We start from the raw sequence: 141,512 nt of genomic DNA, 5'->3' as shown, positions 1-141,512 counted from the left end.
AGAGTTGGACTGTTCACGTGCTCCAATCTCCCAAAGGAGTCATAGAAACTTTGGGCTGGAAGGGACCTCAAGAGGTCATCTAGTCCACCCCCCAGCCCAGGCCAAGGCAGGATTAAACACACCTAGGCTATCCCTGTCAGATGTTTGTCTATCCTGTTCTTAAAACCCTCCAATGACAGGGCTTGTGTGCCAGAGACTTGGCTGCTGCTTCACATGCGGTTAAGGTGCATTCCTATTGGAAATGGGCCAAAATAAAAACCCAGGGTTTGAGCCCTGCTGGGCGGCATTAGAAATCCAGACCCGAATTTCGCATTTTGGTCCCGTGCCTAGCTCCTCTCCCACGCAGGCTGGGAAAGCAATCCGAATACGCTTTTCCCACTAATCCCCGCATCTGGCAACATCCCTGCTCCGGGCACATTTAACTTCAATGCTGTTTTCAGAGCCTCCACCTACACGGGTTTTTAGCCCGACCTTTTCTCCTTCAGCCATAATCCTCCCAGACAAAGCATCAGCCACTGCGTAGCCTGGTGCGGAATTGACGAGGTCTCTAGCCGGAGCACTGAGTGGACTTCACACCAAAGCGGGGCTCTCCCATTCACATCCCTGCCCCTCGGCTCCCGGATCATGTCAATTTGTCACCAAACTAGGACTTCAATTAAGCCACAATGGGAGAGGTCAGGGTTAGATACACACCAGGACAAAGTCCACTAGATTGAAGGGTTTCACTCAAGCCATTAAACCAGGCCCCTCGCTGCCCTATTGTCTTGTCTCCCAGAGTGCTCCATTCAAGAGGGCAGTTTGTCAATAAAACTGACCTCTCAGCTCCTGAGGGCCATTCCCCTCCCCCTCATTCAGGCAGAATGGAACAGAACAATTTGCACAAGGTTGTTAGGACTCAAGAATTGGTTGTTAGGACAGGGCTCCGGTACCTATGGGGAGGAGCATCCTGAAGAAAGAAAGTGAGAGCAGCTAAGGAGAAGAGGAAAGAGGGAACGGGCTGGTGGGGTTGGGGAGTGGCTATTTCCACTGAAGAAGGATGCCTGGGAGAGAGGGGGGAATAGCAAGAGATTTGGGAGTCAGTTGCCTCGAGTCTCCAAACATCTGGAACTTCACTCATTTCATCATTGCATTGCAGTAGAAACCTCGGTCCTGGGTCCCTTTGTGCTCGGCGCAGTACAGACCTAGAGCGAAAAGGACAGCCCCTGTTCCAAAGAGTTTACAATGTAAGACAAGCAACAAGAGATGGATCCAAACCAACAGACAGGGGAGCGCAAGGGGAAACCGAGGCAAGTCTGGGAGGCCTGGGAAACCGTGGTCTCAGCTCAGCAGCTGCTGAGCTGTAGGGTTTTATTAATGCCTCAAGGTCCCTGCTGAGACTGGGGCTCTGTTGTGCAGAGCACTGAACACAGTCAGAGACAGTCCCTGGGGTGGGGAAGGGGGGCAAGAAATTACTTGACGCTGCCAAGGTTGGACAGGAAATCTGTGGCAGAGCCAGAAATTGAACTCCAGCCCAGTGCTTTAACCACAAGACTTGCCTTCTGCTCAGAGACGGGCATGAGCCAAAAACCATGGAAACCGAAGCCCCAGGGTCCAGTTCAGATTTGGCTGCAAATCTGGCAAATGAAACCCTCCGGGGGGTTGACCCAAAATCCAGGAGATGGACACACCCATATGCTTTAGGTGAAGTGGAATAACCCAGTGGTTAGGGAATGACCTTGTGAGTTGGGCAACCTGGTTTCAATACCTATCTCCACCACAGACTCCCTGTGTGACCTTGGGCAGGACACTTAGCCACTCTCTGCCTCAGTTTCCCCATCTGGACAATGGGGATAAGAGCCCTGCCCTCCTCGTAGGGGTGGTGTGAAGGTAAGTGCATTAAAGATTGTAAAGTGCACAAATTCTGTGGTAATGGGGGGCCAGCTAAACACCAGAGAGTGGGGTGTCGTTATCAGAGCCTATAGATAGATCCAAGTTCTGCAAAAAATCCCAGTGCAGAGACTCATAAAATATAGGACTGGAAGGGACCTCAAGAGGCGGGGTTCAGTGTACCTTAGTGTACATATACTCAGCTGGTGTAAACCCGAGTAGTTCCATTGTCTATGCTCTGGCTTGGATTTTTAATCGGTAAATGTCAATTTCACCAGCGACACTGAAGCCGATGGAAAAAACGATTTCTATAGACAATCATCAACATTGACAGCTAGGCAAAGCAAGACAAATGCTGCTTGGGAACTGATTAGGGATTGACTTAAGTATATTTCCTTGGTATCTTTTGACGTGCGATGGTGATCATTCGTGTTTTAACAGTTATAACGCTTCAACTTTTTGAATTGCAGTGTCTGTGTCATTAAATAATTGTCTGACTGACACCCCCCCTCATTTTTGACACACACACCCCGCCATTATTTCCTGCATTGGAAAAAATGCTTTAAATAAATCAAACATAGGCATCTGTTGAAGTTACAAAACGAATTCTGCCGAACCATCTATGCTGTATTTACATCAATGTCAATAAGAGGTGACTCAGGCCCACAGATTTTAAAGCAAACAGGGACATCTATTGTCATTTATTTGATATCCTAGGTCAAAGAATCGCACCCCATGTTTACTGCATTGGAGGGAGTTCTTTTTCCCATCTATGTAAGGCCCACCATTGAGCTTGTGTTGGGCACAAGAGGGTTAACCATTCATTTAGAATTTCTTTGCGGGATTTGAACAGACAACGGAAAACCTCGTAAGTGAAAGGCAGCTCATAGTGTCGAGATGGGGTTACATTGTGCTTGCCATTTATTTTGGTCTGGCATTTATATCCCAAGAACTTAAGAACATTATCTGAAGCACTGAATTCATTAAACGTTATCCAAATATTGTTCTCATTTTACAACCCTTATCTATCATTTTCTCAGCGCAAGTCAAATAAACACTGTGTTTGCCAGTCGCTAATTAAAGTCACCCAAATATGAGTTACCCAATGACTCGGAGGCATGTTCCCTGTAGAAGTGGGTCCTGAATGCCAACTCTTTTGTTTGGAATCACAGCCTGGTTTTAGGGCCTGATTCTGAGATGCGCCGAGGCTGAATGGGACTTTCATGCTCACTTAATCTGACCTCCTTTATAAATACATTTAGCACAGCTAGCTTGGTAGTTTATGGGGCTGAGCTAGTTCTTGTCATGCTGGAGGAGCTGTGTTCAAGCCCGAATAACCTTTGGAAAGGAAGGGAAAGCTCTCCGTAAGAAGATGCTAGGTACCAAGGGATTCTTTAACCTACTAGACAAAGGCATAACAAGAGATAGCAGCTAGAATTTAAAACCAGACTGATTCAAATTAGAAATAAAGTATAAACTTTTAACAGTGAGGGCAATCTAACCACTGGAACCATCTCCCAGTGGAAGGTGGTGGATTCTCCATCACTTGATATCTTCAGATCAAGACTGGCTGCCTGTCTGGGAGAGACGACTTAGTCAAACCCAAGTAATTGAGCTCGATACAGGGGTAGCTGTGATACACAGGATGTCAGATTAGAGGAGCTAATGGTCCTTTCTGACCTTAACATCTACGAATCTCTAAGGCAGCCCCAAAGAATCTCCCCCAAGCGATTCCGGCATTGAGCCCAGTTTCCAGGTGTTCAGCCCTTCTGAGGATCTAGCCCTTTGAGTGGGTGTGCGCCAGGATTACAGCGCTGGCCTCTAAAAGACTCTGGAGATGGATTCCTAGCCAAAATCCAACTACCGCAGAGTTTGTGAGACGTCCAGATCTGATGTAAGAAATGGCCCAAACCCAAACCCCAGATCTAAGTAGCCCTGGACACTGGCGGTGTTGGGCCTGTATCAGAACATTGTACCATTGCACCATCTCTGACAGCCACCCGCACGAAGGGAATGTAACCCATGTACAGGGGTGGGGAGTAGTTGCTGTCTCTCATTTTTAGCTCATAAAGGTGCGGCTCATGTTTGTTGATCTAGATGGCCTGTGTTTGGTCCCTGCAGAAGGCCAGGTGCTATTCCAAGTGGTGGCTCATGGACCCCATCACCCAGGCTGAGCTGCCCTGGCCAGGAAGGTCTTTCCACCTTTCTAGCCTCTGAATCAGTGAGAGGTTTATAAGTCTGCTCCAGCCACAAGGCCAGCTGACCTGATCCTTTACAGTAGAGGCTCGTGCTTTCATCTTGTGAACCCCTCACGTGATCCAGCCAGTAGAGGGAGACAAAACCACATTGGGATAATTACAGGAAGAATTTGCCTCGTGGGAACTGGATGCTTAAGCCAGAGCGTCAGCTGGCATAAATCCATCCGCTGGGTAGAGCAGGAGACTGGAAGCAAAGATGCCCACAGGAAGTGGGTAGTCTGCCACTCTTGGACCTTGGCCAAGTTTCCCTCCCAACCCCATTGGTGCCTCAGTTTCCCTGTGCAAAAGTGCAAGCATGATACCTTTGGGGAGCGCCAGAAGGTCTACAGATGGACAAGCAGAACATGCTAAGCGTTCTTCCCCTGACATGCACCCCAGCTATCAGCTTTGCAAGGGAATGCTTCTTCACAGGAAGAAACAAGAGTAACCAGTTGACTTATTTCTCAGCAAGTAGGTAGGTGGAATACACAAATCTATCTATCTGTATATCTATACATATGTGGTAGGTTAATTGTCCCAGGGCAGCTCTGCAAACAAATAATGCTCCAGCGTCAAAGCTGAAGAGGCCATTCCAACCACGAGATAAATGGCATCCGTGTAGCTAGGGGCAATTAGTGTTAGCACAGAGGCCATTGTTGGCTGTCCCCTTACATAACCCCCTTTGTTCGCAGTCCTTCACTTCATATTCAGTTTGTAAATAAACCTGACTCCCTGCTGCATTGGGGCCTTTTCTTTCCTAACCCAGCAAAGAACGAACCGATTGTTCGTGTCAAAGGGAGACGCTTTCCTTGGAGAGCCCCGACCTTGAGGTGCCTCTTCTCCCCAAACAGGCACTAACAACAACAAACCACAAAACCTCCCGCACGGCCACAATGCCAAATATTTAATTACATCGCTCGAACTCTCGAGCGCTCGTTACGGTGCAGAAGGGCTCTAAGGAGCTGAAAACAGAAGGTGGTAATTGCAGCGGGCCAAGGTCAGAGCCCAAGTGTTGTGTGCGTCTCTTTCATAGGGCCAGGATGAGGGCTGGGTTTGCACGGAGCAGCTAAAGAAACATTGATTTAGTGTGGTGGAGCTAGTGAGAGGTTTATGAGTCTGCTCCAGCCACAGGGCCAGCTGACCTGATCCTTTACAGCAGAGGCTCATGCTTTCAGCTTATGAACTCCTCACGTCATCGAACCGGTAGAGGGAGACAAAGCCAAATTGGGGTAATTACAGGAAGAATTTGCCTCCTGGGAACTGGACGCTTAAGCCAAAGCACCAGCTGGCATAAATCCATCTGTTGGGTGGAGCAGGAACCTGGAAGCAAAGACGCCCACGGGAAGTGGGTAGCCTGCCACTCTCAGATCTTAGCCATAGTTTCCTCCCAATCCCATTCGTGCTTCAGTTTCCCTGTGCAAAAGCGCGAGCATGATACTCACCTTCGGGGCACACCGGAAGATCTACAGATGGACAATCAGAACGTGTTAAGCGTTCTTCCCCTGACACACAGCCAGCCGTCAGCTTTGCAAGCAAATGCCTCTTCTCAGGAAGAAACAAGAGTAACCAGTTGACTTATTTCTCAGCAAGTAGGTAGGGGGAATACATATATGTGTATGGTAGGCTAACTGGGCCAGCGCAGCTCTGGAAACAGATAATGCTCCAGCATCAAAGCCAAAGAAGCCATTCAGGCCGTGAGATAAATGGCATCCATGTAGCGTTAGCACAGAGGCCATCGTTGGCTGTCCCCTTACATAACCCCCTTTGTTCACAGTCCTTCGCTTCGTATTCGGTTTGTAAATAAACCTGACTCCCTGCTGCATTGGGGCCTTTTCTTTCCTAACCCAGCAAAGAACGAGCCGATTGTTCATGTCAAAGGGAGACGCTTTCCTTGGAGAGCCCCGACCTTGAGGTGCCTCTTCTCCCCAAACAGGCACTAACAACAGCAAGCCACAAAACCTCCCGCACGGCCACAGTGCCAAATATTTTAATTACGCTGCCTTAGGTCAATAGGGAGCAGAAAATAGGATGTGGAAATTGCCCTGGGCCAAAGTCAAAGCCCAAGTGCTGTGTGTGTCTCTTTCACAGGTGTCTGGGCCTGGGATGAGGGCACTGATTTAGTGTGGCAAATGGGCCAATGACTAGGGCACCAGGACACCTGGGTTCTGTGCTCAGTGCGGAGCGGCCGGGTCGGTTTGAGCGTGGGACTCCTGGCCTGTATCATGAGCCTAGGACTGGCACGCCTGGTGAGATTTGAGGGTTTTCTTTAAAGCCGCAGCTCCTGCAGTCCCGTGATTACTTGAGCCTGGGACAGAAGGCGTCTTTTAATGATTAAATAATTTCAGCCGAGGCACTGTCCTCAAATCTCCGAAAGGCACCGGAAAGCTTGGTTTCAGGCAGCACATCCCGGATATCAATGCAGTGCCCACAGCCTGGTAAATCCTGGGGCAATCCATTGCACTGTATCCGAGAGGGACATGTCTCGCCTACTGGGAACAGGAATGGGTGGAGGGTGTGTCGTTACTTTGTGAAAAAGGCTGACTCTTGGAGGCCAGGGGTGGGCTGAGAGAAGGTGGGAAATCATTTTCCAAAGGGCAGAGCTAAGGACAAAGCAGGTCCAATTTTTACCTGAATCATTTGGTGGAAGGAGATGAAGGCACAGACTGGTGGGCAAGGCTCAGATCCTCATAGGGTCTTAGAGGTCTAAGTCCAACATTGAGGCACTACCGAGGTGCCTCATTGCTCGGGTGACTGCCCTAACTACTAGGCTAAAGGTCACAAGGGAACTCTTTCTTGCAGTCTCAGCTTCTAGCTAGCTTAGGCAGATGCCATCTAGCCAGCAGGGTTGTTGTGGCCCAGGCATTGTACAGGGTGCCTAGCTCAGGGCTGTGGATTCCACTGGGTGGCGAGACATCGGAAAGTGCAGTGCTGCAATGCTGAGCGTTGCAACGTCAATGTCCCTTTGCAGATTTAGCTCCCGAGACTGTCCCTCACTCTGTGTGTGGATGCCACAGCAAGCGCACCAGTGCCCTGATTTCAGCCGGCCCGACTATAATGCACATAACAGTAATGTCATAAGCTACAGTCCCAGCAGGGGTGAAAACAGAAGCCCCTTGGCTCCCTGGAAAGGTGAAGTGACAGCACTGGGGGTGCATTCCTACCTGCTGCCTGGCTAATTTGCATATGGCAAAATGCAAGGCTCCTTACCTGCTGGTAGGTATAAATTTGCATATACATCAGCAGTTCCAGACAGCATCTAAAGCTGTTCAATCTGGAATTTCCCCATGTGCCACACTTACAAACTGATAAATATTCTGTGTAATTGCACCTACATGATGTGGGGAGGGAGGGTATAGTGACAACATATGGGGATTGACAAGGGGGAAAATTGGCCACCCTAATCTGGAAAGTATTCGACTCAGACTGGGTAGCCCAGTCCCAGGGGAGCAAAGTCTTTTAACGTTCTACTTGGGATGTGTGTCTACTCTGTCCAAAATGGAATTAGACTGGATGCTGGCTACTGATGAGAAGTGGGTGAGGACTGAACTGATTCACAATAGCAACAGATTGTAGTAAGTATCTAGAGACTTATGGTTTCTGCTCCTCTCTAGCTGAAACAAGAGATTGACGGGACCTGGGGATCAGCTTTGATTGGTCCTGTGGTTGTCTCTCTCTTTTTGAACGAGAGTCACCTTGTGCAAGAGGTGGTGCAAACTCAACAGAAAAAAGGGGTTCTCTATCCCCCCCATCTACTGAGCCTTGCTGTGGGTTCATCAAGGAGCTAGATGTTAAGAGAGAGGAGGGATTAGCCCCCACCAATTAGTTTATAGTTTGTTGGGGTTTGTATATTCTAAAGAAAACCTTGGTCATGTTCCCACATAATCCAAACCCTAGATATCTGTGAACAGGCAGGTTAAATACCATTGAAAGTGGGTGTGGTGGGAAGACACTTACATAGATGGTGAGCTTTTGGGGGCAGGGACTGTCTTTTTGTTCTGGGTTTCTATGGCGGTCCTGGTGCTGCAATACAGTGTTTCCGAGAGCCAGACGTGGGAGAATGGCTCTACATGGGAGCTTGACCCAATCGTTTTTATTTATTTTAAGCAGAAGCCCTAGACAGCCTTTGCACTTGGTCTTTACTTCTGCGATAGAAAGGTCACAATAGTCCTGCATTGACTGGTGGATGAAGGACATGTCCCCAAAGGGAGTTTTCCTGTCCTGACTTACCTGTGCCATATGGCCTCCAATCGCTGATGAAAACCTGTATATTTCTCACTTGGTTGTATGGCCTCAGTTTCTCCCTGCTGTCTGTTAAAGATGGGCCTGAACTCAAATGCAGTTTCCAAATGCTCTTGAGCTCTGGTATGTTCCAAATCCTCAGACAAACTTTCTGATTTTGGGCTCATCTCGTTATTTATCATTGGAAACGCATTAGGATCGGGAACTGAACTGGTGTGTCTGAGTCACTGTTCTCTGCCCAGTGGATTCACTAAGCTACATTTACACTCATTTTGGGGCCCTTTTATACTGCCAGAGCAGTGTATAGCAGCCTAGTTTAAAGTGATCCAAACCCGCCTCCCCAGTGTGGATGCAATTATACCAATATAAAAGTGTTTATGTATAGCTATTCCTCTGTGGGAAGGGGAATAAGCTATATCGGTAAAAGGCACGTTTACAGTGGTTTAATTATATCTACTAGTACAACTGATAGCATATATCGGTAAAAAATTATACCTCTAACCCAGCGGCTCTCAACCAGAGGTACGCATATCCCTGAGGGTACGCAAAGGTCTTCCAGGGGGTACATCAACTCATCTAGATATTTGCCTGGTTTTACAACAGGCTACATAAAAAGCCCTAGCGAAGTCAGTACCAACTAAAATTTCATACAGACAATGACTTGTTTAGACTGCTCCACATACTATACCCTGAAATATAAGTATAATATTTATATTCCAATTGATTTATCTTATAATTACATGGTAAAAAGGAGAAAGTCGGCAATTTTTCAATATCATTAATCTGTGACACTGTTGTGTTTTTATGTCTGATTTTGTAAGCAAGTTGCTTTTAAGTGAGGTGAAAGTACGCAGGACAAATCAGACTCCTGAAAGGGGTTTAGTCGTCTGGAAAGGTTGAGAGCCACTGTAGCCTAACCAACATAGCTATATCAAATCTATCACAGATATATACGAAATCTGTGCATCAAGCAGGCCTTAGTGTAAATGAGAATCAGGATCCAAATATTTACTGGAATATTCAGTATATCCTGCCCTTCCAGCTGTATTGATTTTGTACAGTGCAGTGACATTGGTATTTAAAATGGCCACAGTCCCTGAGTTGAGTTGTAAGGGACTTTGTTAGCTCGTGACAGATTTTTCTGGCTGGAGAACGATTAGCCATACTCCCCTTTGTTCAAACCGGGGGGCGGGCGGGTAGGGGACTCTCTCTGCTCCCTGTTGTTGATTATCTCTCTCTGCTTTCCCATATGGTTCCCATTATTATAATATCGCACAAACCTCAGCTAACGAGAAGCATTACAGGTGTCATTAGAATAACGAGTCACACTCTAATGAAGGTGGGAAAGAAGATTAGCTGGATTTCCATCCAAGGAAGCCTATGACATCAGCTGTGTTACCAAAGGGAGGGGGTGCATAGCTTCTGTTCTGTAACCTACAAGGGCCAGCATGATGGAATAACTGTTCAGCTATCCAAGAGCAAATCTCCTCCCATATTCACATCCCCTAAGGCCGAAGCTTCCAGGGCCTCATCTTCTGAACCAGTTTGCTTGGGCTTGGGGCCATCAGTCACAGTGCGTCACCTTTTAAAATATAAATGCACTTTAAGAACAGACAGGCTGGCTCATCAGCACAACTCCTCTATGCCCCTAAAAGCTCATAGAAGATTAGGTTTGGAAGAGACCTCAGGAGGTATCTAGTCCAAACCCCTGCTCAAAGCAGGACCAACATCAATTAAATCCTCCCAGCCAGGGCTTTGTCAAGCCAGCCCTTAAAAACCTCTAAGAATGGAGATTCCACCACCTCCCTAGGTAACCCATTCCAGTGCTTCACCACCTCCTATGAAATAGTGTTTCCTAATATCCAACCTAGACCTCCCCCACTGCAACTTGAGACCATGGCTCCTTGTTCTGTCATCTGCCACCACTGAGAACAGCTGAGCTCCATCCTCTTTGGAACCCCCCTTCAGGTAGTTGAAGGCTGCTATCAAACACCCCCTTGCTCGTCTCTTCTGAAGACTAAATAATCCCAGTTCCCTCAGCCCCTCCTCATAAGTCATGTGCCCCAGCCCCCTAATCATTTTCATTGCCCTCCGCTGGACTCTCTCCAATTTGTCCACATCCTTTCTGTAGTGGGGGGCCCAAACTGGACCCAATACTCCAGATGTGGCCTCACCAGTGCCGAATAGAGGGGAATAATCACTTCCCTCGATCTGCTGGCAATGCTCCTACTAACGCAGTCCAATATGCCCTTAGCCTTCTTGGCAACAAGGGCACACTGCTGACTCATATCCAGATTCTCGTCCACTGTAACCCCTAGGTCCTTTTCTGCAAAACTGCCGCTTAGCCAGTCCCCAGCCTGTAGCGGTGCATGGGATTCTTCTGTCCTAAGTGCAGGACTCCGCACTTGTCCTTGTTGAACCGCATCAGATTTCTTTTGGCGCAATCCTCCAATTTGTCTAGGTCACTCTGGACCGTATCCCTACCCTCCAGTGTATCTACCTCTCCCCCAGCTTAGTGTCATCTGCAGACTTGCTGAGGGTGCAATCCACACCATCATCCAGATCATTAAGGAAGATGTTGAACAAAACTGGCCCCAGGACCGACCCCTGGGACACTCCACTTGATACCGACTGCCAACTAGACATCGAGCCGTTGATCACTACCAGTTGAGCCTGATGATCTAGCCAGCTTTCTACCCACCTTATAGTCCATTCATCCCATCCATACTTTTTTAACTTGCTGGCAAGAATACTGTGGGAGACTGTATCAAAAGCTTTGCTAAAGTAAAGGAACATCACGTCAACCGTCTTCTCCATATCCATAGAGCCTGTTATCTCGTCATAGAAGGCGATCAGGCTGGTCTTAACCAGAAAATGTGTAGGGGTTGTGTGTGTGTGTGGGGGGGGTTTCTAGGTGAAACTTAAAGGTCTTGAAATTTGAGTAAATTTAAAGTAAGGGGAGGAGGAGTTGACAGGGTCAAAATCGAAACCCATTTTAAAATTATCGAAATGAAACACTTTGTTTGACCTGAACAGAATTTTTTTTTTCTGGTTTGTGAAAATTTTCAGGCTTCAACTTTTTGTTCGGATTCAGGATGAGGAAATCTCTCCATAGCTCAAATTGTCCTGGAATGGGAAAACTGGTTTAAATCCTGCTGTGGGCCAGATGATCTCCAGCCCTAGCTCATGCTAGTCATAACTGTAGGTGGATTTAAAAAAAAAAAAAAAAAAAGCTATCTGCATGGGGGAATTTATAAACTGATTGGCTGTGAAAGTGTCTCTGCCCGTTTTAGGCTAATTTCCATGGAAGTTCTCATGCAGGTTTTCCAGGGAGCTTGCTACAGATCATTTTAGCACCTTGGAAATGCCTTTGCAGCCCTGTTGCCTTCCAGTGGTTTGCAAAGGTGCAGATGATTGGGATTTAGCAAACAGTTCTGAGCATAATGCACAAGGTGGAATAGACTCTACCTCCAGCTCCCAGAGTTGGGCTGGCTTTGCTGGGCTAACGGGAATCAAAAGTCAGCAGATCTGACTGATACAAACAAGCAGCCTGCTAAGTGGCAGTGACGTCTAGTGGCTAGAGCACTCAACTAGGACCCAGGCAACCTGGGCTCTATTCCTCTTTGCACCACTGCTTTGCTGGGTGACCGTGGGCCATTGCTCTGTGCCTCAGTTTCCCCATCTGGGCAATGGGGTTGATGATACTGCGTTCTTTTGCAAAGCACTTTGAGGCTGAAAAATGCCACGTAAGAGCGAAGGATTATTTTTATTCACTATGATGGTGCCTTTTCTGCAGAGCTGGAGGAGAAGTTGCACTTTATAATCCTACTCCATCCGTAATGCTGTGGCAGTGGGTTAAATCAACAGGTCACGGCTTTGGGGAAAATGAAAGCTTCAGGGGAGCTGTTGCTGGAGCGAAGAGGGGGAGGATGAAGAGGAGCAAAGAGGGAGCCCAATAAGGGTGGGGCGGGGGGATGAAGAAAGGCAAACACTTGAATTAAATAACCCCCCTATAAAGCTGAACTGAAATTGAAAGTATAAAGCATGTCCTCTGGGCATTACCAGCTTGCCATTTCATGGAGGGGGTGGGGGGATCCTTTGACGGTATAAGTTTAGAGATAAAACTACAGAAAAAGGGGCACACTTGTCTCTTTCCTAAAGTAGAAGGTGTCCCAGCCGCTGTGCTCTCTAGGCTGCGGAAGCCTCTGAAGGGACCAGCCAGCACTCAGGCCAGTGTCAGGGTTCTGTGTCCCTGCCCACCGAAGCGATGCTGCTCAAAACACCAAGCATGACGCAAGAGATGCCGACGCCCAGTGCAAGGCCTAACGTGAAATCCGCTTGCATTCGGGCGTCGTCAAAACCCGGTGTTTCCAAAGCTCATGATGGTGGGGGTGTTTTGGGTGCGCTATTTGAGATTTTTCCTTAAAGCCCCAGCTCCTGGAGTCAGCCAATAACATGAGAATCTCAGCTGTCATTTTAAAAATATATATACTTTTAGCTCTCTCGGTTGCAGAGAGAAGCTTGCACACGTGACCTCCAAAAGCTTAGAAACTAGAAGGCAAATAAAAATAACCCCAAAGGTATTCTAGATATTTAAGTTTCATGATTTTTAAGCCAGCCGTGACTCTTTGGATTTTTGAACACTTAGCTTTGACAATACTGAAACCCCCAAAATCTTGAGATAGGCCTGAACCACAATCCCAGATCCTCACACGTATCCTGAAATTTAGGGAAGCTCTGACCTGCATCCAAGCGTGTAGCACGTTGTGTCTCCCTTTCCATACTGCAAGCACATTCAGGAAGTGAAGAGTTGATTGGTTCATGCTTTTAGACTGTCCAATCTTTCATGTAGATGAAAAAGGAGGAGTTTAGGAAAGTGGAGTAAAGTTTTAGGGAGGGGCTGTTTTTTTATTTTAGACAGATCTCCCAGTCGCTGCGTATTATTTATTTGCATGGCAGTCGTTTCTAAATGCCCTAAAAAAACATCGGGACCCCCATTGTGCTAGGTGCTGCACGGGCTAGAGCTGGTCAGGACAATATTTTTCTGCTGGAAAACGCAGATTTGTGGGAACCAAAACTTTTCTCGGCCGTGGATTGGTTTCAACAAAAATCGTGTCGGGATGGGTGCTCAGGTGTGGGATGGAATTTCTGCTCAGAATGGGAGAGGCGGAGCTCCCCTTCCCGTCCCCTCCGTAGTGGTTAGGGTCTTGGTTGGATATCTCTCTTGCTTCCCTCTCCCCAGAAAAAAAACTCCATGTTTCAGTTTCATCCTGATGCGGAAGAAAAACAAAGTCTGAAAACTCAAAACTTTTCATGAAACTGTATTCATCTTCTCCAGCCAGTTCTGGTACAGACAATTCCTGCCTGGAAGAATTAACGATCTAAACGGAATGATTAGCCCCGTTCTTTTTGTATTCGGCTGGAACCGCCGAAGCACAGTGGAAACTGTAGGTGATTTGCTCAGAATCGGACAGGAAGACTGTGGCAGAAAGACTAAATGAACCAGGCTTTTCTGAGTCTTGGGTCAGTGCCTTCACCAGACCGATCTTCCCAGCCTTCTGAGCGCTCTCGCCCTAAACCGCCTAACCATCTGCGTTTTCTGAAGTTACGCTTTACTCATGCACGGAGGCCTGCAAAGGATTGCAGAGAAATGAATGAAGCCTGTGAGGTGGATCTGGTGACATTCCCTCCATGTGGGGAAACTGAGGCACAGAGCGGCAACACAACCCTCCCCCAACCCCACCCCGAACCCAATGGAATAGGGCTGACTTAGAATCCTGGCTCCTGACACTCCACAAACACAGACTTGTCTGGAAACCAGATCCAGAGGCAAACTTTGCCTCCCTGCTTGGCTGAAGTAGAACCTCCCAAAGATGGGGCTGTTTGAGATCTGATGTGAATTCTTCAGCTTGGGCCTGTCTCTAATCATCATAATCCTGATGCCCATAATGTCTGGGTGACCGCTCCGCCCCAGGACAGGCCTGTGGGTAGCAACCAAAGTGGGCTGCCCGGATTAACTGCTTAGCTGCACCATCTGTTCACCAAACTGCCATCATTACGTTCAACCTGGGAAGAAAAACAGCCCCTACAGAGAAGCAATTTGTTCGCTGACTAAACCTTTCAGGCTCTGGCTGTCCAAATCCGCCATTGGGGGAAGGCTAGAACTCGCCTAGCTACTGACTCACTTAAACAATCTATCTACAGAGGAGCCGGGCTCAAACTGTAGGGCTAGAAAAAGGGCCAGGGCCGGGGGGAAGCAAAGGGGAGAGAGTTCTCTTAATCCGATTACAAAACATAACAGCTTCTATGGAGATGGGGGAAGGGAGGTCAGTTTCACACCGGCCCTGGACGTCTACGGCTTAGTAATGATCCCGCTGGAAGAGCCTTTCTTTAAGTCACAGTAGGTTGCTTTTGAAACCTGCCGAGCAGAGATCAAAAACGGGGGGAGGGTGGTTTACATGGGAAAGCAAAGGAGGTGGAAAGGGTGATGATATTGGGTTGTATTAGGCTGATTCTGGGACATGGGAGACCTGGATTCTGTTCGCAGCTCTGCCACTTGCCTGCTGAGCGACCTTGGGCAAGTCCTGTTACCTCCGTGCCTCGGTTTCCCCATCTGTAAAATGAAGACAATGATCCTGCCCTCTTTGGCACAGCGCTCGGTGCTGTATGGATGTAAAGCACTGGGTAAGAGCTGGGTAGCGTTGTTCTCGCAGCTCAGGAGTGAGGCACATTGGCAGCATGCTGGCTAAGGGAAATCTGCTCTGTGATGCGGGGGAAATCGAAGGCCACTCCTTCTGGAAGTTTTCACTAGCACTAAATCCATGAAATGCCATGGGATTTGGGCACTGTACCTAACTCCCTTAGGTCCTGAGAGCAAAGCATCTGGATCCAAAGTTTCCTTATCCCTTTCTGGAAAGGGTGATGGGCCATCCCCATTTTTGTAGATACTGTAAAAAGCATCACTAAACCTGTCCCCACTCCGTTCTTACTCCCGATGCTTTATCCCATCTCCTCTGGGGGTCACTCCGATCCATGGCAATGCTGACAACCCCGAACCGTCCAACATCATGAGTTGGGCTTCAAGAAAAATAATGAGATTGTCTTAATAATCATGATATTTTCTTCAGTACTTCCACTCGGGTTCTCTTTATTTGCCTTCTGGCTTTTGAGCCTTTGGGCTTGTCAAGTTTTTCTTCATAACCCCGGTGCAATCCAGGCCTGGACGTCTCTGTTTAGCATCTTGCCCTTGTCTTGCATATGCCAGATTCAACTCTGTGAGGCCATCAGTAGATCCACAGAAGCCAGTGACCCTGAGCCTTCCCTGTTTGCCTTTCGAGGCAGAGCGTGGGGGAGGAGCCTAGAATGAAATCCAAGCGGCAAACACCTATACCTGATCTTCAGAGCCCATCGAGTGCAGAAGGCTGGTCTTGTAGACAAGGCTAATGCTTGGCAGGGATGTCTGGGCTCAGTTCATGACTCTGGTACACAAACTCCCAGGCTGGGGAACCTTAAGTAAATTGTTTCCCCTCTCTGTGCCTCAGTTTCCCCATCCGCCATTTGGTGACCTTCCTTCCTTTGTCTTTACATTGGAGGCGGAGATTGACTCTTGCATGTGCAGCACCTAGCGCAATGGAGCCCTGAACTTAGTCAGTCCTCTGGATACTACTGGCATAGTAACTTGGGGCTGGACCCTCAAAGGTATTTAGGCACCAAACTCCAGTGGAAATCAATGGGAGTTCGGGCCTTGTGGCTAACTCTGACCCAGACCTTCCTGTCGCAGGCAGCCTTTTCCCTTTGCTGGACTCTGACCAAGCCAGATCCAAGCTGCTGTGGTCCATCTCGGACTAGTCCTAGTTACTCATTTAAAGCTGTACTCCCCTCCTGCCCCCACAACCCTTGACAGAATCATTGGCCTGATCCTGAGCAGCACGGAGCACCCTCTGTTTTGGTTTCAACAGGGGTTTGCAGGTGCTCACTGGACACATCTTTTGGCCCTAGAGAAGATTTTTATATCCGCGGGCCCCCTCCAGGAGCAACTGGGTAAAGCGCTATGGCCTGTCATATGCAGGAGATCAGATCGTGTGATCCCGTCTGGTTTTAAACTCTAGGAACACACATGTTCAGACACTGGGCCCAGGAGAGGCTGTATGCTTGTTTGTCTTCTCTGAAATCAGGAGATCAGCCCTAAAGGTGGGAGGCCCACTTGCCTACTTTATGCCTGTACTTGGCATGCCCTAAAGCCATTGGACCAGAGTGTGTTTGGGGTCCATCTATTCAGGGACGGGGCGATATATTTGTATGGAGCTAAGGTATCCCGGCTAATCCCTTGGGGCAGGAGCATAGGGTGGGTGAGGAGCCCAGCTGGCCTGCTTTCCCCCTGCATTAGGTGTAACATGCCAAGCCGTGTGGAAGAGCCTGTGCCGTGAGGCCCCATTTAATCAAGCAGTTGTTGATGAGCCTCCGGCTGCAGGTGTTAGCCAGGGCTGGTTAGTGAGATCCTTCTGTAATTTACAAGCAGCAGCTGCGGAATTCACAGCCCTGGCCCCTTAGCTGGGGGAGTCGATCCTGCGCTAATTAGCAATTAGTCCTTGGTTATAGGCAAGGGTTTCTGCCTTCATGTACAAGTGAATTTAAAGCTCACGGAAGCAAGAGACTAACAGCAGAGGCAGGTGCTTTTGCTTTCTCCTAGACCTGTCCCGAGCAGCAGCCTTGCAAATCGGGATCCCAGGCTCCCTTCCAAGGAGCTGCAACCGTGTAAAGTCTGCAGGCCCGACGCTTTTCTCCCTTGTGCTTCAGTGAGTCAGGGCACGGCTGCACAAGCCAAGGGAGAGGATGGTTTACACGCTGAGTGGAGACTGGCCTAAGGGAATGGAGAGTCGGGCCTGGTTTGTGAGCCATGGGAGAATCAGGCCCACGGGACCGTGGCTTCAAGGGCAAACATGGCTAGCATTGGGGGAATGTTTGGATGGGGGGGATTTGAGCCTCTCTCCAAACTCCTGTGAATTCTTTTTCTCCTCCAGCCAGCCCTTATTCCTCTCACTTCCTAAACTGTTGTTGTTAAGCTGCAAAATTCAACTGTGCCTTAACTCTGGAGCCATAACTGGCACCTCTATCATTTGTATCCATTACCATTAATTATGTCTGTCACCAGAGCCTGCAAGGGCCTAATTGCAAGGCCAGGACCCCAGGGTGCTAAGCACTGCACAGACTAAACAAAAAGAGAGTCCCTGCCCCAAGGAGTTTACAAGCTAGGTACAAGCGAAGACACAACAGGTGGATACAAGCAGACAGGCGGGGGAGTACAAGGAAACAGCAATGGTCAGTACGAGCAGCAGCTGTCTGGCAGGTGTTGAGGTTTTTGAAGGTGTCCAAGCCGAGGAGAGTCTTAAGCAGGGGTGTGAAGGAAATAGCTTTGTGGATGGTTATGGAGCGCTCCTCCCAAGCATCAGAGGCAGCACGGGAGAAAGGACAAAGTCGTTCCAGTCCTGGAGCCCCTCCACGGAGAATAGGGCCGCACCGGACTGAGTGCTATATGGAACTGACAATCTCTGACTCCAAGACGTTAAGGCCAAGAAGGGACCATCATGTTCATCCGGTCTGACCTCCTGCGTGGCAGGCCACAGAGCCCCATCCGTTCGCTCCCCTCCCAGGCCCGTAGCCTCTGGCTGAATTACTGATGTCCTCAGATCTTGATTTAAAGACTTCAAGTGACAGCGAATCTACCATTTACTTGCAAACGACCTGTGCCCCACGCTGTAGAGGAAAGCAAAAAAACCCCAAGGTCTCTGCCAATCTGACCTGCGGGAATATTCCTTTTGAAAATGGGGCAAGTTAGGTCCAGATTACAGGAGGTGCCTTTGGGGTGTATGTAGGTGCCCAACTCACATTGGAACCCATGAGAGTTAGGTGCCTAAATACCTTTGAGGATCTGGGCCCAAGTCTTTCTGGCCTCAGTTCCCCATCTGTAATAAGGGGATCATGATGTTTTCTTTGCCTGTCTTGTCTATTTCGTCAGCTGTGCAGGACAGAGGCTATCTCCTACTAGGTGAATGTACAGCTCCAAGCGTAACGAGGCCCTGACTGCTTCATTGGCAGCCTGCATACGTAGAGGCCAGTGGTACATGCTGAGAGGCCTGCTGCATCCAATTAGAGCCCTCCTGGAACCTGTCCCTCTTCCGCCGATTCCACTTCTGTTCCACCAGACCCAACCGTAGAGAAAGATTTAAATCTGTCTGGAGAAGGGCTCAGATATGCAGTGTGACAATAGCTGGGAACTACCCCTTCCCCACCCCTCAACCTTTCCCACTACGCTATTGTTTGTCTTCTAGGCTCCCGTAACAGGCTCCTGCAAGGTCTGAGGTATGTCAGTGCCAAACATCCCCACCAAACCCTCTCCACTGGCTTTCCAGTCCCAGCCAGCACTCTGGGCTCTATCTCGAGCCCATCCTCATTAACCCACAGGCCTTAATTACCACTCGTGTTGTCGCCTGCGAGACAGAAGCAGAGCTGGCCTTCCGGAGCAGGAAGGGGAGTGAAAAAAGGTCTGCCCTGGCTGTCATCAATATATTGATCTTTCCCCTTTCTGCCCCTTCTACCTCTTGGTGTTTAATTGGCAGTAAATGAGACCAGTTGGAGGTGTTGTAATTAATGCCTGCCCACAACTCTGTCACTGCCGGGACATGGGATTGCTCTCTCTGGCTTTTCACGGCATACAGCCGGTCAGGAATCTTCTGGTGTAATGATTGTGACTGAAAAGATTCTGTCTTTGCAAAATCAGAGTGTCCCCCCAGGAAAAATTTCCATTTTTGCCAAAAAAAAAAAAATTCAATTTTTCCCCCCTTCCAGGCAAGCTGAGCTCTTCAGATCTCTGCCTCCACAACCCCAGCCTGGCTGCCTCTCCAGTAGGTTGCATACAGATCCGTTGACAGGATTTGGGGCCTTAAAGAGAGGAAAGATATTCTGGTTCTAACGTGGAGGTACCCTTGAAATACAAGGAAAAGCTGTGCTGGCTATTATTGTCTAGCTACATTTTCATCTGACTCACACATTCGCCTGTGGAGCTCATTGCCACAAGGAAGCATTAAGTTTAGTGGAATTCGCAAAATGGACTGGCTTCATGTATACACCGAACGAGAACATCCGGATTTATCTTGGCAAAGAACAAACAATCAAATGCAAATAATTGGAGGAAGTGCTCAAAACCTCATGCGTCAGGGTCTGACTCAAGCTCTGTTGGATGGAGGTCAGGAGGAAGCATCCCCGGAGGCAGGTTATGCCATCGCTGCAGGGGTTCTTGCACCTTCCTCTGAAGCAGCTGGGGCTGGTCAGTGTGGGAGACAGATTCCTGGGCTAATCTGCTCCAGTGTCCTATGTTTGTATTCCTAGTCTGCTGAGTTCTTGCCCAGCGGCATTGCTGGGGCCGGAGTTTGGACCTGATGCACGTTTTCAGGAGGACAGTAGTGGACGAGAGATGTGCAGAGGGAAGAATCATAGAATCATAGAATATCAGGGTTGGAAGGGACCCCAGAAGGTCATCTAGTCCAACCCCCTGCTCGAAGCAGGACCAATTTCCAGTTAAATCATCCCAGCCAGGGCTTTGTCAAGCCTGACCTTAAAAACCTCTAAGGAAGGAGATTCTACCACCTCCCTAGGTAACGCATTCCAGTGTTTCACCACCCTCATAGTGAAAAAGTTTTTCCTAATATCCAATCTAAACCTCCCCCACTGAAGAGAGGTCAAGCCGGAGGATGCACGGTCAGCGGGACCAGAGGAAGTCTCTGGCATGGTGGCCAGCAGGGACAAGGAACGGAGACGCTTAACAAGAGACAGGGGCCAGCTGGTGGCTGTTGTAGGGGGACATGACTGGGCGTCAGAGGAGAGACTCGGACACGGGCCGTGGCCACCAGGGTGGCAGGTTTGACAGCGATGCGGAGCTGGAGCAGGGCTCCTGAAGGGACATGGCCGGGATAGGTGGGTGGGGAGAACACGTGAGGTGGGGTGTAGGGAGGCCAGAGAGAGGAGGGAAGCGACATTAGTCGAGACAGGCAGTTAGGGCACAGACAGGGGTCGGGGTGGAGGTGGTGGAAGAGCCTAGATGGGAGCTTGATGCCCCTCTAGCTGGAGATAACCACTTCCTCCGGCTGAGTGAACAGCCAGCGATTAGCTGCAGGGATGTCCCTAGCCAGATCTCAGTTCTGCATGCTGGAGGGGGGAGATGAGGCTGATAAGAAACAAAGTCCCCATTGATGAGAGAGGGGAATGCAGTACAGCCCTGCTCCATCCACAGCACCCATTCCCTGCAGCCTTGATGGGCAAGGAGCACCCTCTGCTGGAAGAAGCCTCTGGATTCTGCAGAAAAGGACCTGGGGATTACAGTGGACGAGAAGCTGGGTATGAGAAGAAGGCCAATGGCATATTGGGCTGTATTACTAGGAGCACTGTCACCAGATTGAGGGACGTGATTATTCCCTTCTATTCGGCACTGGTGAGGACACACCTGGAGTATTGGATCCAGTTTTGGTTCCCCCCACTACAGAAGGGATGTGGACAAATTGGAGAGAGTCCAGCGGAGGGCAACGGAAATGATTAGGGGGCTGGGGCACATGACTTATGAGGAGAGGCTGAGGGAACTGGGCTTATTTAGTCTGGAGAAGAGAAGAGTGAGGGAAGATTTGATAGCAGCCTTCAACTACCTGAAGGGGGGTTTTAAAGAGGATGGAGCTCGGCTGTTCTCAGTGGTGGCAGATGACAGAACAAGAAGCGATGGTCTCAAGTTGCAGTTGGGGAGGTCTAGGTTGGATATTAGGAAAACTTATTTCACTAGGAGAGTGGTGAAGCACTGGAATGGGTTCCCTGGGGAGGTGGTGGAATCTCCATCCTTGGAGGTTTTTTAAGGGCCGACCTGACAAAGCCCTGGCTGGGAGGATTTAGTTGGTGTTGGTCCTGCTTTGAGCAGAGATTGGACTAGATGACCTCCTGAGGTCTCTTCCAGCCCTAATCTTCTGTGATTCCAGTTGAGTGAGCAGGAGGAGCCAGGCAAAGTGGTGCCAAAGGGCGTGTCTACACTGAACAGAAAAAGGTGTACCGCCGAGTTTCAGCGCCTGGGGACCAGCCTCCGTGGGTATGTCTGCACCACTGTTTTTAGCCCTGTGAGCCCAAGACAAGTGGGCAGGGCTCCGAGGCTTGATGCCATGGGTTTTCCTTCGCAGGGTAGATGTACCGTGTAAGAAGGCAGACCTGCCCCCAAGGGGTCTGGGGGAAAAACATTTCCATCCAATTGCTTTTTTTTTTAATGGGAAATTGGGTTTGGGGCACAATGAAAATTTTCCTGTAACCAATTTCCCCAATTTCCACCTCTAGCTTGTACCACTGAGGCCTGGACCCTCAAAGATATTTAGGTGCCCAACTCCCATGGGAGTCCAGCACTTGTAACCCCAGGTTACAAGCCTGAGCAGCAATTCCTACACTGCTATTCTAAGCCCCACAGCACAAACTGGAGGTTGACCTGACCTCTGGGACTCTCTGCCACAAGCCTTTTGTTGCAGTGTAGACGTGCGCCATGTGTCCGAGGCTACAGCGCTCTCCGCTGCTCCGTGGCTCAGAAATAAAACGTACATTCACAGTGTGTCCTAGAAGTTATGGAAAATCCCCCTTCCCCTAAGAAACCTTCCCTTCTAAACTTTAATTCTTTGACAAAGGGGAGCAAAGTTGAAAACGGCATGTAGTTTCATTTCATTGGAATCTTGTGTGTGTGGTGTCCCTACATTTTGCTGGGGTGTGTGGATTTTCTTCCCCCCCTTTTCTTCCCCCCCACTGGAAAAGGCTGAAAGAGGGGGAAAGTCAGAAAACACACAATAGTTTTGGTTCAGATTTGTTTCATTGAAAATTCTAAGAATTTTTTTTGTTCAAAACCTTTTGTGCAGATATGTGACTAAGCCGAGTACCCCAGTACACTGTATAATAACACTTTCATCCATCGATCTCAAAGCACTTTGTAAGGGTGGCATGGGATCATAATCCCCATAGGGAAACTGAGGCACCGAGCAGGGAAGTGACTTGCCCAAGATCGCCCCATAGCACAGCAAGGAATAGAAGCTGGGTCTCCTGACAGCGACTCCCACGCCCCATCCATTGGGCCATGTTTCACCCCAAACAAAGAACGGAATCGTTCTCAATAAAAGACTAATTTATTTCCTTGTGGTTTGGTATATCTCAGTCCCCTCCATTGTTTTTAAAAATAAAGTGATTTATTAATAACCTCGTCGGACATGGCTCTTAATGGGGTGACAGTACGTTCCGTGAGCCCAAACGTGTGCAGTTTAAGGCCTGCTGGACACACCACTGACTAAATGGGTCTAGTTCTACCAGTAGGCCCACGTGTGGACGCAATTACATCAGTATGGAGGTGCTCTACATGGCAGGGGATCTCCGCCATTTTTTCTTTCTGGGGCCCCCACAACAGGCTATAAAAACGCCACGGCTCACTTGTGCCCCAACAACTGTTTTTCTGCATATAAAAGCCAGGTCCGGCGTTTGGGGGTAGCAAGCAGGGCAATGGCCTGGGGCCTCCACGCCACAGGGGGGGCCATGATGCTAAGTTGCTCAGGCTTCAGCCCCCAGGTGGCAGGGCTTGGGACCCCAGGCTTCCCCCCCATGCGGTGGGGCTTTGACTTTCTGCCCTGGACCCCAGCAAGTCTAAGGCTGGCCCTGCTTGGCGGATCCCCTGAAACCTGCTCATGGCCCCCCAGGGGAATATAAACTGTACTGGCAGGAGGTGCCTTGGTACTTGTATAGCTGTATCCATTGTAGGGGTTGTCCAGGCAGGGGCACTGGAACAATTGTATAGTGCAGGCGTTGCGAGCCATTGAACCAAACGGTAAATCCTGCCTACGATGGAAGCCAGACGTTTGGTTGCTATTATTCCTTCAAGCCAGCAAGAACTGCTGCACCCCTGTTCCACTGCTCCTGGGCTCCGGGATAGCTCTGTTTAAAAACGAACCCCACCCCTAGCCACCAGTTTCTGCAGAGCTGGTAGAAAATCTGTATGTAAAGCCAGCCTAAATCCCATGGTCAAGGCAAGAAAACGGGGACAACAGTTTGTAAAAAGGCTGCGGTTAAAACAGACTCCTGTTGCATCCATGGCACTTCAAATGGACACATCTTAGGCACCTCTGTCTTGGGCTGGTAGAGAAGGCTTTTGACCTGTCTTTCAAGACTTCTTGAATGATTAGTTACTTTCACGGTAGCACCTCCAGGGCCTCATTGGACTGAGTACTGCACAGATGCATAGTGAGAGAGAGTCCCTGCCCGAAGATCTAAACAGCTCAGGAAGGATTCGTTTTTAATACAGAGAGGGGAAACTGAGGCCCAGAGGGAGGAAGGGCTTGCCTGCAGGCAGAGCTGCACTGGTTAAGCCAAAGGTGTGTGTGTTATACCAATGCCCAAGGCTGGATGGAGGTGACCCTTTCAGTCGGAGCGCTTTATTTTGATTTAACTGAAATCAACGAGGAGCAAGTTTAAGATCAGCCACTGTTTAAACCAAAATAAGAGAATCCACTCAGTTTGCATCAGCTCAGTGATGCCAGTGTGTACGCCAGGCTTAAAAGACTGGCCTGATCTCACACCAGGCTTCTGACCAAGCCAGGAACTGAACCCAGATCTCTCAGTCTAGCCTCCCACGGCTTCCTTTTCTCTGGAAAGGAGCCTGGACAGCGAGTGAGGCTGAATGGGGGTGAAGAGGGCGTTAGCCCCATGGGAACGTTGATCCTGGCTTCCATTCGCTTCGTATTCCAGGCATGGGGTAGATGGGCAGGGACAGTCCTGACCCGGGGATCCTTGCAAGAGGAGGTGGGATGGGGTGGAGACCATGGCCTGGCTTCCTTCCTCCCATCACAAGCTGCTACTCCTCTGTCCACAACTCAGGCTAAGTCCACACTAACACCCCTTGCAGTTGGCAGATGCTCAGGAAATCTCCCCCTATACTGGATGGCTTGAATCAGGTGGGCCCATGTGGTTAGCAGGCTGAGGTGTGCCGATGCAGAGCTTAGCCAGAGAGGGAAATCCCATTAGACGCTTGCACTCCTTTCGGGGTCCTCGGAGTTCACAGCCGTCATGTACCCATCCTGATGATCCTCAGGGACCTGGATGAAACCAGAGACACAGGGTGACACAGGGTATTTTCCTGCTCAGACCAGCTGGGGACAATCAGAAACCTTGCGCGGAAGAGACGCTGACTGTGAGCCATGACTCTGGGCATTGATGGTGACCATAATACAGCAAGTGGCACCAGCTGAGGGCATGTGTTAGCATTAGACACAGTGATTGGGAAACTCTTTTCCTATTGTGGAGAAGGTGAGTGTTAGGATGTCGGTGACAGTTTCAGGGCAAATGCACCTATTTCCCAGCCCCCTACGGTCCTGGGAGGGGACCCACTTAAAGGTTTCTGGCTCCCAGCCACCGTCTCTGTCATGGCTGATTTTTTGTTTAAGTCTCTGGCCTGGGACTCAAAAGATCAGGGTTCAATTCCCAGTTCTGCTCCAGATTTGCCCCGTGACTCTGGACAAATCACCTGGGGCTACGTTTTCAAGCGCTCCCACTGGCGACTTTACAAAGCAAAGGCAGCTGCTGAGCGCTTTGGAAAAACCGGGCCTTTTCCCCTCAGCGTCTCAGTCCACATCTGTCAAATGGAATGGATCATTTTTTTGCCTAGTTAGGTGGCAAAGCTCATCTGGGCAGGGCCTGAGTCTCACTATGTGTACATGCAGCCCCTTGGCTCATGGGGCCCTGATCCTGGTCTTAGCTGCTAAGTGCTATGGTGAAATAAGTCATATGTGGCGCTCAGTCTGCTACGGCTCTTCAAACGAACCCCAGGGATCAGCCTCTGCTGCTTGTGGGACCTTGCCGAAAGAAGACGAAATCAAGGATTTACCTCCCAGTAGATCTGATCCTCGAAGCACTGTGTGTCTGGAGGGGACCCAAGCGCCCTGATTTTCAAAGTCGCTCCTGGGAAAGTAAAAGGAAGGGTGAGGGGAAAAGTTCGTCCCATTCTGCAGTCTCTTTTCAGAGGTACTGGTCACCTGCAGCTCCTCTTGTAGCCAGTGGGAGCAGCCAGGGCTCAGTACCACTAAAAATCAGGCCCACTTATTTTGTTGCCTGTATTTTGGATGTCAAACTTCAACTACCCAACTTTGAAAAACTTAAGAGTTTTTAACAGCTGCTGATTTCCCGACGCCTTGGTTTATGCTGACCTCTAGTGGCCGGACAGGGGTTTGGCACTCAGTGGTTATAGTATTTAATAGGGATTTATGGAGAACTAATTTCGAAGTGTAGACGCTACTTAAGAGAGGATTATAAGCTCCTTTATGTTCTGTGTCTGTACAGTGCCTAGTGCCCCGGGGGCCTGTCTGTGACTAGAACTCCAAAACGCTACCACAACACAAATAATTAATAATAGTAAAGTACTCGACTTGAGAATCGGGAGACCTGGGTTCAATTCTCTCCTCTGCCACAGACTCCTTGTGTGACCTTAGTCAAGTCACTTTAGGCCCAAATCTTGAAAGGGATTTAGGAACATAAATATCTTTGAGGATCTGGTTCTCATTTGGTTCTCTTATTGGCAAAATGGGGATAATGATTCTGTCTTGTCTATTTAGACTGCAAAGTCTTCAGGTCCAAGGCCATCGGTTGTTATACCCACGTGTGGTGCCTAGCCCAATGGGGCCCTGATCTCTGCCGAGATCTGTGCTACTGCACCATCAATAACTGCTATTGAATCAAACCAAAAATGCTACACTTTGTGGTCCCGAAGCCCTGTAGCAACGTTACCATGAGATGTTCCTGGAGTCCTAGGTGCCGACTCCGTGGGTGCTCTGGGGCTGGAGCACCCACAATAAAAAGTGGGGTACCACCAATCAGCTGTTTGGCAGCTGGGAGCGGGGCTTGGGGGCGGGCGGAGAGCAGCGGGCGGGAGCTTCGGGGCAGGGGCAGAGCCGGGGTGGGAAGAGATGGATCAAAGGCAGGGCCTCAGAAGAGAGAGCAGAGTGGGGGCAGGGCCTCAAGCGGAGCAGGGGTGGAGGATAAAAGTCTATGTTTCTGCCCGCGGTACTGGGACCACAGTGAAAAGATGCCCCATCAACAGGCACAAAGCTCACCCACGAGGCTCCCTCCGACCACCGCGAACCCCAGCGTGATGAGTAACGCGAAGAACTGGTAGGCTCCCTGGTACTTTGCCGTCCGGCTTCCATTGGCAATTAAAGGGAACACGTCGGCCATCCTGCAAGATCGGTAAGACCAGGTATGTGTTGGGAACTCCTGTAACTGATGCTGACCAAGGTAAGGCCTTGTCCCCATCACACGCCTGATTCATTTAAGGGGATAAGAATCTACTGCTGCTGGAAGTCAGTAGAGTTATTCCATTAGCTTGAGCTGTAGCCCGTCTGCTCCTAGTGCTGAAGGTCACCTGTTCAAATCCTGCCCATGGGCCAGCATCAAAGCCAGGTTGTGGGCGCTCAGTGCGGCTTCAGGGACTGATGTTTTGCTACTGTGGAACTAATGAAGCCATAGAGATGTAACCGTGAAGGATTGCCTAGATACAGAAGGATTCAGAGGCAGCAGAAAGGGTGCAGTGTTAGGGGTGTGGAGGATTTGGACAGTCCTCGACCTCTGGAGCTCACTCACTGCTTGTCCCCTGACAGGGGCTTTTTGGGGGTGGATCAGACGCATCTATTGCTGGAGGGGGAGCTTACTGTCCACAGCAGTGGATAGTCCTGCCACTGAGGAGCAATTCCCTTCACCTCCCCATACTCCGGTTTCCCCGTCAATATGGCTGCAATAATAATGTCCTTCTCCCAGGGGTTGCGTTACGAGGCAGAACTAGTGTGAGTAAAGCACCCAGGGTTGGAAGGTGCTCTAGATAGGCTTGGCTGTCAATGTTAGTAAATATCTGATGACTGAAATTTACAGCGGGGCAAAGTAAGAAAAACAAAAACGCTGCTTAAGAACTTGATTTCAGGCTGTTGACCTGTACATTTTGCCACGTGCCGCTGACTCTTTGCACCTTCGAGTTCTAAAGCTTCACCTTCCTGCATCTCTGCGTCTAGTCTCGTTAACTAATGACTGTCTGATGGCCTCTGTGGTCTGTCCACCCCCCATAACTTCCCCACAACTGTGAACAAGTAAATAGATAACTTGAAAAAGAAAATGCTTTAAAATAACCCTTTGTGTTATCCAGCGACCATATTAAAACATAGTCGTACGTTGCTGAGTCTCGCTGTAAAGCCTGGGTCTTCGATATGTGGGCTATTCCCGCCCCCCCATGCCCCGAGCAGCGTTGCGAACAGGTGTCGGGGGAGGGGATAGGAACTGCCCTGCCCTTTCCATAATACACACTGACCTTCTGGTGCTGGTACACAGGAAGGGGGTTCTTGGTCCTGAAAAGATGGAGAACGGCTGCTATAGAAATACCGTCTCCCAGGGAATAGCCGTGCAGTGATTCTCGGCCTCTTGGTGGCCGTACGGAGTTAGTGAGCAGAGGACAGGGTGGTGTGTTAGTGAACCGTGCCCGCTCAATGCCTAGCGTGCATGGAGCTGCCTAGATGTCACCTCCCACCCACTCCGTCACTGGCATCGGGTGGGGCGCGATTTACGATCGCAATCAAGGAATCCACTGAGGGGGGAGGGTTGGGATGAAGGATGGTCTCTTCCCGTCCTCTCCCCCCCCGCCCCCCAAGTGAGTGAGACTGGCGTGCCGAGCGGCGCTCACCCGTCCCCGTAGACGTCTTGTGTTGCCAGAGCTGCCACCAGAGCTCCCAGGAGAGCACCCAGGACGCCCGGCATCCCATGGAGGTTGTGGACCCCGCACGTGTCCTGTATTTTTAGTCTGGCGTCCAGGATGGGCTGTGGAGAGCACAGAGGGGTTGTGAGGACATGAAGGCCTAGAGGCGCGTTCAGGGCACGAGTTCTGCAGCGAGTATCTAAGAGGCGCAGTGCAGGGGGTGGGAGGGCTTAAAGCAACCTTTCTGGACTGCCCTGGGGACTGGAAAGCCCCTTGGTGTCACTGAGACATCCCTGGGGGCCTGTCTAAAGGCACGTCCACGCGGGACCCTTCTTACAGCAGTGTGGAGAGTACATAGATGGCTTCCTCCCTCCCCCTTGCGCAGGTTCAAATAGCAGTGTCGATGGCAAGGCAGGGCTTAGGCAGGCAAAGGAAAGACGCGCCTGACCCCTGTGGGTATGTTTCCAGTACAAACCCTACACGGTTCTCTGCACGCACAAGGTAGCATTCCCGCTGTCTTCCTCCTGTGCCCCTGGCCAGAGCCGTTCGCTGCCACCCGCATGCCGCAGTGTGGACGCAGCTCGCTTTTCGCTGCGGCACATGGCCACGTGTACCCTACGCGTCACCGCCAGCGCTGTGTAATACAGACATGGTTTAGGCCCCAGCAGTCCCCACCCCCGGGCTTCAGGGCTGTTCTTGAGGCCTGGCCCCCACGGCACACCCGATGCTGGGGGTAGCGAGGCAGAGGCAGCAGGGCGGCTGTCTTCCACGGTCCCGGCGCTGGAGGAAACCTCCCCTGGCCCCAGCTGGGGTTTCAGGGCCTCTTTATGCTGCTCCAGTTCCTTTTCCCTGTGTAAAGGAGGGTGAGGGCCTTGCTAGAAGGCCTGAGTCTCACCGACCCCAAGGTCCAGCACAGTGGGCAGAAAGGAAACTTTCACCCACTTTGAGGGCCCTGGCTGGTGCGCTGGAGAAAAGGGGCCTTACTGCCAATGAGGATCAGGCCCCACATTAAAGGTACGTACGCACCCACGACACGCTCCCGTCCGTCGTGGGTAGAGTGCCTGAACAACATGCCCCCCGCATGGGTATAACTACCAGTGTAGGTTGCAAGGCACCGTTTAGGCAAGTAAAGACACACCTGGCCTCTGTGGGTGTGGACCCTACATGGCTTTCTACGTGCCCAAGCAGGGCCTTCCCTGTCTACACAGCCCGACGCTTCCTCCCGTTCCCTGGCAGGCGAAGTTACACGCCACTGTGTGACCACTGCCCGCTTTTCACTGTGGCGGGTAGCTCCGCGGACCCTCTGCGCCGCGGCAAGAGGCGTGCTGCGTAGACGTCGCCGACGGGACGTACCGTGAGGAATTTGAAGCCCAGGGTAGAAACGAGCCCAGCCAGAAACCCAGCGATCATGGCACCGAATGGAGTCAGCATCATCTCGCCTGACGTCCCGACCACGACCCCGCCGGCTAAGGCTGCGTTCTGAATATGGACCTAGAGAGAGAGCATGGGGGGAGGAGCTCAGTTCAGACTCCCGCACCCACCGCTGGTCAGGTGCGGTGAAGACTGGAAGGAGAGGTGGTGAGAAAGTTGGGAAGAATTTCAAAGTTGCGTCTGGAAGGCACGGTTCAAAACAGCAGCCCCTCGAAAGGGAAATCTTAGATCTTAGAAGGCCCAGAGGGAGAGGAACTGTCCCCATAGTATCTACCAATGGTATTTATGTGGGCTTCATCACTACAGCACCAGAGCACCTCTCAGTCTGCAGTGTATTTATCCTCACAATCTCCCTGTGAGGTAGGGCAGCACTATTGCCCCATTGTGCAGATAGGGAGACTGAGGCACAGAGACTGAGTGACTTGCCAAAGGTCACAGAGTGAGTCTGTAGCAGAGGAGGGAATAGAACTCAGGTCTCCCAAGCTATTGGGCTAATGTCCTAAACACTAGGCCATCCTTCCTTGCTGCCTCTGGCAATATCCTTGAGAGTTTTATTGAATTAAGTTTGTCTCTTTGGGCTCCCTTGTATTAAATGAATGGTTTGTGGTGTTGTGGGCTGAGATTATTTGTAACCTCTCAAGGGGCGGGGGGCAAATGTGACAGATGTGAGACCTGGGGCTTGAAATGACTATAATGACCAATGTGCCAGACAAGAATGGACTTTTAGAACAGAAAGCGCTAAGTGGTTTTCCTGGAGAATAGTTGGGGGCAAGGAATGCAAATTCCCCACCGCTAGTTACACCAAAATCCAGCCTTTTGAAGCTACACCCTGAAGATCGCGTCACTGCCTGCTGACGGCCTGGTACGTGAAGACAAGATGAAAGGCCCAAGCTGTATAAAGGAGAGGCTGAACTGTTCATGGCGGCGGTGAACTGACACAGGTGTGAACTTATAACCATGGGGAAAACCTGATTGGGGGTTTTGAAGGACTGACACCTCCCAGAGCCCGAGTCTGGAGTTGGAGTGGGCTCTAGTGAGCCTTTCAGCGTGTGGGTAAGTTCTTGTATTGTTTTAAATAAGTTTTCTCTGTAATGCTGCTACCTTAAGAATAAATACGCTTGCTTAGAAAGCGTTGGGTGGTAACATAACTGCGAGCAATTACGCTGCTCGTTGCTTTCTCTCCAGAGGCTGCTTGTGCAGCCTGACTGGCTTGCTGGGAATATCACAATGCAGCCTGGAAAACCCTCAGTCAGGAGGGAGAGAGACGGGGGTCTCTCTCCAAGCAATGTGAGGGCTGGAGAACTGGGAGCGCCTGGTGGACCACGATGGGGGAAATACAGGCATCCTCAACTGTGATGCCCATAATCCCACCTGCTCACCTGTCCACCATCTTGGGAAGGATGGTCCTGGCGAGACAGGTCTGCACAAAGGGAGCCCCACTCTTGTGCATCTCTGCAGGTCGCCAGGCTCAGGGCTCCTCTCCTGCAGAGCCTCGGGGGTGCGTAGCAGAGTCCACACGGCCAAAAGACTGAGGTTCTCATTGGAAGGGGGAAATGTGTCTGGCAGGAGACTTGGGGGTATGGGTGGCGGGTATCGAAGGCCAAAGGAGGCTAAGCCTCCCCTAACCCAGACCATGGCCCCCCTGAGGCCTCCCCCTTGGTCCTCTTCTCCCCTGAAGCCAGCAGGGGCTCAGCTGCAGACGACGGCCAGTGGTGGCTCGGGGATCAGGCCAGTCGTGAGGGTGGTGGACTCGGGGCTCAGGCGTGCCCTTGGGAGGAAGGGGCGGGGCTGGGGGCTAGCCTCCCCGAAGGTAGGGTTCACCCACCGCCCATGCTTGGGGAGTCAGCAGCAAAAAGACAGAGCTGCCACTGAGTTGACTCACCATGTCCAGTTTGCCTTCCCCATTGATGAGGGCTGACGTGGCAAAGGTGGCCAGCGTGCTAGCGGCCAGGGAGAAGTAGGTGTTCATGACTGTCCGCTGCTGGTCATCGCCACAAGCTGTAATGGCAGAGTTGAAGCTTGGCCAGAAGAGCCATAGATAGATTGTTCCTGCATGGGAAGGAATTAGGAGTTGAAAGCAGATTTGGAAGGCAGGGAATCTCCCACAGACCTGATGGGGAATGTTCTGTGAATGCTTTTGCTTTGATCAAAAGCCGCTTGTTGTCAAAACCAACTTTTTTTGACGGAAAATGGGTCTTTGACCAAAATGTAAATGGGCATACACGCTTTTCTTCTGGGTTGAAATTTCCTGTTTTTTCCATTGAAAAAAACAGAAAATGGAAGACTAAGTGTTGGATTTCGGTTAAATCAAAACCTAAAACACTTTTACCAAAAATTTTCAGTTTCTGATTTTTCAACGAAAAGCGCCCCCCCCCCCCCAGTTTATGGAAAATTCAGAGGGGAAAATGTTGGGTTCGAATCCATGCTCTAGAAAAGACTCAAAATTTGACTTTTCTGATGGAATTTTCAGGTTTGGTTTGACATAAACGCCCCCCCCAAGAACTGCTGCTGAGCAGACAAATCAGCTATTCACCCAGCTGTTTACTGAGAGAGTTGTTTACTGTTTAACAAAGGACTTTTCTAAGTGCCCTATAATACACATGCTTGCTTGGATTGTTTTGAAACTTGCTGTACCGTATCTCTGCCAGTCTATACTGTTATGGTCACCACTTTTACAAGACTCTAATATATTTTGTACAAAGCATACCTTGTGAGAGATCATTGGAAAACTCATATCCCGCTGAACATTATTGTCCTGGTAAAATATGTGTATCAACATGGTATGGTAAGTTATAAGTTTCTACTATATAACATTGCTGTAACACAGGGGTTCTCAAACTGGGGGTTGGGACCCCTTAGGGGGTCACAAGGTTATTACATGGGGGGACACGTGCCGTCAGCCTCCACCCCAAACCCCACTTTGCCTCCAGCATTTATAATGGTGTTAACTATATAAAAAAGTGTTTTTAATTTATAAGGGAGGTCACACTCAGAGGCTTGCTATGTGAAAGGGGTCGCCAGGAAAAAAGTTTGAGAGCCACTGCTGTAACGTGTTCCAGAGCTAAAAAGGCAGGTCCAAACCAGTTCTTCAAAGACGCATTAGCACCCCCAGCCAGGTGTTAACGAGCTGTCACTGGCTTAAGCAGCCAATCTTCAGCAACATGAAGGTGTAAACAAGAAATTCACATGTCATCACAGAGATGGTTCAACCCGTAAGTCCCCAAGAAGCTACTTGTCGCCTGCACCCCAGTCAGGAGTAATCCTCAGAGAGGGGAGGTTGGTATAAGAGAGAGACAGAGGCCTCCTCTGCTCATGACATCAACAACTCTCGAAGAATTGAACTAAGAGGGGAGTGGTCCCAGCAGCTGTTCAGTGGTCCAGACGGTACCCTGGGTAATGTCACACTGGGACAGGGTTAAGGGTCCAAATTTGGAGTCATCTGAGCAAGGGGATCTCAAGATAAAGCCCCCTAAAAATACCACAGACATAGTTTTCCAATTCGTCAGATGTTATTTTGGCCCCATCCGGGGCTCGAGCTACGTGTGTTCTGAGTCCTTACCGATCATAGCAAAGAGATCTGAATGGTACACGGAGCCTTCCCTCTGTCTGCTCTTGTCCAGCTGGGGCCGATACAAGATCCGCGAAACCATCAATCCGAAATAAGCCCCGAAGGTGTGGATGGTCATGGAGCCCCCAGCATCCTTTGCCTGGTTGGTACAGGAAGCAAAGGATGGTGCTGAAAAGGGGGCAGGAGGTAATACAGTCTGTACCACCACTGGGCAGCATGTTTTCAGCCCAACTGCGCTTAGCAAAGAAACACGGATTCGACAATATTGAAATGTTTCGCAAATTCATGTCGGTTTTGTCGAAGGCTTTGGTGAGCAGGGGAAGGGAGGGAGCCCTAAAAAATCTTTAGAAATCTAAACAATTGACTTGAAAACTATTTTTCATTTGGAAGCTTCCTGGAATTTTATTTTAAAAACAGTTTTAAATGCTTGCAAGAAAACATAGCTAGATTTATTTAAAAATAAAGGTGGGGATAAAAACCACCCAAAAACTAAATGAAAATAATTACGCTTTGGGTCAAATTAAATGTTTAGTTTGACCCAAAACAATTTTTTAAATTTTATTTAGCCACTGAACCAACAAGTCAGGTATTTGCTCAGCTTGACAACCACGCTGTGACCCAGCTTAGAACAGCTTAGAACAGCTTCCTCTGGGGAACGGAAGAGCCATGAAAAGTGTGACTTACCCCAATGACGCTGAGCAGGACGAATTCATTAATACCAAAGAGTGTGACTTCAAACAAGGCCATCAACAGCAGCTGGATGGGGCTTGTCTTGCCCAGAACTGCTCCGAAGGAGATCAGGACAGCTCCGGAGCAGAAATCGGCATTGATCATGCTAGCAGGAATAGTGAAGAAAGTAGAACAGGTTGCAGGAGACTGTTACCCCAGGCAGATTGCCAACACAAGACCAGTTTCCTCTAGATTTAAATGGTGCAGGGACCCTTGCGCCTGGGTGAATTTCAGCCTTCAGTTTAATGGATAACGGAGAAGATTGTGCACTTGACAGTCTGGGAAATTCACAAGGGTCCCCAAGAGAAAAGCTTTCCAGAGAAGGAACGGCAGAATCGGTTAGCAGGTGTGATTGGAGACTTTGGAACAGAAATGCTAGGCTCATCTAACGAATGGGTGGAAGGGCTAAGAACTGAGCTGGAGGATTTCACATCTGTGAAATTACCCAGCCGGTATTGTGGTCTGCAGGAGGCCAGATGATCTATTGATCCTTTCTAGTCTCGATCTAATGAGTGAAAAAAGCCCTTCTGTTGTTCCGTGTATTACAGTAGCCTCAACTGAGATCAGAGTGCATTGTGCTAGGTTCTGTCCATACACACAGGGAGAGATGCGCTCCGCCCCGGAGGCGAGAGAAATGAGCTCTTGTTATCCCTATGGTACAGATAGGGAGCCGAGGCCCAGGGAGACAAGGTCACAAGGGGAGTCTGCAGCAGACATGGGATTTCAGCCTAGGCCCTCTCATGCCTACTGCCAAATCCGCTTTTGACTGCTGCATAAATGAGCAAATCAGGCTGAGGCAACACAATGGCGTTCTGATCACAAGCATGTCTGACATGAACATCTGTGCGGCTCCCTGGCTTAGAGCTGGACCCGGAAGGAAAGCTGTATGTGTGACTTCACGCCACGTTACCATCTATCCGAGCGCCTCTGAACCTTTATCCTTGCAACCCCTGGGAGCCAGAGCAGGGCTGTTCTTCCAGTTTTACCAATAGGGAGCTGAAGTACAGAGACTTACCCACTGTCACACAAAGAGTCTGTGGCCAAGCTGGGAATGACCCACCTGACATCCTTCCTCTCTGACACCTGGCCTCCAGCCACTCACCTCTCTATTCCGATGTGAATCTTGCCATTGTGAAAAGAGTGGAAAAAGCCTTGGATCAGTGTAGACCACTGGATAGCGAACGCCGCGATCAGGAAGTTAAAGGCTACGCTGCCAAATCCATAACGTTTCAGGAAGGTCATCAAGAAGCCAAAGCCGATGAAGATCATGGTGTGGACATCCTGGAAACCTGGGGAAAGCATCACAAATGGATTTGATCCCGGGGGAGAGGGAACTTGTCAACACATTTTCTGAAATATTTATTTCCCCCCACCCCACCCCAAAAAACCCTCAAGTATCGACAGCTTTTTGACATGCTCCAGGATTGGTGCAAAATAACCCAGGAGGGGAGAAATCCACAAAAATGTTGACTTTTTTTTCCGTTTTTTTTTTAAATCTGAATTTGAAACTGCCTTTGAACTTCAAAACATTTTTAAACTTTCTGTCAGGAAGAAGAGCCGGAGAATCCACCCCAGAGGATATAGGTAGACTGCAGTGCTAAGATCATCCTCTCAGCACAAATGCAGGTGAGCGTTTCCCAGGACCGTTTCTTTCCCCTCTGCTTTCATCAGAACAGAGAGCAGCCCCCAGCCGGCTCTAGGAAGCCATCATCCAGGGCAAGAGAGCAGCCAAGCGACCTTGAGAATTCGCCGAGCACGGACGTGCCATGTGGCCCCGTTCTCTGGGGCTGCCCCATGGAACGATGACCTCGCTGAGTGGCAGCTGCGCAAACACTGTACCTCACCGCTTTGTTCTTCCACCGTTCAGGCGGGACGTAAAAAGCAAGGTCCTGACATTAAAGAACCTGTGACACCTTTCGCAAGAGCTCTGGGGTGTCTCCTGGACATTTTCCAACTGGAGCCACTCCCCCCACCTCCCCACTTTTCAGAAGTGAAGAATCAGAAGTGCAGTGCTCCACTCCAGACGTGGCTGCATTTCAGTGGGGGACAGGTGACCCCTGTTCTGTAAAGCACTTTGGAATTCTTCCGGCTGACTAGTGCTACGAAAACCTAAGTCCTGGTTAGAAGCATCATGAACAGCGTTGCACTTGTAAGGGCGACATTTCCACCCAGAATCTTACGCGGCGTTACTGTGGGAACATGGACAATAATTCTTAGCCATCGCAGAGCACCTTTCCTGCCTAGATCTCTCCTTACAAAAGTGGGGAGCGGTTACAGATCATTGCTAGTTCTCGTGATTTTATCACAAGTCTCGTGATATTTGCTGTTCTTGATAAAGCCCTGCTCTGGGAGTCAAGTGGTGGGGGGAGAATTCAAAGCCACTTCTAGCCCTCATGTCTGCAGAGAAAAGCTTGCAAGTGCAAGTGAATCTAGTGCACCCTAAAGGCTCAGAAACCAGACAGAAGATAGATAGAACCCGGAATTTTGTTTTTGTTTTTTAATCTCACAATTTTAAGCCAATATCATGATTTCTTTGGGTGCCTGAGCCATGATTTTTTTTGAACCGTTATGGAGTTCGCAACACTGTTGCTATTATCCTCATTTAGCATACAGGGAAACTGAGGCAGAGAGCGGGGGAAGAGGTTTGCCAAAGGTCACACAGCAAGTTAGTGGCAGAGCTGCAAAGGGAACCAAGTTCTCATCACTCTTAGTCCCTTACTGTAACCATTAGACCAAGTGGGCTGTTTGTCCAGTTAAACCAGTTGTAAATCCAGAGTGACTCCCCTGACTCCAGTGGATTTTAGATCAGTGAAAACCATCACAGAGATGTGGCATGCCAAGCCACTTGTGGAATCGCTCTGAAACCAGTGCGCCAAATGCAGCTGGGAATAAGGTCTTATTCTCCCTGGTCCAGCACCTCCATTTTTTCATTCATTTTTTCATTTTTCATCCCTTGTTTTCATTCGCACCAGTGCTAAGCATGTGCACCGCACTATGGGCCTGATTCTCACTTCCGCTATTAAGGTCCCTTTGCACTGCTCTGGCAGCGTGAAAGCCCCTTTCACTAGGCTAGAGCGGCATAAAGGGGCCTTTGTGTAAATGAGAATCAAGCCATCAGCACTGGGTGGGTATAAAAATGATTGTAACTTTCATGCCCGGGGGAAGGGGGGCGGCGGAAATCGGGTCTATAGCAGGAACAGCAGCGAACCAGAGAGCTATGCGAGTACAGGGTCTGCTGTGTTCTCTTAAACTCTCCCCCTTCACCACCCCCAGCACAGAGATCTGCCAGCTTCTTCACCACCCCCTCGTTCCACAGGAGTTAACACAGCCCACAGAGTGCCAAGATCCTGCGCGGGTGTAAACCGGTGTCACTCCACGGCAGCCAATGGGACTTCACCGATTAACACCTGGGTAGCACCTGCCCCTCCGTCTCGTCACCTCGCTGCTGCCAGCGTACGGAGCTAACACTCGACACTGGTGACAGTCACAGGTACAGGCTTTCGCTCATGGCCTCCGGCCATGCCACCGTGTGCTCTGCATGGAAAGTGACTAAAGTAAATATAAACTCTGCAGGTGCACAAGCATTAGGCTCATGATTCAGGAACAAAGCAAGGGCCTGGTCTTGTGGTGCCCTGCACCCTGTGGGAGTCCTTTGCTCTGGTGTGAAGTGGGTGTGAAACGGCGCCTGCCCGATGCTCATTTACGCCAAGACCCTTTACGCTGGTCTGGCAGGTCTTAAAGAGGAAGTAGACTCATTACACTCCTGCTAAGATCCTGCTTCCCTTGCCAGAGTGGTGTAAAAGGCCCATGGTATAAAGGACACTCTGCATCTACCACTGTGAGGATCAATATATTAAAGATGACAAAACGTTTGGGAGATCTACCAATGACAAATGCTATCTCAGAGCCTGGTATGCTTAGTTTATGATTTTGTAGCATTTTACACTTATTTCATACTAGTGCCAATAACAACCCAAGGGGCCCAATGCTGATTTACACCAGGGCCCCTTTACCCCACTCTGGCAGTGTACTTACATGTGCTTGACACCCGTGCTCTGCCCAAGTAGAATAAAGAGGCCTTAGTGTAAATAGGACGCCCGCGGGCGCAAGGTACAGGGCAGTGGAGAATGAGGGGGCATCTACCCTGCAAAAAAAGACCCACGCAGCAAGTCTCAGATCCTGGGTCAACTGACTTGGACTCACACTCCAGGGCCAAAAATAGCAGGACATCTGGCCCTCAAGGCTCTGAAACCCAGTGTGCAGGGAGGGTCTCAGAGCCCAGGCTCCAGTCTGAGCTCGAACATCTACATGGCTATTTTTACCCATCACGTGAGCCTGTCAGTTGACTGGGGCTCTGAACCTCACTGCTGTAGGGGTTTGGTGCAGGGGGTTGGTGTTTGGGGGTGTTTTTGCTTGTAGTGTAGACATGCCCGGAGATGCCAGGTCTCCTAGCTCAGTGGCGTGGTGGAAAGTGTCCTCCTGTGTGTGCAAATGGTCCTGGGTTCTAATCCTACCTCAGATGGCACAGAAGAACTGGTGAGGAAGGTTGAGTGATCACAGAGCTAGGCTGAGAGTTGGGAGACTGATTTCAATCCCCTGCTCTGTCACAGGCTTCCTGGGTGCTCCGGGGGCAAGTCTCTCCCTGCCTCAGTTCCTCATCTGTATAATAGGCCCTGCCCTGCTTCCCAGGGATGGTGTGAGGACAAATACACTAACGATGATGAGGGGCTCAGACGCTATGCTAACAAGGCCAAGATGTGGGTGTAGACAATTGTGGGGGACTTTACCCTCCTCCAGAAAACATTGTGGATTGCATTAATAAAGAAACCTCGAGCTTGGGCCAGAAGCTCGTCTATCTCCCTTTATTAAAAGTGGACAAATTCAGGCCTGGTACAAAGCTGCTCCTGGAAGCAATATGCAACAACTCTGCCACCGCCCAATAAAAAAAAAGTTGTCTACCCCCGGCTATCTAAGGCCTGGCCTACACCTGAGACGTCGGTCGCCCTAACTGCGTCGCTCAGTGCTGTGAAAGATTCTGCGCCCTGCAGGTCTCCTTAACCCCTACTGTAGGGGCAACTAAGTTGATGGAAGCATTTTTCCATTGATCTTGCCACGGCCTCTCGGAGGGCTGGATTATCTGCACTGAGGGAAAAATCCCTTCCCTGGATGCCGGAAGCATCCACACAACAGCCGCGCAGCTTCAGCTCTGCGGTCGTGTAGACGTACCCTAGGCCACCTCTTTCCTGATAGAAAGTGCATGTCTCTATGTGTTGAATGTGTGTGTGTGGGGGGGGGGTGAGTAATTCTCTTTCAGCTCTGGGTGGAGTTAAGAGTTGGCAGATGAAACTGGGAGAACCTGTAGGACGTCCGCTCCTGCTAAAGCCTGACTGCAGTTATGCGGTTGCCCTGCCTTCACCAAGGCCGAGCAGCGTAGGTCTCAGCCCTGCATCCACGTACCCCGCCTCTTGGGCAGGGGTTCCATGAGAGCAGGAAGCGGCATGGATCGCAGGCTGTGACGTGCTGATCCGCATGGTAAGGGGAGTCCTGGGAAGCCTAGAGGCAGGGTTCGCGGTGAGCTTTTGGTTTTGTGCCTGGAGCACTGTTGGTCGCAACTTCCTTTCCCCTGGGGAGGGGGTGGGAGAAAATAAAAATGACCCATCTGGCTGCAGGAGTCTTGATCCAACTGAAGAGGCAGAGGTGTGTCAGACTTGGGAGGAGAGTCAGGTGTGGCTCGGGGGGGAGCAGTTCACGTCTGTCCATTGGCAGAGCTAGGAGTTGAAAAATGTATCCTGAGTCCCAGGCCAGTGATCTGTGTGCTAGGCAATGCTGCCACCCTACACACTATTGCAGAACCATGAGGCCAACGTTTTCAAAAGTAACCACTGACTCTCAACTCTCTGTTGAAGTTACTGGAGCTATGTTGATTTACACCAGCTAAAGATCTGGTCCAAAATTGCCCCGAATTTCTCTTAAAAATCAGGTACTTGTCTACACTTAAAATGCTACAGCAGCAATGAGCTACTGTGGATAATCCACCTCCCCAAGAGGCGATCGCTAGATCGACGGAAGAATTCTTCCGTTGCCCTAGCACTGTCTACACTGGGTGTTAGGTTGGCTTAACTACACCACTCAGCGGTGTGGATCTTTTTCATGCTCCTGAGCAGTGTCGTTATGCTGAGCTAATTTTCTAGTGCAGACCTGGCCGAAATAAAGACAACGGCCTGGCCTACACGAGAAAATTATGTGTTCATAAATCCACACCCTAACCGACGTAGGTAAGCTGACCTAAGTCCCCATGTCGACACAGCTAGAAGAAATTCTTCTGTCAACCTAGCTGCCGCTTCTCAGGGAGGTGGATTACCTACGCCAATGGGAGAACCCCTCCCTTTGGCATAGGTAGGGTCTACACTGAAGATAGTGTTTACAGCCATGCCGCTGTAGCATTTCCAGTGTAGACTAGCTCTAAGCACCTTTTCCAGACCTGCAGAAGAGCTCTGTGTAGCCCAAAAGCTTGTCTCCCTCCCCAACAGACGTTGGTCCAATAAAAGCTATGATCTCACCCACCTTGTCTCACTAATATCCTGGGACTGACACAGCTATAACACTGCAAACCTAATTTCTCTTTCACTTGCTTTGCAGCGTTAGTTTCAATCTATTTCATGCTGCTCCCTTAGCTAAGGCAAAGGGGGCGTGTTTTCATTATTCCTGTAAGTGTCTGATCCGTATCTGTTTCAGGCCTGGCAGTTTTGCTGGCTGCCCTTAGCAATTTGACCAGGACATCAGGATTAATGACCCTGGTTCAGGACAACAGTCACGGGACTTTCCATCCCCATGAGTGGTCCGAGCCTATGTTTTGCAATCGCACTCATTCCAAAGAGCGTTCCTCAGCAGCGCACCGACCTCTAACCTTGTCAGTACTGGAGCAGGGAAGCGTCTGCAGTGAGAAACAATGCACTAGATGGTACTTCGATTGGAAGTTCTACGTTCTGGATTCATACAGCACCTTGCACTGTGGGTTCTGATCCATGATTGAGGCTCCTGGGTGCCACCATAATACAGATAAGGAATAGTAATAATAGTAGGATGGTACTAAATAGTAATTATAATTAATAGATCACATTGGAGATTTAAAAACATGTGTCTTTCTCAACCAGAACCTGATCTAAAGCCTGTTGGAGTCAACAGAAAGTCTCGCAGTGACTTTCACAAGCCAGGTCCTAAGCTGTAAAGTGGTTGTGTCTATGGTTAAGTTTATGACCGATCCACACAGGGTAGAAATTTGAGCTGGTCGGAAAAACTCCAACCAAACAATGTTTCATCAGAATTGCCAATTCGGTGAAGTCAAAAGGTTCCATAGACACAGTTTGGCTTCACCAATGTTCCAATGGGCTAACTGGGGCAGTGGGCCAGGCATCCAGCCCTGGGGGTCCGGCTCCTCTCCTTTTCATGGAGAATGTTGAAATTTTTTGTTTTCATTCCAAATAGGAGTGAAACCCAATTTTGAAATATCCAAATCCCCCATGAAACGGAACTACTTTCCCCCACTGTGTATATCCCACAGTGGCCCATGATGACAGCCAGCATGTGGGAACATTGAGCAAAGTTCTGCAGAGAGCAATGAAAATGGTTAGGGAACTGGAAAGCATACAAATACGTACAAATATGTTGTTTGTATAGCTATGCCAAGCAGTGATTACTACCAACTAGAGCCCTCAACCAAGATTAGAGGCCAATTGTGCTAGAGACTGTGTGTGCAAATAGCAAGAGACATTTCCTTATGAGCATGTCTTTGCTGCAGGGGGAAAAAGGTGTGTTCTTAACAAGCATTAAAAGCCTAGCACAGACAAGGTGGGCGAGGTCGTATCTTTTATTGGGCTCACTTCTGCTGGTGAAAGAGCAAGCTTGCGAGCTACCCAGAGCTCTTCTTCAGGTACCTTCTCTCTGATATCCTGGGACCGATACGGCAACAACAACACTGCAAACAGCAAAGGAAAGTAGCGGAGGCAAGGCAGTTGTAGTTTTGACACAAGTTTGCTGGCAGACTAAACTACAGGCTCCCCTACAGTAGAGATGTAGGGCAAGAAAAGCATACCATCTACTTAACAGCACGTATAAATCCAGTGTATGCATAACTCAGTACAAAGATCTCCTTTATTAGCTTAGGCGTTCGTTATGTTGATAAAGGAGCGGTGTGCAGTGTGAGGTTATTACAAGAGATGCACTGTCAAGCAACAGGTGTTCTCCGGATATTAACACCCCTCCGGAAGGCTTCTAAATGAATGGCTCAGGATTTCTGCAGTATTTGTGCAGTCTCTTTGAGTATTTCCAAAGTTCAGCGTGGGCCTTGCTATTTCTAGTCATGACCCAGTATTTCTGAGGGTTCCTGTCTAACGTTTCAACTATAACAGGCCAATATTTCTACAGCACAGTCCGTGGGAATGGACCAGTCATCCTACAGTGCTTCGAACCATTGCTTGTCAAGCTTTTGGTCAAGCAAAGCCCACTCCTTTCTAACTAGGCAAAGGGAGATTATCTCCATCTTAAGAAGGGAAACCAAGGGTAAGTCACTGCAATAAAAAACCCACGGCACCCCATCTCAGAGCCCAGGTCAACTGGCAAGGGCGGCGGGGCTAACAATTGCAGGGTAGATGTTCGGGCTTGGGCTGGAGCTCTGGTTCTGTAGACCCACGTTCGGGCGGGGTCTCAGAGTCTGGGATCCGGCCTCAGCCCAGACGTCTACAGTGCAATATTATATGGCCGCACCAGCCCATCTCAGCTGGTCCAGGCCAGCCGTGCTCCACGGGTCTTTTATCGCTATGTGGACATACCCCAAGGCACAGAGAGCCTGAGGCTATGTTCGACACTGCCGGCGGAGGGTACCGATAGCTTCAGGGAGCATTCATCTACCTGGCGTGGGTACCGACAGCAGCCGCAGCGCAATCCCCCCGAAGCTAAAGCAGGCTGCCACAGCTTCGCTGCCATTGGTACCCAAGCTGGCGGAGATCGAAACCTGCTTACACGCTGCAGTCACCCCCTGAGGGATTTGCCCAAGGGATCTTGTAGCAGAGCAGGGGGGTTGAACCCTGTTCTCTAGCGAGCTAGGCCAACCGCCTTGACCCACAAGACTATTCTTCGATGAGGCCAAGTGGAGCAAACGTCCCCTGTGGTGCTGCAAGTTGCCGTTGTGTGATTCCCAGCATTTAAGCTGGCTCTGATTGCCACAATAAGAACAGATCTCAACCGAGGAATGAATGAATCCCTGAGCAGCCTCATGCCTCCCTTCCAGGCCCTTGACTCTTCGTCCACCAGCCCTGACTACCATTTGCTGTTGAAGTGCAGGCCCCCACGGAGCAGCTGCTTAGCAATGTCACTCACTGTCTGCTCCCCCCGAAGTCAATCGCCTCTTTCAGGCTTTAGGTTCCAAACGAGCCTCCAAACGCCTCTGCTCTGCGAGGGATGTCCTGGCACACAGAGGCGCCTTTCCCAGAGGCCAGCTCTGAATTGCAAGACCCCGGGAAGGGATTACCGTTTGCCTTGCAGCTGCGCTGCCCACCAACTCCCGCGCGCGCAAGGATAATACTCTGAGTGCTTTTCAACCCACACGCCCGGCACTGGCCTCGCTAGCTTCTCCCATGCTCTGCACAATGTTTCTGCACCAAGAAGAAAAACCAAGAGGGTGCCAACAGCGGGCACCAGCTTGGGGCACTTCTAAGTTCTTAAATTCCCCCTGAAAGTTATCACCCACCAGTCAGCATAGCCCAGATCCTCTGGGCCTCTAATGTATATACACTTCCCTTGGTGCCTGAGCCACAAAGATTGCTGCTGTTGCTCTTGATTTTACGTGGAAAGTGCTCAGATACTACAGGGATGGGCTGCAGTTTTATACCCCTAAGATAGGTAGACTGTGAGTCTGATACAGCTGTAGAGGGTCATATTTTATGACTGGAGGTCCCTGGTTCAATCCCAGAGATCAGCCAAGAAGGTGGCTGTTATATAAATGGGGGCTCATCTGGGGTTTAAGAGACTGTGGGTGTCACACACTTGAGATGAGCATCCTCTGTCACAGAGAGGGGCCATGGAACATCTGAGGCACGGAAATGCGTGGGTTCCCCTCCTACAGATGGCATCTGACCATGGTGATGGGCAATGTAGGTGGGACCTCCTGAATTTGGGGGGGGGGGGAGGGATAGCTCAGTGGTTTAAGCATTGGCCTGCTAAACCCAGCGTTGTGAGTTCAATCCTTGATGGGGCCATTTAGGGATCTGGGGCAAAAATTGGGGGTTGGTCCTGCTTTGAGCAGCGGGTTGCACTAGATGACCTCCTGAGGTCCCTTCCAACCCTGATATTCTATGACCGAGGCTGATGAAGCAGGAGCTGAGTGCATGGATGGGTTGTACTCACTCGGGTAGCGAAAGTAAAAATCGTTGTCCTGGTTGCTTTTGTTGTGGTGGCTCAGCTCCTCGTGCCAGAGTCTGGCGCTGGTCTCTTGATCGTAGCGGACGAAAAGAGCGAAGAGGATGATGGTGAAGAGCTGGAGGAGGAAGCATATTGCTGGGAGCTTGAGCCTGAGGTTGGTTGTGTGGCCAGACATGCTCCTGAGGAGGAGAAAGAAGCGTGAGAGAGATGAAAATGAAACTAATCTTCCAACCTGGCCGCAGGTGGAAGTTAACAAGCTGAGGCCCTTGTGCCAAGACTTTTGTTAATTACTTGTAGAAAGCCTCGCCCACCAGTCAATGAGTTGCCAGCTGGGTCCCTCCCACTGAAACACAGCGCAGCTCCAGAGGATGAGAAAATATTTGCTCATGTCTTCATTGCTGCATGCCTGCAAGCAACTGTCTGTTTAGGCAGGAACAGAGGAATGTGGAGAGCCAGCTTTGCCAATGTCTCAGTGACTGAGGCACCAGGTATGGATTCCTAGAGCCAAATCTCTGGTTGAGGTAAATCAATTGTAACTCCATGGCGGTCAATGGACCTAAACTGCTTTACACCAGCTGAGGATCTGGCCCACTGCATCATATCATGACAGCAGCTGAGTCAGCCTGTTATGATTCAGAGACAAATTAAATGAGTTCAGCACAACTGTTGCATGAGGATGACAATTTAAATGCAAGTCCTAGCACTGGAATGGGGCTAGGGAGAAATGGGTTCCGTTAGCCTATAGATTCAATAGATTAGGTTACAAAACAGACAGACTGGATTAGATTAATAATACTTACCTCTTGCTTCCCAACCTCACATTAAAGATTGTGAAGCAATTTAAGACCTATTGGTGAAAAGCATTATACAAGAAATGGGTGTTGTTATTGTTATCTCCTGCTTTTCCTCAGTAGATCTCAAAGCACTTTACAAAGGAGGTCTGTAGCATTATCATCATTTTATAGATAGGGAAACTGAGGCACGGAAGGGTGGAGTGACTTGCCCAAGGTTACTCAGCAGGCCAATGGCAGACCCAAAACTAGACTACATGTCTTCCAAATTGGGCTCCTTTGTGCTATCCATTGGTTTAGAGAGTAGATTAATTGAATTAGATTAGAAAATAGATGGATTAGATTGTATTTGGTTATATATTGAATGGATTATTTTAGATTGTGGATTAGATTGATTCAGTTTGGTATTGGATGTGTTCATTTGTGTTAGTGTCCACAGTATGCTAATTTCTAGAGATTCAAGATTGAAGAGATTAGATGCATAAATTTATGGACCAGATGGGTTAGATGAATTAGGTTAGACAGAGGTAATAAATTGGTTTCTATTATTATGGAGGTGTCGATCATGACTCCACAATCAAAGCTGAGTTGTTTATTGCCCTTAAAGAGGAGTTTCAACCTTTGTATTTTGTATGAAAAATAACCCGTACCCTCCCCAAATTTACAGTGCTTACTCTTTGAGCACAGAATTAATTTTCTGAGAATTTACAAATAAATATGTTTGTTAGTTTATTAGTGTAAATTAACCCAAATCTAGATCCTGGAAGAAATTTAGTATCCATCAGTCTTTTTTTTGGCCCAAATGTTGTTAACAACAGAATAACACAGGCACTTGAGCATGTTAACCAGGTGAACTGGATAAATTAGTTTGTAATTTATCTGAATTGTTGTATCTAATTTTTATGACTAGACAGACTAAAGGCAGGCTCAGCTCAGGTAACTCTTAAGGAAGGCCATTGTCAGATAAGGTAGTTCAACCAATCACCGCACTTCTTCAAAAGCTAATTTGCATGCAACAACGCTGTTGGTTGTAATGACCCACCAGTAAGGGACTGGTCAGTTGTGTCAAGAGTTCTCATGGGTAGGTTGTTTGACATGCACAGTTAAGGCACTCTTGCCATGGTTTCATAATGTTATAAGGGAACAAAATATAGGAAAAAGTAAATGTGTCTTTAAAAAGCAGTTGTATCTAATTTAGGACCAAAATTATTTAAAAAGTCTTAATTGTAATCATATGTTTATTGCATGATGTCACGGCAGGGCAGAGTTAAGGTTGTTTGGATAACTTTGTTGTACATTTCTTACTATAAAATCTGCATTTCTTTTAAATGTATCTTTAACTCTGAATTTCCTGGATTTACGGTGTGTGGTTTTTGGGATACTTACGACATATCTGAAATGCCTTTTAGCTTTTAAATTACTGACACATACTCTCAACCTTAACTCAATTGTAAAGTGTTTTTTGGTCTACATTCAATGGATTTGGGTAGATATGAGATTAGATGGATTGGACTGCAGAATAGTGCTAGGTGAAAAATGAATGTTTTGATTTGCTGGCAATTCTGAAAAAATTCCCCCCCCCCAAAAAAAATGTTTTGGATTAAACTGAAAACAAAATTTTTGAAATTTTCAGAGAATTGAAAATTTTTTTATTTTTTTTAAAAAGGTTTTAAAAAGTTTTGCTTTTGAGTAGTGAATTTGAATGAAATTTCTCAACAGAAAGTGATCTCAAACCAAAACAATCCATCTCATTTTCAAAAATGTCATCAGAACAAAACGTTTTGATCTTTTCTAAAAAAAATTGTTTTTTATTCAAAACAAATGATTGGGTGAATTCGATGTGAATTCGCAAAACAATTCAGTGTTATAGAATCAGCAATTTTCACCAAAAAAAAGTTTGAACCAAAAATTTTTGCCCAGTTCCAGGTTGTCAATTAGCTGAAAAGGAGAGAAAGTTTGGTCTCCCAACTGGGGGCAGAGAAGCTGTGTCAGCCTGTATTGTGTATAAATTCTATGCTCCTAATAAAGCCTGTACTGTTTATAAATTCTTTCACACATCTCTATGGGCAGACAGTGGGTGTGGGGAACCGAGAGTGTGATTTCATTTTTTCTCTGCATCTGCATTTGCTGAGAGGTGTTTGTAACATACAGAGACAGTGCGAATTCCAAGACTCGAGAAAGCAGAGGCGGAGAAACGCTGAATAAACTAAAACAGCCTTTGGAAAGTGACGTGGACACATTTTTTTAATTTTAAAGGCTCTGAATCAGATTCTGATCTCCGTTAACTTCAGTGGAATGACACTGGTGTAACGGGAGTTACTCCAGATTTGCGGCTGTGTAAAAGAGATTGAAATCTGGCTCACAAAAAAACAAAAGAAAGTGGAATGAACATGTTGTCTGCTGCCCTCCCATTAGTCACTCTGCTTGTCTGTTGTATACTTTTCCTTAGCCTGCATCTGTCTTAGGATGGCCCAATGGTTGGGGCAATCGCCTTGACCTTGGTAGAGCTGGGTTCAGTTCCCTGCTTTGCTGCAGACTCTTTGGGTGATCCTGGGCAAGTCACTTAGCTTCTCTGTGCCTAGTTTCACCACCAGTACACTGTGGCTAATTGCTCTGTCTTACAAGTGTGCTGTAAGGATAAGTACTGTGAAGTGCTTTGAGATGTACTGCTTACAAAAGCCCCATATAGGAGCTAGGTATTGTTAGCTTTTGGGAGCAGGGAGCCCTTAGATGCTATCTTAATAACCATAGAAATGTAGGACTGGACACGTTGATAATTCTGCCACTGAGATGACTTTAATGCCAATGATGTCAGCCTTGCGTTAACCCAGTGCAAGCAAAAGAAGGACCAAGGCCATAGTTGGCTCTAAATTTTAGGCCAACTCCCTAGCTGCTGTAAATCAGCGTGGCTTGACTGAAGCAACATCAATTTGTACCAGCTCAGGGTGTGGGCCAGTATTATTTCCTGCATCCTCAAAGACCAAATCAAACTGGGTATGTGTACAAGGCAAACCCCCACCCCTTCGGCAGTGAGTCTCAGCGTCTAGGTCAGCTGACTCAGGCTCACACAATGGGGCTAAAAAGAACAGTGTCGATGTTCCCATCCCAGCTAAAGCCTGGGATCTCAGACCCACCCTCCCTTGCTGGGTTTCAAAGCCCAGCCACCAGCCTGAGCAGGAACATCTACACTGACCCAGGCTCTGAGACTCGCTACCACAGGTCTTCTTTTACAGTGTAGACATACCCACCGGGGCGGAAAAAAAAGGGGGGGACCAGTTAAAGACTCTGTTCCACAAACTACCTGGCAGCTGTTAATTACTAAAGCTGAGTTCACCCCTTACGCTACTCAGGGCAAAATTTCATTTGGATGTAGCCAGTTGAGGAAATATGTGTTCCCAGATTTACTCATATTGCTCCAGATACTCTCAAATGCTGGAGTCCCTTTTACACAGCCAGAGAGGTGTAAAGGGGCCCAAGCGTAAATGAGAATCTGGCTTCTTACCCCTGCTGGTTGACACAGATAAAACTCAAGTGACCTCAAACAAAGCAATTACCCAATTAATCATTAAACCTAAGATTTCAATCCATTTATCTTCATGCTTCATCTGTTTTTTTTAAGCCAATCAAAACATTATGCAATCAACAAACGGGGTTCTTTAATGAGATCTAGCTCTAGAAATGGCTGCTTATCTAATGCAAACATTGGCCCTGGTTCACATTTACACGGAGGTCCCTTAGTAGCGTAAATGGGACTTAAAGCAGTTATAAATTACATTTACGCTCGCTCCTTGGAGGCTGTTTTCGTGCTGCCAGAGTGGTTAAAGGGGGGGGGGGGTGTCCCAGTGTAAATTCTCTCCTTTTTATTGTTTGCCTTCTCACATATAGGGCCAGATTCTCCCCTGGGGTAAATCCGTGTCATGCTGAAGCTGAGGGAGCTGCGCTGATATACGCCAGCTGAGGATCTGGCCTGTGGAGCGAAAGTGGTTGCTTATTTTAGTCTGAGCGGGAGGAATCAGCTGAGTTTTGTCCGGTTCTGATGCCCGTGTTTGGCTAGAACTTAAAGAAACTGGAAAGGGCTGGATAGCTAAACGGACTTGTGATGGGTCTGGCAGTCCTTCAGTTCTAGGTCGCTGGTTTCAGTTAATTTCCTGCTGGTAAAAGTCACCCTGAGCTGCTGGGACCATAGGAAATGAGCACGATGGATCTCAGCCCAGTTCCCAGCAGAGAGGTGTCCGCATTGCAAAAGTAACCACCTGGCTGGCAGACTCTTGGAGAGACCAAGGGTTGAACTGGTCGTGAAGAGTGCACAGGGCCCTCAGAGGCAAGCCTTGCATGGGAAAGATGAGGTGTATAGGGAGGAGCGGAGAACAATCTTTACCTGCTCTTGGGGAAATAGAAGGCTCCAGTTTCTGGGCTGCAGCATTCACCAGAGCTCAATTCAATGCAAAGTATTCAGAGAAACTCTTCGGAGGATAAGTCCTTCTCCAATTTCTCTTGTCCCCTTAAAAAATAAAAAGGGGTTGGGAGGTAGATCCTAAAATATAACATATATGTATAAATTAATGTCATAACACAGAGTCTCAGGCCTGTAAGATATTTGGCTTAGCCACACAAGGCCTGAGGCCTGAACTAGATTGACATGACTTGTTCACCAAGATCACTAGTTAACGCGGTAGCCGTAAATTGCCAAGATTACAGGACAAGCCCTGCTAATTGCTGATGTTTTAGAAAAGCTGTCACAATGTATCTGTTAATTTGGCAAGATGACTGGTAGAAACTTCTTGGGGAATTTTAGCTCGGCCACACGTCGCTATGGCAACTGTGTGACGCCCATGTTAATCAGTGAAAAGGGAACTAACAAGGCAGCATATGAGAAAGGGGGCATCCCTAAATTAGTGGGAGGAGGAAGTCTGGACAAGGGGCAAAGGGCTGGAATACTTATGGGTAGGTCTGAGCATTAGTAGGTGAAAGCGTAACTCAGGCTAAAGATGTGGGCCAACATGTCGGGAGGCACTAGCATTATGACGAAGATGATGATGAAGAAAATAGTGACTGACAGTCCAGGTTGCCCCAGCAGGAGATGTGAATGATGCTAGTCACAGTGCTAAACACCCTGAACGTCTGCTGTTGGACTTCAGTGTCCGGTGGCCTGGTTAGCAGATTTGTTGCTCAAGGGACTTGTGATAAATTGCAGCTGTTTCTTGTGCGCGCTGAGGGCCGCTCATTGTAATGCTCCTGCTCATAATATTCCTGAGGCTGTAGCACTCAGCTAACCGAACCTTTATTGACCCCCTGCAGTCTAAGAGCTCAATCAATAATCAATACATCAGCCCATCAATAAGGCCACTCTCCGGTCAACCCACAGTCGGGTCACCCTGGTGCAAAGCCATTGCCACGCTCCGTTCAGCACGGTCTGGTTACAGCAAGACTTACCTTCACCTCCCCTGGCTACAAAGCACGTTTGTCCTGTCCCCAGTGCAATTCATGTTGCTGTCACATTCTTCAGGTCTGGGTCAAACAGATCAAGGGGACTCGTTTACCTCCCCCTGCCCCCATCCCTTTTAGGACAGCACATGGCCAGACTCTGACTTCCCCCCGCCCCACTAACTTTGGCCCTGGTTTCAAGGGGCCAGATCCTCAGCTGGCATAAATCAGCACAGATCCCTTAGCTTCGTGGAGTGATGCCAGTTTATACCAGCTGAAGATCAGGATCATTGCTTAGCTGCAGATTGCCACCTCTGACAGCACTGGCAAGCAAAGAAGTAAGTTTGTGTGGAAGAGTAGGAGCCAGGAGATCTGGGTTCAATCTGCCACAGACTTCATCTGCACAAGTCATTTCATCTCCCCATGCCTCAGCACCCCACTCCTAACATGGGGCTAGCAGCGAGTCAAAGAAGCGCCAAGCAGATACGTTCATTGATGTTGCAGGGGGTTATGTGGCTAGCGCCTGGATAAACAGCTAGCTTTTCTGGAGCAAAATGGCTGTTTTGTTGCAACTGAGATTTCTGAGGGAATCCTCCATTTTCACAGACGTTTTTTAAAAAAAAAGACCCTGAAAAATGATTTTTCTCCCCCACAGTTTTCGGCATCCGCTTCCTTTGTATGGCCTGGCAGCACAAAGGGGCCTTAAAGTGAGCGTGACTGTGAATTGCAGTGGCCGATCGGTGTAAAGGGGGCGTTCGAGCCAGCAAGAGTGAGGCCCGGAGACTTGTTTTCATCCGGTCCGGAGGGGAAGCTTGTTTTCGGTGGAGTGCGTGTCACGGAGAGGCCAGGATCGCTTTGTCCAGAGACAAACTGCCGCTTGTCTTGTGTTTCATGAGAGATGTACATTTCCTTCTTCCCTGGAGATGGATCTTCAGGGCAGGGGTACCGGGGCGGGGGGGGGGGGCTGAGTGAAAAGGCCCAGTTCCATCCCGCGTCCCCAGAACACAGCCTCATTGTGTCCCCGTTGTTTTTTCCTCATCTCCTTTCAGAGACAGATCATCCCCAGCCTTAGCTGGGGCGGGGGGGGGGGGGGTTGTGACCAAGGGCCCGATCCAAAGCCTGGGGAAATGAATGGGGAGCCTTTCCATCAACTTCAGCGGCCTCAGGATCAGGCCCCAGCCAAAATGAGGCAGGTATGTTACTGAAGCGGAGCTACGCGTCCCTGTCAGGGCTGGTTTGAGACCTTGGGATTATAGGCCTGTGTGTGTGGAGGGGTATGAACGCAGCTTGTGGGGGAGGGGATCCCCAGCTACCGCCCCCGTCTCTCCAGAGGGGAGAGGGGGAGCATTGCTTCCGTTTCGGAGCGGAACCGGGAGCTGCATGCACTGGCATCTCTGAGGTACAAAAACCCAGGGCAGCCGGGACGCTCCTGAGCCTGCAAAACCAGACAGCTGGCAGTGGCAGCCTGTACCGCACCACCCTGACACATTTCCCAGGACGGCTGCCTCGAAAAACGGGCGATCCGGGGGAAACCTGACCAGGTGGCAGCACGACTCGGGGCTGTGCCGGGGTGGGGACCGGTGTCCTAGTACGCCTAGGACCCTGGATTGCCCTCACCCAGCCCTGTCCGTTCCCGAGTGTCTCTCTTTTGGGCTAATGAGGGATTTCTGCCTTCAGAACACCCTGGCTTGTTCTTCCAAACATCACGAGTGATTTCCAGTGCCCAGATGAGACACACGAAAGAGGCCTGGTTTCCAGAGGACGGGTCCTTCGCGCTCTCCGAAAATCAGGCCCCTCTCAAGGTGTCTTAACTGGGTCATCCCCAAAAAGGGAGCCATCTAAATCGCTCGTCTGGCGTGGTGGGGTAGGTGGAATGAGGAAAGGCCCTGAGCGCTGACCAGCACTTTAGTAATGTCAATTGCGCAAACGTTGCGGAGTTATGGAAGGCTGGTTTCGTGCTGCTGGATTCAGCCCTTGGTTATTATTTTTTTAAAATAATTTTTCGAGCTTTTTTTTTTTTAATCCGGCTTTTTGCCCCCTGTCCCCGTCAGATAGAACTTTTGACCTTGTGATTTTCAAAAGACTTAATTTTTTTTTTGGACATCTCCCGGTGGGACTAAGCTGCCCAATCAAAAGTTGCACACTGGCGGGGTTGGGGAGGGAAACAGCCAAACCCGAAACAGAATGCAGCTCCTGCCCCGCCCCAAACAGTGAGCCAAACAGCAGGAGCGATCATTTGCTTGGAAAGATTGGACGCTCTCGGGGACAGGGAACGTCTCTTTGTTCTGTGTCTGTACAGCCCCTAGCGCCCTTTCCTTGAGTCTCTGGTGCTTCTGGCTTTAGATCAAGTCTCCAGCATCCTACCCAGTGCAGATGCTGCCATGTAGCATCATGCTGTGTTTCTAGCAGTGCCGTGCTTGAGATGCCTTGAGGTCAATGGGCCAATTCGCCAGCTGGTGTAAACCAGTGTAGCTCCATTGACGTCAATGGGAGCTGTACCAGTTTATACCAGCTGGGACCACTAGCAGTAGATCCAGGTAGAGCACTCTGTTGCTGCTGTAATGGGTGCTGTATAGGAACCTAGATAGGCTTGTGACCTCCCAAGCTTGCCTGCTGTTTGGGTTCCTTCCTCAAGACTGCTCAGCCCACACCCTAGATCCTCTTATCGCCGAGACCCACGCCCACCTCTTTTATACCCGGTCGGGTTAACCAGCCCCTAGCACCAGAGAGTCATCGGAACTCATTAACCTTTTCCCATCTGGAGCAACCCTTGCTAACATATTGTGGGGACTGTTTCAAGCAAACTCTGCCAGTCTGTGTTTGGAGGGGCCGGGGGCACAGTGGAGGAGAAGACCAGTTAATTTACAGACCTACAGTAGCATTTCAGAGATGATCAGCTCTCATGCTTCAAGGGATCAGCTGATCCAAAGCCACTGGAAGCGAATGGGTGTCTTTCCACCAGCTTTGGATCTGGTTCGGAGGAGATGTGGGTCTGAATGGTGTTGACAGCTACTCTGAATTCCCCCAACTCTGCGGCTGCATATAAAGATGGGCTTGTTCACTGGGGCTGCTCTGTTCTGCTGAGCAGAACAATAAAGGGAAAGATGCTCACAATGGGAAATTGTACATCCTCCCTGGTCATGAAAGGGGAAAATACAGACACACCAACTGTTTACTGGTCCTGGGCCGGAGGGAGGGATTGAGAGGGAGAGAGAGAGGGAAAAGGAGATACAGCCACCACCCAGACAATTTTGATGCTGTCCAAAGAGCACAAAGCCTAGATCTTCCAAAGCAGAACTTGTTCTCTGGTTATTTGATTTCCTCTCCCAGAGCAGGCAGGCCTCTCACCGTCCCCGATGCCCGATGATAGCAGATGTGTCCACTAGCCATGGAAGGAGCCAGGAGCCGCCTCTTCCAATGAACCCAACGGCAAGTTTGGTCTTTCCGTTCCTCTCCCGTCCAACAATGGGACGTTTGTGATGGAGACGGGACCGGGTTTTTGCGAGCGTGCGTCATGCCAGATGCGTAACAGGGTGCTGAGTCACCCCTATGCCAGCAGTCTGGCCCGGGCGGGCGTGCAGCAGCAGGTGGTGGAGGAGAGCTCTCAAAGGATTGCTTTGTCTTTTTCACGGCTCGGTTTGGAGGGGTACGGTGGGCTGGCAGAGGATTTCCCTGTGAACGTACAAGGTACGGGACCGGAGCTGGTACGTAGAGCCCTGCAACTCCGCAGATAGCCGCTTTATATCCATGGATGTCTGCATCCCCGGACGCGGGTGCGTTGTTTACCATCTTTGGGGATCGGCTGCAGATCCAAATTTGTGTGTCCGTGCAGGGCTCTAACGATGTGAGAGGGGACTGGGGCAGATGCATATAAAAGATGGAGGGCGGGTCAGATACAAGTTCATTAGCGTGGGTGTGGTTCGGGTGCAGATACAAATTTGTGTGTCCACACATGGCTCTACTGGTAGGGATTCTTTTACCATTAAAGCACGGCTCGTGGTGTCCCCCGGGCTCCCCCCACTCTCCACCTACCAGACTTGGTGGGTGGGAAGCTCAGGACCTCTGCCTTGCAGCAGCATGGTGGGGTAGGGGATTATGCCCAGTGAGGAGGAGGGTCTCAGGGCATCTGCTGGGGCTTGGGACTTCAGCAGGAGTGTGGCTGAAGCCCTGAGCCCCGGCAGGCACCTCCCACAGGGCTGAAGCCCCAAGCCCTGGGAGGTGCGCCCTGGCTCTCGAATGTCTAAAGATTCTCATGTGTGGCTCGGAGGGTCAGTAAGTTTCATGACCCCAGTCTAGTGGATCTGGCACTGGCATGGGAGTGGGGAGATGTGGGTAGTCTCATATCTGAAGCTAACCTGCTGTGTGACCTAGGGCAAGGCTGTGTGCCTCAGTTTCCCCTCCCATTCCCCGTCTGTTTTGATTCTAAGGGACTGTGTCCATACAGCACCTAGCGCAATGGGACCCCAGTCTCGCTTGGAGCCTCTAGTCATTGCAGGAACTAGTCAGAGGCAGCTGAGTCAAAACATCCAGACCCAGCTCTTCAGCCTCACAATGCTGGTTATTGTGGGCTAGTGGGAAGTCAGCCAGACCCCGCTCCTGGTTTGCTGTAGAGGGCAGGGGTCGAGTTGAATTAGCTTCACCCTCCCAGCCACACACCACCCGCACTCCCCGTAATACTCCTTTGCCTCCCTTCATCGTCTCTTACCCACGATCCCCAAAGGGATCTGACAGTGGGGGTGGTTCCTCAGCGACGTGAGAGGAGGTTCAGAAGATTCAATAGGTAGGGCAGCATTGCCTAGTGGGTAGGACACTAGCCTGCTGGGTGATCCTTGGGCCAGTCACTTCCCTTCGCTCTTTCCCCCCATCCCACCTCTTGTCTGTGTAGACTGTAAACTCTTCAGGGCAGGGCCTGTCTCTCGTGATGTGTTAGCGTATTGGGGTAGCGCCTAGGAGCCCAAACTCAGAACCAAACACAGAACCAAAAGAGACAGAACCGCCAGCCCCTTGGATTCCAGAAATGTTAATCAACCCATGTGAAAGCCACAGAACGATGCAATTTGTGTTTGTCTAGAGTCGTTCCTACCAAAGGGTAACAGACTGAGTGCATCTTGTAGAGGACAATGGGCTGTAGGGAACCTCGTACAGTAAGTGTCGAGCTGGAGGTATGGCAGGGTAGGGGGACGCTTTATAGAAACAGAGTTTTTATCCTCCATTGCCTTGCACCTTCTGCTGTCATTCCCACCCATTCCCTACGGGGTGCAAATTACATATGCACTGATCCACTGGCGATTTGCACCCGCTTTGCATGCCTTTTGCACGGATCTCCATGACTGTGCAAGGGGCAGGGTGATGGAGAATTGGGGCCACAGGTCAGAGGAGGGGGCCAAAGAGTGGAGGGTGGGGAAGGAGGCTGGACAGCTCCTTGCAGCGTGGGACTCCGGTCCATGACCGGTTCGCCTACATACAACTGTTGTCCAGATGATAATGATGATAAATAAGACATAGTGCTACGAGCCCGGGGTGAAATCCTGGCTTCACTGAAGTCAGTAGCAAAATACCCATTGATTTCACCTCCAGGACTTCTGGGTTCTGTCCCCAGCTCTGGCCTGTGCTTGCTGTGTAAAATTAGGCCATCACTTAACCTCTCTGTGCTGTAGTTTTGCTGTCTCTAAAATAGGGGCTGCTAATACCCACAGTATGGGACCAGGGGAGGCTTTCAAATGACCCTAAGAAAATGAGGTGCCTAAATCCCATTGGCAGTCAGTGGCATTGGCCCACCCCTGGCCTCTTTGAAAATCATAGAATCATAGACTTTAAGGTCAGAAGGGACTATTATGATCGTCTAGTCTGACCTCCTGCATAGCGCAGGCCACCGAATCTCACCCACCCACTCCTGTAACAAACCTCTGACCTATGTCTGAGCTATTGAAGTCCTCAAATCGTGGTTTAAAGACTTCGAGGTGCAGAGAATCCTCCAGCAAGTGACCCGTGCTGCACGCTGCAGAGGAAGGCAAAAAAACCCCAGGGCCTCTGCCAATCTGCCCTGGAGGAAAATTCCTTCCCGACCCCAAATATGGCGATCGACTAAACCCTGCGCATGTGGGCAAGACTCACCAGCCAGACACCCAGGAAAGAATTCTCTGTAGTAACTCAGATCCCACCCTAACTAGTGTCCCATCACAGGCCATTGGGCATATCTACCGCTAATAGTTAAAGATCAATTAATTGCCAAAATTAGGCTATCCCATCATGCCATCCCTTACCAAGCTTAGTCTTGAAGCCAGATATGTCTTTTGCCCCCACTGCTCCCCTTGGGAGGCTGTTCCAGAACTTCACTCCTCCAATGGTTCGAAACCTTCGTCTAATTTCAAGTCTAAACTTCCTGATGGCCATGAGGCTTAATGTATTTATGTTTGTAAAGTGCTTTGACATCTTTGCATGGGAAGATGCGAGAGATGTGCAAAGAACTTGTTTGTTAGTGGAAGCATTCATAGCCGTATTACTGGGGTTAATTGGAGGCAAAGAGGGACATGGAAGCAGAGGCAGAATTTGGGGTGAGGCTCAGAAATCTCTTGGGATGCTGCATGAACCATGTGTTGGAATGAGAGCTGTGTGAAGAACTGATATTTTTTCAGTTCTCTGGCCATGTGGAAACCCTGGAGCTGGTGAGAATTTATTCGGATCAAACAAAACAGTTACTCCGCGAGCCTTTTAAACCATTTTTTTACATAATTAAGTGGCCAAACAAAAGTGTTTTGAACGGAAAGAATCAAATCGGGCGGATTTGTAACAAAAAAAATTCTTACGACCAAAACAAATTCAGCAAATTCAACACTGATCTGTGAAATGGTTTGGTTGACCCAAGTCTGCGTTTTCTGGCACAAAAAAAGTTTGGAGGAAATTTTTCGGCCAATCTCCTCGACTAGTCCTGCTGAGGTGTCTGGGACAGCGCAGGGAAGCATCCAACAACCTGCTGAGCTCTGCCTGGCACTGGAACAAGCTGGGGATCCGGGAGGCAGCGGACGCAGACCATGAATGCCTGGCACGGCTGGTCTGGCCACCTGGTGTTGATTGGCAGTGGGCGAACCTCAGGCATACGGGACCATGGTGAAGCCCATTCTGGGTTTGGTTTGAGCCTTGGGTGGGTGTGTGAGTTGGTTCCTCTTTCACCCGGGCTGGGTCAGCTTGCCCTGACAGCCTCTTGCTCTCCATAGGCGAGGCCAATGGGGGAGATGAGTGGGGAACCAATGGGCCAGCTGCATTGAATCCCATTTCTCTCCACAGCCCAGGTGTCAGAAGTGGCCGGAGACCCTCTGGGAGCTCGACCGAGTAAGTATCAGAGAGAAACCCAAATCCTGTAGTTAACCATTATTATTACTGTGATAACCCCTTGTGGGGCCCAATTAGGAGCCAGGGCCCCACAGTGCTAGGTGCTGTACCAGCCAATAACACAAAGAATCAAACTATGGTCTGTTCTATTCGATCCTGCACGACACGTGCGATATCCCCTTGCTCTCCTGCAGCACTGAAGTTCAGTAAAGACATGTGCAAAGTACTTCGCTTAGGCAGGAAAAATCAAACGCATGACCACGAAATGGGGAATAACTGGTGAGTCCAGCTGTACTGCTGAAAGGGATCTGAGGGTTAGGGTGGATCACACATTGCATGTGAGTCAACAATGGGACACAGTTGCAAAAAAAGGCTATTATCCTTCTGGGGTGTATTAACAGGAGCGTCGTACGTGAGGCGCAGAAGATAATTGTCCCACTCTGTGCAGACTGGTGAGGCCTCAGTTGGAGTCCTGTGTCCAGTTCTCGGCCCCAGGCTTTAAGAAAGATGTAGATAAGTTGGAGAAAGCCCAGAGGAGAGCAACAAAAATGACAAAAGGTTTAGAAACCCTGACCTGTGAGGAAAGGTGAAAAAATCTGGACATGTTTAGTCTTGGGAAAAGAAGACTGAAGGGAGGACCTGAGAACAGTCTTCAAATATGTGAAGGGCTGTTCTACAGGGGATGGGGATCGATTGTTCTCCTTGTTAGGCTAGGAAGCAAGGGACTTGATCTGCAGTAAGGGAGGTTTAGGTTAGATATTAGCAAAAACGTTCTCGGGGAGTTAAGTTCTGGAACAGGCTTCCAAGGGAGGTTGTGAAATCCCCATCGCTAGAGGTTTTTCAGAACAGGGTTGGACAAACCCCTGTCAGGGATGGTCTGGGTTTACTTGGTCCTGCCTCAGTGCCAGGGGCTGCACTTGATGACCTTTCGAGGTCCCTTTCAGCCCAACATTGCTGTGATTATATGAATGGGGAGAGAAGGAGGATTGTCCAGTGGTTAGGGAGCTAGCCAGAGATCTGGATACAATTCCCTGCTCTGCCACGCGCTCCCTGTGAGCAAACGCTCCTGCTGCTTGCAACAGCTCCCCCTAAACGAAACTTAATCGCAAAACTCTAACCATGAAGAATTTCTTCAAAAACTCCACAGGAGCAAAATAACTATGTGGAACGGTGCCACCTGGTGAGCCCGGCTAAAACAAAACCTCAATCCTTTTTCAGGCACGTTCCTGGCCCCACAGCTAAGTATGCACCAGCTGATGCTGCTGGCTTCAGTCTGCCTCTCTTCTCTGCCAGCTGCTTTAAGTATTTACCAGAAGGCAACTGGGGGTCCAGGTGGGTAACCATGTTCTCTTCCTCCCAACGAATCTGCCAGCTCCTTTCCCCTGTTCCCCTTTCCAGCATGGGGCAGTTTGGCTCTTACCCTAGTCCCAACCCATCTGCGTCACAAAGTGCTGCAGTTTAAAGTTGAGGTCACAGCCCGGGGGAGGCCGGGAATAGCAGGAGGCCGGTTTGAGGTGCACTTGCACGGCTGTGAGTCGGGCACCTGGGGCTGGAATAGAAATGGGGGCAGCAGGCTGGGGTTGAGTGGCCTCAGCAAGGGGGGCAGGGGAAGGGAACCTGGACTGTAGGAGGCAAATCAGGACCCCAGTGCTGCAGCCGTGCATGTGGAAGGGGAACCCTGGACTGGGGGAGTAAGGTGGGGCTGTGGGTCGGGACTGAGGGGTGCTGGGGGGAGCTCGGGGCTGGAATAGCAGGGTGGGGTTGCGGGTCAGGACTGAGGGCACTGGGGTGCTGGGGGGAGCTCGGGGCTGGAATAGCAGGGTGGGGCTGCGGGTCGGGACTGAGGGGCATCGGGGGTGCTGGGGGGAGCTCAGGGCTGGAATAGCAGGGTGGGGCTGCGGGTCGGGACTGAGGGCACTGGGGTGCTGGGGGGAGCTCGGGGCTGGAATAGCAGGGTGGGGTTGCGGGTGGGGACTGAGGGGCATCGGGGGTGCTGGGGGGAGCTCAGGGCTGGAATAGCAGGGTGGGGCTGCGGGTCGGGACTGAGGGCACTGGGGTGCTGGGGGGAGCTCGGGGCTGGAATAGCAGGGTGGGACTGTGGGGCGGGACTGAGGGGTGCTGGGGGGAGCTTGGGGCTGGAATAGCAGGGTGGGGCTGCGGGTCGGGACTGAGGGCACTGGGGTGCTGGGGGGAGCTCAGGGCTGGAATAGCAGGGTGGGGCTGCGGGTCGGGACTGAGGGGCACTGGGGTGCTGGGGGGAGCTTGGGGCTGGAATAGCAGGGTGGGGCTGCGGGTCGGGACTGAGGGGCACTGGGGTGCTGGGGGGAGCTCGGTGCTGGAATAGCAGGATGGGGTTGCGGGTCGGGACTGAGGGCACTGGGGTGCTGGTGGGAGCTCGGGGCTGGAATAGCAGGGTGGGGCTGCGGGTCGGGACTGAGGGGCATCGGGGGTGCTGGGGGGAGCTCAGGGCTGGAATAGCAGGGTGGGGCTGCGGGTCGGGACTGAGGGGCACTGGGGTGCTGGGGGGAGCTTGGGGCTGGAATAGCAGGGTGGGGTTGCGGGTCGGGACTGAGGGCACTGGGGTGCTGGGGGGAGCTCAGGGCTGGAATAGCAGGGTGGGGTTGCGGGTCGGGACTGAGGGCACTGGGGTGCTGGGGGGAGCTCGGGGCTGGAATAGCAGGGTGGGGTTGCGGGTCGGGACTGAGGGGAATCGGGGGTGCTGCGGGGGGAGTTCGGGGCTGGAATAGCAGGGTGGGGCTGCGGGTCGGGACTGAGGGGCATCGGGGGTGCTGGGGGGAGCTCGGGACTGGAATAGCAGGGTGGGGTTGCGGGTCGGGACTGAGGGGCACTGGGGTGCTGGGGGGAGCTCGGGGCTGGAATAGCAGGGTGGGGCTTCGGGTCGGGACTGAGGGGCACTGGGGTGCTGGGGGGAGCTCGGTGCTGGAATAGCAGGATGGGGTTGCGGGTCGGGACTGAGGGCACTGGGGTGCTGGTGGGAGCTCGGGGCTGGAATAGCAGGGTGGGGCTGCGGGTCGGGACTGAGGGGCATCGGGGGTGCTGGGGGGAGCTCAGGGCTGGAATAGCAGGGTGGGACTGTGGGGCAGGACTGAGGGGTGCTGGGGGGAGCTTGGGGCTGGAATAGCAGGGTGGGGTTGCGGGTCGGGACTGAGGGCACTGGGGTGCTGGGGGGAGCTCGGGGCTGGAATAGCAGGGTGGGGCTGCGGGTCGGGACTGAGGGGCATCAGGGGTGCTGCAGGGGGGAGCTCGGCGCTGGAATAGCAGGGTGGGGCTGCAGGTCGGGACTGAGGGCACTGGGGTGCTGGGGGGAGCTCGGGGCTGGAATAGCAGGGTGGGGCTGCGGGTCGGGACTGAGGGGCATCGGGGGTGCTGCGGGGGGGGGAGCTCAGGGCTGGAATAGCAGGGTGCAGGGTTGCCGTTTGGGACTGAAGGGCATCAGCAGGCAAACAGAGCAGGTCTCGGAGGAGAGCCGCGACCCTCGGGCATCTCGGGAGGCTGCCGGCCAAGCGAGGCCAGGGGTTCGATGCACCTCCCCCTGCCGGTGTCTCCTCACAGCCCCCACCCCACGCCTGCAGTACCTGCTGGAGCCCCTCCAGGAGGTGGTGCACACCCAGCGCGGTGCCACGGTCACCCTGCCCTGCGTCCTGCGGGCACGGCCCCCCCACTACCAGGTGAAATGGAGCAAGGTGGAGCCGGCCGAGCTGCTGGAGAGCGTCATCCTGGTCACCAGCGGGGCCCAGCACAAGACCTACGGGCAGCTGGGTGGGCGGGCCCGGCTGAGGCGTGGCCACCGCAACGACGCCTCCCTCACCATCGCCGGGGTGGCGCTGGAGGACGAGGGACGCTACCGCTGCCAGCTGGTCAACGGGCTGGAAGACGAGAGCCTGTCGCTGACGTTGATGCTGGACGGTAAGTCCCGGCTCCCACGGCGGCCTGGGAACGGTCCCCCTCCGTCCAGCAATGGCCCCATCCTCTTCAGGGGAGAGACCCTCTGCCGATGGGAGCCCCGGGGGTTGGGGGCAACCACGTGCCCTGGCGGGGGGCTGGAGGAAAAGTGGGGGGAGCCATGTCCTCTGGCGGGGGGCCAGGGGAGAAGTAGGGGAGCCGTGTCCCCTGGCGGGGGGGCCCCTCGGGGGGGTAGCAGGGGGAGCTGCGTCCTTTGGCGGGGTTCCCCGAGAGGAGGCAGGGGAAGCTGCATCCCGTGGAAGTGGGTCCTGGGGGGAGGTAGGAGAACCTGCATCCCCTGGTGGGAGCCCATGAGGAAAGTGGTTTTAAAAGCCTTAGCTCGCTTCCCCTCTGCCTCCAGCTCCTTCTGAGCATAGGGGTGAGTTGGGTCCTTCCAGCCATCCCTACACATTGCAGGGGGTCCCTGCGGCCACTCCTCCCCAAATCCCTGCTGGGTGACCTTGAGCAAGCCTCTGCCCCGTCGCTGTGCCTCGGTTTCCCTTCCCACCCTCTGTCTGCCTATTCAGACTGTGAGCTCTCCGGGGCAAGAACTGCCTCTTGCTCTGTGTCTCTGATCTCATGTGAGCCTTCGATGCGCTGCTGTAATGGAATAATACCGTGGGGGTTCCCCAGGGTGCCAGCAGATCTGGTTGGGAAACAGAATTTCTGTCCCATGGGAAATCCTGACATTTCAAACTTTGTTTTCATTCCGGATCCGGAAAGAGAAGTCGAAATTTTGAAATTCACCATGGAACAGAAATTCTGAAGGATTTTGATTCAGAAACTTCAAAACATTTCGGGGACATTGACACAGGCTAATAGACTACACAGTATCCAATAGTCTGTCTCAATAATATTGACTATTTTTATATTATTATAACATAAAGAAAAAAAAGTGGCCGTGAAGCGAAATGCTTCCGACTGTATCGAAACGAGAAAGGTGAAGTGAATTGCGTCAACTTGTTCCCACGGCAAATGTCGTCAAAGTCGACGAGTTCCTGCAAATCATTTGGATTTCGACAAACCTGCATTTTCCGACAGAAAAGGGTTCCGTCAAAATATTGTCAAGCAGGTGCAGAGGCCGGCACCCTGCCCTGAGATTCCCAATCGACCCTCTGATCCCAGAATACCAGCTCACTCCCTTTCTCTTACGATCACCCAGGTGTCGTCTTCCCCTACCAGACCAGCCAGGGGCGCTACAGATTCAACTACTTTGAGGCTAAGCAGGCCTGTGAGGAGCAGGACTCCAGGCTGGCCACTTATCAGCAGCTCTACAAAGGTAACCAGCCTCTGTCTGTTTCACCCACCTCCTCTGGTGGCTAATTCACAGACTTTGCTCTAGATATGCTTGGGGGGGAAATAGTTAATTTCTTTCTTTATTTAGGATGCTTTAACAGGTATGCAGATCATTGCCATGTAAATATCAGAGACAAAAGGGTAATCAGTTTTCAGAGTGGTAGCCGGGAGTCCTTGTGGCACCTTAGAGACTAACAAATTATATTTGGGCATAAGCTTTTGTGGGCTAAAACCCCCTTCATCGGATGTTACAGAATCGTTACAACAGCCAGCTTTGGTTTAGAGAAGCACTGGACAGTAGGATCATCCGATCTGGGAATAGGACCCAGGAGTCCTGGCCCCCAACCCCCTCTCTTCCAACTGCTATGCCACACCCCACCATCCCAGAGCTGGGATTAGAACCGGTTCCTCAAAGCACTGGACCACTCTCTCTCCCAGAGCTGGGGATAGACCCCCCCTTTGCTCTGCACGAGATGCGGGCCAGTGGAGAATAAGGGTCATTATTAAGGTATCCTGTAGCTTGGTTCTGACGTTCATCAGTGCCCCGTGGTCCCCGTGCTCTGCCCGCAATGCACTGAGCTTGCCCGTCCCTTTTTCTCTCACTAACCCACAGCATGGACCGAAGGGCTGGACTGGTGTAACGCAGGCTGGATTCTTGACGGGACCGTCCACTACCCCATTATTAACCCCCGAGAGCCTTGTGGAGGGCGGCTTCTCCTCCCGGGAGTTCGGACCTACGGGGCCAAGGACAAGCGGAAGGACCGGTTTGACGCATTCTGCTTCACCTCCGCTGTGAGGGGTACGTCCAGAGGGAACGTGGTGGCTCCATGCAACCGCAGAGCATAGGGAGAAAAGATCAGACCAAAGGGTCAGCTCATCTGGTACCCCCTCCTGTTCTGGGTCAGCTCACTACTCCGTCTGGTGTGATAGCCCCTCTTCCCCATCTGGGTCATTCCTCCCAGGGCAATGGCAAATGTCCCCTGCTCCATGCCACCTTCCTGAAGCAGGCATTGCCCATGAGCTAGGTGGGACCTGCTGTTTTCTAGCCAGGCTAGAGGGACCCTTGGCATCTCCATGGCAGGTCCCCACACCACCCAGCGTCCCTTGTGACCTTCGCCCTGACACCCTCCCTTCCCTCTCTCTCTCCCCAGGCCAGGTCAATTTCCTCCGGGGCCACCTGAGCTTCAAAGAGGCGGGGCAGGCTTGCCGCAACCAAGGGGCCACCATTGCCAAGGTCGGGCAGCTCTACTCCGCCTGGAAGTTCTCCCAGCTGGACCGTTGCGACGGGGGCTGGCTGGCGGATGGCAGCGTCCGCTACCCCATCACCACCCCTCGCACCCGCTGCGGGGGCCTTCCGGACCCCGGCGTCCGGAGCTTCGGCTTTCCCAACAAGGAGCAGAGGACGTACGGGACCTACTGCTTCTCGGTGAAATAGGGATGGCGCAGGGTGATGATGGGATGCCGGCTAGGGGACGGCAGCTCTGCTCTTCACTGGTTTCCAGCTGCCTGTGCCTTTCAAGGGTCATGAGATCCATCTCCCATGTGTATTTTCCCAGTGGGTCTCAGGCTGGTTTCCAGCAGCACATAACGCTCGCTTGGCCCATCCTCTCATAGTCAGCCTTAGCAGAGAGACCAAGGACTGGACCGGCCATGGAGACCAGAATCCTGTCTCATGTCTAGACGTGGTTCCTCCAGGAGTGCTGGCAGGGAGAGGCCGATAGGCTGCTTGCCCTGTTCTGTGAACAGAGGAATCTGTTCTCTGGAGCGGTGAATCTGACACAAAATTCAACCCCTGGGCCGATTTGGACCCTCTACCCAGGGGTGAATTCCACCCTTTCGACACAGAGAGCAAGCGACAATGGAAATAGCAAAGCCCCCAACCTCAGAACATCTTTGGTCTTCTCGGGGCTTTTGCTCTCCTAGGTTTTGGCTCCTGATGTTTGTTAGCTGCCATCTGGAGCAGGGGGTTGTCAGAAGAAGACAGAATCCATGGGACACAGTAAAAATCCAGTGTCCTGCTCCCACGAGGTCGCTGGACCCCTCTGAGGAATAACCAGTAGCTGTAGATTTTTTTGGTTTAGTTTAAAGCTAACGAAGAAATGGCATTTTGTATCCATTACTCACCTATTTTCAACAGGGGATGGGTGCCCCTGGAGATAAAAAAAACTTCCTGACTCTCCGTATACTTACTCATGCTTGTGGAAATTCACAACGATAGCAAGGTCACAACTCAGATCCCCCTGCTCTGCAAAGCACAGGTCCCTTTCCACTTGAGCTAAAGAAGCATCTCCTTAATTAGCAGCAGTATAGGGGCTATGATGCACAGTTGAGCCACTCTGATTCCATTCCAACAGAGGGCGGCAGTGCACACAAGCCCCCAGCCAGCTCACTGTGCTTGTGAAGGTCTGTTTTTTAATCCCAACACCCGCCAGGCTCCCCCCATGAAGAAGCCGTTCAGTGTCTATATGTGAAAGGATGGAAAGTAAAGAGTTTGACTAATTGAGTTTATTCATGTAAATTAATAAAATGATGGTAAACCCACCCAAAAATAGCACCTTGGGGTTGTTTTTTGCCTGCGTATTAGCCATAGGGTGACACAATCCGACCCTCGAACCAACGACTTTCAGAGCTAGAAGGCATGAGCTGCTAATGTGTCAACTGAAGCACTATGCCCCCTTAGCTGAAGCATAAAAACATAAGAACGGCCATAGTGGGTCAGACCAAGGGTCCATCTAGCCCAGCACCCTGTCTTCTGACAGTGGCAAGTGCCAGGTGCCTCAGAGGGAATGAACAGAACAGGGACTCATCAAGTGATCCATCCCCTTTCGCTCATTCCCAGCTTCTGGTAAACAGAGGCTAGGGACACCATCCCTGCCCATCCTGGCTAATAGCCCTTGATGGACCTATCCTCCATGAACATATCTAGTTGTTTTTTGAACCCTGTTATGGTCTTGGCCTTCACAACATCCTCTGGCGAGGAGTTCCACAGGTTGACTCACGAACTTTGTATGTGGACTAGTCACTAGCGAGAGGCCAGACTTACCCATGTTGTGGGTGGCAGATATCCAGCTTACGTGCTCAATCTGAGGTCTCGTTACATTTTTAGGAGAAATTACCCTGCAGCGCAAGAGCTTGCCCAGACTAAGACTTGCCCAGAGTTCGGTCAGGGATGGTTTGATCCTTTGCCAGCTGCCTATAGCTGAAAGGTTCCAGCATAGCCCTTACCACCACGCCCGTTAGCCAGCCAGTCCCAGCCACCAACTCCCCCAAGGGCTTGTCTTCACATACAGAGCTGCCCCTGTAGCACTTCAGTGAAGACTCTACTCAAGACCTGCTCCTGTTGGCGTTGTTAATCCACCTCCCCAAGAGGCGGTAGCTCCATTTATGGGAGAGCTTCATTGCACTGTCTGCGCTGTGGGTTAGATCAATATAACTATGCCGCTCGGGGGCATGGATTTTTCACACCCCGGAGTGACACTGTTACACCGATTTAAGTTTGCAGTGTAGACCCAGCCGCCGAATCTTTTCGTATGTGTCGGACCGTAGCAGCAGGTGGTGCCAAGTGGGATCAGGGCCCCGGTGCGCTGGTGCACCGGGGCTGCTCTGAGCCATTTCGCATCCCCTGGCAAGGCACGCAGGGGATGGACTGTTAGCCCCATTTTGCAGGTGGGGGAACTGAGGCCCGGAGTGATTGCGATTTGCCCGCACAGGGTGAGGTGGAGCCGAGACCATAGCTCTGCCCTTTGTGTGCACCGCACCGAGCCTCAGGGGCGCCCTGATCTATCACTGGGAGGCCTTAGCTGCCAGAAGTGCCGACTCTGTGGATACTCCGGGGCTCAAATATACCCACTTGAAAAAAAATAGAGGGTGCTCAGCACCCGCAGGGCCGGATTAATCTTTTGGGGGTCCTGGCACCCGGACCGCGGCCCCCGCTCCACCTGTGCGCCACCCTGAGGCCCCGCCCCCGGCTGAATCTCTTCCGGTGAGGCTCCGCCCACTGCTGCGCCCTGAGGCCCCGCCCCCCACTTGGCCTCTTGGCCTCTCCCGCCCTCCCCCCCCCAAGGCCCCACTCCCCCACTCAGCCTCTTTACTCCTGAGCCCCCTGCCTGCTGCTTGCATGGGCAGGAGAGGGCAGAGAGGAGCACCCACCGACAAAACCCAAAACAGAGGCGCCGCTACCGCGGGGCAAAGGAGGGCTAAGCCCACGAAAAGGGAACGTGTGCTAACGCCGGGGCTCTGGCATGGGGTCCGCAATGGAAGGCTCTGCAGTCTCCTCCGCTGGGTCCTTTGGTTTAATATCAACCGCAGCGTACGAGGCGGGGTCAGAAAAATAATCCCCGTCGAGCAGAGTGTGTGGCCCCAGCAGCACTTGCCGCCTTGAGCTCCAGGAAAGGTTTTGCTTATGCTGCAGCTGGGGTGCTGCCGGGACCCCCCCTTTCAGAGGCAGGGCCCTGCTCCTCCGTCCCCAGCAACGCGGAAGTGAAGGTGAAACACCTGAGAGTCTCAGGTAAGCGAACATCAGGTAAGCGCTGGTAGCATAAAGGCGGCTTAAGATGGGTGGAGAAGGCGCCCTTCCTGCGCCTTGCACCCGTGCTGTTCCCAGTGTCGGGAGGCAGATTGGGATGTGGCTGGGCGGATTAGCCAGCGGGCTGACGGGGCCCGTGTCTAGCGGTCCCTGGCCAACTGGAGGGCCCCGGCGCCCCGACCTGCTCCGCCCAGCCGGCCCCCGGCTCCCCAGCAGGAGCACCAGGTGGGCGGAGCGGGGCAACCCCCGGTGCCCCGAGCCCATTTCCCTGGCAGGAGGGTGGGGTGGGGGGCCCCCACTTGCTCAGGCCCAGGGACATAGGGAAGCAGAATGTAAGCCCTGAGACTGGAGGCTGAAAAGAATATGGGAAGCCTGGCCCCGCCCTCCCCACGCACCCGCTCTATGCCTGCCCCAAGCCTGGGAAGCATTGCCAAGCTCCAGCAATTTTATCACGAGTCTCATGAGAATTGCTCTGATTTTTCTTAAAGCTCCAGCTCCTGGAGTCTAAGAACCATAGAAATGTCGGGCTGGAAGGACCTCGAGAGGTCATCTAGTCCAGTCCCCTGCGCTGAGGCAGGGCTAAGTATTATCTAGACCATCCCTGACAGGGGTTTGTCCAACCTGCTCTTAAAAATCCCCAATGATGGAGATTCCACAACCTCCCTCGGCAACTTATTCATAGAATCATAGAATATCAGGGTTGGAAGGGACCCCAGAAGGTCATCTAGTCCAACCCCCTGCTCAAAGCAGGACCAATTCCCAGTTAAATCATCCCAGCCAGGGCTTTGTCAAGCCTGACCTTAAAAACCTCTAAGGAAGGAGATTCAACCACCTCCCTAGGTAACGCATTCCAGTGTTTCACCACCCTCTTAGTGAAAAAGTTTTTCCTAATATCCAATCTAAACCTCCCCCACTGCAACTTGAGACCATTACTCCTCGTTCTGTCATCTGCTACCATTGAGAACAGTCTAGAGCCATCCTCTTTGGAACCCCCTTTCAGGTAGTTGAAAGCAGCTATCAAATCCCCCCTCATTCTTCTCTTCTGCAGGCTAAACAATCCCAGCTCCCTCAGCCTCTCCTCATAACTCATGTGTTCCAGACCCCTAATCATTTTTGTTGCCCTTCGCTGGACTCTCTCCAATTTATCCACATCCTTCTTGAAGTGTGGGGCCCAAAACTGGACACAGTACTCCAGATGAGGCCTCACCAATGTCGAATTCCAGTGCTTCACCACCCTGACTGTTAGGAAGCTTTTCCTAATGTCCAATCTAATGTTCATCCCTTGCTGCAATTTAAGCCCATTAGTTCGTGTCCTGTCCTCAGTGGTTAAGGAGAACAATTCAACCTCTCTCTCTCTTGTTGGCTAGAGCTGGGTAGGAACTAGATTTCCCTTTTTTGTGAGAAATTCAACAATTTAGACACTTTTGGGGGGTGGGGGTGTTCCCAAATGGAACAAAAAAAAAGAAATTCAAAAGTTCCCATGAAACCAAATTCAGAAAAATATTAATTAATTTTTTGGTCGATTGAACCATTTCATTCTGATGTTAGCCTTTTTAAGATTTTGGGGGGGGGGGGAGAATTACACACACGGAATTTCATTTCAAAACATCATTTTGAAGCAAAACCAAAAATGTTTTGTTCCCAAAATGTCAAACCAGCATGTTTGGACGTGATCAAAATGCTTTCTAAACGTTTCAATTTGAGAAAAGCGGTATTTTTCATTGAAAACCTGTTTTGACCAAAAAATCCCCAACCAGCTCCAATGTTAAAGATCTATTGAGAGCGATATCCCTTACTTGGGGGAGTTGAGACCTTACATAACAACTTGACAAGGTGCCTTAGAAATAACTAAGGTAGACAGGTCGATCCAGATGTATAGTTCACAGGTGGCTTGTTTCTCTACAATGGGTTTGTCGAAGGCCAGCTGGCCCTTTAATGGGAGAAAGTGCCTGCAATGCAGCAGCTAATTCTGATCTGGTGACTCTGTTATTAGTGATCCCAGCTGTGAAAGAGCCAGGGAGGATTACCTAGAGAGGGACGAGAACCCAGTGTGTAGGAGACCCAGGACAGAGGAGCAGTGCTGAGCCAAAGGAACAATGGAGGAACTCTGCAGGGCCCGAGAGCACGGGTGGAGAGCAGCGAACCCCAGCCTAGCAGGTGAGGGGTAGAAGGATCTTTTCTTTGCATATGGGGTGGCTTCTGTACTGGGGCTTTTGTTAGCCCAGAATGGGACGGAGCTGGAAAGAGGGGACCTGACCGGAGGGCTGGGCCATGGAAGACGCAGCCAGAGACAGGCCAACGCAAAGCCAAAGGAGTGGTCAAGAGGGATGCTGGAGAAGACCCCTGAAACACCCATGTTCCAGCACCAAGAGGCGCTGGAGAGGAAGATCCATGCAAGGCCCCACACGCTACGGCAGTGAGTACAATGGCATATGGGGCTGAAACCCAAATTGCAAACCTCCTCAAACTCCAGGCATATCCCGGTCATATCTGATTCTGGAGCCCGAAGTGGGGCCCATCCCTAGTTCAAACAAGCTCCCACAGCTGGGTGTAACCAGGGAATGTCTTTTCCAAGATGGGGAAAATACAAAGGAGTGCATTTTGGAGAGACGTCACTCCTCCCAGATACAGATTTTTTTTCCCATGAAATGGGCTGAGGTTTTTTGCAGCAGGAACCTGAGAAGATTTGGAATTTTGGAGGTACCTTCCATTTGGGAGCAGGTCCCTTCTTCTCTGGAAAAGGGAGCCGGGTTTCAGGTAAATGTGGCCAAGTCAGGTCATTTTTGACCTCACGAAGAAATGCCAGAAAAATAAAAACAAAAAAACGTCCTAAGCTGAAGGAGTAAGGCTAATGTAGTGCCAATCTTTAAAAAAGGGAAGAAGGAGGATCCTGGGAACTACAGGCCAGTCAGCCTCACTTCAGTCCCTGGAAAAATCATGGAGAAGGTCCTCAAAGAATCAATCCTGAAGCACTTGCATGAGAGGAAAGTGATCAGGAACAGCCAGCATGGATTCACCAAGGGAAGGTCATGCCTGACTAATCTAATTGCCTTTTATGATGAGATTACTGGTTCTGTGGATGAAGGGAAAGCAGTGGATGTATTGTTTCTTGACTTTAGCAAAGCTTTTGACACGGTCTCCCACAGTATTCTTGTCAGCAAGTTAAAGAAGTATGGGCTGGATGAATGCACTACAAGGTGGGTAGAAAGCTGGCTAGATTGTCGGGCTCAACGGGTAGTGATCAATGGCTCCATATCTAGTTGGCAGCCGGTATCAAGTGGAGTACCCCAGGGGTCGGTCCTGGGGCCGGTTTTGTTCAATATCTTCATAAATGATCTGGATGATGGTGTGGATTGCACTCTCAGCAAATTTGCGGATGATACTAAACTGGGAGGAGTGGTAGATACGCTGGAGGGGAGGGATAGGATACAGAAAGACCTAGACAAATTGGAGGATTGGGCCAAAAGAAATCTGATGAGGTTCAATAAGGATAAGTGCAGGGTCCTGCACTTAGGACGGAAGAACCCAATGCACAGCTACAGACTAGGGACCGAATGGCTCGGCAGCAGTTCTGCGGAAAAGGACCTAGGGGTGACAGTGGACGAGAAGCTGGATATGAGTCAGCAGTGTGCCCTTGTTGCCAAGAAGGCCAATGGAATTTTGGGATGTATAAGTAGGGGCATAGCGAGCAGATCGAGGGACGTGATCGTCCCCCTCTATTCGACATTGGTGAGGCCTCATCTTGAGTACTGTGTCCAGTTTTGGGCCCCACACTTCAAGAAGGATGTGGATAAATTGGAGAGAGTCCAGCGAAGGGCAACAAAAATGATTAGGGGACTGGAACACATGAGTTATGAGGAGAGGCTGAGGGAGCTGGGATTGTTTAGCCTGCAGAAGAGAAGAATTTGATAGCTGCTTTCAACTACCTGAAAGGGGGTTCCAAAGAGGATGGCTCTAGACTGTTCTCAATGGTAGCAGATGACAGAACGAGGAGTAATGGTCTCAAGTTGCAGTGGGGGAGGTTTAGATTGGATATTAGGAAAAACTTTTTCACTAAGAGGGTGGTGAAACACTGGAATGCGTTACCTAGGGAGGTGGTAGAATCTCCTTCCTTAGAGGTTTTTAAGGTCAGGCTTGACAAAGCCCTGGCTGGGATGATTTAACTGGGAATTGGTCCTGCTTTGAGCAGGGGGTTGGACTAGATGACCTTCTGGGGTCCCTTCCAACCCTGATATTCTAGGATTCTATGAGTTTTGTCTCTTTGTGCAAATATTTCACACACCCCACTCTAAACCCCCTCACATCAATTCACCCAGAACCTGCATGCAATGGAGTTTGGTGCCAAGCAACTTATTGCAGTGACAAACTCCCAGCCTCCTGTCGTCATGTCCTTGGCGGAGGAAATGAGGTCACTTCATTTCATGATGTCATCTCATTTTCCAGGCACTTCCCCCACTTGTTTTCTTCTTACACTTAAGCATTTTGATTCTACAGAGCAAAGCAAGAGATTACAAACACAGACAGCAGTTAAGGAACAACTTCCTTGTATAAAGGTGCGGGTGGAGGGCACAAATCCACTGGCCAATGGTAGAAGAGAGGTTCACCACACTCATAGTGACATGTGGCTCTGCCCATAGGTCGAAGGTCACATGGTCTTTGGCTCCCACATTGATTTCAATTCAGTTTCAATTTCAATAACAAAATACTCCTGACACAAAGTGAAAAGTTACATTTTATGTTGCTCTCGATTTTGTTTTTGTTTTTTTAAAGGGAATATTTAGTCATTAGAATTTCTTTATACATACATAAAAAATATGACAGGGAGAAAGACATCGTTGCTTTTCCTGCTGGTTTTCAGACTGTTTTACAAAAAAATATTCCCAGCTCCCTTTCCATTCAGAACCGGCCCCAGTGCCCTGGGAAGGGATGTCTTCCATCTTGGGTCCATCCTCAGCCATCAAGGGTTTGGTCCAACTTTTCAGAGAGAAATATACAAGGAGCAAAAGCATCAGTCAAATGCCAGCACGTTTGGATTCATAGATTATAAAGCCAAAAGGAACCATTAGATCATCCATTCTCCCCTCCTGTATAACACAGTCGAGAGAATTTCACCCAGTTACTTCCGTATTGAACCCAATAACTTGGGTTTGACTCAACCATCTTTCAGAAAGGCAACCAGTCTGGATGTGAAGACATCACGAGCTGGAGAAGCGGTTCTCAACCTGCGGCCCGCAGGCCGCTTGCAGCCCAATTAGCACACAGCTGCAGCCCATGTGACATCCTCAGGGCCATACAGATAGTATTGGATGCGGCCACAATGGTAAATAGGTTGAGACCCACTGACCTAGAGAGTCCACCACTTCCCTTGGTGGTTTATTCCAGTGGTCAGCCACCCTCACTGTTAAAAATATGTGCCTTATTTCTAATTTGAATTTTTCTGGCTTCAACTTCCAGCCATTGGTTCTTGTCCTGCCTTTCTGCACCAGATTAAAAACCCCTTCCGTATCTGCTGTTTTTACAAGGTATTTAGGCATTGGAATCTAGTCACCCCTTGCTCTTTTTGGCCAATTAAACAGATTGAGCTCTTTAAATCTCCCACCATAAGACGTCTTTTCCAGCCCTCAAATGAATGTTGTGGCACTTCTCTGCATCCTTTCCAATTTTTCAACTTTTTTTTTTTTTAAATCATGGATACAGAACTGGGCGCAGTATCCCAGGATTGGTCTCACCAATGCTGTATACACAGGTGAAATCACTCCCCCCACTCCTACTCACTCGTCCCCTTTACACATCCAAGGATTGCGTTGCCCTTTTAGCCAACCCATCGCACTGGGAGTTCATTAGTTGCTTGTCCAGCATTATCCCACATCAAGCAGACAGTCCTCGAGCTGTCTGTCATGCGCTAGGATTTTCGACGACACATGGATGGGATCAATTATTTGCTATACACATTTTGCTCCGGCTCTCGCAAGTTTCCAGGTATGCTCAAACAGATCACCCCATGCAGCCCCAAGGCTTTGCAGTAGCCCTCCCACGTATACGTCACTTCCTGCTCCCCGTTCAGCCAAATATACACCCGGGACTCAGGACACGGCATATTTGCTTGGTTTGGGTTAGCTCACCCATTGCCATAGGGAATCGGACAACTGATCTGTTTAGCCCAATACGCCACCGACGGCCATCTTGTAGCAGACCACGCAAGCTCAGCGTCCCACCTCCTCCCAGCGCAGATCAGAGCATTGGTCCATCCCGTTCTGTGTCCAGCCTCCAGCCCAGGACAATAGCTGCTCTTTCATCAGCTGTTGGAAAGCTCCCACAGTGCATCTAATTGACTTTAAGTGACACATGGGAGGCAAATCCCTTCCTGATCCTGCAGGCAATGATGTCACGCTGTAGAACATGGCATCTGATGACCCTTCTTAGAGTCTCACCGTGCCCATCTGGAAACAGCTGGCCCGAACCTGTATTTGTGCACACCCACTGAAATCACCTGACCTTTGGGGGGCACGAGCAATGCAAAAACCCGCCCTCTGCCAGCACTGGTGAAAGGAGCCGGTGTTCCAGGCTATGCAGAACTGTCACCTCGGCTGCTCTTTAGCCAGCTGAGATACTAGGAACCAGACCCTCAACTTGTGTAAAGTGGCACAGATCCATTGGAGTTGAGGGGCCAGATCCCCTGCTGGTCTGAGTCAGCATCATTTCATTGAAATCAAAGGCACGAGGTGGCTAGGGACTCAGCCCTGCGTTTGCCAAGCACTCACTCGGAACGCAGCTGAGCTGCGGCCACTCCCACCGGCCGTCCTCCTGGCACCGAACCACGGGTGAGTGGCGCTGGGTGAAGCCGTCCAGGCATTGATACAGTACAATGGAGTTGATCTCATAGCGCTGCTTTGGTTTGCCAAACCGGTGGGCGTTTGTTATCTCGGGCGGGGAGGTACAAGACACTGGGGGGACGATGGAAAGGGAGACAAAGGGTTAAAGGTCATGCAGGATGTGACACTGTCTTGGCCGGGGTAGACATGATGTAAGCCCCACAAGTACACCCTAGCAAGATGACCCCTCTCCCTTCCCCGCCAAGTAGCCCTTCTGCAAGACGATTCCCCCCTCCATTGCCTCAGAGAACCCAGAGACATTAGAGGTCGGGGGAGGAACCTTTCAAAATTTCACTGAAACTTTTCACCAACATTTCTCATTTCCACCAAAAAAAAAGTGGGGTGGGGGGGGACTCAGAATTTTAGTCTAAATGTTTGTCATTTTTTTCTTATCCCCTTCTATTTTTCAATCCGATTTAGGGTTTGCATCATTTCCACCCAGTTCTCTTGGTGGTATACATGGAAAAATGTGTCTCCTGCTTTCTTCTTACGTTGCAGTAAAGCCTGGCAGCTCCAGTCATGGCCCGGGGCCTCCTGGCTGTACAAACACCGAACCAAAAAACCAGTCCCCACCCCAATGAGACTGGCTTGATTCTCTGCTCCCCTGCCCCTTGTGCTGTTATCGACCCCAGTGCAAAATGGGTGTAAAATGCTCCCAGGCTGGCTGGTAACACGTTGCACGGATGGAAATTCCTGCAGGAGGTGCAACGCAACAGAGAATCAGGCACCCGAATCAGACGCTGGTTAGTGTTGCTTTTGTATAGTGCTGCAGGCTAGCACAGGCAGTTGGGGATGTTTTGTGCAAAAGTTACATGAAAACTTTTTGGTTTGTTTTTGTCAAAATGTTTCTACACCATTTGGGGCTCCCCCCACTGCCCCGAAAAACCCAAACCTGACAAATGTTCGTTTTCAGCAACCCAACGTTTTTTGAAAAATGCTGAGTTTTCGGCACCCGAAAACCAGAACGCTCCTGCCGTGTGAGCAAAAAGGATCAGTAAAATCAAATCTATTGCCCGACTGGCCACGCTGTTTGGTGGTTTTGTATTTGTTTTTAAGTTACCAAAAACCAACAGAACGTCAGTTTAGGGGATGAAAACCTCAAAAATGGACAATTCCAATGTCTGTTTTGGACACGGGGCCCGTTTTCCATTGAAAAAACCTGTTGAATGTCCAACTGTCCTCCCCACCCGCCCCCGTGCTAACACCTGGGTCTCAGAGCGGAAGGCGGCACCGGTGGAAGATGTGGTATAACTGAGGCTTACCTAGACCCATTTTACAGGTGTAGGACAGGTGGTAGTTGCAAGGCACGTCACTCCACTGCCCCCCGTTATGCCACACTATGACCACGCAGTCTTCTCCGGACAGGAAATGGCTGTCGGGCTGCCCATGGTGCCAGTTCTCATAGAGCTGCCAAGAAAAGGAGCATGAGTGAGCTCTGCAGCGGGGAATACACTGCCGAAAAAGCTAGGGCTCCAACACAAAAAGGTCATCCGGATGCCATCAGATATAGGAGACAGGACCGGGCCTGGGGAAATTCATAGATGTATTTATTTTTTTAAGGCCAGAAGTGGCCATTGGGATCATCAAGTCTGACCTCCTGTGTTGCACAGGCCAGAGAATTTCATCTTGTGTTGGATGCATAACTTGTGACTGAGCTAGACGGTGTCTTTTAGCAAGAGGCAGCGAGTCTTGAACTCAAGACCCCAAGTGATGGAGAATCCACTGTGCCACTTGGGAAGCTGTTCCAAGGTCCATTTCACTCGCTGGGTTGGGTTTAGCTAGTCGTAGCATCAGTAGCAACTGTAAACGATGATAACCTGCAGGCCTGCTCTGGAAAGGATAATAGGACCAACCCAAGGTTACCATGGAAAACCTTCAGGACGTCAGACAGTAACCCTGAAAGTCTCTACACCCTCCCCTTAGATGCAGCCACCTCTGGGGTGGAAAGTTTAACCGCCCACGGCAACAGAAAGGGAAGAATACTACATCCCCCCTGAAACTGCACAGGGAATTGAAAGAGGTGCAGCAAAAGGGAATTTAATCTGAATTAGCTCCCCCCTCCCTCTGCTTTGGAAAAAATACCACGAGGGCTTAAGGCCAAGAATTCTTGCAAAGTTTCAGCACCCATAATTGGGAGCAGGCTTTCAGCCGGTCTTAGCTCCCATTGAGAGCACACGCACACACAGAGCTGTAGGCTGAATCTGATCCCAAGTGTGGGTGCTAAGCACCTGAAGGTCCAAGCCTGGATTCTTTGACAGTCAACGGGATTAAGGCTCAGAAGTGCCTAAATCACTTTTGAAAATCAGGTGCCAGTTCCTAAATCAGTGAAGCACTGCAATGCTGAATGCAGCGACGCCTAAGTGCCTTTTAATATCCTGGGCCCTGGCCCTGAACAACAAAGGGGCGGGGGCGTTCCTGCAAAGATCCCTGCAGTAGCCCGGTGCCCTCTACCTCTGCCCAGCACAGACTCGGAGAAGAAAAACGCCTATAACTGAATCACTGATACCAGTGCCTGGGTTTTCATCAGAGGCCTCCCAGCCAAATCACGCATAGCTTGTCCAAGCTCAAGGTGGTCTGGCACAAGGTTACAGCCTGCCTTCCAGTGCTACCATGTAACCAGCAGCCTAAAGATGCAAAGTATGATTCAAGTGTCTGATTCATACCCACAGCTGTAGAATATTTTCCGAGTGATTGTGAAGAACAAAAGGCCATTGACAGGAGTTTTCCCCTCGCCCTTTACTGTGTATGATTTGAAATGGCCATGCTAAGCCAGTGTTTGTGTGCCTGGTAAGTCTGTGTCCGGTTAACTGAGCTCTCACACTGACTCAAAGGGGCCTTTGCACTGAAGAGCAGAGTGCTGACCCCCTGTGACTTACCACGGGGCTCCCATCGGACCACTGGAAATCTCCTTCGATGGTTCGATCATTCAAGCCGATCCACTGATATTCCTTGTACTGATCTGGAATCCAAAGGGGGTTTGTGGTTAGTGCAGTGCGAATTAAACCAACAGGAACCGCCAGACTGGCAGAAGCATGGCCCATCTGGGTCGGTATCCTGTCTCACGTCAGCGGAAGGGGCAAAAATCCCCCAATGGTTAAGGAGGAATTACCTGGACACAGGGCACCTGACTCTCATCTGTGCCCTGGTGCAGGAGAACTGACTTCCCTGCCAAGACAGCTGGTTATATTTTCAACCTGTGATTTTCAAGGACACGTATGGGAGGCTGACTGAATTCCTGTGGCATTTAGACAAAAGAGGAAAACTCCCAAGCAACTGCGACCAGCTCTAAGGTCCGAGGTGTTCGTCGTGATTTGGTAGCGTTTGGTAACCCCTGTGCCCTGAGGTAAATGCACAAAGTGCAGGGCAGCCCAGAGTCAAGCTCAAGGTATTTCGTTTAAAGGGGGCTCGTTCTTGGGTCCTTCCAGGAGAGGGCAGCAGAGTCCATCCATTTCCCCATCCTCTCATCCCGCACTCCAAGCTGCAGCCGCTCCCCACCGCCTCTGTGCAGGCCCACTGCTCACACTGCAAGTGACAGCCCTGCCAGGTTAGGGCGGCAACCTTCGGCACACAATCCCCCTTTCCCCTCCCCTGTCTCACACCTTCCCTTCCTCCTGCTCTGGACTGCTTTTTGCCCCACTACGGCATCCGCTTTCTCTCTGATCCTCTGTCCCTTTCTCCCTGTGTCCCACTGTACGGCCTTCTTTCCCTCCCTGGGTTTTTCATGAGTGCTCTTTGTTTTTCTTTAAACTTTAGTATCTATCTATCCATCTATCCCCATACATCCTAGCTAGCTAGCTAGCTATCCTTGAGTTTTCCATGATCATTTACCTCTGTGTCTCGCACCACTTTCAGTGAGGTGAGCCTCCTTCACGCACATGCACGCACACACGGGAACGTTCATGCACACCTCAGACAGGTGTGCACACGTGATACGTGCGTGCACACACGCACAGAGCAGCTCTCTCTAATCGGCAGGTTGTTGCTGCCACCACCATGGCTTAGCTAATGCATCAGGGGAGGAAGGCAAGGGAGCGGCACTCCACACCGGCTGCAAGGAACAGCAGGGAATGCTGCCGGGAGAGGGGAGAAAAGTTCACAGGCTACAGAGGGAGTTCCCTGCTTTGAAACAGGAGTAGATTAAAGTGTGCTAGGGAATTTTCAGTGCACAGCCGCAGGATCCAGACGCACATGTGCGTGGCAGGCGAGTGCGGTGTAGATTTATACCCCATTTTTATCCTGAATTAACTTGTTCATCTAGACAAGCCTTCAGCTTTCACTGAAAAACTAAAAGTAAGTTTCTAACTGTCGTGGTTGCAGAGAAAAGCTCAAAAATGTGTAGGGTCTGTCTACGCTGCGCGACAAGGCTGGGCTCTGACTCAGGTTTGAACCCAGCCCCGCCCCACCCTCTTCTGTCCACACACAAATCAGTTGACTCAGGTCAGCGAGCACTTGAGGCCCGAGTCCTAGGATCCTGCTAGGGGTTGGGTCAGAGCCTGAGTCCCACTGTGACTTGGGGCCAAGCCCTGTCAGTGTGGATGCAGCTCAAGCCACAGATCTGAGTCAGAAGGTCGGTGTAGTGCAGCGTGGACGCATTAGCCCAGCTGTGAGACCCAGGCCCAGCAATTGTACACCCAGGTTTACAATGCAGTGAGAACGCTCAAGCACACTCTTGGAAACACCGAGTGTACAAACCCAGGTCCCACAGACGTTGGTTTATTTTGTATCTGAGCCCCTGTGCGGAAGACTTGGGAAGCTAGAGAACAGCAAAGGTAAGTTTTATTCCCCTTGCTCCTTCACAGCGCTCAAATGATTGACCAGTATTGGTCTGGTCGAGCCAAGCCTGGCATGGTGAATAGAATTGAAAGAGGTTTGTGGTCAGATCTCAAGATAAATCTCCTACCCACAGGTAGGTTCTGAAGTGTCTTACTGCCCAGAAACATGCCAGACTTTCTTTCTCAATGACACAATCTGTTTTTTCTGGAGCACTCAGGGCTCTGGACCCGAATGCAATAATGACTTCTTGTCCATTTCTTAGCCGAGTCAAGACAGCACCACGACCGCACTCACAAGCATCCGTGGTGACAATCATTAGCTCTTTTGCGTTTGAGCTGCAAAGAGTTGGGCCGGTGGCAATTGCGGGTTTTGGGTCATTAAAGCTGTTCTTGCGCACTTCATTCCATTCAAGCCATGCATTCGTTTTTAGGCGACAACACAAAGGAACTACTTTCAGAGCAAACTGCCGCACAAACGTTGAATAGTATTCGCACAGTCCCAAGAAGGATCAAAGTTTGTCCTTATTGTCCAACTCTGGTGCTTCGCAAAGGGCTTTCACGCGGTCTGGTTTTGGTTGTAGGCCATTCCAAGAGTTAATATGACCTAGACATGACACTGAGTCAGTACAGAATTGCCTTTTTGTGTGTGTGTGCTGCTAGTAAGTCCATGTTGTTGGAGTTTTTCTAGAACCCTTGTTAGGATGACATCATGTTCAGAATCATCTTTGCCGTACACCACACTGTGCTCTTGAAAGGACACCCGTATCTCTCTAACGATCACATGCATCATTCTCTGGAATACAGATGCTGCAGAGGCTAACCCAAATGGCATCCGTTTGAATTGGAACAAGCCTTCTGGAGTGATGAAAGCTGTGTACATGTGGGATACTTCCACTGAGGGGATCTGGTGGTACACTGAGGATAAATCAAGGGTCATAAAGATTCTTGCTTCCTTCAAGGTGAGCAGCTTTTCACTGACGTTGGTTAGAGGATGACAATCCACCACTCTGTTGGAATTTAGAGCTCTCAAGTCCACACGTGCAGATGGCACCATTAGGTTTCCTTGCAAGAATGATAGGAGAAACCCATTCAGATGAGTCAACCGGTTCAATGATGTCTACTTAGCATAGTTTCAGACAGTCTTAGAATCTTGGAACTGTCTGTCTTCATGATGATTTGATCCTGAGCATCTCATCTGTGAAAATGGCAAATTCACAGGTTGCACTCAACTCACATAAGGCAGCCATGCAGTACTCGATGGGCTCATGAGGCATCTATACACGGGAACAGAACGTGAAGCATCCAGCAGTAACATTGAGTAAAGGATTAAAATGATCCTCCGGGGCAGAGAGAGTCACATTTTGCAGTATGTCAGGAAAAGGAAGAAGATGTTTGAAGATTTGTTGCCCTTTGGGACCAAGGCAATGAAGCAGTAAGTCTTTCTGCTTTTCTGGAGTGTGTGGAGAAGTTTCTACAGTGATAGGAAAAAAACCCAGAAAGCGACCCTATAATCATGTAAAGCTACGCTGCTGTCTTTTTTCTATGCTTATCTGTCCTTTCTACTTTGTTTATGGATAGAAAGAATGCGAACTGTGTGTAACCTGCACTCCCTGCTTTTGGGGAGAGAATTCCTTATACAGATAAGCCTCCATGCTCTTACCTACCCCAGAACTTCAAACAGACTGGGTTAACCGGTTCGAACTGGAAGAGATATCACAATGTATGTTGAACCAAGCTATAAAAGCTCATCCCTGTTCTTTGTTCGGGGCTTCACCATTTTCCTCTGAAAAGGAATTGGTGAGCCCTTCAGCTGTCGTATTCGCTAGCAATAAAGTGCCTCACTTTATCAAAGAGCCAAGACTCTGTGTTTTGTTTGGCTAATACAGAAGTCCAGGGAAGGCTACCCTCCTAACCCTAGACGGGAGGGGAACCCTTTTTCCCTAACAATTTGGGGGCTCGTCCGGGATCGCCTCTTCTCCGGACCGGTGGACGGTCGGGACTCTGAATCCTTCTTGCCGGCACCCGGGTTGCTTTAACCCTGAAGGCTTCCCGTCTCGCTTCCACCCGCCGCTTCGGCGAAATAAGGCATCCCGAAGGCACTAGGGTCCGGACCTATTGGTGAACACCGGCCGGTGGGAACTTGGTGAGTTCTGAATTTTTCCTTTGTGATTGTCTAGACAACAGCCGGGGGTCCCGTCTTTGGGAAAAGATGGGGGGGGGGGTCCAGTAGAACTGTTGATCCTTCTACGCCTCTGGGCTATATGTTAAAACATTATGATAGGGATATCAAGGCCTTACAATCGGATGGCAACAAAGCTTTGTATAAGTTTATATTTTTGTGTCAAGGTCCCTGGGTGGGAATGACGCAAGACGACCCGGAACCAGGAAATCGCTGGCCGGGGGAAGGAACATTTGAGTTACATAACATTGTTCAATTACGAAAAGTATTGTATGATTTACAACCGCGGCAACTTAAGTATTCTGATGTATGGATAAGGGAGGCCGAACGGCGCAAAAGTGCCAGTGTAACTACTAGTTTACGTGCTGAGGTAGAAAAACTTAAAGCCATGCGGCCCCCACCATACAATCCAGAATCTAGTCATGCTGACCAGAAGCTAAAAACGTCAAAGTCTATTTATCCCCAACTCCCATTGAAAGAAGCGGGGGATCCTATACCATTGGAAGAATGTAGCTGGCTATGGGGTGGGGTACCGCAGCCTGACCCTGATGCACCCACGCCCCCAACCGGGGAAAGGAGCGGTCCCCCTCTCCCACTAGCCACCGATACCCCCACAATTAACGCAGAGCGGGGGGGCGATCCGGAGGCTGGCACCTCTACCCGGGGGTTGACACGTCCTGATCCGCGACATCCCAGTGATGCAACCCCTGCAAAGACCCGGTCTCACGGTTCTCTAGGCACCCCTAAGGCAAAAGTTCTTGGAGCTGCAATAGCTAGTGCAGTCCAAATGCCTATGCGACAACTGCCGAGCGGTAGGGGGGGGACACAGATGGTGTATGTCCCTTTTACCAGCACGGATCTAATGAATTGGTCATCTACTTTTCCCTCATTTCGACAGTGTCCGGAAGAATTTATTAAAAAGTTAAAGGGTATTTTCACAATGTATAATTGTAATTATGACGATGTGGAAATGATTTTAAATCAAGTGCTAAGCGAGGGTGAGAAGGAAACGGTGTATAAGAAAGCTAGAGAGACGGTGCAAGGCAGGGCGGCTTATCTGCAAGAGAAACCTGAAATGGATTGGGATGTTCCAGAGACCGTTCAAGAGTGGGATAAAATGAGAAAGCGAATCTTAGAAGCATTGGAGGATATGTCTAAGCCTGTGTATGATTGGGGAAAAGTAGATGCATGTGTTCAAAAGCACGATGAGCACCCAGGGGAATTCTTCCACCGCCTTTGTAAGGTTTTGAAAAACCACGGCGGCTTAGATCCAACCTCCCCTGTAGCGAAAACACAAGTGATCGGCCAGTATGTAAAAAATTTATTACCATTCGCTCGGAAGTATGTGTGTAGTCAACCAGCTTATGAAAACAAAACGCTGGAGGAGGTGGTGGGGTTAGCAGCCCATGCCTGGAGGAATAGGAAGGAATTAGACACTAGGAGGTCCGAAAAGCTCCTTAATCTGCAGTTGCAAGGTTTCCAAGACGGCTCTCGGGGACGGGATGCAAGCCGCAGGAGGGGAGGCTTTCGGGGACGAGGCGGAAGAGGAGGCAGCTCTACCCAGGGATGGGGATCACAAGGTCAGAGCTTCCAGCCACGGCCCGGGAGGGCAGGGCCAGATGAGTGCCGGCGGTGCCGACAAAAAGGACACTGGGCTGCCCAGTGCCCAAATTACCCCCTCCAGCCAGCTGACCCTCTTATGCAAGCCTACCAGAGGGTACAGGAAAGGGGGGGAGAAAAAGGAAGTACTGATTGAAAGCTAGCCGCCCACAATGCTTCGTCCCCCTCGCCAGGAACCCCCTCCACTTCTTGGACAGTGCAGTTGGATGCAAACCACCCGGAGCTTCCAGTTGTGGTGGGAGGAAAAACTTATTCAATGTTAATCGACACCGGGGCAGATAGAAGTACTCTACAGGACCCCACCCTTCCTACCACTTCTGCAACCGTAAAAGCTATAGGCATTGGTGGCACCGTGTGCACCCTTCCTCTAACTGCGGAGCAAACGGTCCAGCTTGGCCCGTTATCAGAGGATCATAGCTTTTTAATTGCAACTTCCTGTCCTGCAAATTTATTAGGTAGAGATCTGTTATGTAAACTACGAGCAACTATAACTTGCAGCCCGGAGGGGCTATATCTCTCAGTCCCTACTTCGGTCCCTGAAGCTACGGTAATGGCATTGTTAGCCACTACACCCACCGCCCCCTTTGTCCCTGCTGAGTTATCTGATATTCCTGAAGCATTGTGGGCCTCGGCGTCCACTGAAACTGGACTTTTAAAGTCAGCAGAACCGGTGTATATCAATTACCGTACAGATGTCCCTCTGCCCCGAAAAATGCAATATCCATTGCCTAAAGAGGCCATAGAGGGCATTCGGCCAGTCCTACAACAGCTTTTAACTCAAGGAATCATTAAGGAGGCTACCAGCCCTTGCAATACACCTATTCTTCCTGTTAAGAAACCCAAGCCTGGCCCCGATGGCAAACCAGTTTACCGTTTCGTGCATGACCTCCGACTGATTAATGCTATTGTGATCCCGAGAGCTCCGGTTGTTCCCAATCCAGCAACTATTTTAACTGCTATTCCCCCAGGGGCTACTTATTTTACTGTGATTGATCTGTCTTCAGCATTTTTCAGCATCCCTGTGCACCCAGACTCACAGTTCCTATTTGCCTTTACCTTTGACGGATGTCAATACGTATGGACCCGCCTCCCTCAGGGCTACAGGGAGAGCCCTACCATCTTCAGCCAGTATTTAAAGCGAGATCTGGACTCTATTTCGTTGACTATGGGTTCTTCTTTGATTCAATACGTTGATGATCTGTTATTGTGCTCTACAGCCAAGGCTGCCTGTGTACAGGACACTCAAATCCTTCTTTTTGCATTGGCCGAAAAAGGTCACAAGGTGGCACTCTCCAAGCTACAGTTTGCCCAACCCGAGGTGGAATATTTGGGGCATCGTATTTCATATGCTTCTACTGCACTTACTCAGGACAGGATTGAAAGCGTTCTGAGTATGCCAAGGCCTACCACTAAAAAGCAACTCCGCCAGTTACTGGGAGCAAGTGGCTATTGTAGAGCCTGGATTCCGGCTTATGCGGAGTTAGTGCACCCCCTCACCGATTTGCTGCTGGATTCCGTTCCCGAACCCTTACCATGGACGACTCTACACAACAACGCCCTTACCGCCCTCAAACAAGCATTAACTTCTGCACCAGCCCTGGGCAGACCGGATTACGCAAAGCCTTTCACCTTATTTTGCCATGAACAATCTGGCACGGCGTCTGGTGTGCTAACTCAGCCCTTTGGGCCTGGCCAGCGACCGGTGGCTTATTTTTCAGTCCTTCTTGACCCAGTGGCTCAGGGTCTTCCGCCCTGTCTCCGCGCTGTTGCGGCTGCCGCTGTGTTGGTCGAGAAAGCTTCGGGGCTTACCTTGGGCCACCCTCTTCTAGTTCAAGTGCCTCATGCCGTTGCAGCACTTCTTAATCGTGGATCCACGCAGCACCTCACAGCAGCCAGACTGACCAGGTACGAATTGGCCTTGCTCGCCAATCAGGCTGTTACCCTACGCCGCTGCGAAGTCCTGAATCCTGCAACCCTTTTGCCTCTGCCTAAGAATGGGGAACCCCATAATTGCCTCCACGTGGTGGATTTGATCTCCACGCCTCGTCCTGACCTCTCTGATATTCCATTGCAGAATCCTGACCTCCAATTATTTTGTGATGGTTCCGCCTGTCGGGACGAGTTTGGGGCCTTACGAGTTGGCTATGCAATTGTTACCCTGATGGCAACGCTTGAAGCGCATGCCTTACCTACACAAAAGTCAGCGCAAGCAGCAGAACTTGTGGCGCTTGTTAGGGCCTGTCAATTAGCTGAAAACAAAACTGTGGCCATCTATACTGACTCCAAATATGCCTTTTCGGTATGCCACTCTACTGGACAACTTTGGAAGCATCGTGGGTTCCTTACCTCCAGCGGCTCTCAGATCTCCCATGTTGCCTTGATTTCTGCCTTGTTAGAGGCTATTCAACTTCCTGCAGCTGTTTCGGTTACACACTGTAAGGGCCACTCCCGCGCCTCGGACGAGGTTTCCAAGGGAAATGCTGCAGCCGATTCGGCGGCCCGTCATGCTGCCCTCTGTGGGGCTCCAGCCCCTTTTCCTTTTTTGGCACCCCTGCTACTGCAACCAGTGACGCCAGCCGTTTTGCTCTCTGCCCAGCAGACGACGCCCCTGGCCGAAGTTAGCCGTTGGAAATCCATTGGATGCCACCTAAATGAGGACAACCTCTACGTCAGCCCGGACGGTCGTCCGGTTCTCCCAAGACAACTCCTCCCTCAGGTTTCCCAGGCACTCCACCTGGCCTCACACCTGGGAAAGGGGGGATTAGTGGCTCAAATGGAGAAGTTGTTTTTTGCTCCGGGGGTCCATGCAGCTGCGAAGACCGTCACTGCACAGTGTGAATTGTGTCAACGGTACAATCACCAAGGAGCAGTCAAACCACAAGCTATGGGACATTGCAAACTGCCTGAGTACCCATTTGCTGTGGTCCAGATGGACTTCATGGACTTACCACCAGTGACAGGACTAAAACACTTGCTTGTCCTGGTTGATCTTTTTTCAGGGTGGGTTGAGGCTTTCCCCACTCGAAGGGCAGATGCAGTATCCGTAGCGAAGTGTCTCCTCAAGGAGATAGTGCCCCGCTTCGGGATAATGACTCGTTTGGAAAGTGACCAAGGCCCCCATTTCACTTCCCAAATTATTCAACACTTAGCAAAGGCCCTCGGCATAAAACAAGCCTTGCATACCCCCTATCATCCACAAAGTTCAGGAAAAGTAGAAAGGGTGAATGGGCTGATAAAAACCCAATTGGCAAAGCTATGCGAGCAGACTGGATTAAAGTGGCCTGAAGTGTTACCCATAGTGTTAACCAATCTTCGTAATACACCCCATAGGAAGCATTCGTTGACACCGTTCGAAATTCTATTTGGCCGACCCTTGCCGATTCCTCTAACCAGTGTAGACGGGTTTGCCCCAGCAAAAACTTCATTAATGGCTGGGCAAGATAAGTTGGCGGGTTATTGTCGCATGTTGCAAGATGCCTTGAGTGATGCATGGGCCAGAGTAAAAGATGCCCAACCTTTACCGCTTGATACTTGTGCGCACTCTCTTTTTCCAGGAGACTTTGTCTGTGTTAAAATCCATCGAAGGAAGCATTGCCTGGAACCAAGGTGGTCGGCCCCGGCCCAAGTCCTTCTGACTACTCCAACTGCAGTGAAGGTCGAGGGCATCGATAGATGGGTGCACTGCAGCCACTGTAAAAAGGTTCCTGCTCCAACATCCCCAACGACTCCCATCACGACCGCCGCTTCTACATGAACTGGGTACCGGTCAATCAGCGGAATCAGAAGCAGTTACAGAACTCTGGAGTATTAGTATACTGTTACAAATATTATTTTTTTTTAGAGTTGTTAGTAGCTGGTAGTGTTTATAATGTATGTATGGCTATGGGCGTTAACCTGGACCTCTGCCCTGGGGGGTTGGGATAAAAATACGTTTCTACAATTAGCCCAAAATTTAACCAACGCATGGAATGTTAGTGACTGTTGGGTGTGTTCCCACTTCTCTTCCCATTCACTGCAAGGGTTCCCCATTTTGCCGGTTCCAGCGCTCCTCAATTCTTGGCAAAATGGTTTGGCGTGGTACGGCCAAAAGGGAAAAAGGGGAAGGGGACCCATAGATTTTAGGACCTGGATCCCGAACCATCGCCCAGACTTGCTCGTTAAGGCCCCCTTGTGCGTAGAAAAGAGGTCACTACGCACCCGAGGCAAAACTACTCTGGGAAAATACCCGAAAACCCACTGTGAGAAAATTCTAATTTTGGGAAACAATGCAAGTACTACTCTTTTGCTGTATCCCAATGGTACTGAGGTAGCCAACTATGCCCGTGCTGGAGGCTATGTGGGGTACATTCTCAGAGAAAATGCGACTCAATTTGCCGGCCTTACATTATGGAAATGAGGGGGAATAGGACCCAATCCTGATGATGCTGCATCCCTGGTGGGACGATTGCAGGAAGTATCTCAGAACTCAGGGGGCAATAAAGGCAACTATAGCATAGTATTAGGAGATCATCACTTATGGTGGGTATGTGGCACTTGGGCAGGAAAGACCTTGCCCCCAAGGTGGTTGGGAAGATGCACGGTGGCCTTTGCCTGGCCAGGAGGGATGCATCGTAGAGACTTAATAGAAATCAGAGACACAACCCGACGAACCCGTCGAGATACCAGTTATAATCCTATTGTCGAGGAAGGCAGTACAGGTATGCGCGCCTTCCGTATTCTGTTTCCGTGGGTGGGGGTGGGCCAACTTGAATACGCGCTAAAAAATATGTCAGCCGAAATGGAAATATTTACTAACGCCACTCGAGATGCAATCCAAGCTTTGCAAGAAGAAATAAGCTCACTAGCTCGCTACAGTATGCAAAACAGGTTGGCCCTGGATCAGCTTTTAAGTGCACAGGGAGGGGTGTGCACATTTCTCAATGCCACATGCTGCCTTTATGTAAATCAAAGCGGACGCATAGTCACAGATACTAACATAATTGCAAACGTGTCAGCCTTCTTTCATAAGCAGGCCTCTATTTCTCCCAGTGTGGGCTTTGACTTGTGGGGCTGGCTCACCAGCTGGTTGCCTAACTTTGGATGGCTAAAAACCTTGTTTGTGTATGGAGTGGGATTCCTTATGATTGTGGGTCTGCTGTTTTGCTGTGCGTCCAGTTGTTGTGCTCTCTTCCACCGGGTATGTACCAAAACCATGAGCCCAGCAAAGATACTATATGTAAAGAAGGGTGGTGTTAACCAAGATGAGAAACACATGAACATGTTAAACAATGAATAATGAGCCATGTAAGATAATTATCTTCAGGCTCAAAGGGGGGAACTGATAGGAAAAAAACCCAGAAAGCGACCCTATAATCATGTAAAGCTACGCTGCTGTCTTTTTTCTATGCTTATCTGTCCTTTCTACTTTGTTTATGGATAGAAAGAATGTGAACTGTGTGTAACCTGCACTCCCTGCTTTTGGGGAGAGAATTCCTTATACAGATAAGCCTCCATGCTCTTACCTACCCCAGAACTTCAAACAGACTGGGTTAACCGGTTCGAACTGGAAGAGATATCACAATGTATGTTGAACCAAGCTATAAAAGCTCATCCCTGTTCTTTGTTCGGGGCTTCACCATTTTCCTCTGAAAAGGAATTGGTGAGCCCTTCAGCTGTCGTATTCGCTAGCAATAAAGTGCCTCACTTTATCAAAGAGCCAAGACTCTGTGTTTTGTTTGGCTAATACAGAAGTCCAGGGAAGGCTACCCTCCTAACCCTAGACGGGAGGGGAATCCTTTTTCCCTAACAACAGCAAGCACATAGTTGCTGAAGTAAGACCTCCACTGTTCCCATGGGAGTGACGGATGTCCTGAGGGGAAGGCACGAAGAACAGTGGAAGCAGGACAGGCATCATGGTAATAAGTGTGGAAGCAAGTTGGAGGAGTCAGGAAGAAAGGTGGAGAACAATCAGCTGGTAAGATTTTCTGGTCACAGAATTGCTGACTAGCCCTGTAAAAGTCTGTTCGTGGTGCAGCTGAGTACTCGGAACTGCAGGGGAACGTGCCACCTGGAGAAAAGGAGCATGTTGAAAAATAGATAGTGCTCCTTCAAATTTCTCTTCTCAGCAAGCTGCAATTGCCGGCAGCAGCAGGCTTTTAGGCCAGTGTGGAGTTTTCCTGGAAGTAGCAACAGCAGGTAACAGTAGTAAGGATTATGAGGCACTTGGATAGCCCTAAAACAGTTCGATTTCGGTTTCGCTGGGGGGGTTTTAGTGCTTGTCACCAATTTGTTTTGTACCTCAACCGCTGTGAGGAAGACTCAGGAAGCTAGATAACCGCAAAGGTAAGGTTTATTCCCCTCGCTTCTTCCCGCAGCTCATATTCTCATTTTTCCTTCTCTTCCTCTCTCTCTCCTTCCCCAACGCCCTCATACTCTCTGCAGTGCATCCTGGGAATTGTAGTTCCTGGACCCAAGGCTACAGAAACTACCTAGGAACAAACTTACAAACACAAATGTGTGTTGCTATCTGCACATAGCTAGTGTGACAGGGCCAGGCCAGATGGCTACAGGAAAGTGCTAGAAGGTAGATACATTAGCCCCAGATTAAGCAGGTCCCTTTTCCCTGAGTAAGATAACAGGGACTATTCCAGAACAATCAGGAACCTGGTAGAACCAATTAAGGCAAGCAGGCTAATCAGGGCACCTGGTTTAAAAAAAAAGACCTCCCTTCACTTAAAGAGAGGCGCGCAAGGAGCTGGGAGCAAGAGGACGTGCTGCTGGAGGACTGAGGACTTATCAGACATCAGGAAGAAGGTCCTGCAGTGAGGATAAAGAAGGTGCTGGGGGAAGGCCATGGGGAAGTGGCCCAGGGAGTTGTAGCTGTCACGCAGCTATTACAGGAGAAATTATAGACAGCTGCTATCCACAGGGCCCTTGGCTGGAACCCGGAGTAGAGGATGGGCCTGAGTTCCCCCATCCCCCCACCCACTATTTGACATAGGAGGAGTTGAGCTGGACTGAAAGTCACATCAGAGGGGAAGGTCTAATTTGGAGAGGGATCTGCTCAGTCCCCAACCCACTAGGTGGGATAACAGAGACTGCAGAGATTGTTCTCCCTTTCCCCCATGCTGGCCAGTGATGAGGTTAGCTGAGTGAACGGCAGGTTTGAGCCTCTAGCAAAAGCAGACAAACTGAAGGCTGCCATGAACCTCTGAGGTGAGCAAATCCGCCAGAAAGCGCAGGATTCACCAAGGCAGAGGAGGAACTTGTCACACTAGATACAACAGTTTGCAATGCAGTGTAGGCATGTTCCCTAGCCTCTGGAACCTGAAGGCAAATAAAAAGGAGCTCAAACGTATTTTTTTTTAACTCATGATTTTGAAGTCCCCAGCTCATGATTCTAGGGAGGCCTTGCTCCCGATATTTGAAGGCAATGCCGCTTACTGTTGATGAAGTTCTGCTCTTCGGGGGTCATGATGTTGGCCAGGTGGCCACCATAACGCCGGCACTGAGTTTCTGCATCCTCCCAGCTCCTTCGGGTGGCGAAATGTTTATAGCAGGAACCCTGGAAGCTGTCCCAGCCTGGGCTGCACTTCTCCAGATCTGGAGGGAAGGAAAGAGGACAAACGAGAGCCAATGAGAGGAGAAAGTGACAAGATGACTGGAGAAGCGAGAGAAACAAGCGTGTCCGTACAGAGACGGATCAGCTACGCCCAGCAACTGTCGAATGCTCATTTCAAAAGAAACATCAAGAGAGAACCTCGTTCCGCAAAAATCCGCTTCCCGTAACGTGTTTTGGTTGATAAGGGCCTTGCATTATTATGAACCATGGGCCAAATGCTCAGCTGATGTAAACTGGATGAAGTCAATGGAGCCAGTTTATACAGCTGAGGATCTGGCCCTATATTTTGGTTAGAGTCAGATTCACACCTGGTGTGACTCTGGATCTTCCAGACATACACCCTGGGGGGTCTGGTGGATCACGCATCTCCATCAGTGACTATTGTACAGCTCCCCTTGAGTACAAAGACCTGGTTCTCTCAGTTGCACTGTGCATCCTTACCCTGCTGGGGCAGCGTAAAGAGGATTTAAAGTGAGCATGACTGTACTTCTCTGCCAGAACTGGGTAAAGGGATGTTAATATAAATGCGCATGAATTCCAGAGTTGTCTCTGAACAGAACCATTCTCCTAGCAGCCCACTTTTCTATTGCATTTTATAGGCCTGATTCTCCATTGCTTTGCACCTTGCTCAGTCATTTACACCAGATCAAAATAGCAGTGTTTTGCACTCAGATTGCACTGGTTTAAATGACCGCCCAAGGTAGAAAGCAATGGAGACACAGGCATTATAGCTCTTATCCGTTCATTGTCTTTCCTTCTTGCTTCCCTCCAACCTTGGGTCTTTCATGATTATTTATTGGATTTTCTTTAACCTTTAACTGGTCTGGTGAGCCTTAATTATTCAAATAGCTTATTCCATCGTGTTATTTCTGGGTACGTTTTGCCCCAGTTCATAGACACCTTAACATTCTTTTAACAGGCTTGCTCCACTTTAGGTGTTTAAGTGTTTGTCACTAGGATTGTGGTTGTGTGTCTTTGTGTCTCTTTGAGAAATGTGGGTCCTACATAGCATTCATTGGAGAAACTCTGATGGATCCACATTCCATTGTACTATGCCAGTGATACTCGGACTAAGGCTCATGAGCTGCAAGTGGCTCTTCAATGTGTCTCCTGTGGTTCATTGCAGCACGTGATATTAAAACATTGTGGGATTTAATTATTAACCAATCAGGATGCTTTTACTGTTTTAACCAATTGTAGTTGGTAATATAATACTTGATCAGTCATTTTGCTGTGAGAATATTTTATATATATAAAATATGTAAATGAAACAATGAATTCGCGCTACTGGGGCTCTTTTGGGTAATGTTGATCACTGACTTGGCTCCTGAACCACTGAAGTTTGACTATCACTGAACTATGCAGTTCCGTCGAAAGGCGAACACTTTGCAAAACTGGGTCTGTTTCACTGGAATTTCGTTTAGGAAGAAAACCAGAGAGAAAAAGTTCTGACAATGTCAGAACATCCCATTTCAATATTTGTGGAACAAAATGTTTCAATTTTTCCTTTAAATTTTTTTTTATTTTGTATTGTATATTGTAATGGTATTATAATACTATATTGTGTATATGTGTGTGTGTGTGTATATATATAAAAAATACAAAATTAAATAAAAATCAAAGCAAAACATTTCGATGGACCCAAAACAAAATTATTGTGGACTTTTTCATTGTGGAGAATTTTGAAACGTTTAGGTTTTGCTCCAATTCAGAACAAAGCCATATTTCAAAATCTTGGAATCCTTCACGAAATGGAACTTCCATCCTTCCCATAGCGCTAGTCATTTGTCCCAGGGCGTGAGCTCTGGACACTTTTTATCCTGATTTTTCTCTAGCTGTGTTATTCAGCAGTGAAGCCCTGTAGTCTACAGGAGGGCTCGGGGGGGCCGTATGGAGCCATGCATCTCTGAGCTGAAGCCCCACAAGACGGGTGGTGGCCTACATGAATTGAATTGTTGGGTCGTGATCCAATTGAAAAGATGTCCACATAACAAAAGCACCTTCTTGGCTGGCATTAAATTTGCCCCCTTCTTGGCTTTCTTAGCAGAGGGGCCATGGACAGATGGGGTCAGGTAGACCTGAGGTCCTCTCTCTCTGCTAGCATGAGGTCCCTGCAGCTCTGGGGCTATACAAGGGCTATGTTTTATGCACTGAAGCAGAGTTAGAGTCCACCAGTTCTGCCACTGAACTCCACTGAAATTAAAAACCAGCAAGGTCTCATTGTTGGTTTGAAGACCAGGGACTTATTATTATTAAACTGGTGTGTGCGTGCCACTGCCCTCTCCTGGACAGAATCAGAACTGCTCAACTGTGTGTCATAGGCCCCTCCACCACTTGAGCTCAGGTGGCTGTTAGAGCTGGAGGATCTGGGTTCTATTCCAGCTGCTGCCCTGAAATTGCCTGTGGCACGCAGGACAATTAGCAGCCTAAGCGGGCTGTGAGTTTGTTCTGTTTCCTCAAAATACAACAGCCTTTCAGGCTGTGTCTGTGGTGCCCGCCTGGACTCACCTGTTTCACAGATGTCTCCTCCATAGCCTGGCAGACATATACAGCTGATGCGGTATTCTTCTTCGCTGCAGGTCCCTCCATTCATACAAGGGTTTGGGATGCAGTCATCTGAAAGCACATTCAAAGAGTGAAGCTGGGAGCTGAGCCCTGGGATCCCAGGTGACATTAATCGTGGGAGCAAATCTGAGCAGCACCCTGAGAGATCGGGCTTGGCTGCAACTGTTCCAGACTTCTCCAGGAGCCATCAATGGGGTCTCAGAGCCAGCTGCCAGGGAGACAGCAGGCAGCCCTCTCTCCTGCTCATGCCGAATCTGTGAAATGCCCAGAATGCAGTGTAAATCGAGGTGGACTCCAAGCCTCAGATCTGCCAACCCGCAGTTCCCTCTCAAGTGTTGGGAAAGGGCAGGATTCAAACCTCACTGCAAGACCTGAGCATACCCCTAAAGTTCTGGCTCTCTGTCAGATCTTAAACCAGAGGAGGCCTGCTTTGTCTAGGCCTAAGGCTCGCAAGAGATGCAGAGCAACGAGCCAGTCTTATGGCAGCATGAAGAACCGAATGCCCCAGTCCTCTTGGAGAGCCGAGCGTGACCAGACACCCCCATGTTGGGGGCTCCACTGCGGGTAAAGAAGGGTAAAGAAGCAGCACCGGTGTTTAAGGTTCCATCTCATGAACCTCAGTCATGTTGGGAGACCCACGTGCAGCAGCCCCCCCCCCCCAGACGTGGCGAGCCCTCTCGGATACTGTTACAAATGGGGTTCCATCCCACAGAGCCGACGGGACAGACCTGAGTGGTGGTGGCCATTTGACCTTTCAAAGGATCCCTAGAGAAGGTAAGTGCTGGGCAGGGGGTGAGGAGGGGCATTCAATAAAACCCTAATAATTGTCTTTGTGTGAGCTCAGTACTGGCCATTGGATTTGTGGGCCCCGGGGATGGAGTGCTGTAGTGGACTCTAGGGAGAAGGGGGATTCTTTCAGAGCAAGAGGATCTACCGCATGTTCCGTTCGCACTGGGAGGATTGTCTGAGAAGCCATGAGGGGGAGGAGGTGGAGACATGCATCTCAGGAAGGGATTGCTGTCTCCCAAGGAATAGGAATGAGTTCTGGTGGTGGGTCCCCTCCTGCTAGATAGGACTGAGCTAAGAGTCAGACTTATCCGGGGATAGAGAATGGCGTTGGCTGGGAAATACCCTCGGGGGATGGCGGCCTGGGCTAATGATCCAAGCACTCGCCCCCCAGTAAATCTGAGTCCCGTTCTCAGCTCCGCTATTCCCATGCTCTGTAGCCTTGTATTAGTTGAAGTATTCTGTGCTTCAGTTTCCCCGTTTATCAAACAGGGAAGAATTACAGTGATCTCACTAACGGACTTGGAAGGATGTGATTTTTATTGGTGAATGCCGATAAGTGTCAATTGCACCGTAGGCACAGGCAAACCCATGGAAAAATATTTCCATCAATTACAACTGAAATTTACAGCTAGGCAAAGGAAGCAATCGGCAGCTCGAGAACTTCTTAGAGTTCGGTTTAAGGATATGCCCTTTGTATATTTTGGCATGTGATGGTGACAATTTGTGTTATACCGGTTATAAAGCATTAACTTTTTGAATCTGAACATCTCCTGCCATAATCTTTGCCTGATCCCTCCCCTTCCCCCATATTGCCTGACCTTCCCATAATTTCCTGCAACTGTGAAAATGTAAAACAATAAAAATTGTGGGGGAAATGCACAAAATTATGGGGCTTAAGTCACCGGGAAACTTTAAATCGATTAAAAATTGAAAAAATGCTTAAAAATAAACATCAATATTATATTAAAAAAATTAAAATCACATTCCTCCAAGGGGTTAGAGTGTTCACGGCATTCTGAACATGCAGGTGAAGATTTTAATTTGAGTGGCAAATGGACATCCAAATCTTTTATTTGGCTTTGAAAATTTCACCCCTAACGAACATCAGCAGACAGCATTGTCCAGAGTCGCACTCCTGAGCTCCAATCCCCCTCGCCTGAATCTGCTGTCTCATAGGTAGACTTCAAGCTCTTTGGAGGAAGGACTGTAGTTTTGGTCTGTGTTTGCACAGCACCCAGCACCATAGGGTCTTGGTCCATGATACAAATATGTACTTATCTATCTCCCATCCCCATAGCATCCAAGCATCTTGCTAATCTTTAATGTACTTATCCTCTCTGCTGTCTGGGAGGCAGGGCCGTGCTGTTTTCTCCTTTAGACAGAAAGGGAACTGGGCCCTAGAGAGGCCAGGTGAGTTGCCCAAGCTCACAGTGGAAGCCCATGGTAGAGCAGGGACTTGTATGCAGGTCTCCCAAGTGATAGGCGAGGGCCCTTACCACTGCACCATCTTTCCTACGTGGTACTGACACACCAGGCTTTCAAACCAGATTGAGGCTCTCCTCTCCACAGGAAGTCATTGAGGCCGAGAACTGAGAAGGAGTCAAAGAGGTTTGAGAGGTTGATGTGGTTAACAAGAAGATCCAGACATAGAAGAGTAAATGCTAAAAAAACAGAGGTTTGCAATAGATATAAAGTAAAAACCTCCTCAAGGCTTAAGAGGATCTCTGCTAGGGCTTAGGCCGGCTGCCTATCCCGAATCTAGCTACTGCAGGAGTTCTTTTGCATCTTCCTCTGAAGCACCTCTAGTGATCAATACTGGGGACAGGATGCTGCGTGAAGTAATGAAGGACAGTCCCGTGGTTATCGACTGCTAGGCTGGGACTTAGGAGTCCTGAGTTTCATCCCTTGCTGCAGACTTGATGTGTGATATTAGGCCCAGATCCTCAAACTGATTTTGGTGCCTAACTCCCACTAAAATCAGTGTCCTCATCCATAAAGACAGTGTCTCTGCCTTTGACCTTGGGTTAGGGATTAAAAAGGGGGAATGCGCAGTGCATACAGTATTTATAATCACGGCAGCGTTTGCTTTAATAAGACCGATAACGGATGCAGGGCTTGGGGAGACCAGACTGGTTCACGTCAGAGTCAGCCCGTGCTTTCTGCTGGGAGCATCGCAAGATTTTGGATCAGTGGGAGTTTCTCAGTGAGGAGATCAGGGCCTCTGTGAGCTTCTTAAAGAGGAAAAGGACCTAGGAGGTCATCCGGTCCCACCCTACCACAGATCATGTGTAAGGATCATTTCCCTATTCTAATCTCAAAGTGCTTTGTCTGGTCCCACCTAAAATGCCCCCATGTGATGGATACCTCCCTTAGGGAGACTGTTCTGCTCTGAGCAACAGGAAACATGTCTTGATCTGCAGCCCAAATTTCTCTTTGTGCCTGGTGAGGCTTCCTTAAAGCCACCCTAAACAATCCCTGTCTCCCGTTGGTCCTGGTCTACACTGCAAATGTTGCTGTTAGCATAGCTAACGTCATCCAGGGAGGCGGTATTCCTATGTCGGCAGAAGATCTCCTTCTGTCGGGGTACGCGGCACCTTCACTCAGGGCCTATGCACAATTGATCGGACCCTGGAAACCCAGGTCAGCTACCCCAATACAGGGTGCGTTGCACGGCTTAAATTGCACATCTGACTCTACTGCAGCTCCACCAGAGGCTACAATCCCAGAGTCGGCACTCCCTTCGACAGCCTAAGGGATAAGGACAAAGCCTTCTCGGCAGAAGCACAACGCTGAAGCGGGTTCTAACCCACGAAGCTTACGCCCGAATAAATCTGTTCGTCTCTAAGGTGCCACAAGGACTCCTCGTTATTTTTGCTGATACAGACTAACACGGCTACCACTCGGAAATCTGAGCGCTGACTAGGGTGACCGGATAGCAAGTGTAAAAAATCGGGACAGGAGGTGGGGGAGGTAATAGGTGCCTATATAAGAAAAAGCCCCCAAAATCGGGACAGTCCCTATAAAATCAGGACCTCTGGTCACCCTAGCGCTAACTCATTTCCCTCTCTCCGCCTGCCATCTGAATGAACTGGGCTATATCAGCTGAGCTGAATCAGGCTAGGTCGGTGAGTAGATGGGAGATGTCTGAGGTTGCTGCAGGAGGTTGTGTTTCTGTGACAGCAGAGGGCGCTCTTCCCTATGATTCAGCACTGACCCACAATGCTGTGCTGCCAGAGGCCTTCTCTTTCATCTGAAATGTGACATGGAAGCCTATCATAGAATCATAGGGTTGGAAGGGACCTCAGGAGATCACCTAGTCCAACCCCCTGCTTGAAGCAGGACCAATCCCCAATTTTTTGCCCCAGATCCCTAAATGGCCCCCTCAAGGATTGAACTCACAACCCTGGGCTTAGCAGGCCAATGCTCAAACCACTGAGCTATCCCTCCCCCTAACCTATTAGGGGTCATAATTGCATTTAATTCTTAATTCACTACTACAATGGTTTGGGCTATTATTTGCAATATACTAGTTTAATTAAGAGTAGCCCTCTTTATTGGATTGTAAGCTCTCTGGCAAGGGACTGGGTCTTTCCTGTGGGTTTGTACCGCTCCTAGCACCAGAGGCCCGATCAGAGTTGGGCAAATGACATTTTTCGGTTCTTGGCCATTCAGAAAAACCGAGGGAAAAATTGGTTCGAATTAAACTGAAAATGAAATTTTTCAAAATGTTGGGCAAATTGAAAAGTTTGAAAAAACTTTGTTTTGGGTCACATGAAACACTTTGTTCAACCTGGAGCAAAATGCACTTGAATTTTGAGCATTTTTAAAGTGTTCTTTAAAAAACTGAAATGTATTAAAAAATTTAAATAATTTAAACAAAGTCGTTCTGAACCAAAAAATCAAAAAGTTTCATTCTGAAACTTGCAGAACGGAACACCTGGGCTTTTTTTCTTTTTTTGCAATTTTGGTTTTCTTTTTTACATGAATTCGCCAGTGTTTTGGTGTGGCTGAACCTGCAGCGTTCAGTGAAAAAAAGTTTTGGATGAAAATTTTCACTCCATTCTTGCCCTGATCGCTGACGGGGGGGCCCCCCCAGACACAACTGTAGCTCACTGGTGAACGTAGATTCCAGGCCCCCCTCTTTGCCAATTCACAGAGGAGATGAATCTGTTGCAGCCCCAGCGAGAGAAGCTGAGCCCAAGCAACAGCAGCTAGAACTAGTCAGGAATTTCTGACTAAATGGTTTTCACACCAACGCATGCCGATTTGGTCAAAACTGAAACTGTTCACGGGAGAGGGGCAATTTCAGCGAATTTCCGGGCTCAAACCAATGTGGAAAAAGAAACATTCCGTTTCGGCATTTTCTAAAGGAAAAGTTTTGGGGTGGGTTTTTTTTTTTTTTCCAGTTCAAGCAACTTGAAAGGTTGAAAAAGGGGTGGTCTACGGTCAAAATCCAAATGAAATATTTCAAAAGTGCTCCAAATGTTTCCATTCACCGAAGCTGAATTTTTTTTCCAGTTTGTCAGTTTGCAAAACTCTTCAAGACACCATCACAATGCAAACAGTAACAAGCTACACCGGCAGAGCTGTGCAAAGGGGCCTCAGGGTAAATGAGAATCAGGCCCACTATACATAAAGGGTTTATAGTTTGGCCCACAGTTCTTAGGCCAGGTGTAAAGAGAATTAGTTCATCAGTGGGAGAGACACACCCACACCCACACCCACACACACACACACACACACACACGAGGAAAATTGCAATAAGACACAAGGCAATGGACCAATCAGGACAAAGGGAAGCACAGATCTAGCCAAGGTGGTTTTGTTCTAGAAAGCTTTTAATTCGCTTTATTAGTACCGTTGTTAGTCATAGTACGTTGGGGTTTTTTTTCATCGAAACAGTCGTTAAAAACACTTCACAGAAGTAGCAAGAGATTTAAAGTGCATGCGCAGTTGAGACTAATTTGTTTGACAAATATGTGCTTCTCCGGACCCTTAAACTTCCCTGATCCAGCTGAAGAGGGGAGGGGAGAGAAAGACAGACAGACGAATGGAGAGACAGAGGAAAGCACAGTGTGCAAGGGAGGTTTTTAGTGCGAGAGGCCGGTGTATATGGCTGCCCAGAGGGCCAAGGCAGCAGAGCCGTACGGGTTACCTGAAATGTTCACCCCTGCTCCCAGGCTGGCGCTGTCTGTTGGTAGGACGGGGAGAGGGCTGGTGGTGGTCAAAGGGGCGTCTGTGGAAGGGATCCTGTCCAACGCTGGGCCCGATGCTTCTTTGAAGACGTCTGCAGTGGGGGAGGTGAGGCCGTGCTTGGCGCTGGATGAGCATCCTTCCCCTTCTGGTTCTCCAGGAGTACCCGTGGGGGAGATGGCCGCCATTGCTGGGGTCGCGGAGGGAACAGTTTGCTCTTCAGTGGCTTTCTCCTCCTCAGATGATTCACCTGACAACGGGCCACTCGCGTCGGAGTCGGGCGGCTCCACGCTCTTGCGTCCCACCGTCTGGCTGTCGTCCTCTGCTGGAGACTCCCCGCTGGGTGGCAGCACGGTGTGGACCTGGCCTACCTCGGTGTGCGAAATGGTGAGGGCAACCATCGTCCCCTCCGGTCGGGAGGCAGAGCGGATGTCCTCCGTCTGGGAGCGGGGGGCGGCGGGCTGCAGAAGCCAGGTAGAACCCGAGTGCTCCTCGTTCTCCTGGAGGCTGGATGTTCCCATACCAGGGGATGCAGACAGCGGGGTATCCTGAATCGTTGAGGTCCCTTCTGGCCACACTGGGCCAAGAGCCACATCTCCAGACAGCTCTGTATCTTCAGAAGAACCCGGGCGTGTGCTGCTCATCCCGGAAACAAGCCCACTTGGAGGTGTGGCGTAGGTCTGGGCACGTTCCGTAAAGAGCCGCTGACCTGGTTCTTTGAGATCTTCTGCCTTCCACCCCACAGTTGGGGCAGCAGAAGCAGCGACGGTAGGAGAGTGCTCTTGCACCCCAGAGTCCTCCTTGATGCCCCTGGAGCTGGTGGTGCGAGCTAGCTGCTCCAGAGCATCCACCTTCTTCGTGGCAATGACCTCTAGGTCCAGGGATGAACCAGGGATGAAATCCACTCCTAAGCCATCAGCAGAGCTGCCTTCTGCTGTGGGCTCCTCTCTGCGTTCTTGGTGGGAACTGACAGGGACGTGAGACATATTGGGTTTGATTGCATCACCGGATCCGGCTAGTTTCGGTGAGATTTCCGCTGGCGCATTTGTAGGGCTGGCGGTCATGTCTCCACCAGTCATTTCTACCTCTGCGTGGGGGACCATGGACTGGGGCTCTCCTGGAGTCATCTCAGTGGGAAGAACTAGATTCACCCCATCTGATCCCTGTTGGCTGCTGCCTGGAGTCTGCTTCTCTTCAGCAGTCCTCACGTTCTCTCCCTCCAACGGGTCAGTTCCATGTTCTTCCTCTGCAAAATTCAAATGAAAAAGACAGCGATCAAACTACCTCCTGCCTCCTTCAGGACAAACAACCAGAGCTGATCGGAAACAGGGGTTTTCATCCCCCAGGGAAAACGTCAACATTTCAAATTAAGTTACCATTCCGCAAAAGTTGAAATATTGAAACTTCTCGTGGAATGAAAAGTTTCTAAGCGGAAATGTCGGAGCTAAATATTTCAGCATTTTCAATCAAAATGAAATGATTCAACATGACGAAACCACAGTTTTAATTTCAAACCAATATTTCAGAACACAAATGTCGTCATTGATCATCACGACATCTCTCTAACATTTGTCCTTAAGTTGATCATCCATATTATATCTATCTTAGGTATTTATATTGCCCTCTTACCATTATATCTCAAGCACCTCACAGTCTTCAATGTATTTATCCTTACAACAACCCTGTGAGATAGGGCAATGGTATTATACCCAATTTACAGATGGGAAACCGAGGCACAAGAGGCTAACTGACTTGGCCACGTTTACACAGAAGTCTGTGCAGAAAAGATAATTTAATGCAGGTCTCCTGTATCCCAGGCTAGTGTCCTAACCACTAGACTATCCAGCCTCCTTGTTTTGCTAACTTAACATCAAACTTTACTCCATTTCAACAGTGTTTTTTGTCTGAGAATTATAAACCAGATTCCTCAGCTGGTGTGAACTCCCATTTAAATGAACTGAGTGAGGCCATTTACACGAGGGGAAGAGCTGGTTCCGAGTCCTTTGTTGCCAGAACTACAAAATGAACTGGCTCTGTGCACATTTTACTTTTCATAAATATGTGAATTCCCCTCTCTTTTCACCCCTTTTATTTTATTAAAAGTGGAAGGAAGGAGCCAGCAGCCAAATTGGGTTCTGGACCTGCCATGAATTTCGTGGGATTTCAGCATCAAACCCAACACTAGTCTGAGCTAATGGGACTTTTGCAAATTTTGATTCTTCATTTAATTTCAACTGGGGGAAAAAGAAGTTGAACGTTTCTGACAAATGTTTTTCAGTTTTTTGATCCCCTGGATAGAAAAATGTTGAAACATTTTTTCAAAGTTTCAAAGAAACAGTTTAAAAATCCAAAAATGTTCATTACATTTTGTCTTACTGGTTCTTCAACCAGCTCTCTCCATAAATATTGCCTGTGAAAGTATTTGGAGAGATTCTGACAACGGGGCCAACTGACACGAGCCACCTGTAGGAGAGACTGGATTAGCCTGTGATTGTCAAAGGTGCCCAACTCTCATTGTAACGTGGGCATCTAAATCCCTTTGGCTTCTTTGACAATACCAGCCCTACGGACTCTGGAGTTTGGGCACATGCTGCGTTTGTGACCCCATTCCAGCCATTGCCCTAAAAACGTTCCCTGATCACACTACAGAGGATTCTCTACCTACCATTCCTGGGTGTCTCGGTGCAATTTCCAATTCTCCCCTTTTCCCCTTCCTCAGCTGGAGGGGCAGGGCTCCCTGGTTTTACATCGCTGCTAATCAGACCTGCCTCGGGACTGGCTTGGCTCTCGGGGAAACGTGATGGCGGGTGAAGTCCTAGATCTGAGGATACGGAGTTATCTAGCAGGGCTTCCCGGGAGATAGGAATTGATGCCTCTTCGGGGGCACTGCTCGGCTTTTGCTGCTCAGCGTCACTCATGTCCTGAAAAAGAGGGACGGCGTATATAGCCCCTCTCGACTCATTCTCCACTTCCGCTCTGGGCAGCTGCAGCTCCTCCATCTTGTCTGTCACTGTAACAATCTCCTTGACCCCCTCGGGCTCAGTGGCTCGGTGTTTTTCTGGAGACTCCGTGAAAGAGTCTGTCTCTTCTGTGAGCAAAAAGAAAGCGGGAGATTACTGCCTTGGCCTGTCCCCGGGGTGTCAGGCAGCGACACCTTCCAATCAATACCCTTTCAAAGCAGGACTGCTCTCACTCTCCGTCTGAGGCATGGTTCAAGCAGGGCAGAGAAGATGAGCCAGATTCACCCTGGTGAACTCCAGTGACTCCCGTGGAGTTTCCTCAGGGATAAATCCAGCCCATGTCAAGCTTTGGGGCCTGATTCTCATTGACACCGAGGTTCCTTGCAGTGCAAAAGGACCTCCAAATGGGTGTCATGGCATCCAGGTTAAGGGTCCCTTTACACCACCGGAGAAGGGTGTAGAGGGGACCTAGCATAACTGAGAATCAGGCCCTTCGAGTTTATATCCGAGCAAGGCCTGAGAACACCCTGGCGATTTAGATCCAGGCCCAGCTCCAGAGCTGAACAGTGAAGCTAAATCTTGGCCCGGACGCTCAGCTGGGCCTACCTCCATTAAAGCCACCCAGATTTACACCTGCTGAGGAGCTGGGTCTCCCTGCTTTACAATAAACCAAAGCAAAACTCCCTGGCTCTGACCCGTCCCTCCACACCCATAACTTTGAGTGAGTTCGACCCCACCTCTCAGTCCGAACCTTGCAGCTAAAATGGGTGTCCAGTTGGCATCGATTTTTACACTTGCATCATTTTAGCTCTTCTTTTCTCTGGCCTGAGCTTATTTTATCCCCTTTCTATTTAATTTGTGAAATCCTGAACCAAACAGCTTAAAAGCCCGGGGAGTGTGTAACCCAGCGGGGAACATGTTATAGAGTCAGCCCTGCAGAAATCCAGAGGATATGAGTCTGCTACAGCCCCGTCTACACCAGCTTAGTGCTGTAGCCAAGATGGCGGCCATCCCAAGGGAATTTATGGGTAGCTTCAGAAACTGAAGCCCTGGAATTAGCCACAGCAGAGAGTGTAGGTGGTAAAAGCTTCTTCCATCTCCCCCCAAAGGGGAACTGCGGCCTCTTTAAACACTGCCAACGAGGGGGCTGAAGGGGCCAGGATTCTCAGATTTGGGAGGGGGCCAACTTGAAACCCCATAAGCCCTCTGAAAACCAGGTCCCTTTTGAAGGCCTCTCCTGTTAGGCATCCACAGGAACTAGTTCCTTTTGAAAATTGTGGCCTGTTTCATGATGTGGAGAGCTCCTTGCCCAATGGGACATGGACTCAGACAGGAGCTGGTCAACACGTTTTCTTCAAAGTGTTTTTCCAACTAAAAATGGGCTTTTTAGTCACCAAAAAAAAAGAGAGCGAGAGAGAGAGAAAAATTCTCATGGGAACTTAAGTTTTTCACTAAACATTTTGAGTTTTCTTGAAAAAAGATTAAAATTTTTTTGTTAATGAGAACCCCCCCAAAAAAGCTTTGGAAGAAAAATATTAACGGAAATGACATTATTAATTTTGGTCAAAATTTGTCACCGGAATGAAAAAAATCTTTCCAGATCCGGACTGAGACCTTCTGAGTTATCACACAGTTGGCTCAGAGGCATCAGCGTGTTACAAGGAGCTTTGGCCATCACTGATCAATCATTGAACCAGCAGCCAAGAGGGGAAAGTGTCCATACTATCCCATTCCCAATCCCCTGAGAAATCCATTCCCAATCCTGCCTGTTTTGTCTCAGAATATTGTCACTCCGGCCCCATGGCTACAAGGAAAGACCCTGCGGCATTTTGCAGTGTTGTTATATTTAATAATATTTAATAAAATGAAAACAGGCCAGATCTTTATCTGGGGATGATAGTGTAGCTTCAATGAGGCCAACAGAACTATGCCAAATGATGCCAGCTGGGGGTCTGGCCCACTGACTTCAATAGAGTGATACCCATTGACACCAGTTGTGATTCCAAAGGAGTGACACTGATTTATACCAACTGGGGTTCTGGCTCTGATATATGTCAGGCAACTAATTTCTGTCTAAACCAGAAAAAGTCTTTCTTTTTTTCTCTCTCTCTCAGCTTCTACTTCTCGCCTCTTAAGCCGAGCTGTTCTGCCCTGCTCTAGCTTCACACACACACGGGCCAGGAGCGTCCTTGTGACAAGGGACAAGCTGTGAAGCAGAGACATTCAGTTCACAGCATTTTTTTCTCTGGCGGGATCCTGTCATTCAGTCTGAATCCGCATCTCCTGCAGAAAACCCATCGGGCTGAGTGGCTCCACGAACCCAGCTCACATGGTACCAGGTGGGTTCGGATGATATCAAAAGCCAGGGTTAGTATCACTGTCCCTAAGGGATTCTTGCCAGAATCCAGAAGCATGCCCAGTCCCCAAGACCTAGGTACCATGCCTAATAACCAACATAAAATAGCCAGCAAGATATATTTTGGGCAACCCCCTTGGCTAAGTCTCAGCGGTCACACAACGCCTTGTTGTGTCCCATGCTGTCATGTAAGGGAAAGTCACGCTGCCCTTCTTACGCAGCACAGTGAAGGACACGTAATAGGAACAGGAGACCAACTGCAGTTCTGTGGCTCTGGACCCTAGGAAGTCAGGGTCTGATTCCCAACTCTGCCACAGACTTGCTTTAAAAAAAAAATCTCTGTGCCTCAGTTTCCTTCCTGTAAAGTGAGGGCAATAGGGGTACGGCACTTCGATACCTTCAGTGCAGGTGCCTCGCGTGGATCACCAGGCTGCTACTGTCTCTGATGAGGGCAGAACAGGAAACACCCAAAACAGATGGGTATTTGAGAAAACTGAGGCTTATTTGGGGAAACGCCCACCGTGCACTCCTCTTTCAAGGGTGAAATCCAGGCTCCGTTGACTGGAACCAGGATTATGCCCCAAGGGCTTGCTCTCTGGCTACAAGCCCAGGTAAGTAACTGTAAGGTCCATCAACAGCTATTAGCCAAGACGGTCAGGGATGTAACCCCATGCGCCGGGTGTCCCTAAACCTCGGCCAGAAGCTGGAATTGGACGGTGGATCACTCGCTAATTTGCCCTGTTCTGCTCATTCCCTCTGAAGCAGCTGGCGCCAGAAGACAGGGTTCTGGGCTAAACGGACCATGGGTCTGATCCAGTCTGGCCGTTCTTATGTAAAGTCGTAATCTGCAGAAGTGCTCGGCGCCCAAAACTTCAGCTGCAGGCAGAGGCAGCTGTGGGAGTTCAGCACCTCTGTAAAATCAGGCCCTCGGCAGCTAAGGACTGAAAGACTGATTGCAGCCTGCAGACCAATCTCTCTGCGACCCCGGAGACGGGTCCCTTACCTCGAAAGCAGTACACATCGTATCTGCTCTGGGCATTGGGGAATCCAGTCTGGTTCCGGAACTGGAAGACGGTTTTGACTCCCGGCTGGCTCCCTCCGCACCGTTCCCGCGGGGTGACAATGGGGTAGCGGACGCTGCCGTCAGCCAGCCAGCCCGAGCTGCAGTGGTCCAGCCCTTCGTTCCAGGCCGCGTACAGCTGGCCCGGCGTCGCTATCTCCGCTCCCAGATCCTGACAGTGAGCCTTGGCCTCCTCCAGGGTGAATTTGTCTGGGGCGGTCCCCAAAACGAGTTCTCCTGCAATCACAGATGAAGTGGGGAGGAATCAGAGCCCAGAGGGTCTCGGCCAGTCCAGGAAAGAGGGCTCTTTCAGCCTCCCCGACCCTTTCCTATGGCTGCATGACCCACCCCACCCTTCTAATTACAATATCGAACAAACTCCCAGTGGATCCATTAGCTGCCATCTATCTCCAAGCACTATCTAAGACAGGGGTGGGCAAACTACGGCCCACGGGCCATAACCGGCCCATGAGCCATTTTAAGCTGGCCCGCGAGCCGCACCACGCAGCTCAGCCCCGATCCTGCCGGAGTACTGGGTTGGGGCCGCTCCTACGCACTCCAATGGGAGCTGCAGGGACGGTGCCTGTGGATGGGGCAGCATGGAGACCCGCCTGGCCGTGCCTCTGCAGAGGAGCCGGAAAAGGGACATGCCACTGCTTCCAGGAGCCGCTTGAGGTAAGCACCGCTTGGAGCCTGCACCTCTGAGCCTCTCCCCATGGCCCACCCCATTCCCCAACCCTGATCCTCCTCCTGCTCTCCAAACCCCTTGATCCCAGCCCAGAGCACCCTCCTGCACCCCAAACCTCTCATCCCCAGCCCCACCTTAGAGCCCGCAACGCCAGCTGGAACCTGCACCCCTTCCCGCACCCCTGCCCCAGCCCTGATCCCCCTTCTGGCCTCCAAACCCCTCGATCCCAGCCCAGAGCACCCTCCTGCACCCCAAACTCCTCATCCCCAGCCCCACCCGAGAGCCCGCACCCCAACCCCAATTCTGTGAGCATTCATGGCCCACCATACAATTTCTATTCCCCGATGTGGTCCTCGGGCCAAAAAGTTTGCCCACCCAATCGAAGAGGTAGGTCAGTCGCCTCGTTATGCAGAAGGGGAAACTGAGGCACAGCAACCAGCCGCAACCCCACAGCTCAGTGCCGGAGGCTGAACTAGACTGCCGCTCACCGGGTTCCCAGGTAAGTACACTGGCCCCTGCATTATGCTATGGCTGAAGGGCTAGCACTTAGGAATAGCCGTGGGAAGAGCAAGACTGCACACTCCCACACTTTCCCGCTCACATGGCAGCGAATGTCAATAGCCCATATCACATAAGTCAGCTCATCCGTGTAGTGACCCATCAGGGCAGGACATGTGACGCTTCACCACCTCTGTGTCATACCTGTGCGGATCAGCTCACCACCAGGATCGTAATGACCCGCCAGAGCAGCCTGGGCGACAGTGCTCTAGGGTCTGACACATGCCAGTCCCCCAGCATAGGACATGTGATAATCCTTCAGGGCAGTGCCATGATATGTGCAGTGGTTAGGGCACTGTATGTGTCTAGACCCTGAACATGTCCCATAACTCCTGGAAACCAGGTTATATAGAGAAAACTCTAGAGTACGTCTGCTTTTGTGCTTTGGTCCCATGTGCTAGATTCTCAACTTGCATCTAGGATGTTTTCCAGTAGCCAGGACTGAGGGCTCAGTTCTGCAATGCGCTTAGCGCCTTCCACACCTGTTGAAGTCAATGGGAGCAAAGGGTGCTCAGCACCTCAGTAGATCAGGTGCATACTGCAGGACATAGAACTTATGTCTGACATGCTTCTTCAAAGCTACTGCAAGGCTTCAGGGCCAAAGCCAAGCCATGTGTGTAGTTTGTTCCTCTGTTGACCTTTACAGGGTTTATTGGACCCTGAACTGGCAGCTGTCAAAGACAGGAAACTGGACTGGATTGATCCAGCATGGGCCATTAAGGCAGATAAGGACGCAATGCACTTTGGTGTCATAATTACCGTGCAGATCTTCAACGTAACAGTATACATCGTACATGTCTTCTGGGTCCACTACTCCATAGTTACGGACCCCTGGCAACCCATCCATGTCTCCATAACAGGCCTCACGAGGGGTGTGGATTGGGTACCTGGAATGAGAAAACAAGAGTACTGATTTTCCACAGAGAGAAAAGGACTGCTGGAGCCAGCCGGTCAGATGCTGTGCTAAACCCTTGGGTGGCTCCCAGCAGAGGGCTTAGGTGACCCTGGCAAAGTAGCCCCACCCCAAGTGGCCACTGATTTTTGGATGCCACTGTTTTCTGGAACACCCCCTTCGTGACCACCCTGGCGGCTTGATTTCCAAAAGCACCTGCAGCTCCAGCTGACTTTGAGGGGAGCCAGCACTTTCTAAAAATCCAAGGTGAGGCAACCAAGACCCCGGCATTCAAAGCCAGTGGCCACATTTGGAAATGTTAGCCCATTTAGGGCCCGTTGATTAGGTGACCAGCAACTCTGCTCTGAAGTTCACTGAAATCAATGGGAGCCTTTCCTTTGACAACCATGGGGTTTCAATCAGGCTCCTAGAGCAGTGGTTTTCAACCTTTCCCTTTCCAGGAATCTCCTCCAACCACCTGTCCCATTTAGCTACATGGGAAGGACAAGGTGGTGATGACCTCCTGATGCTTGCTTGCAATCTCTAGGTTAAAGAGATTGAAAACTGTGCCCAAGAGCTCCTCCAAACTCCAGACAGCTTTGGAATCGTTGCAGGTGGAAAATTTCAGCCTGCTCTAATCAGTGTTTAATTTGGAGAAAAGTTCACCAAAGCCATGTACATTGTCTTAGACTGCAAGCTCTTTGGCACGCGGGCCATCTTTTCCTTAGGGGTGTGTACAGTGCCTAGCACAATGGGGTCCCAGTCCAGTACTGGGGTCTCAAGGCACTGTTGTAACACATATCATCATCATCATCATCACTGTACAGTGGCATAGGAAGAATTCCATTTTGGTACTGGGGAAGTGGATTGCCCCGTATTGGAACTTATCATTATTCATCTCCTTAATATCCAGTGGCGGTGAGTTCCACAGGTGAACAATGTGTCATGTGAGTTCCGCATCCACCTGAATCTATCCTCTGCGTGAGTTGCCCACCTGACCGTCTGGTCTGCGATCCAGCCCGCGTCGCATTGCTCGTAGCCACTGAAATAGGCAGCGTACAGCTGTTCGGGGGTGGCGATCTGTGCCCCTATCCTGGCGCAGGCCTCCCGAGCCTTGGCAAAGGTGAAGGCGTAGCGCGTGGAGCCCTCCCGATAAAGGAACACCACCCCTAGAGGACAGAGTGTGAAACAGCATCTAAATGTCCTTGCAAACACAGGTCTGGTGGGCCATTAATCCAGGGGGATTAGGGAGGTGCAGTACTGCACTCTCACCATCAGCCAGCTACGGTGCTGTCTCAATACATAATGGGGTCACCATGGTAGGCGTTAGACTTGCTGGGGCCCAGGGCCGAAGCTCGAGCTCCACCACCCAGGGCCGAAGCCAAAGCCTGAGACCCGGCACCCGGGGCTGAAGCCTGAGCCCAAGGGCATCAGCCCTGGTTGACCGGGCTCAGACTTTTGGTTTTGGCCACCCTGCCCGGGTCAGTGGAGCTCGGGTGGGGTCAGGCTTCGGTCCCCCCTCCTGGGCTCGTGTAGTAACTTTTGTTGCCAGAAGGGGGGTTGCAGTGCAATGAAGTTTGAGAACCCCTGGCCTAGTCCTTGTACGCCCTGAGTGCATTCGCTTGCTGCGTACATCAGTAGCCTGTTATGACGGATCATAGGATCCTATGCAAAATCTTAAGGCCAGAAAGGACCAGTTTGATCATCTAGTCTGGTCTTCTGCATAGCACAGGCCTGAGAACTTCATCCTGTGATGCAGACACCACGCGGGGAACTTCTTGTTGAACTAGAGTGCAGCTTTTATCCAGTCTTGATTTAAAGATTTGAAGTGACGGACAGCCCCCCTCCCCGGAGGTCAGTTGTTCCGAAGGCTGATTGCCCCTCGCTGTTAAATATTTGCACCTTATTTCTACCCTGACTCTCTCCATTTTCCAGCCGTTGGGTGCTGACTGTTCTGAAAACATGATCATCCACTCAATGTAGGATGGGGGTGAAAGCAAAGAATCAGGAGAGGGGGGTTCTAAGTCCGGTTCTGCCCCCCAACTTCCTTTGTGGCCTCGGCCACGTAATTTCCCGTCTTTACGTGCCTCAGTTTCCCTGTCTGTCAAATGGAGATGAAAATACCCATCTTTAGGAAGTCCGAGATATCTACATGCAGCCTGCTGTATAAGTGCTAACTATTTTTCATAGTTTTGCCCTTTTGTGCAATGATCTTGATGTAAACTAGCACTCACAGTTTCCCTCTGAGCTGGACAAGAATCATTAGTGTCCCCTCCCCCCCTTACAGATAGGGAAACTGAGGCACAAAGAAGGGACGTGATTTGCCCCGAGTGACACAGCAAGTTAGTAACAGAACACAAGAGTCCTGACTCCTGCTTCTAAGCTTTAACTGCAAGACCATGATTTCCCTCCACTAAAGAGCCACTGCAAAATTGCAGAGGAAATCATCCATAAACCAGGCTGCCCATCGCTCCAGTGTAAATTGCATGTCTGGCAATGTCAAGCGAGGAATCAGAGCAGCCGGAAACATTTCTAAAATGAATGGGCGAACTTGGGCTTCCTGCCGGTTTTTGCAGAAAGGCAGAAACCAATGAGAAGGGATAGGCAGGCAGGAGAGGAGAGGGTGCGTTGCCAGCTGGACTTTGCAGGGGGCTTTTGCCATAAGCAATACAACCTGTCTCCAGGAGGGGAGGGGGAAGAAACGGGGAATCTTATGAGATTAACACTTGAATATTAGAAGTGTGCAAAGTTAATTGAAACCAGGAGAAATAGCCTACAGAGTGCATTAAGGAAATTGTTTGGTTTTGCCAGGGAAATCCATCAAAGTGAAATAAATAACAGCATATCAGAAACTTCTCTGCAGTCCTGGCAATAAATAAAAGTATTCATCTAATGACACACCACGGTATGACCAGTGTGAGACGTCAGCAATTATTGAACCCTGGACACAGCACAGACAGCTAGCGCTCGAACAAAAAGAGCAACTCCAAGAAGTGATAGCTGTGGTAGGCTGTTATCCTTTAGTAGTTCAGCCACTAGAGGACGACAGAGTACACGCTGTGTTAGTGGGGGGGTTATGTTCACACATCTCGACGCAAGGGGAAGTGGGGTTAACCCCTCCACGCAGAGTCAAGAGCTGCAGAAAGCTAAGTCAAGCAGGGAATAACAAGATGGAGTAATACGATAATAATACAATATAACAACGCTACTATAGCATTAGCGAACAGAGACGGGCCTTTTAGCTCATGCGCTAGAGGCTTGTGTGCTTACCACCAGATGTCCCCAGTTCAATCCCCGCCACTGACCGTTCACGCAGTGGGCCTGATTTATACAGGCAGTCAGGCAATTACAATCCCTCCGGGGCTTGTGCCAGACCTTCATCCCGTCCCAGCCCCATCCCCGCGACAGATGTCAGGGTTAGGGTGCTGTTACCTTTGACCTTCACCTCCAGCAGGTCATGCCCGTCCTCGATGCCGTGCTGTAAATTACAGCGGTAGATCCCGGAGTCATTGGACCGGAGCTCGCTCATCACCAAAGTGGCGTCAGTGGGCGTGGCCGGGTAGAAGGGCAAGGAGACACGGTAGCGGTAGCCTTCGCTCACCTTCACCTTCTGCCCCCGGGCCACCAGGATCTCAGCCTCCTTCCCCTCAGAGATGAAGGTCCATTTGACCCGGGGCGCCCCCAACACCGCCCGGCGCCCCGCTGTACTAGAGGTGGCCAGGGGACGCAGGTAGGTGACGTGGCAGGGAATGGTGAGGGTGCCTGCCAGCACTGCCCGGACTGGCGGGTGTTTGGCAATGGAGACCCTCAGAGCCTTGAGGTCGTCTGCCAGGGAGAGGGAGGAAACAAAAGGTCAGCAGTCATCCAGGAGAACCCAGTTAGTTTTGTGCAGTATAGGGTCCATGACACACAACTGAGCAGTAACGATTCCATCCAGCAAAGATCACTGGTAACATGCACGCACGTGGACACATACACACTTACACCACACAGTGCTTGGCATTTTCAGTCTGTTTGTCCATAAATTGCTGCTTTTCTGTCTCTTCTCAGTAATTTTAACTGCCTGTGATCCCCTCTCCGGACCTGGATTTCAGTGTGACGTCTGTCTGCTTGGACCTTGCGCCGTTTAACGTCACTCTGACAAGAGGGCTGAGCCCAGAGCCCTGATCAGAGCACTGTGAGTGTGTGCAGGGTGTTGGGTGAGCTCCCAGGTAGGGTTAAAATAGCAGTGAAACCATGGACAATCGGGTGAGCAGCTCCAAGTTCAACCCCAGGTTCCCTTATATTATTATTTGTATTACCTTAGCACCTCGTCATTGACCAGGCTGCCAAGTGCTTGGTGCTGTACAAACCCAGGCTTTAACTTGAGCTGCTACCCACGTTGGGAGCTGAGGAGTTCTGTCTCCACTGTTGTTTTAACCCGAGTTAACTAACCCACCTTAAGACCCCGCCTGGTGCTGCCGTGCAGGGGTATCCGTAGAGACCTAACTAAAACATGCCCAGGGACAGCTCAGGAAACCTCCCTCTGGGGCAAATTCACCCGGGGTGTGACCCCACAGACTTCATGCGTGGGTTTGGCACCTCTCCCCGCAGGACCCCTGCTTTATTCAGTGACGGGGCTCGCTCGGCGAACTGCTATTCCATGCATTGCTTTCTGCTTGCTGTTCACTGCCTGGCCCCAGGCCTTAATTTAGTGAATGTTGCTTAATTTAGTGAATGAAGCCCTGCTCTGAAGCCAGAAGGGCTAACTTCCTTGCTCACGCTGTGGCAGCCGGGAAGGGGTTAACAGATGGGTGCTTTACCTCTCCAGCTGGTACTCACTGGCCCATTAACCACAGCTGCGGGCGGGGGAGGCTGCAGCTCTGGCAGGGGAGGCTGGGTGCCGGAGATGCGAGAGTTGCTCTGAGAAAGAGAATGCAGCCCTGGGAGAGAGACGCCTGCAAACTGGCCAAGGTAGGACAGGGCCCAGGTGTGGGATTGTAAGAAATGACAGACCCTCGCTGCTTACACAAGGGCTGTGGGCTGGCCCCCTGAGGCAGGGGGTTCCCTTATCACCCTCCCCCACACATATACCCCTTTGGAGGATGGGACGTGCAAAGCTTTGGCACTAAAGGGGTGCATCCAGACTGAAGACCCGGTATAAGACATTGGTTCAGGTTTTTACCTGGACTCTCCTGTTGACCTGGATGGGGGTTTGGCCGGCTGGGGGACTGGGTGGCAAGGTGGAACAGACCCCACCCTCTCCAAGTGACTGAGCTGTGGCTGATGGGAGGTGATGGAGACAGAGGAGCCCCGAGGAGGCCTGCCAAGCCCAGAACGAACCTGTGACATTTCTTGGGGTCTTTTCCCTGGTGCGCCTCACTGTGGTATCGGGGCACGTGGCAGCTGTTAATGACTTTATTTTCACAACACCCCCATGTGGGGGCAGGGTGCGATTATCCCCATTTGACAGAGGGGGAACTGCGGCACACAGAGATGAAGCTCAGCCGTAGCGGCTAATTTTGGGTGCCTGATTTGAGGCAGCTGGTGGTGGTTTTCATGCGACTTAGCATCATGTAGCACTTCACAGGCTCAAAGCCTAGCTCCTACGGAGAACAGCTGTAGCTGCGAGCGTCCGGCACTTCTGCCAGTCGTGCCCTAGGGCCTCAAGTCAGGCACCCAGAAAATGAGGAATGCCAATTGCCCCCCCACTCCCCAGCTTTGCATCAACAGGGGTCCTACAGACCCCTCTGATATGTCCCTAGAGCACCCTCTATCTTGTGTGCTGATTGAGGAGGGGCCCTGGGGTGGGGGTGGGCGGGGGGGAGTATACGATCATGTAATTAAAGATTGTCTCACAATGAAGATGACCATGGGGGACATTTTGCTAACATTTCCTAACTCTTGCGGGCTTGACTTTGCAAGCTTAGCATGGGCCCAGCAGGGAGGTCATGGAGAGCACAAGGTTGCCTACTCTCAGGTCAGGGGCCTGCCCCACTGCAGCAGCCCAGCTCTGTCATGGCAGGAAAATTCCTGCTTGGCCCCAAGCTCTCGCTCGGAGCCGGCAGAATCTTCAGGGAATTTAGCTCAAATCTAAGATCACCTACTAACGAGCGTACTGCTGGAAAGGAGCTGGGGATTCTCACAGATAGCTGTCTGAATGAGCGGACACCGGGCCGCAGTCACAGAAAAGGCTAATATCATTTTGGGGGTGTACAAACAGGTGTCGTCCGTAAGGCAGAGGTCCGTGAGACCTCAGCGGGCATACTGTGCAAAGTTTTAGTGATCAAAGGTTTAGAAAACCTGACCTAGGAGGAAAGACTAAAAAAAGCCCTGGGCTTGAGAAAAGCATGCCTGGGAAGGGGGGTGGATAAGTCTTCAAATAAATGAAGGGCTGTTATAAAGAGTACAGGGATCGATTGTTCTCTGTGTCCAGGGATGGCAGGGCAAGAAGCAAGGGGCTTAATCTGTAGCAAGGGAGATTTGGGTGAGACATCAGGAAGAACTTTCTAACTCTAGGGCAGGTAAGCTCTGGAGCAGGCTTGTGGAATCTCCCTCATTGGAGGTTTTTAACAACAGGTTGGACAAACCCCTGTCAGAGCTGGTCTAGGTTTATTCGGTCCTGCCTCAGCGCAGGGGACTGGGCTTGGTGACCTCTCAAGGTCCTTTCCAGCCCATCTTTTCTAAGTCTCTATGTGGCATGTGCAAACTTCCCCTCCTCTCCCACCGAAGACTTGGTCAAATTTGAGTGGATTTTCACAGGGACCGCAAAAGGCAGCTCCCGGATCCAGAGGCCACCCCCCTGTCAAATTTCAAGTCCCTGCTCCAAAGCTGGGGAGTGTGGGGGGGGGGCAAGGGCATTAAAGCTTGTCAAAGAAAGGTCACCTGACTTCTGTAACATGGGCCAAAGAACGTCTCTATTCCTGGCCTCACTTTCAGAACTGGTTGCTCTATTTCAGCAAAAATCCCCCCTCCTACCACCCCATAAAATTCAGCCTAAGTCAAACACCTGGCATGGAAAATTTTCAGCCCAGGTGGTTTAAGTTTGGCAAAGTTAAAAACAACTGAAAACAGGGTCTTAGAATGGGAAGTGTTGGGCAACCTTAATAAGAGGCCTGCCTGTAATAGCGTTACAATAATGCCTAGAGCCCCAAACCAGGATCCAGACTTCATTCTGCTGGGTGCTGCATGTACCCATAGCAGGAGATAGTCCCTGCCTTGAACCCAACTCAACAAGACAGACCCAGGAGAAGTTACTGGCCCAAGGTCAGAGGCACAGCCGGGACTAGACCCCAGGTCCCTGCAGAGGCAGCCCCGTGCCCTAATGCACTCGACCCTACTGCCTCTTGAATCAGCTTTGAACGGATTTCGGCCGCAGCCACCACAAAGCTGCCTGTTGACCGGCTCGGAGGGTGTCCGACTTACCTGCACTGTCCCCAGAGATAAATGCGTCTGTAAAAGCAAGGCGGGAAAATACCCAAAGCAGCAGCATCATGTTCATCATCGCTCCACCTGGGCGGGAGGAAATATACAAGATGAGTAAGCCCCTTCATTTTTGGTTTAAACCAATCTGTACCGAAAAATTCCCAGGTTTTGCAAAAAGTATTATGCAGTTTTTTACTGATTTTCACCCTACTTTTGTATCATTCAAATATGTAAAAAAATAACTTGTTTTATTAGGAATATACAAAACATTGCATGAGATATCTGTATTAAGTTAATACATTAGTCTGTGTGGATATGCAAAGCTCCCTGTTTATGAAGTAAAGCTCTACGTATTAGTCTAGAAGCTACACACAGTAAACACAGGCACGCACACGAGCTCTGAAGCGTGTGCGTATCTGAACAAACTGATGAATCTCACGCTCACCACGTACCCATTTCAAGCTGTTAGCAGATAAGAGTTTAAAGATCTGACACGCTAAAATGGGAAGAAAACGAAAATCTGTATCAGAATACGTTTCAGAACACAGGGAAGTATTTGAAAGTTTAAAAAAAAAATGAGTGTATGCAAATGGTGTGGCCCAATTGTTAAATGTAAATATTTATAGGCTAATAGTTCTGAGTCTACAACGGTAACCTCTTGATTCAAATGAAAAGTTTTATTTGGGGATTAGAGAGAGATTGTTTTCTTAAACTCAGCAATGGCCTTGTGTTCTGGGTTCTGTGTTAATTGACGTGGTTGGCTACAGCATTAACAGAATTCGAGCCATTAATCGGCTGAAACCCCCCCCCCCGTCTTTCCAGCCAACAAAATAAACCCCGATATTTACCCAGAACAATGATTAATCGTTTTTTGCACTGATTTTCACCTGTTTTTGTTGTGGTGGTTATAAAAACGTATAAATTCCTGGGGGGGGGGGAATTTTCTCTATCTCTGCTTGTGTGAGATTGTTCTGCAGAACTGAGGCTGTTCACTTAAGTTACCTTCCTTCCATGTCTAACTAAAGAGTTTCAGAGAGGCTAAGAAATTCATTGCTCAGGGCTGTAGTTACAAACAGCCTTCTTTGCTACACAGCCCCAGTTCATTCCCAGAGCACTGGCCTTTCTGTACACTGAATGAAGCAAGGGTCCTGTAGGGAAATAAATGGGATCTAATTTGCACTAGGAACCTCTTTACCCAACTCTGGCAGAGTAGAGGGGCCTTAAGAGGACATCAATTAGAGTTCAAAGGTCCGTAGGGTAAATGAGAATCTGGGTCTGTAGGCATGATCCAAATCTGAAGGGAGCAATTCTCCGCTGACTTATCCCCGCATAAATCTAGCGATGCGGCCGTAAAACTGGCATCGGCGCTTGCCAAGTTCTGAAACTGTTCCAAAGCTGGTGAGCGTGGTGGGGGGGAGGGCATTTGGATCCAGGAGTTTGGTTCTGGCCCAAGCTAAAATACCACAAGGACTCCTCATTGTTTTTGCTGATACAGACTAACACGGTTACCACTCTGAAACCTACTCCAGGATGCCTTGCCTTCGCGACAACCTGAAAGCTCCTGGCTTCATGGGACACTGAAGAAAACCCTTAATATAATGAGAGCAGGGTGGCTGGATTTCAGCTGGGCGTCATTCTGGGTGGCGTTGTGGTTATGAACCCAAGCTGGGTGTTAATAACGTGTGTTTTGCAAGATCCTGTTTGCCCCAGACAGTCTGCTAGACCCACTGGGGTGGGGTTGGGGGCGGAGAGGTCATTGATTAGTTAGAGAAGCTGCAAAAGGATTTCACAGTGGTGTACAAAGATCATGGGGGGAGGCCCAAGATGGCCTTCCTTTGAAATTCTGCTCACGCTGGAGGTTCGCTGCTCACAGGCTGTGAATGCCGAGCGCTGACCAAAGAGCTTATTATATCCCTGGCCGTTTCTCAGTGCTGCTTGGCACAAAGAGACTTCCCCATCTCCCCCACTGCTCCCAATGAATTAATCTCTAAGAAGTTTTCCAAGGGCTGACGCTGACTCTGCCATGTGATTTTCCCCTCTCTGCTGACCGCCAGTGTCCGTCTCGCTGCATCTCTCTCTGCAGCCAGCAGGGAGAGGGAGTCTGGTGCAGCGGTTAGGGCGCTAGCCTGGGAGCCTTGGATTCCATTCCCTGCTGTGCCATGGACTCTTTCCGTGACCTTGGGTAGGTTACTTAGTCTCCCCGAGGAAACTGAGGCACGCTGTACAACGGGAATAACAGCACTACCCTACCTCACAGGCTGTTTGGTGGAACAAGGGCAGATGGCTGTAGTTCAATGCGGTTTTATCATTTGAATTAGGTTGGAAGGGTTCGATTTTTATAGGCAAATGCCGGTAGATGTTGATTTCATCGTATGCACACACAAACGGATGATGGCTGGAGACTGTCTTTAAGGGTTGGGTTTCCCAGACGGAGACTGGACCATACACTGTGCGGCTCTTGTTACACAGAGTCAGTTGGATGCAGACAGAGAATAAACCAGATTTCTTGTGAGCACGGAGAGATCTCTGAACACCACGCGCCCCTCCCCAGCTTTCCTGTTCCTTTCCAAACTTAGCCATGCTAGAGCCAAGTTGGGGCTTTTGTTGTTCTCTCCGGATGAATTGGAATTCAAGATCACAGCTCTGGAGAGAGAGGGAATAAAAAATACAAAGCCCATCGCTCTGAAGCCAGGGCTGGGATTCAACCCCAGCAGCCGGTAGCTCGTGGGATCAGGCCAGTCCCACCAGGGCTGGTTTGCCTTTAGCCTTTGAAACGAGAAAGCCTTTGTTGGATGATTTCTTTTTTTTCCGTTCCCAGGGCGCCATCGCAGCTTGAGTGATTTGCTCTCAAGACTGCTTCAACCCGAGAAAGCAGGTTCAAACCCCCCCCCCCACCCTCACGTCAGGACCACAAGAGATTTGGCCCCTTCCCCATCGCAACGCCCTGGGCCAAGTTAGTGTTGCGTCTTTTGCTTCTCGTTGGCGTCGCCCATTCTGAGTCTTGCTAGAATCAGTGTTTTCCGTAAAGCCCCAGCTCCTGGCAGAACGTGACGATGGGAGAATCTCAGCTGGGTGTTTTGTAATAAGAGTCTAGGGGTCATCTTTGCAAAGAGAACCTTGAAACGTGTGAGCCCCGAGCGCCCAACGGCCCAGAAAGCAAACGAAAGACATCCCCAAATCAGCTTCAAAATCATAAGGATTTTTTTTTTAAATGCCTAAAACCTCCTGGTTTCGGAGGCCTGGCTCCTGCTTCTTGGACATTTAGCGTTGGCCAGGCGGCTCTCCACATGGGCAGGTTATCTACGGTTGCCAGCATTGTATTTCAAAAATAAGGGACTGTTTTCCTAGCACCCCCGCCCTACCCCTCTTCCTGATATTCTGGTTAAGAATAATACTAAGCAGCACTCCTCTGCATTTACCAGGGGCATTTCTTGCTGCTTTTGGTAGCACTCAGCAATTCCCGATCTTGTTTTACAGAGATGGGGGGGGGGCAACTCTTGTAATGAGGGGCTGTCGGCAACCCTAGGCCATCCTCCCCATGGCAAATCCCAGAGCGGTGTGGCCGCCTGGCAAACCGCGTGCCACCAGGAGCACCACTAGAGGGCTCGGGAACTATTTAAAGCAGCGGCTCTCAACCCGCGGCCCAGCGGTGTGCCTAAAAAAAAAGAATTCAAAATTTGCGGCTCTGGTCTGGCAGGGGGCGGGGCTGGCTGAGGGGGAGCCAGCGTCTTGCAGCCTGCACCAGCGCTCCTGCCAGCAGGGGGCGGGGGAGTGGGTCTGTGGATAGGTTTGCAGGGGGCGCTCTGGGCAGCGAGGGGGTGCAGGGAACCAGGGGTTTGCTGCAGCAGCCCCAGGTTTTAAGTGGGGCTCCGCTCCTGGCCCCCCTTCTCTGCACCTGGCTCCGCTCCTGGCCCCGCTCTGGGCGGGGGCCGCTGGGCATAGGGGACTGTGGGCCGTTTTAAGGGGGGACGCTGTGGTTCTCAACCTGCGGCCCATGTAACACACTGCGAGCCGCATACGCGGCCCCCGATGAGAAACAGGTTGAGAACCACTGATGTAAAGCAACGCCACCTTCTCCCCAAGCAGTACATTTAATCTGGTTGGGGCTCAGTCCCTCTCTTCCCCTGCCTCCCAGGGCCTGTTGTGAGACTCTAGTTAGACGCAACGCATCCTGCATCGTGGCAGGGGGCTAGACCAGATCAGGGGCTCGCAGCCGTTTCCTTTCACAGGCCCCGGCCCCCACCCTACATGCTATAAAAACTCCACGGCCCCGCAGTGCCACACCTGGTTTTCTGCATATAAAAGCCAGGGACGGCATTGGGTGGGTGGGTGGGGGGAGGAAGCAGGGCAATTGTCCAGGGCCCCACGCCACAGGGGAACTGCGAAGCTACATTCCTCAGGCTTCGGCTTCAGCCCCGGGTGGCGGGGCTCATGGCCCCGGGCTTCAACCCCATGCGGTGGGACTTCGGCTTTCTGCCCTGAGCCGCAATGAGTCTAACACCGGCCATGCTTGGCGGCCTCCTGAAACCTGCTCGTGGCCCCACAGGGGGCCCTGGGCCCCTGGGTGAGAGCCACTGGCCTAGATGACCCTTGCGGTCCCTTCTAATGCTGTGAGTCTGTGATTGTAACAGTAAGCTTTTGAGGTGCTGGGACACTAGGGGAATGGGGGACCCAATACATATCCTACATGGATGCTTGTGCACCCCCCTGGCACTGGAGGACTGGATCCAGAGTTTCAGCCTTGGGGGCCCATCTCTCCCATCCCCAGGCGGTGATGGTGGGGCTCCTGGGAACCCCAGAGCCAGGAGCAGTGCTCCGGGCTGGCTGTATTAGCAGCAGGGTGGGGAAGTTTGAGGGAGCTGGCTGGAGCAGCTGCGTCCCGTTCCCAAGACACACACACGACGCTTGTCGCCGAGGCCGTGATGAAATGCCAGGTCCCCTGGCCAGAAGCAGAGAAGTCTGGCGGCTGCTTGGCCTGTCCTCAGCTTTGCCGTCTCCTCTGAGACCCTCATTTGCTCAGCCCGCCCCCCCTGCCGGCTCCCCTGTCCCAGCAGCTTGTCTCCTTGTTGGAAGGTCACCTGCTCTGATCCCCATTCAAGGCCTTCTCAAACCCCCCCCTCATGTGATGATTCATCATCCCCCATCACAAGGTGCACTGTCAGCCGGCAGGAGGCAAAGGAGACACACAGAGAGGTGGCTTTTCGGGGACTCGGCTGCAGGATGAGTCAGCCGCAGCACATCCTGGGCCCTGGCATCTTTCCCAGAAACAAGGGAAGAGAAGAAATCCTTCCTGTAAAGTCCCGCTTTTGATGTGCATTGCCAGGCACGCCTGCTTTTGCACACATCTGCACCAGCGTGCACAGGCCCCCCCCATACGCACGTGCATGTGCAAAACCATGCACACGCACACACTCCCCAGGCTCGCACACTGGCAGGCTCCCTGCACGCCCTGGCACATGGCTAATCTCCCCCGTACTTTTCCCCTCATATAAACACATGCAACTGCTTTCCTGCACACCACCAATGCTCACACGCACCCACACGCATGCAGTCCCACGTGCATACCCTTGCACCAACATGCTTTCCAAGGACAGCGGCTCAGAATGCTCTTGCAAAGGAAAAGCACCTCTCTGCTTTGCAACAGCCAGCCCGTAATTTCCACGCAGCCCACTGAGAGCTCCCATGGTATTTTCCAAGCACGTCTCCCCCCTTCTCTCTACCTTCCGCCTTAAAACTCCAACTGCCCCAGGCAAAGTGGGGGGGCTCTTTTTTTATACGAAGCCACCCCCCTGGGCTGGCAAGGGCCAACTCCCTGGCCTAGCGCCTCTCACCAGAATAGACAGTAAAGTCCCGTTTTTAAAACCAAGTCCTCTCGACAGGAACAATCAAAACGTTCCCTTCCGGCCTCATCAAGACGCTTTCGTATTTAAATTTTGTTTGGGGGGGGGGGGGGGGGGGAATTGTCGCAATCAGCCTGTTTCCCCCGGAAAGCGTCAATTTAGAAGAAAGAGCCTTTTCCAGCGGCGCCTGGTCCAGCTGGAGGATTTTCCACCCGCTCCCCTTGACGGCTGGCAGCAAGCCGCCTGGGCTGGGTAGACGGACGGTTGTTAGCAGGGCACACGCTGGGAAGAACCATGTGCACGTCGCATCACCGGCAGAGGCTCGGGGTGCGCTCAGGCCCACGCGCTCATCCCCTGGGGTGGGAGGCTCAGGTCCAGCTGCAGCATAGACGTACTGACGCCGGTAGGGGAAGATGCGTTCCGTTCCTACCATGAAGGAGGGACCACAAAGGCGCCCTGTCAGCTGGGGGCTGGGTCCGTTCTCTGTGGCCCACCGAACAATAATAACACCTGGTTCTTAGCGAGTGCTTTTCAGGCACAGCCTCAACATACTTGCCAAAGGAGGTCAGTTTCATTCTCGCCATCTGACAAAGGGGGAAACTGAGGCACAGAATAGGAGCAGGAAGAGCTAGTGAGAGAACCCAGGTCTTCTGTGTCCCTGTCTTGTGCGCTAGCCACTCAGACATACTGTCTCTCCCCCAGTGCAGCGAGGACTCCTCAGTTCTTCTCTTGAAGCAGAGCTGGGTCTGCTGTCGGTGCAGTGGGAAGGGGATGGGGGTGGGGGCAGGGGGGGGCATCCCCTGCTGGAGATGCAGAAAAGGGGGCGCATTGTGATGGACGCACTCGGGAGCCGTCGTGTTGGCAAGAAAAACTTGGCAGCAGCCTAACAGTGGAAACGGGAAGAGGGGAGGGTTTCTTCTGGAGTCAGTGACTTAGGGCCTGGTGGGTTACCCCCCAGGGAAGGAGAATGGAGCAATCTGTTCCAGACTGGGCAAGGGGGTGGGGAGGTGGGAAGCGGGTGTCACAAGCCCCCATCCCCCCCCCGGCCCCACACATATTTCTTCCTTCCCCTCTAATTGCATTCAGCAGATGAGAATGACGCTCCCAGGGCTAACGGCTCCGATCCGGCTGGCTCAGGGCCCACGCTTTGAAGGCCAGCAGCTGCCGCTCCGGTTGAGATAGCGGGGGATGCAGCTGAGATCCAGATCTGCAGAGACAGCAAATGGCTTGGCCATGGCAAGACGTCGTGCTCACAAAGGCACGTGGCCTTCAAGAGCCCCTTCCCCCACCCCATGTCCGTCCCCCGGTCATGCCCACGGAGTTGGGCTCCTTGCTCGAGGAACGGGCTGCTCTGCCCAGGGTCTGTGAGAACAATGGAGCAGAGCAGGGCTGATAGTTCGGGCACAATGAGCTGGAGCCAGTGGGGAGTTTGTGGAAAAGGAATAAATCGAAGGATGGTGCAGGGAGCAGCTGCTCGGCTGAGCGCACTGAGATGAGTTTTCTACTCTGAAATGGAGTCAGGCAGGTAGTGGTGGTCCAGTGGTTAGCACCCAGGCAATGTTACTACTGTAATAGCTAGGTGCTAGGCGCTGTACATATATAGAGCTGGTTCCAGGCCCAAAGAGCTTGCTGCCTACATAGACATAGGGTGGGAGGGATACTGAGGCAGATAGAAGGGAACGAACTTGCCCAGGGTCATGTAGCAAGTCGGGGCAGAGCTGAGAACAGACCCAGGTCTCCTGACTTTCAGTCCCATGATCCTCCCACTAGACCATGCTACCTCCCAGTTGGAGAGCAGTGGTCTCATTGTCAGTTAGTCTGTTCAGAGAAGAAGGATGGGGCATAAAGGTGGCTTATGTCCCTGTATGCTGGAGCTCTGCAGGGCTCTGCCTGGACCCTGGTGTCAGCTAGAGCAGCCCAGAGGCTGCTGTAACTTGCACTTTACTTGCCTTGCCCCCCAGGAAGCAGAGAATAGTCATTGTGCTCTGGCCAAGTTGTCAGTCCACTCCCTCTATAGGCCACGGGGAGCAGGGCTTGTAGGCCAGCTCCCCACTGGCCATGGAGGCCCCTTGCACAAGAGGGGTTCTTAGGATGGCACTTTGTCCCCTTGCCAAAGCAACACAAAGGGGTCTTGTGTGTAACCGAGGATCAGCCCCCTGGATTCTGTCCCTGGGCTCTCTGTGATCTGGAGCACGTTGCTTAGGCTACAGTTCCACCTAATCTGTATTCAGGGACCTACACAGCTGTCTTGTGCTCATGTACAGCTCCTGGTACAAGGGAGTCCCGGTCTGAGTTGGGGGCCCCTGGGTGCTATCGTATTGCAGATCCTAATAGAGTCCAGATTTCCAGGGAATTTGTGAGATCTCCGGCCTGGAAAGGGGCCATTTGCTAGAGAGGGCAGGCTGCTGTCAGCATCCTGGGCTCGCCTTCCCCCTCACCTGGATCTCACCGTGCTGAGTCAGCGCGGCTGGGGCCTCGGGGCTGGGTGCCACGCAGACTCTCTGCCCTTCAGAGGGCTGTGCCAAGAGCCAACGAAGGTGGGGAGGTCAGAACGCAATCTGCAGGAAGGTGGCTTCTAACAGCAGTGTGGGAAGATCCCCCTCACACACATGTACACGCTGACACACACAGTCCTGTACAAACACGAGCACGGCCCCACAAATACCCTGTTCAGCTATATCCACACACCCACATATTTAAGTATGCACACACGCGTACAAATACTTACATACGCATATAAACACACGACCAAGCACATACACACACGTGTATATACCGACGGACATACAAGTGTACACATAGATACATATGGACACAGAGATACACACACACGACGTATACAGACATATACTCAGGTGTACTGTACACAGAGGGTAAGATCCTGCTCTCTTATATCATCTTGCCTAGTGGGTACAGCAGGAGACCTGGGTTCTAATCCTGGCTCTGCCACTGGCCTACTGGGTGACCTCGAGCGAGTTATGTCATCGCCCTGTGCCTCAGTTTCCCTGTCTGTGGGGATAATGATATGATACAGACCTCCTTTGTAAAGTGCTTTGACATCTATTAATGAGAAATGCTCTAGAAGAGCAAGGGATGATGATTATTACTGTACAGGTTCCCTGCTATGCCAGGCTTCTACCGCTCCAGCCAGTGTGTTAGACCTCGTTCCAGAAATCTTTGAGCGATTTTTCTTTTCTTTTTCTTTCTGCATTGATCCTTTAGTTCAGGGGTCTCAAACATGCAGTTATTTCCTGCGGCCTGCCATAGGCGCCGACTCCACCGACAGCCAAGCTCCCCTCCCACCCCACTTCCCCCTCGCCAAAGCACCACGTCCCCGCTCCTCTGCCTACCTCCCAGCGCTTCCCACCGCCAAACAACTGTTTGGCAGCGCTTAGGACTTTCCAGGAGGGAGAGGGGAGGAGTGGGGACATGGCGTGCTCAGGGGAGGAGGCGGAGAAGAGGCGGGGCCGGGGTAGGGATTTGGGGAAGGGGTTGGAATAGGGGCAGGGAGGTGGTGGATTTGGGGAGGGGATTTTGGGGAAGGGGTTAGAATGGGGGTGGGGAAGGGATGGGAAGAGGGGGGGCAGGGGCAGGGCCTCATGGAAAGGGTGGAGTGGGGGCGGGGCCGGGGGCGTGGGCTTTTGTATCTTTGTATGAAAAGGTTTCAGTAATGCAGCCCTCAGGCCGATGTACTAGTCCTTATGTGGCCCTCGTGGTGATTTGAGTTTGAGATCCCTGCTTTAGTTCAAGAGCTTGGTGCATTTTGAAAAACCCACTAGCCCTGGTTTCCCTATCCAAGAGCCCCGGAGCACTACCCACTCACAGCAGAAATGGGTCTTCTTCCTGCCAGGGGGAAATGACTACTAAAACAATCTCCCAGATCAGTCCATTAATATGCACTTAGCATCTTCCAAGGACTTGCGAGGACATCCCCACAGCATCCCAGGGAGTTGAAGGAGTATTAGCTCCATTTTGCAGATGAGGAAACTGAGGCACAGGAAGGGACTGTGACTCACCCGTGGTCACAGAGTGACCAGACCAGGAATAGAACCCAGGAGTCCAGGACCCCTGTGCTAACCTTTGGCAGAGTGCAACAGGAGTTTGTTGTATTAACTCCATCAGACGAGGGAGCACATGGTGCAGGGCAGAGCTCTTCTCATATATGTTTTCAGGAGGAGGCGGCTCGGGGCATGCTGGGATAAAAGCAGGGACTGCATCAGACCAGCAGCAACACAGAAAGCTTGAGGTCACAACGGTCATCGCTGTTGGGTCTCACAAGCATCTGGGTGCTGAGGAGAGCGATATGCAAGATTGCTGAAATGCAGCCACTTCTGGGATGGGTCACTGTGGCCTCATATAACAGCACCAACTAAACCGTTTAAGGTAGGAAGTGAAGAAGGAAACCACATCCCATTAAAGCCCCTGGCGACATTTAAGCAGGCAGAACATAATTACCCAGACTGGAATTTGGCCAGATATCTGGGCTCATGTTTAAAAACATATTAATATGCTTCCCCTGTCTGTCTCTTTTGGGAACGAAAAAGTGCAGCTTACCCCCTGCAGTGTGTGGTACTTGGTATCAACCAAGCAGTTCAGGAGAGCATTTAAACTATACTCCTCTCTTCTTGCTTTTACTCATCTCAAAGCACTTTACAAATTCTCATTTGACCGCGGTGGAAACTGAGGCACAGAGTGGTTTTGGGGGGATGGGGCGGAGTGAGTTGCCCATGCTCACACAGTGGCAGAGGTAGGATAGAATCCTGACTCCCAGTCTGCTCTAACCACTAGACAACATTCTCCTCCCAGAGCTGGGAAGAGCACCTAGGAGTCCTGACTGTCAGTTCCTCCTGTTCTAACCCCCTAGATCACGTTCCCTAGGAATAGAACCCAGGAGTCCTGATGGCCAGCCTGCCCCAGTCTAACCACTGGACCACGTTCAGTGGAAAGAGAAACCTGGCATCCTGCCTCCCAGTCCTGGGAGGCAACGTTTAGCCCATGCCACCTGCCTTCATGATTCCACTAAGAGGCGGACAGCAAGGTGAAGTCACTTGTAAACCTCCCGAGCGCTTCTGAAGAACGAAACAGCCATAAATAAACATCTAGTCTGAGTAGCGCGGCAAGCGAGATAAGTGTTTCCCGCCCTTCCTGCTGCTTGGCATAAAGATTCAGGGAGCCCTCTGACAGCAATAAGGGAAAATGACCGGTTCAGATTTTTTGCTTGGGGTTTCTTGGCAGGTTTCAAAGCGCTGGAGAATTGAGATGGAGGAGGAGGAGGAAACTGGCCAAAACCAGTGTCTGAGCACAGAGCTTTCAAAAGCAGCCCCGTTGTCTAGCTTCCCTTAAAACCACCAGTGTATTTCGTGCCCATTGCCTGGCCCCGGCCACCTCCTCCCCTTGCACATTGTAGGTGCAAGAGCCTTCTCCACTGCATCCCGGTGTCCTCTATTTCTCAGCCTTGCCACCTCTGTTCAGATCTTGGCTTGAAAACTGCCTTTCCCCCTTGTCCTTACAGGGGGAGGTGTTGTGGAGGATCAAAGATCTAGGGTTGTGCTGACTCTGCAAGCTTCTAAACCCCCTAGGCAGGTGGCTGGGAGAAACCAACCCCATGGGATCGCTGTCACTTCATGGTGGAAGGTGCTCAGATACTACTGTGACAGGCACGGTACAAGGACCCAGAACCCAGATCCCAGGACCACCCAACACTGTGGGGAAAGTTCTGCTCCAAACTGGCTCTCCCTTGTGGCCCCCCCTCTGAAGGGCTGAGTTTCCTCCATCTTAACAACATCTCCTTGCAGCAGGCCTGGCAGTGGTGGTTTGTGGCTAGGTCATTGGGAAAGGAGTTGGGACACCTGGGTCCTAGTCCCGGCTTGGCAGCTGACCTGGGGCAAGTCAAGTCTCTGTGTGCCTCAGTTTCCCCTCACCTATTTAGACTGTCAGCGCTGCAGGACCGGGGCTGTCTCTTACTGTGGGGTTGCTGTGCTTAAAGTGGTCTGAACAAAATGAGGGATTCAATCCTAAACTGGGAGCGGCAGCTTTAGAAAGAGTTTAAATTGCGCAACCCAGCTCAGTGTTTAGATTTTGACTGGGGGGGGATTGACCCCCTCCTTCCACTTTAAATTACTCCTCCCACTTTAAGCACTGTAGCCCAGATCTTCATGTATTTAGGCCCTTCACTCCAGTGGGAGTTAGGTGCCTAAATACCCTTGAGGGTTTGGGCCAGTGTGTCTGCACGCTGGGCCACTGATCTAGGTTGGACCCTCCAGCCCTTTCATAATAATGCTAAAGTAACAGCAAGTATTCTGCGGTGCCTCTGAACTGCCAGTTTAGGGTGGAAACTTTTGCAGCAAGATAAATAGCCATCAATTAACTGAAACAAAACAAAAAAAAGTGCAATTAAGGGTCTTAATTCCCTCCCCAGCCTGGAAATTGAGGGCTGGTCTCCACTGGGGACGTCCATCAGCATACACCCCTGGTGTAGACAGTGCTAGGTGGACGGAGGAATTCTTCTATCCCCCTGGCTGTCGCCTCCTGATAGGAGAACTGCTTATTGGCGTCAGTAGCGTGAGCGTCTACATTGAAGCGGGGCAGCTGTTTAAGTGGAGACGTGCCGTCAGGAACTCCATCCTAATGCTGAGGCGTTGGAGCAGAGAGGCCCGATTCTGCCGTGCTCCTCGGCAAAGCTGCCATTGTTTTCAACGGGCTGAGAGTTGGGCAGGGTGGATAAAAATCAATTATTTAAAAAAAAAAAATTTAAAAATCGGGTTTTTTTTATTTAAATCGGATTTTTGAGGAAAAACCCTCTCTAAAGATAGATACATTGTAGCTCAAAGATATCTCCTCATGAAATAGGGATTATAAATTCTAATTCTATCGTATGAGATGATATATTCATGTAAAGTTTAAGAAAAGTTTTGTAAAGCAGTTCCAATAGTTAGTTCATGGATTAGGGACCCAGTCTTATGAGGTTCCAGGGGCTTCTGTATAGATTATTTAGGTTAATCTTTCTATCTACCCAATGGGACTCAGTGCTCAGTCTAGAAGTTACCATCAGAGATGCTTCGTTTTGCGGTTCTCAACCTGTGGATTTGTGTCTCCAGAGATAACACGCTTGTTAACAGCCAAAATGTTTTAAAATAAATAAATAAATATAGAGAGGTGAGAAATAACAGACCCCAACCCTATTGTCCCTCTGCAAATTTGTGTACACAGAGTCAATCCCTTACCCCGCTCTAAAAGTGCAAAGTTTCAAAAAGTTCAGTGAATAGAAGATTGTTGGGGGCGGAATAGATCTGGACAAGGAGAAGGAGTCTGGAGATAAATGTGAGAAGGGAGGGACAGGCAGTAGAAACAAAAGTGAAACTGTTTGAGCAGCATATTCCAGAATGCTCTTTTATGTAGAAATCCATGATTAAATCGAGTCTCCCTGACCAGTGATTTAAATCAAATCCACCCTGGGGTCGGGTCCGTTAGCTCCACAGGGGCTGTGCGATGGGGCCCTCAGGGCACGGGGCGTATTTGCGGGCTGGTTCCGGCTTGTTGTATCGCAGACAGTAAACGTGCCCTTGCCCTGCATGGGGGCAGGTTAGTCCTGAGCTAGCAGGTGGAGTTTCTGGGGGGGTCATTGCAACAGACAAGGTACATGGGATTGGATACGGCTGGCCTTCCATGCTTCTCCATGGGACCCACTAGGGAATCTGCAAGGCTGGGTTTTGTTTTGCAAACAGATGAACCTGAGTAAGTCCCCACCCCCAGCATTTCCCTGCAAAGCCTTCCTCCAGGAAACACGCTAGGCTCCTGCCGCAGAGGGGCTGCAAAGAGTGTCCTGTCGATTTCCAGGCCGCTAGGCTCCTTCCACCTGACCTGCTGCATAAGGCAGGCTGAAGAACCTCTGCATCAAACCCAGCACCTGAGAGCTGATCCCAAGCAAGCTCTCCAGGCACTGAGCTGCCCTCTTCACCACAGCAGGCGATCACCTCTCAGGCATGGGTGCCTTTAGCCTCACCGCACCCCTGTGGAATAGGGCAGCCCCATTTTATATGGGCGGGAACTGAGGCACAAGGTGGATGGAGTGGATTGTCCAAGGTCACACACAGCAAGAACCCAGGTCTCCTGGATCCCAGCCCCGTGCAGGAGCCGCTAGCCCATCCTTCTTACAGGAAAGCCACCTTAGCACATCCCCCCCACCCCCAATTATTGGCAGTCTCAGCAGAAAGCCCACAGAGCGAGTTACATTCAACCTGCTCCATTAAAGACAGTCTGGCCGGGGCAGAGCTCAAGGTGCGTTCGCAGAAGTTTAGCACAGGCTTGCCCTGCCAGTGCCTAGACTGTCCCTGCCCTCTATGTACAAACAGCAAGTGCCAGGCTCCAGGGCTGTTAATGCAGGATGGAACCCGGGCCAGTGGTAAATTCTCTCTTACATGCCACTTTAAAAAAAAAAAAAAGGAAATAAAAACCATTAAAAGTCCCCCACGCGTTTCCAGGGCTGGAGCCGTGACGGAGTGAGAGGACGAGAGAGTTTGCACACGCAACACAAGGGAGGAGGCAACCTATTAAAAGGCTTGCTCGCCCACATATACAATTGTTCAGTGCGGCGAGAGAAACCCTGGACCATCGCAGATCCAAGGACAAATCCCCGAGGTAGCCACATGAGGGGCCCCGGCTGAAGTGACAAGCGTCCCCCCCTTGATCCCCTGCCTGCTGCACAGAGCTGAGTGTTGCAAATGGCATATTCACTGCATGTCTGCATGCATCAACCACAACACACACACACATCCCCAACCAAAAACTGTTTGCACTGGAAAATGGCTTTGCCTGTCACACTCTGCAAGAGGCTGAGATCTCAGTGCCAGGCTGAGCTTTTCCTCTGACTTTCTGTCCTCCAAAAAAAGAGAGACTGACCAACAGATCTGTTCGCAAAAAGAACAGCAGGACGTGTGGCCCCTTAGAGACGAACCCATTTATTTGAGCATAAGCTGCAGCTCACTTCATCGGATGCATCCGATGCTTATGCTCAAATAAATGCGTTCGTCTCTAAGGGGCCACAAGTCCTCCTGTTCTTTTTGCGGATACAGACTGACAGGGCTGCTCCTCTGAAACCTCTCAATAAATCTATTTGCACTTGGAAAAACAAACCCAAGGGCCAACGTGTGAGTCCTTTATTAACAAGGGGGAGCCCCGTCGCCCCAGGGGAACGCGCCTGGGAGTAGCTTGCTGCTCCGCGATGCGGGGAAAGGATTCACGACCCAGCCCCAAAAGAAGCCAGAAGAAACCGAAGAGCCCAGCCTGGATCCCAGCGCAGCAAGGAGGAAGCCGCGAAATCAAAGTCGTTCACTAACCTCTCCTGAGAAGGCAGCCGGCTGCAGGGGTGGAAATTCACGCCAGGCGTGTGGATGCTGATCTTGCGAAGGGGGCTGGAGAGTGGGAACTTCTCCTCCGGGGCTGGGCTGGATCTTGCAGTGGGCCAATGCAGGGGTGAACTGCAGTTATTCCAAAAGAGAGCACCGAAAACGCATACCGCCGGGAGCTCAGACAGCGGGCGAGGCAGGACCCAGGTTGAAACGAGCTCCCCGATGCACAGAGACACACACACAAAACCTTCCCCCCCCCCTCCTTTTATTCTCCCCCCCTTAAAAAAAAGAGTGCCAAGAAATCACACAGCTTGGCACATGTATTTCTAATTCAACGCCGTGCTGGCAAAATTCCCCCCTCCCCTTTGCAACTGGCAAAAAACCCAGCAGACTATCCCACGGAGAGAGGGGGAAATTGGAGCAGGACAGATTTTTAATCCAATGCACCAAAACTTGCTGATGCCCCTGAGTTGCAACCCAAAGCGCAGTGCTTCTGCTTGGAGAAATGCAGGGTCCCGTCCCCCCCCCCCGTCTAGTCCCCTTATCCTGATCGCCCCCTCATTGCACACACACGGGTTTCAATAGACACGCGGCTACCTGCCGTCTAGCGGCGTGAATGTTAGTTGATACCTTTGTGCATCGTTTCAGATTGCAAGCAGAAATGCCCAAACCGGCCCTGCCCTGTCCCTATTTGCGGGGGTGGGGGGGGGTGCAGTTTGAACCCTGGGCTGAGTTATTTTCAGCCTTTGGCGGAAGGCACAAAGGGGCAGGACAGAGGGCGGCTGCTTTGTAATGTAAATTACCCGGAGTCTTTGTGAGCGTTGGGGGAGCCCGGATGGAGCCGAGTGGCTGGGAAGCTGGTCTCTCTCCCCAACAGAAGTTGGTCCAATAAAAGAAATGACCTCACCCGTCTCGTCTCTCCAATATCCTGGGACCCACACGGCTCCAGCTACACGGCCTAGCATTTGGCAGCAGTTCGCGCCAGAAAAGTTAGCGACAATCGAGAACCTGGGATGTTTTTTTTCCCCTGAACGCCGCTTCTTTAATAGCAGGTGGCAACTCCGAGGGGCACCTGGCGTCAGCGGCTCAGGGTGGGGAATGAAATCCTGTTCACTTTGTTATCCTGGTAACCGTCTCGCCTGGGAGTCCCAGTCCTGGCCCAGGACCCCAGGGCGCTCGGTGCTGTACAGACACAGAACAGAAAGACGGTCCCTGCCCCAAAGAGCTTCCAGTCTAAGAGCCCATCTGCATTTGAGCTGGGAGATGTAATTCCCGGCGCCGATAAACGTATCTGTCCATACGTCTCTATGGTGGCTCAGGCCAGTGGGTCACTGGGTCAGGCAGGTTTGTCTTTGTCTTTGGGGCAGCTAGTCTGAGCAGCCGCCCGTCCTGCTGCGGATATGCAAGCAGAGCTAGCATGGGTACGGCCACACAAGCTGGGAATCACAGCTGCCGGCTCCAATGTAGATGTGCCCCAAGCATACGAGACAACCGATGGGCACAGAGAGCCCGACAGGGAAGTGCAATGGAACAACATCCGTCAGCCTGACTGTTCCCAAGGGCGGTACGTTCCGTGAGGCCACCTGGATGTCTTCAGTTGCAGAAAAGACTAAGTAGCTTTTCCCCCATGAGAACCCGCTTCCTTCCAGGCCTTGAGTGGAACCCTCCGTGCCTCAGTTTACCCATCTGGAAAAAGAGGACGGGGATAAGGACTGAATCAAATCACAAAGGGGTCGTGTTTAAGTGCTTGGAAATCCTGGGTGAGGGGCTAAGAATGGGCACTACACTGTCAGTTTAGCTGCTCGATTGAGTGGGGCCTGATTCTGAACTGACTCCAGTGGGTAAATCAGGCATTGCTCCTTTAGAATCTGTGTGGTTTGGTTGTGCTGGTGAGTAAAGACTCTGTCCTTCCAGTAGACACAGGTTCAAATCCTGGCAAGGCAGAGGAATAAATCTATTTCAGGCAAATTGTTTGCAGTTTGCTGGACACTCACTGAATGAGCATTTTAAAAATCAAGCTCCTGTCTGTCTGCCCTACTTGGGCATTAAGTATTTCAGGGCGTTTCTCCTAAGAGTGGAGTTTTGCCTTCATTATCCTTGGCAGAAATCTCTCCTAACCCGCAATGTTGGTGCTCCGTGCCAACTGGCTGCAGCCTTCCACCCCAGAGCTGGCTGCATGTCAGCAACGGTAGAGCCAAATTCTGCCATTGGTTATACAAAGGCTTTTTCTTTTATGATTACGGTAGCCCCTACAGGCCCCAGCTGGGATCAAGACCCTGCATGCAAACGGGCTGTACGTACACCTGCAGGTCAGTGGCAGAGCCAGGAACAGAACCGAGCTGTCGTGATTTAGTGTCCTAGTCACTGGACCACACTGTCTTTGGAAATGAATTGGATTTCCTGGAAGAAACTAAAGGCATAAATTTGCGCTTAGTTTGTGAAGGCCTTGGGCTCTCTTTGGAGGATAAAAGTTACTCTGAAAGGTCTTATAGCCTGCAAGTAGGATTCAGTGTAGAACTTCGTATTTTATAACTAGATCTCTCTCAAACGTCCCTTACCAGAGGGCAGCAGGAGAGGGGCCTGTTGGATAATGGCTTCATTGAATTTACAGAGAGCAACAGCACCTGAATGGAATGAATCATTTATCACTCTAAGAATTAAGATCTAGTTAACAGTGTTGTCTGAACACTGTGAAACAGCTGCCAGGTTCCACCCCAGAGGTGGTGGCATTTTGGTGCTGGGGAATGATCTCTGTGCACTGTCAAATAGCTGTTACATCCTGCCTCAGAGTGGCAGCATTTCAGAGCTGGGTGAGTGACCCCTGTGCAGGCCATATCAGTACCTTGGATTGATGTCTGTCCCTGAAAGGTAATACAGTGCTATCATCACCATTTTACAGGTGGGGAAACTGAGGCAAAGAGACTAAGTGACTTGCCCGATGTCACCAAGGAAGTCTGTTAGGGAGCAGGGAATGGAACCGAAGTCTGAGCCCACAAGCTAACCAGGCTTCGGCTAGATAGACGCATACAGAGCCTGGAGAGAGGTGACCTTGTTGTAAGAAGGGTAGCAGACGGGATGGGACATTGAGCAGCCATCGCTTGACTTGATGGAGCACCTGTGATTTGCCGGAGTCCAGTCCGAACACGTAGGGCATGAATCAACATTACCCTCCAGAGTGAGCAGAGCTGTCTGTTGACGCTCCTGCAACTGTGAAAAAGCCATCTGTGCTGAGCCTGCATGCAAACGGCCAGGAGAAGAGAGACTCCAGTCCAATAGGGAAGCCTGGGCTTTCCTGCTAAAAGAGAGGGGAGATGGAGATTTCCCTGCAGAGTAAAAAATAAACAAGAAAGAAAAATCTGCTTCACCAATAAAACCACTGGATTCCACTAGCAGGGTCAAGAGAATGTCCTGATGCACATCCCCGGGGAGGCAATGATATCAGGAGGCAGTGTGGCCTAGTGCGTAAAACACTGCACTGGGACTCGGGAGATCTGGATTCTATTATCAGCACTGACAGGTTTGGTGACCTCGGGCAAGTCCTTCACCCCTTTGGGCCTCAGTTTGCCTGTCTGTAAAATGGAAATAACAATACCAATCTTCTTTGTAAAGAACTTTGTTGGGTTTTTTTGTCCCCTGTAGATCTCAGTGTATCGGAGCTAACTATTATATTTCCAAAGAAGTAACGGGGCTGTCATTGACCAATGCTGGAATTTCATTAGTTTGTTTTCCCATTTATAGGCTGGGGCACCTTATTTAATGAAATGGCTGGTGCTGTTGCTTCCTCAGGTGTGGGGTGAGGGAGAGGCAAAGGGACATGTCTTCACCACGAGAAAGATTTGTGGGTACCAAGAAAGAGTCTGCTAGCAAGGCTTGTGTGAGAGTGTAAACCCACAGAGAGGCCAGCTCTGGACTCAAAGCAGCGTTCCGGCAGCAGCTGCCGCAATCAGAGGCCTGGGTTCAAACCCCTTAGAGTAAAATAAGCTGAGGTTGTTGAAAATGCTCTGTTGGGAAAAGACGAATTGACAAAATCAGAACTTTGCATGGGACCATGTCGATTTCACTGACATGACTGCAGGAAATGATCAAACGCTCTTCCTTCCAGAACTCGTTGGGGTTTGACTTTGTTATTTGGACTTTTTGGGTATAGTCTCGATTATATTATGTTCTGTTTTCTTCTTCCCCTTTTCCCATTAACTGGGGTCGGGGCATTGTGCAAGCATCCGGCACCCAGGCAGTGCTACGGGGACTTACCTGCTGACCACCTTTGATGCAGTCCAGCCACCACTTCCTTGGTCTTCCTCGGGGTCTCTCCTCCCATCCTCTTCTGCCAGGCTGTCTTCACCAGCTCCCCTGCATTCATCTTCCCCAGGCCTCCACACCAGCCCAGTCCTGCTTGCTGGATTTTGTCAGCCACATCACGGACTTTGCTTTGTATCCTCATACTCCCATTTCGAAATCCGTCCCTTTGTGTGTCTTGTCGTATGCTGTAAAGACATCTCCTCTCAAACCGGCAAGCGTTGAACCCGCTTTCTCCATCGCCCGTGCCCCTATGCCATACAGCGTGGTGGGGGCCCGTTGTCCTATACAGTGGGGCTTTTTAGTCTCAGTGGCGTACACTCATCATATGCTACCCTTGAGATGTTGTTCTGCCCTCTTCCAGCGCTCCCCAATGTGGCCTGTATCTCGCATTCAAGTTCACCATCTTCAGCCGTATTTACGTTCTATTATATGTTAGAATATATTATGAACTTACATTGATGTTATATCAAGTATCAGGGGGTAGCTGTGTTAGTCTGTATCCACAAAAACAACATGGAGTCCGGTGGCACCTTAAAGACTAACAGATTTATTTGGGCATAAGCTTTCGTGGGTAAAAAAAACACTTCTTCCACCGGACTCCTTATTGATGTTATATGTAGCATATACACACATTTTTGGCATATTTCACTTTGCGAACAGTTCTGAGATTTCAACCCGATATGGGGCTCAAACAGATTTTGAAATCTTGGAATTTCCCATGGGATGGAAATTTCATTTTTTATCAAGCCCTAAAAATAAGCCCAGGAGTGTGATTTGCATCCAGAGCTGCACCGAAGCCCAATTTCCAGCAAACATGTCTTGGACCAAAGTAAATAGCAGCATAACGATTCGACCTATTGGATCAGAGCAATAGTCCATCTTGTCTGGGGTCCTGTCTCCAGTGGTAGCCAGTACCATCTTCTTTGAGGGAAAGCTGAAAAACCCCCAGACTGGACAATAGTTAGCCCACAGGGGATGTATCTTCCTGACCCCTGCCAGGGTTTTGCCCTAAAGCATGAGGGTTTGCATCTAGATCTGTGCAAATGATGGATTTTTTGGTTCTCTGGCAATTCCAGACAAAAATTGTTTCAGGTCAAACAGAAAACAAACGTTTTCAAAATTTTTGATTAATCAAAAAGTTTTTTAAAAAAAACCAACCCTGTTTTAGTTCAAATGAAATGTTTTGTTTTGATTTCAACCATTTTATTTGGGTTTTAAAAATAAGATGAAAGGAAAGGTTGAAACAAAAAAGTTGCTTTGAGCCAAAAAATCAAAACATTTCATTTAGAAAATGTTCAAACAAAACGTTTAGATTTTTTCCAAGGGGGGGGGCGCTCTTTTTAACTGGAACAATTCAGCGAAACTGACAAGAACTCGCACCATCTTTCTGGTGCTGTCAAATCTGCATTTTATGCCGAAAACAATTTCGGCCCCAAAATTTCACGGAGCCCGATTTGTATCCCTTAGAAATGTTTGGTCACTCGAATGTGGCTGTGTCTTTTTCCCTGTACAGAACAGGGAAGGCACTGGAAAATCCTGTATCCCAGAGTGGGATATAGTGCTGCCATCTTTCCTTGCCATCTCACCCTTCCCCTTGCCCGACATGAATGAGCCCCTTCCTCTCCTGCAGCCTCTCTCTTTTAGGGCCAAGGATGCTCGGCATGGGAGCCTAGCTAAACCAGCTCATTTTAAATCTAATTCCGTCCCCACCCTGAGTCAGAGCAAAAGCGACTTAATTGTTTCCTAAACCATCTGAAATAGACGGATGTCTATTCCGGCCTGGAATATTTGCCAGGCCAGCAATTCTACAGGCTCCTTTGGCAGCTCTATCCCATCCCTGCTTTTTTCCCCAGAGTTGGAAGGGTTTTCCTATCATATAACTTAATTGTTGGCCTTCATTTTCATCTGATGATCACTGTACCCTGGGCTCCTGCAGGATCTGCTGATCTCAAAGCGGGGGGAGGGAGAGCTCAGTGGTTTGAGCGTTGGCCTGCTAAACCCAGGGTTGTGAGCTCAATCCTTGAGGGGGCCATTTAGGAAGGATCAGGGGCAGAAATTGGGGAGTGCTCCTGCTTTGAGCAGGGGGTTGGACTAGATGACCTCCTGAGGTCCCTTCCAACCCTGATATTCTATGACAAGCATTAAACACCTCAGACAGGTAGGCAAGGGATATATCTGTATATGGGGTCACTTCTCTCCTCCCTGTGTAGGGACGTGCCAGCTGTTTCACAGCACTGCACAGGGATCACTCCAAAAGCACTGAAATGCAGCCACCTCTGGAGTGGAGGGTGGCAGCTGTTTAACATCCTGCAGCAACACCGCACAAGACTTTAGGACAGGAAGTGAGGGAGGAAAATACTGTGTCCAACTGAACCAGACAGGGTGTTTGCAGAATGTGATTCCCCTAATGCAACAGAGCCAGGACGCCACATCGCACAGTCCCATCGTGCCAACAGTGACATGACCACAAGTGGGCAGAGACTTGGGCTTGCATCTTACCTGACATCCAGGCCCGCCCCCAAACTCCACAATGGCCCATTCATTCTGCACCGATTCTCTGCCATCTCCTGAATCAGCAATGACCAGCAGGTCTCCCGTCCAAGCCCTGACCCAACCAGTCTCTGCTCAGCTCATGAGATCACATCCTGAGTCGGTACATTTGTGGCAAAACGCTCAAAGAGGGGAAACCTGAACTGCACGTTCAGCAAGAGATGTGAAACCATAATTGGTAGCAAATGTTCCCCGCTTGGCCTGCGCGCGGCTCTCGGCCTCCGGGCTTTTTTGCTCCTCCGGGGTGAAATTCACCCCTGTGCCGAGAGCAGCTCAAAGGTCAAGCAAAGTGGGTGGCAATGTCCTCCTGAGAATCCCCCTTTCTCGGGGCAGAGCCTCCCTGGCCAGTGTGAAGCTGGAGTAAGGTCTCGGCTCCCAGAGCCTGGTGCAGGGAAGTGGATCAGGGACATGGCTGCAGCACACCATGCTGTGACTATTCCCTGTTCCCCAGGGCCCATAAGGAGCAGAATATAAAGTTAGAGCATCCCTGAGGCTGCTCTAACTGACACCAGTTGCCAGCCAGGCTCCTGCATGGCCCAGGAACCCAGGGAGTGCAAAGGGGGCTTATCTCCATGCAGGAGAATGGAGTAACTGGGAACCAGGCCCTGTGTCCTGACTGCTGAGCCCCATTGTCCCCCTTCCTTTCCACAGAGCAAACCCTGTTGGCCTTGCTCAGCCACAGCCTGGGTAGGGAGCTCAGGATTTGGCCCTGTGTCATGACCATTTGTCTCTATCTTCCTCTGCCCTTTAACGGCTTTCCCATCCAATTCTCCACTCTTTCTACCCCGGCTGCCTGGCTGCGCCACTCGTTCCTCTCTCTCATCACGGGATCATCTCATCCAGCTGCATCTGATTAGCTTGTCCCATTAGACGTCTCTCCCCCTCCATGCCCGGTCTGCCTGCCTCGTTCCTTTGTTTCTCCTTTACAAGGTCCTCCAGCTCCCCCTTCCCTGGCACGATTGATAGGGCTCCCCGCTCAGGAACAAATCCAGCCCCTCCACCAGGGCCAGACCTTCCACCAGAGGGAGCCCCAGCCAGCTGCCCAGCAGGCCCGATTCTCTTCTGGCAGCGCACGGCTCCGAAGCATCGCTGCTGAAATCAACGCATCAAACTGGAGAGAGGTGGCAGTGGGGAGGGAGCAGACTGAAGGACCCAAGTCTGATCTCCCAGGCCTCTGAAATCCAGGCCTATCTTATGCCATTCAGGGGGTCCGTAGCAGCTTGGAAGCATGTGACCCTGGTATTACTGATCCTTGCCCTGCAGCAGGGGGAGAAATCCCAGCATCCTGCATTCAGGATGGTCAGCTGGCTCTTGGGTGAGAAGGCCCACGAGGTTCTGGTTCGACAGGAGAATTCACCAGGCTTTTAAAATAGGGTCGGTAGGGAAGGGGGTGGGTTTAAGCCCCCTTTGCATCCCCTTTGCAGGGCTGCCATGAATCTGGACAGCATTGGACCCGGAGGGAATGATGGAAGATTCCACCTCGGAGACCATTGGTTACGTCTGTCTCTTTCCCTCTGCGTCCTTTGTTTCTGTCGCGCCTTTGGACTTCACGCTGCTCCAGCTCCCTATCTGTTATCAGGCAGTGTCGGCCTGGCTCTGTGATTGACAAACTCAGAGATTTCCAGCCCAGAAGGAATCATTGTGATCATCTAGTCCAACCACCTGGATGGCACAGGGCAGAGAACTGCCCTGGAATAATCCCTAAGGCAGATCTGTTAGAACATCATCTGTCCAGTCTTGATTTAAACATTGCAATGGATGGAGACTCCATCCCTCCATCCCCCCCCCCCAGGTAAATGCAGGCCCCCATCAGGGAATCCAGCCCCAAGCTCCTGTTTGAAAGGCAGGAATGCCTCGGGGCTGAGGGCAATACACGGTGGGGCTGGGGGTTGGGTACCAGGGCCGGGTGTATGATCCACTGAGGGCAGCTGATCACTGTAACTAAGGCCAGGTCTGCACTGCAGGCCTATGTCATTATAACCGCGTCGCTCAGGGGTGTGAAAAATCCACTCCCCGAAGCGACAGAGTTACGCCGACCTCAACCCACTGTGCACGCAGCCCTGTCAGCGGGAGTTAAAAATGGAGTTTGTTTAGTCTGGAGAAGAGAAGACGGAGAGGGACCACGGTAACGGTTTTCAAGTACATAAAAGGTTGTAGGAGGAGAGAGGTAAATTGTTCTCCTTAACCTCTGAGGACAGGACAAGAAGCAACGGGCTTAAATTGCAGCAAGGGCAGTTTCGGTGGGACATTAGGAAAAACTCCCTAACTGTCAGGGTGGTGAAGCCCTGGAATAAATTGCCAAGGGAGGTTGTGGAATCGCCATCCTTGGAGATTTTTAAGAGCAGATTGGACAAACCCCTGTCAGGGATGGTCTAGATAATTCTTAGTCCTGCCCTGAGTGCAGGGGACTGGACTAGAAGACCGGGGAGGTGGATTAACTACGCCAACGGGAGAGCTCTCTCCAGTCGGGGTAGGAGCGCTTTCGCTTACGCCCTGCAGTGGCGCAGCTGTGTGGGAGCACGTTGAAGGTGTAGATCTGCCCCAGGATTGCTCCTTCAGCTCCACTGCAATCGGGGCTCTGGCTTTACACTGAGATCAGGAGGTTCAAGTCCCAGTGGAGTTATAACGCTGGCACTGAGATCAGTGCCTGTCGCAGTCCCTGTTTCCTCCTGCCCGTACTCTCCCCCGTGGACTCTCTTTCCTCAGTTGTAGCTTTCTCTCCCCTGTGGGAGAATTGCGGGAGCAACGCAGTAGCTTGGTTTGGACTTTTTAAAAGTAAGTCTAGGCACGCTGTGCCTCAGTTTCCCTCTCTCGGGTGCTGTGTGTCTGTCTGCAGAGGGCTTGGAGACCTGGGCTGGGAAGTGCCAGAGATGGACAAAGACATTTTGATATTGACAAGGCCTCACATCGGGGAGCCCTGAAGCAGATGTTTCAGGGAAGCTGCCCCCGTCCCCACCCTTTCCACCAACTCCCTGCCAAGCTGCCCTCTGGGGTTCCCATCACGTCTGTGCCCGCGGCACCCTGCCCAGCCGACCCTGTGCAGCGAGGCTTCCTCTGAGAAGCAAACATCTCTGCAGCATGGGGCTGTATTGACCTATGTGACTCCGGACCCCGCTGCGATCCTGGCTGGGACTCAGGGCTGTACAGAGCCCCTGGCACAGGGAAAGGCACTGAAGAAATTTGCTGCCACCAGAAGCCTTCTCCGGTAGCCACATCCCCCTGCTCAGGGCTGCCCCGGAGCTGTTCTGTCCCCAGCCAAGGCTGCAGATGGGCAGGGTCTGTCCCATGCCCCCTCGGCTCACGGCTGAATTGGAGCTTTCACAGAGCAGCTGAAAGGCCCACCCCGCCCCTACTAGGCTGAGATTGCTGGCACAGGAGCCCTTCCTCTCTGTTCACTCGGCCCCTGCTAAGCCCCACGTAGGCAGCACCCACTTCCGGCGCCCATGCCAAGCGCGGCCGCTGGACACTCCGGGCCAGATCCTCGGCTGGCATCAATCAGAACAGCTGCATTGGCTTCACGATGGTGCAGAGCTGCCTCGCCCCAGCTGGGGACTTGGTACATGGGCTCCCATCCAGTAAAGCTGATTTGTGCCACCTGGGGATCTGGCCCATTGAATCCAAAGGAGTGCTGCTGATTTTCACCAGGCGGGGATCTCGCACCATTCAATATCTGGATTCATACGCTGGGCTTGGCCACAGGCTCCCTAGGTGAGCTCGGCCACAGGCTCCCTAGGTGAGCTCAGGCAAGTCTTTGTGCCTCAGTTTCCCCACATAGAAAAAGGGGAGGTTAGGGTTCTGACCCACCTCACTGGCTCAGCTCAGCAATGATTGTGAGGTGCTTTGATCCAGGGGGCAGGTAAGAGCCTGAAGGGACTAGCTTCTACCCGGGGCAGGTTGGGGCTGCGAGCTCAAGGCACTGTTGTGCCCCGCCAGCCCCACCGAGGAGGTTAAGCAGCCTGGATCAGTGCACAGCCATGGTCAAAGGGGGCTGGAGGCTGCTCTGTGTCTGATGGGAACGCGGGCAGGCTGATTAACTTTGCTGCCAGCTGGGGTTTCTGTTTGTTTTAGAAGTGGGGCAGAATGGGGAGTTAAATCCGACCTCCCAGCCCCAGAGTGGAACACGCTCACAGTGCGCTGCTGAGCCCCAGCGTTAAACCAACGCTCTGGGGGGCTGGGACAAAATAGATCCCAGATCCCAGCCCCTGCCTGGGTCAGCCCAGACTCTCAGCCCCTTAGCAAATCCTTCGTAGGTGGAACTGGGGGCCTGAGTCACTCTCTCCTTGCAACTTGGGCCGGGTGTTTTGCGTCTCTGTTCCTGCCCTTGGGATAGGGATGGGCGGGGACAGGGGCGGGCAGGGGGTGACTGGAGCTTGAAGCCATCTG

The 141,512-nt window shown here is 50.6% G+C and overlaps 3 protein-coding genes across 7 annotated transcripts; 1 reads left to right on the top strand and 2 right to left on the bottom strand.

Annotated features, from left to right (window-relative positions):
- Positions 1–22,509: 22,509 nt before the first annotated feature.
- RHBG (Rh family B glycoprotein) lies at positions 22,510–44,494 on the bottom strand. Its single transcript, XM_073322763.1, has 10 exons — positions 44,243–44,494; positions 34,944–35,130; positions 33,797–33,947; positions 33,104–33,251; positions 31,427–31,593; positions 29,467–29,604; positions 28,102–28,235; positions 26,492–26,613; positions 25,270–25,343; positions 22,510–24,481 (listed from the first exon to the last, which is right to left on the bottom strand). Exons 1-10 carry the CDS (start codon positions 44,430–44,432, stop codon positions 24,407–24,409), a joined length of 1,386 nt encoding a protein of 461 aa, XP_073178864.1. The 5' UTR covers positions 44,433–44,494; the 3' UTR covers positions 22,510–24,406.
- Positions 44,495–44,668: 174 nt separating this feature from the next.
- HAPLN2 (hyaluronan and proteoglycan link protein 2) lies at positions 44,669–65,598 on the top strand. 3 transcript variants are annotated; one of them, XM_073322766.2, is made up of 7 exons: positions 44,669–44,745; positions 57,757–57,801; positions 59,020–59,133; positions 61,375–61,728; positions 62,927–63,043; positions 63,674–63,859; positions 64,212–65,598. In XM_073322766.2, the coding sequence occupies exons 1-7, from the start codon at positions 44,700–44,702 to the stop codon at positions 64,493–64,495; spliced, it is 1,146 nt and encodes a 381-aa protein (XP_073178867.2). In that variant the 5' UTR covers positions 44,669–44,699; the 3' UTR covers positions 64,496–65,598. The 3 variants fall into 3 exon arrangements, with proteins under 3 accessions (XP_073178867.2, XP_073178866.2, XP_073178868.2); XM_073322765.2 differs by lacking the exon at positions 44,669–44,745 and adding an exon at positions 53,913–54,159; XM_073322767.2 differs by lacking the exon at positions 44,669–44,745 and adding an exon at positions 54,181–54,245.
- Positions 65,599–72,304: 6,706 nt separating this feature from the next.
- BCAN (brevican) lies at positions 72,305–130,497 on the bottom strand. 3 transcript variants are annotated; one of them, XM_073322699.2, is made up of 15 exons: positions 130,269–130,497; positions 115,546–115,589; positions 115,094–115,180; positions 111,122–111,514; positions 108,654–108,858; positions 107,557–107,684; positions 105,495–105,788; positions 101,841–102,263; positions 99,138–100,421; positions 93,137–93,244; positions 90,451–90,609; positions 77,334–77,416; positions 75,720–75,864; positions 74,347–74,529; positions 72,305–72,559 (listed from the first exon to the last, which is right to left on the bottom strand). In XM_073322699.2, the coding sequence occupies exons 2-15, from the start codon at positions 115,547–115,549 to the stop codon at positions 72,543–72,545; spliced, it is 3,513 nt and encodes a 1,170-aa protein (XP_073178800.2). In that variant the 5' UTR covers positions 115,550–115,589; positions 130,269–130,497; the 3' UTR covers positions 72,305–72,542. The 3 variants fall into 3 exon arrangements, with proteins under 3 accessions (XP_073178800.2, XP_073178803.2, XP_073178802.2); XM_073322702.2 differs by having other exon boundaries at positions 108,684–108,858; XM_073322701.2 differs by lacking the exon at positions 115,546–115,589.
- Between the last annotated feature and the right edge of the window lie 11,015 nt (positions 130,498–141,512).

The sequence above is a fragment of the Lepidochelys kempii genome, chromosome 24, assembly GCF_965140285.1.
Source record: "Lepidochelys kempii isolate rLepKem1 chromosome 24, rLepKem1.hap1, whole genome shotgun sequence".
NCBI lineage: Eukaryota > Metazoa > Chordata > Testudines > Cheloniidae > Lepidochelys > Lepidochelys kempii.
Note: the sequence above shows the minus strand (reverse complement) of the source record. Positions and strands in the feature narration are given on the sequence as shown.

Excerpts from the sequence above, each read along its gene's own strand:
- RHBG (XM_073322763.1), bottom strand. The coding sequence starts at position 44,432 with ATGTCTGGCCACACAACCAACCTCAGGCTCAAGCTCCCAGCAATATGC. Across the intron at positions 35,131-44,242 it reads TTTTTACTTTCGCTACCCGA|GTTTCCAGGATGTCCACACC; the intron begins GTGAGTACAACC and ends TGCTTTCCCCAG. Across the intron at positions 33,948-34,943 it reads ATTCACATCGGAATAGAGAG|CATGATCAATGCCGATTTCT; the intron begins GTGAGTGGCTGG and ends TATTCCTGCTAG.
- HAPLN2 (XM_073322765.2), top strand. The coding sequence starts at position 53,952 with ATGGAGACGGGACCGGGTTTTTGCGAGCGTGCGTCATGCCAGATGCGT. Across the intron at positions 54,160-57,756 it reads TTTCCCTGTGAACGTACAAG|CCCAGGTGTCAGAAGTGGCC; the intron begins GTACGGGACCGG and ends TTCTCTCCACAG. Across the intron at positions 57,802-59,019 it reads CCCTCTGGGAGCTCGACCGA|GCACGTTCCTGGCCCCACAG; the intron begins GTAAGTATCAGA and ends ATCCTTTTTCAG.
- BCAN (XM_073322699.2), bottom strand. Across the intron at positions 102,264-105,494 it reads CGATGTGTACTGCTTTCGAG|AAGAGACAGACTCTTTCACG; the intron begins GTAAGGGACCCG and ends TTTTGCTCACAG. Across the intron at positions 77,417-90,450 it reads AGAGCAGAACTTCATCAACA|ATCAGTACAAGGAATATCAG; the intron begins GTAAGCGGCATT and ends TTTGGATTCCAG.